The sequence below is a fragment of the Miscanthus floridulus genome, chromosome 1 (genome assembly GCF_019320115.1).
Source record: "Miscanthus floridulus cultivar M001 chromosome 1, ASM1932011v1, whole genome shotgun sequence".
Taxonomy (NCBI): domain Eukaryota; kingdom Viridiplantae; phylum Streptophyta; class Magnoliopsida; order Poales; family Poaceae; genus Miscanthus; species Miscanthus floridulus.
Genome location: NC_089580.1, coordinates 50,029,298 through 50,173,476, shown reverse-complemented (window position 1 = coordinate 50,173,476; position 144,179 = coordinate 50,029,298). Strand labels below are relative to the sequence as shown.

Below are 144,179 nucleotides of genomic sequence, written 5' to 3'. Positions count from 1 at the left end.
CGCAGGGGTAACCGATCCTGTGAATTCCTCCCGAGACGTGCCAATCAATTTGACCCTGTAATTGACAAGGAGAGAAAGTTTATCAGTAATTTAAGGTGGAACATGCCGGTCTTTGCCCAAACAGTTCCAAGTGTGCCGCTTCGGGAGTAGCCAGACAGGAAAATCGACTAAATAGCCGATACGCACAGAAATAGGCTGTTACGGACTGTAAAGCTCGTGGATAGCGATTGATTTTATGCCAATAGGTACAGTACATGTGGATGCAAGTGAGATCATCAGGTAGGTAGATATTATCAGTATAAAGCATTGAGCCGATGAATATGGTGAGAAAGGATATAGCATGCGAACAAAATGACTGTCTAATACAAATGATTCTCCAAACGCTCTGAATCTAATCTATTACCATCAACAGTGAGGTTCGACCGAATCGATGGGAGCTATGATGATAATAACAAACTAAAACTGAATAATCAGTAAAACCATCTATACTTCGACAGGCTTTCTGAAAGACATGCTATACGCGAAGGCTTAGGTAAATCGGCTGAAATAGCTGATTCAGGTGAAAAGGGACTACAGTGTGTGAGCAATCAATTATTTCACGTGTACAAACCTATAGACTCATCAGACTTAACCTGCTATCTCTAACAGTGGGGCTTGACCGGATCGATGCAGTCGTGAAAAAGACAACGAATCAAACCCTTAAAGCACATATATCTATTCATGCTTAACAGAATCATGGACACACACTGTAGGCGTTAACGTATAGGCGATTGGCTATTTAGCCGATGCAGGCATAGCAAACAGCTAAGGTCACGCCTAAGCAAGAACAAATCTACTAACTAGCATCCTCCAATCTATAGTGCCATCAGTGGGGATCGACCGGATCGTTACAGCCATAATAGCGAAGTATAAACTAGATTTAACTAGCCAGCAAACCTCTTCAAGATTATACATACCATAACCGCGTACTATGCACAATCAAGATCGAAGTAGAACAACCAATGAAACGTAACCCATCGCTCAGAGTAAGAAACATCGTGTTGTAATAAAGTGAACAACGGACTGAAAGGATGTAAGGCCGATCTAAATCGATCTTAACTGGGTAGATTGATGTTGCTAATAACAATAAGAATATCTGCAAGATCGGTAACTTAATGAATCTACCTAAAGGACGCCACCCTTAGGTAGAGCTGATAACTTGATCTTAATCTAATTCGAGCAGTGGAGGTTGATCGGATCGATGTAGCCGTACTTGAACTAGATAAGAGTCGATAACTAGCTTACACTAGAGTTCGCAGTGGAGGTCGACCGGATCGATGCAGCCATACAAACAGAAGTATAAGCCGTGATAGTACTTACAGACAAGCCGGAGGTCGGCCGGACCAATGCAGCCCTGCTTGTTGAAGAACTCGTTGGAATCTACTCTACTCCTACTCCTAAGGGTTGGCACGGAGCCAAAAAAAAAAGTAACTTGTATTTGATTGATTGGATGTCTTGATACAATGGCCGAGGGTATATATTTATACCTAGGGCTCATGACTCCTAACCCGTATAAACAAATATCTAAAAAGAAAACATTAGGATACATGGACTCTAGCTCCCTTCACATGAAGTCCTCGTTGATGAATTGAATACGTGTATATCCTTGCTTGTCAAGCAAACAGATTATAATATTCCTATTTGATCGGCTATGTAAAAATATATAAGATACTTTCCAAAGTCCATGCAAGCACAACTTGTTTTTCCTTGACCGGCCGAGCCTAAAAACCCTCTCCATATTAGGCTGGTATACGTGTATGCATGCATCCTCAATATGTCGGCAATATGAATCAATCAATTTCTTTTTCCTTTAATTAATCATGTGCGTGCATGCCTTTACTTTCCTTTAATCTTCTAGCTTCTCTTGCCTTTTCTTCTACTCACGTGATGCACCTTTGCCGTTCCTTGCCGAGTATTTGAAATATTATAACCTTTCTTGCATGGCAACGAAAGACCGATTTAGCTTTTTCAACACTCATACACCCAATCAAAATAGCATGTCATGTCGGGTCTTCAGCCTGTATAGGTGATGCTAGCTAATTCTTCATTATGGACCTGATATGGCTTATTGGGTAGTCCAGATAAATCAGCTGGAAGCTTCTTCACAAATATTCATCAAATTGTCGGCTTCCTTCTGCAAAATCCGTAGACAATAAAATTGCCGAATAACAAGCTTCTAGCTGATTTAAAAGGGAAGTCCAACATATTCATCAATTGAAAAGGGAAGTCCAAGCCGGAAGGAAAAGGAAAAATCATTTGACTACTAATCGGAGAAAGTACGAAGCAAGCCAAGCAAGTCCGAGAGTCCAGTTGCTACCTGATTGCTTACTCTCGTGAGGAGGAAAGAATGCAAATCAAATATGGTTATTTATTGCTTGGGCTTGTGTTGACGTAGCTGCCAATGAGACGAAAATCCAACAGATTGATGTGCATGCACGCAGAGTCATTGTATCTTAATATTTTCATTTATTTTAGACATATCTTGTTAGGAAAGTCCCTTTAGGACTCTTATCAGCCCAGTGTATAAATATTGAACCCCGGCTATTGTAATAGACATCCACACATCAATCAAAATCAGTCTTTCCTTTTTTGGCTTCACGCCAACCATTAGGAATAGGAGTAATGTAGCTTTTCGGTGAGTTCTTCAACAAACAAGGCTACATCGACTGATCGACCTCCAGCTTGCTTGTGAGGACCGTCACGATTTGTATTGTGCTTGTAAAGCTACATTAGCTAATTGATCTTTTATGAGCCATAATATAAGTTAGTTATTGATCTGTATCATAGTTTGTAAGGTTGCATCAGCTGATTGATCTCTTACGAACCATAAGTTATCGATCTTGTGTTAAATAACTTGTTGTTTAATACAATATCACCAGTTATGAAATCTGCTAAGATTAGTAAGATTTTTCTTGCTATTTTTGGTTGATTCACCAATTATTGATCTTGTTATAATTAATGTTTTATTAATTATAATAAATCACCTGATTGAAATAGAGATAGATCGGCATCATATCATCTTAATTCATCATCCTTTGATCTGGTCACACTTTAAATCTCATAATTGATGACTTAATTCCGCTAGATCGGCGGTTTTATCTCTATTCCAATCAAACATAGTATGCATCCAAAGACAAATTTCAATCTTGAATAAAGTCACTAGTTAATGAGATCTAATCTAATGACACTACCATAGCTGCATCGATCTGGTCGAATCTCACTGGTAAGACTTTAGATTAGAAATTATTGATTAGTGGTTTTATTCATGATCGAGATATGTACTCTATTTGTTTGATATCCCTGCATCGGCTATTTTAGCCGATTGCCTATGCTTTCACACATATAGCATGTTTTCATGAATCTGTTGACATATAGATGGTTTTATAGATTCTTTGGCTTTAGTTTGTTATCATTATCATAGCTACATCGATCCGGTCGAACCTCACTGTTGATGATAATAGATTAGATTTAGATTGTTTATGGATTCATTTATGGTAAACAGTCGTTTGTTCGCATGTTATACTCTTTTCATCAAACTTATCGGCTTGATGCTTTATATCGATCATGTTCCATTTAGCCGATGATGCTTTCTGATGTTTCATGAGCATCGATTATCTTGATTCATATCATTATTATTTAATATTAGCCGATAATCCTTGATTTAAAGATCTTTATTTCATGGATACGCTAGATATCGACTATTTAGTCGATAGCCTTATTCAATCGGCTATCTAGCCATACATTTGGAACACAGACATATTCCACCTTAAACTACTGATAAGATTTTCTCTCCTTGTCAATTGTAGGGTCAAATTGACTGATACGCCTTTGGTCCTGAAATTGACCGTTCTTGTGTTGAAACCAAGCAGATCTCTGGTCTCGTTCCACTCAGATCATCCGGCTTGCTGTGTGTTGATCACATCACAACATTTTTGTCTCAACACACTTTTTGGCACGCCTGGTGGGACAATAATTGTTTGATTAGAAGTTAGCCAAAATTGATCATTATGCTGAATCTTTAGGACTATTCTGAGAACATCGTCCATATTGCCAAGATTTACCACCGCACGAGGCTTGCAAGCCAATCCTACTGTACGTGTCATTTGCATGAGGCCGGTTGCGGCATGTGGCAACACATTGACACTCCAAGTGATAAGCTCAAGAAGATCAAAAGCTGCTGCTCCTGTACTCCACCGCTCAAAGAACTATTTGGCTGAGCGCACATAGAGATATTCACTTGGCTTGGTCAGACTACTAGCTTAAAGAAGATTTATATCATACATTGATTGGGATAGGAGAAGATGGAAAGGGATTATATTGGTCATATATATACCAAATCAGATATGGAGTGCTCAGGCACATGTTGGAGAAACTCCTAGATGGAATTTTTCATTGGGCAAGCAGTATAAAAAGTGATATTTATGGAAGCTTGCCGATGGAGATCGGCTATCTAAAAGTGGAATCGGTTGGGGTCCAAAGCCTTGCTCGCTAAGCCGATGCAGTCTCAAAGAGCCAATTTCCATATTACAATCAGATTAGATATAAAAAACCAATAAATTTCTTGGTGAATGATTTCAAGTTGCTTCATCAGCTTGGCCTCCTTCAACTTCAATTGTCGTTTGTTCTGTGTCATTCATCCATAGCCGATTGTTTTTCTACTTGGAAATATCTTTATTGAATGACCTATCGGCTATTCTTTTCTAGGCATCAAGGACTTCATATTGTTAACATTCAATGTAAAGATAAGGATCTAGGAGCAGGTCCAGAGATCAGATTAATGATTATTGTAATTTTGGTACAAGGAATCGACTGTTCAAGAGAAGAATGGGGTATTGGATCAGTTTCAGAAGAAACTAGCAAGGGGTTCAGATTTCAGAAGTAGTCTTGGCCCGAGCAAGTACGGTGACCACATGAGTATATCATCACCGAAACGCACCTCGAAGAACAAGCTAGAGGGTCTCACTGTGCAGCAGGCACTGGACGGCAAAAAGCCATCCTAGGCCACATTAAAAGGCATCGGTTGAGTAGAAAGCGTGTTAGCCGATACATTGGAGTAATCGGATTCTTCTTAAAAGCCCGAAGAGGGATATCGGCTTGGAGAATATCGGCAGCAGAAGTCCATAACAGTCATCTAGGCAGCCGATACTTCTACAAAGGTGGTCTAAAGAGATGCCAGCTAATATCAGCGCATCGGCTATTTATAGTTTGGCATACGCACAACCAATGTGATCAATCATGCAAGAATATTAACCAATGTCTTCTGAAAATATGTTGCCAGGGCTGCTATTAATAGAATTCCCAGCAGTAGAAGTTGCAAGATTCTATTTTTGGAAAATTGGTGGTAGTACTTTGAGAAGCCGATAAGTATCGACTGCATGTTATTCAATTGGATCCGATGCCAAGTTAATTACAGAAGCATTAAATATAATGTTAAGTTAATGGTGGGTATATTGCCATTATTTCATGAGATGATCTTATTGGCTATGAGCATTTATAATTTAAAGTCGGTAACCCTCAATGAATATCAATGTAGCTTCTGGTTATATCTTGAATTCTTTCATCGGCTATTGTTTCTTGATATGATAAATAGCCGATGGAGGTAATAACAAAGGATAGCCGATGGATGGATTTTTGCTTCGGTTAGGCATATTCTATCGGCTTATTACCTAAGCTTGTTAACGGTGGAATCACAATCTTTTGAGAAGTCAGGGATATCAGCTCCAATATTTGAAAAAAATATTCAGCACTATTCTGAGGCAAGCTGGAATTCACGTACGAAGGAAGTTGAAGAAGACTTAACTTTGCCTACCAGTTACGTAGTTGCATGTGAGATTATTTAAAAAGTACAAGAGATAAAGTCCAATGGCCACACATGTGCACATGGCCACGTTGATGCTTGGAGTCTGAAGCTCGGTGCTTAACAGCAATATCCGATTGAAACACAGAGTAGAGGCGGGACCTACTTATATTCAAAGGCATAATGTATTGGCTATTAATATCGGCTATTTGATCAAGCATATTTTTTCTTAACTGTTTTAGAGTTAAAATATTTGGAGAAGAGTATGTTGTCATTAGCAGGCTAGCCAAAATATTTTTTCATATCCTGTATGTTATCAAGGCTGCAGATGTTGTGATCAGCTCAGGAAACAGTTACTTAACTAAAAATCAAGTATTCAGGCCGATGACGCCGACAGAAGGTGATCAGCAAGGATTGTTCAAAGACGATGGAATCCAGACAAGCATCATTGGAAGTTGGTATGTACGATGCTATCTTGTGCGTGCATAATACGGCTTGCAAGCGTCTTGGAATCCAGTTGGAGACGTATGATGGCAACAAGGAAGCCAAGTCCGTTAAGTGTGTACGCGCATGTCATGCATGGGGATTCCAAGAAGAATATGGGTATACATCTGCAGTTGATCGGCTAGATGGAGCCGATAAAGTCCAGTCAAACATTTATGAACCCCTAGTGATCAAATCCATTTTGGGTTCGATACTCCAATTTTATTGGCACTTTTGCGTGTCTTGCTAGCCTGGTTGTTTACGAGAGGAAAAACAAAAGGGAAATATTTATATATCATATATGCAAGACAGTCACCAGCCGATCGGCAAAGCCAGATCATGAAGCCAATAAAGGCTGACAACCGATGACAATTGTTGACTTAGTTGGAACCAATTGACGAGTACATGAAGATAGCCGATATCGATGGTTGAAAGTATATTGAAATATTTTATTGCATCAAGTTGATCAGCAAGTCAATTAGACATTGGTTTTTAGAAATATTGATGCATCATTTATTTTTTATTCAAAGATTCCTGCCTCCAGATTGCTTATCAGCTTGCATAAAGTAAGTATAGCGCATCAGCTGTAAAAACTAAATAGCCGATGGAGTATTAGTTGAATAGAGTTATTGAGAAGCTAATAGCCGGTGGAGCATGGTCACGTAATGAAGAACAAGTTTGAAAGAAGAATGATGTGGACCCCGGATAGATCATCAGCTATGCCGGGAGAGCAAGAGTGCCAAGAAAAATCCACGCGCTGATCGGCAAGTTACACCAACTACGACTTTCGCTCTCTGGGCATATCATACCAAAAGGTCCATGAGAAAAGGAAAGCGTCGACGAACCATGGTAGTTCATTAGCCTCCTGCCACTGTTTGATCCACTACGACACAACAACATGGAAAACAAGGCTGACGATGGACGGTCCAATCAACAAGGTGGACGGATCCGCTAGGATGTTCCTAGAGTGCAAGCATGAGAAGTGGCTAGACACATCTATGGCATGTCGGTGATGGCGTGAACAAAAGGTCAGCACTGAAGAGGATGGACATCGACATCACAATAAACGATATGATGGATACTGCCTAGAGTGCGTTCAACATTGTACTGATGAACCCGGACTGAGCGTGATCATAGGCACCATGATCGCCAACTACACTGGCTACAACGAGGGTGAGCGAGAAGCGCTGGCCACAGTGCAGAGGATGTTGCACGACCTCAACTAGGCTACCGCCAATCCTGACTACTTTCGGCGATGACAACTAGGACTGCCACAAACTGTCAGAGCTCACCGAGCAGGTCACAAAGTACGCCGAGGTGGTCAGGTCCAGGGAGCTGCACACATTCAAGGGGCATGTCAAATCCATTGTCAAGCTCAAAAAAACTTCAACTTATGACAGCTGATGGCACACGTTAGTAAAAGCCGATGAGGGCTCTTTTACTATGAGTAGCCAAGAATCAAGAGTCCAGGTGCATCACGTTGAAATTCATCAGGCTATTCACCTCCATTGGCTGCTCACCCCATCGACTCCAAGTACATATATATAGAGATTAGCTGGGGGGCCAATATTGGCTCAGGTTCCACTTCAGCTGATACGTCGGGTGATGGAGCCATCTGGCCTAGCAGACTTGACATGGCCGGCTCTGCCGCACCAAAGGTACCTCAATAGTAGACGAACCGATAGCGCCATAGGAGAGCTGATAGTTCAAAATCAGCAGTTGACAAATCAGGAAGAGAAACCAAAAGGCAGGTTAAGCATAAAGCCAATGAGATCAGCCTATCGGCTCCTATTAATATGGTTGTCTTTTCCTACAGCATACAAAGCTCAATCTGAAGATGGAAGTGAAAGCGATACGCTCAAAAGGCTTGTTCTAAATGGAGGGCAATATAGTAATATATTCTTCAATCAGAGAAAAACCATCATGGGAGGTTACGTCAGAAACACGAAAAAAAGCTGGCAACCTGACAGCCGATAGGGGACCATCGGTTGAATAATTTTGAAGCAGTAAATATTCCCGGTTCTCAAATTTATGGTGAAGAAGGATTTATCTTGAGCCTAGAGTTATTTTTAAATAAGATGGAAGAGTGAACACCTCATATTTGCTATGTGCTTCTGTTGAGCGCTCTTCTACATGTGGCACTATATATTGCTAAGAGGAGATCAAAAGAGTTGTCCGCTTGGTTGTTGCATGCTGCTGGAAGTTAGCCAAGGGTGACTTATATTGCCGTATGCCAGAAAGAAAGTCCGAAGGCCTGGCACGGAGAAGAAAAGATCCCGCAACATGGAAAGGGTGTACACAGGAAGCAACTAGGAACCATCATGTATGCAATTGAGGAAAAAGACAATGTTCATGCTTCCATATATAGCAATAGTCTAAGTCATCAAAAACATCGGCTCCAAGTATTGAAGTGTAGTGGAGCTTTTGAAACGTTGGCTTCGAATGCAAAAAAGCCAATGGTGAACCTTGTGTATGCAACTCTAGGCCAAGTGTTGCTATTATGGCAGTGTAAGACTAATGGTAGCCACGACAAGCTACCATGGGGCAAGGTCAAGGAACTCATGGTCGACGGCAATGACAAGGAAGTGATGATGGCAAACAAGGCTGTGGACCTCCTCCTTTACATCGACTATATTCTCTCATGGAGGCATAGCCGATGGATGGGCAAAGGACGTGGAAGAGTCTAGGCCATAACACGACAGATGCTGCTCACTGTTGTCCACACAGAGTCTTGTTGATATGGTGAGTGACCTCAGCTACGCCATGTTTGATGCATCCACGTCCTTCTCAGAGCAGTGCAGCAGTGTCGACATTAGTAGACTGTTTGTGCTAACTGCCACAGTGCCCAAGCTCATCGGCCGATCCTCGGCATTTACCACCACACCCTTCAGATGGCTCAGCATGAAGCCCCATGCCGACATGATTGACCACCGCTCCATTAGTGACAAGATAGGAGCTAGCGGAAGATAGGGTCTCTAAGCTCATGCTTGGTGAGGACATGTCCGACGACAACAAAGGCGTCTGCACTACCATGATGCACCAACAACACGTTCAGCGGCCAACGCAGGAAGCCTCTTGGCCAGCCCTAACCTTTGTTGCAGTTTGTGGCTTCGACAAGCGAATTTTTCATAGTGCTCTCTCTGTGTTCTCAACTTGATCTGATTGCGAGACTTCTGAAACTAACAATCGCCTTATTAAAAGTTAGAAGCAGTAAATGAAAGATTGCTCACAATTGGCTCAGAATTGGAATATCAAGACATCAAGCCAATAGAGCCCTTTATGTAGTGCATGCAAGTTAGATTTCCATGCATGTATATACACGTGTACGTGGGCACAAAAAGGATGAATCAGATCTAAGAAGTACGTGCAGTCATGCCATATCATATGTTTGATTGGGAACACAGAGATCATAAGGCCGATGAAGTCTAGCTGATATATGCATACTGGGAGAAAGTCCGAGCAAAGGCATTCATCGGTTCAAAGCGGAGGTACGCATATTCTTTATTTCTTGCTTTTCCTATCACTTGTGAACAATCTATCATAAGGAAAGCATGCTATCTAAGTAGTTGATGAATGAGATATGATATGATGAAAGAAACCTTGTTTCTTTTTGCAAAGTACTTGGGAAATTTTCTTACAAAAATTCAAAATCAATAGCTTCTCTTTTCAATGATGTTGAATTTCCTACCAGAGCCATATATTAGTCTCATTAAAAACCTTCCACATAAGCTGCTTGTTCTGTGTTGAGTTTTGTCAAGTCTTGTTGACCCTTGTTGAGAGATTTATCATGCTCCCAAGATCAAGATCACGCACACGCCATATATATGTGCTGCTTCTATACTAGAAGTACGCAAAAACATGTTTTTCATCCACCTCAAAATGTTCTGCTCCTACACTGGGAGAAGAGAAAAATATGTTTGTTAAGTTTTATTAGAATACATGCTCCAAGTTCTTGATAATATTTCTCTCAAAAGTTTGTTATAAAAAGAGACATGGGTTATGCGAAAATATATAAAAAATGGATACAAAAGAAGTCCAAAATAAATAAAAAAGGAAAAGAAAAGATGAGAAAAAGATAGCCCATGTTCTCGCAAAAATATTCCATAAGAGAGAAATATATTTCAAAGAGCATAGTAGAATTAGGTTAGCCACCAAATATTCCCCGCACATGCACATCTTGATCTAAGAGTATGACATTTCTCTCTTTGGATCCAGGATTTGACCTTACAATATATGCAAGATAAGTACGCTACATATTTTATCCCTACCTAAAACTCTACATAAGCTTTTGAGAAGTAGGATTAGAAGAGACAAAACAATGCATTGATGAGAAACTATACACATTGAGCGATCTGAGAGAGTCATTTGAGGAGCAAAGCTTTGTTTTAATTTGAAAATCTTTCAAAAACCCAAGTTTTCTGAGCAGGGGAAGCGAGGATGACTGGATTCTAATCCATTCCATTCCTCAACCACCCAATATGGTATGGTAGACACTTCAAAGTTCACATGTGTAGGTGAGGCTTGGAATAAGGTGATATCATTGCCAGTAAATTCTTCGGCTCCTTGGAAGAAGACTATCGGTTAGAATACCTAAACTTTTATGCAGCATATTTCCATACTGTCGGTTAACTTGTATTGCTATGATCGAGTTTGTTGCCAGCTGATAGTTCATATTTGTGCGATCGATTTGATTATTGCCTTTACATAGCTAATTATAATTATAGACTCAGGGGGTAGCTCCTGATAGGCTAAAGTAGATGGACGGAGATGCAGAGAAAGATCAATTTTGAAGTTATCAAGATAAAAAAGAAGATGGAGCCGATGCAACTTTCAGTGATTGCGATCAAATGTCATAGACTGAGGAAAAGAAGACCATCGGATCGAAATAGTTTGAAGCATAAAAATTCATACTCCGAACTAGGGGGGCCTGTGTTGACACTAAAATTTGGTAAACTTACCTTAGAAAGGAGGAGATCGGCCAATGATTTCAAGAACAAGAAAGTCTCCTAATTAATGGATATTTAGGAGCCAGCTAGAAAATATTATTTAATATATTTTTGGGAGAAGCCTGACGCTCAAGACCTTTTCGAAGTAAAGACAAGGGAAAAGTGAGGAAAGCCAGAAGATCACTGAAAATGAACTCGTCATGATGGGAGAAATTTATATTCAGCCACGTGTGCTTCTAGCTTGGGAACGGTGTGATGCATTGGAAGGAAAAGATGATGGAAATATTCATTATCCAACAAGATTAGCATCAAGGCCAAAATATTTTATTATTCAAGCATGATGTATACTTGCTGGTTTCATGCGCTTGAGGTACACCAAACTGTGCAATAAATTGGTTCTGTATAGGCCAGCCTGGGAAGGAATCCAACATATTCATCAATTGAAAAGGGAAGTCCAAGCCTGAAGGAAAAGGAAAAATCATTTGATTGCTAATAGGAGAAAGTACAAAGCAAGCCAAGCAAGTTCGAGAGTCCAGTTGCTACCCGATTGCTTACTCTCGTGAGGAGGAAAGAATGCAAATCAAATATGGTTATTTATTGCTTGGGCTTGTGTTGATGTAGCTGCCAATGAGACGAAAATCCAACAGATTGATGTGCATGCACGCAGAGTCATTGTATCTTAATATTTTCAATTATTTTAGACATATCTTGTTAGGAAAGTCCCTTCAGGACTCTTATCAGCCCAGTGTATAAATATTGAACCCCGACTATTGTAATAGACATCCACACATCAATCAAAATCAGTCTTTCCTTTTTTGGCTTCACGCCAACCATTAGGAATAGGAGTAATGTAGCTTTTCGGTGAGTTCTTCAGCAAACAGGGCTACATCGACTGATCGACCTCTAGCTTGCTTGTGAGGACCGTCACGACTTGTATTGTGCTTGTAAAGCTGCATTAGCTGATTGATCTTTTATGAGCCATAATATAAGTTAGTTATCAATCTGTATCGTAGTTTGTAAGGCTGCATCAGCTGATTGATCTCTTATGAACCATAATATAGATCAAAGTTATCAATTTTGTGTTAAATAACTTATTGTTTAATACAATATCACCAGTTATCGAATTTGCTAAAATTAGTAAGATTTTCCTTGCAGTTTTTGGTTGATTCATCAGTTATCGATCTTGTTATAATTAATGTTTTATTAATTATAACAAATCACCTGATTGAGATAGAGATAGATCGGCATCATATCATCTTAATTCGTCGTCCTTTGATCTGGTCATGCTTTAAATCTCATAATTGATGACTTAATTCTGCTAGTCCGACTGTTTTATCTCTATTCCAATCAAACATAGTATGCATCCAAAGACATGTTTCAATCTTGAATAAAGTCACTAGTTAATGAGATCTAATCTAATGATACTACCATAGCTGCATCGATCTGGTCGAACCTCACTAGTAAGACTTTAGATTAGAAATTATTGATTAGTGGTTTTGTTCATGATCGAGATATGTACTATGTTTGTTTGCTATGCCTGCATCGGCTATTTTAGCTGAATGCCTATGCTTTCACACATATAGCATGTTTTCATGAATGTATTGACATATAGATGGTTTTATAGATTCTTTGGCTTTAGTTTGTTATCATTATCATAGCTGCATCGATCTAGTCAAACCTCACTGTTGATGATAATAGATTTGATTTAGATTGTTTATGGATTCATTTATGGTAAACAGTTGGTTGTTCGGTTGTTATACTCTTTTCATCAAACTTATCGGCTCGACGCTTTATATCAATCATGTTCCATTTAGCCGATGATGCTTTCTAATGTTTCATGGGCATCAGTTATCTTGATTCATATCATTATTATTTAATATTAGCCGATAATCCTTGATTTAAAGATCTTCATTTCATGGATACACCGGATATTGACTATTTAGTCGATAGCCTTATTGAATCGGCTATCTAGCCATACATTTGGAACTGTCTGGTGCAACATCGACATGTTCCACCTTAAACTACTGATAAGATTTTCTCTCCTTGTCAAATGTAGGGTCAAATTGACTGGCACACCTTTGGTCCTGAAACCGACCGTTCTTGTGTTGAAGCCAAGCAGATCTCTGGTCTCGTTCCACTCAGATCATCCGACTTGCTGTGTGTTGATCACATCACCACATTTTTGTGTCAACATGCACATTGTGAAGAACATATGTGAAAACATTCTTTAGACATTGCTGAAAGTGGAGGGCAAGACAAAGGACACAACGAACGCTAGGCTAGATTTGTATGATATGAACATAAGGCCTCAATATCACGGTGCATAGCAAGGCACCTCGCTTAAATTCCTGGAAGCTCACTATGTCATGATGGAAAACATAGAGCAGAATTTTGCAAGTTCCTTAAAGGTGTCAAGTTTGCTGATGGTTATGCAGCCAACCTAGCAAAATCCATTAGTGCAGATGGTACCAAGGTAGTTTCCAAAGATGTATACGAAGCTGTTTCAGAACTTGGGAACTTCTTCAGGCAATTGTGCAGTAGAACTCTGAGGAAAGAAGTCATGGAAAAGCTGAAACAAGACATCCCACTCATCTTATGCAAGCTTGAGAAGATTTTTCCACCAGCGTTTTTTGATGCCATGGTGCACTTGGCTGTCCATCTACCTGATGAGGCACTTCTTAGAGGGCCCATACAGTACGGATGGATGTATCCAATAGAACAGCGACTAGGCATGTTGAAGAATTTATTAAGGACTAGGGCTAGGCCTGAAGGATCAATTGCGGAGGCTTATTTAAAAAGACATTTGTATTTTGGGAGAGGTTCATGGACGATGTTAAAACAAGATATAACCGGGACAACAATATGTCACATGATGGGCCATCACCTAGTGAGACCTTTATTTTCATGCATGAAGTGCAACAATGGTATAATTATCTGTGCGCTTACAGATTCCTTTTCATTTATATATTTATAATCTTTCTAGTCACAAAATACTAAAGTACTTCGTAGTGTCATTCTTGAAGTGGCACTAGGTAGTACCAAGAAGCATTTCTGGCATCATAGCAAGGAATGACAACTTAGCAAAAGTGATGTTAAGAAATGTGAATAAACATTAGGTGGCTACTTAAACAAGTGACAAGTTAATAAATACCAACAAGCGCGGACTTGGAAATGTCCACAACAAGCCACCGCTGGGAGGAATGGCAGCTGCGAACGCATGGATTGACCACCAGATGAGGTGGGCGTCCGATATTTTGCCCCAGAAAATGCTTGACCTACTACAGGGTGAATTCCCTAGAAAAGATTAGCAAGGTGCTCTGTGCAGGTGGTTCTTCATGGCAGATTGCGACGACAAGATGGTGCTGCAGTTTGAGCTTGCTTTCGGTGGGACCGATTGGTGGACACCATTCATCGACAAGCTCTTTGTACTGTGCTTGGCGTTCTAGTTCATTGCCATTAGTGTCATCCCACCAAATGAAGGGTACGACATGTTCCACATGCTCATGACCAGGTAGAAGCTGATCGTGTCACTGGAGTCGATGATGAAGAAGGTCCTAAAGCACTTCATGGAGAAATGGACCGACGGGCTGTGTCGCTGGTTGTTCAATGCGCAACCCACAAAGGAGGAAGTCGTGGCCTGGTGCCAGGAGTGGATGCGGCTCCTGACGATGGATCTGCTTGCCATCGACAGTGAAATGCATAATGGCCTCCAACTAATCCATGAAACATATGAAATACTATGGTAACTTAGTAACTTATTAGTGTATTTCTATTCTGAATGCTTGCACCTGCGTCGTCAGGCATTGTAAATATTAATCATTAGCACAATGTGTATTACTCTTTTCTGAATGCACACGCTAGAAAGTCCAAAACCTACGTGATTGTAATGTGTCGGACAATGACTGAATGCTTTCATCGGTGTTAGGCATTGTATAAATGTTAATCGTTGGCACAATGTGTACTACTTTTTTTTAATGCACACACAAGAAAGTCCGATACTATGTGATTGTAACGTACTGGACAATATCTATTACTCTTTTTTGACTGCACCCGCTGCAACCTATTGCTTGGAAATCCACAACAATTAAAACTGTATTAAATTTGCACAAAACTCAAAGATCTTAGTGTGCCTAGTTTAGCCATAAATCTATGAGAGAGGTACTAGACCAAGGCAACCGCTCTTCTCTGTCTGCCTATGATACTCCTTCGCCTTCTCTCTAGCCTTGAGCGAGTCGCATCTTCGGTTGGAGTGATGGACCACTGGTGGAGAACCCTCTGGAGGGGAGCGGGCCTCCGTTGTGTCTCTACTCCCATTTGCGGCGCCTTGGGTAAGGCGGTCTTGTTCTTAGTTGTCGGAGTCATTCTGTTCTAATCTCCTTAATCGTTTCAGGGCCATTTCTCATGCCGCGACTATTGACGGTAATTAACAACCATTATAAACCATCAATAAAACATGAACAAGGGCATGAAAGCAATCACCAACAAAGGTCTAGGGGTCTAAACTAATAAATTCAATGAGTTTTAGTGAATCTGTGATTTCTACCGGGTTTATTTAAAAAACCGTTAAGGTGGACCTACATATCGGAATTAATCATGCTTATCCATTGCGAAACGAACACTAGAAGGTTCCAGAGGACACCACGCTGAGGTAGACTATGAGTGGCTACTAGGTGCAGGCTGGCCGGCCCCTAGGGCCACACATCAGCATCCTATTGTTATGTCAGTTCTCCATCGCCTCCTAGATTGCATCTACATCGTTTATTCAAGCCGGTTTGATCCGAGGGCTCAGGATTGACGCTCTAGCCTAAATATACCAGCCCCTACCACCCCTTGAGGATCCCTAGTCATCAAGTCATTAGAGAAGATAGAAACCCTAATCATCCTCAGAGCTCCACCATATTCTAGGGCATAGCTAGTTAGGCTAGGTCTAGAGGGAGGCAAGCAGTCTTCGCTTGGATTCCTGATCGTGTCAAGAGCGTGGTTTGGTATAATCTTTGTACCCTCTCTCTTTTGTATCTCTCATTACTTTTATATGTTTGCTACAATTGTTATGGCATTGTTGTTCATATCATTCATGTTCCTAGTTATAATGTTCATCATCTACTTTGATTATATGCTTAGTATAGTTGGATTATCATCATGTTCATGCATAAGTTCATATAGCGCTCACTCTAAGGATCCATGGGTGGGTGGTCGACATTGTGTAAGCGTGGTGCTTATACGTTGTTTACCTATGGATACACCCTATATTCCAGGTCATGTGGTAGATCGCAGATGTGACACTTCCGTTGAGTCCTTTGTAGTCCACTCCCCGAATATAGGTATGCACGTAGGATGCAATTATGAAGGAAGACAAGCTCTGTTCTTAATCTTCCTTAGTAATATCCCTTATGTGTAGATATGACAATGGTCTTAGCAATGACTACTAGGTATAATTGCACTAATCAATGCATGCTTTGACTTGTAATTAAGAATGACTGACGAATTATTCCTCTAATATTCTACCTGACCATGCTAATGCCATAGAAAGGAGTACTCTGAGTGATTTATCATTATCATTGCTCAATACTTATCATATATATATATATATCTTATCCTATGACTTACCAATGTTATGAGTAGAACATTGGTTATGGTTTACTTCTCCATTAATAGTATAAGTCATCAATACATGTCCATGCTAGACCTTCCCCGTGGTAAAAATATAAATAACGATACCTAGAATACTCCCGGGCGATGTGCTACAATGGTATATTATCTGTGCGCTTACAAATTCCTTTTCATTCATATCTATATATTCTTTCTAGTCATATGAAATAATAAAGAACTACTTAGTATCATTCAAGAAATAATACTAGGTAAAACCAACAAACATCTATGGCACCATTATTATGGATGACAACCTAGTATAGGTAATGCTAAGAGATGTAGGCATATCATAGGTGACTACTAAAACAAGTAACATGTTAATTAATACCAACATCGACGCTAGAGGTCAGGTGGTTTTTCTCTGGTGCCGCCCACGCTCTAGACGAGTGCCCTATGGAACCAAAGGGGTCTTCTCCCCTTGGCCGCCGGGAAGTCCATGAGCCCCTCTATGATCGGGATGCGGCTCACGACCAACGCTTCGACCCTAGGCGCGAGGTTAGTTGGCTCGTGCTCTGCCTCGACGCCGTCTAGACTACCCTTGCCGCCTCAGAGCGAGAGACTACTGTTGCCCAGGCGACAGCCACTGATGCTCAGGCCAAGATGATCAGAAAGGTTTCCTTTGTTGAGAAGCTATGTCCAAACGTCCATGGCCTTGGCCCTGGAGGAGGAGTTGACCGCTCTTCGAGTGGTAGCCCTCGTTGCCGTCAATGACATGAACACAGGGGGTCTCCTGCTTGAGCACCATCTGTGGGCCATGCTAGCTCGCTTTAGGACAGTGGCCCTTCGCGGGGTGTGCCATGGGGTTGCCTTAGCCCTGGCCAGGGCGCAACTTCATTCTGGCCACGATCCCTGCCAGATTGAACCTAGCTTCTCAGTTGGCGCCAATGAGGAGGAGCAGGAGGAGCTCATTGGTGACTTTACCACCGCCACAGAGGCCATTGTGGTGGGCCATGCATGTGGGAGACGTCGTCCTCGCTGCCTTCTTCGAGCCATAGATTGTATCTAGGGTCATTCCAATCTTAATGAAAGGCTAGTTTGTTACTTTAATTCGAAGAGCAACTTATGCGCGTCGCTTTGTCTTTCATGGTGTTTGCTTCTTATGCTTGGATGCGATTGGCTTGTGTGGCCGACATGGTCGGATGAGGTGATTAGGAGGTCATGGGCTAGATCCTGCCTCCCCTCTCAAAAGGGAGTTAGGTTTTAGGGAAGCTTATTTCCCTCTTATGAAACACCGTAGGTAACTTAGTAACTTAGCATATTTCTGTCATAGAATCGACCAATTTATAAGAGCACAAGTACAAAAACAATCGTCGAAACGATTAAATTCTCGAACTTGAGCCCATATAAACCCGGTAGTCAACTAAAATCTTGAAGGATTTCAAACCAACTTGCATACAACCAAGATCACAGTAATTCAACATAACATATCATACGTTACAACATTTCATAGACGTTTGCAAATAGATTACATCATCATAGAGTCATCGTTATTACAAAACAAGTCTTGTAAAGTACGCGGAAGCAAATAGTTTAACTTACACACCCGAGTTCAAATACAAATACTGGTTCGCTGATCACAACCCACAAAAGCATTTAGATAAGAGAAATGGAGATCATGCCCATGATCTAGTCTTCATCACCCACCGGGTGGAGACAATACTTACAGAATCCCTGATATAGAAAGTCATCTGCAACAAGAGGGAATAAACCCTGAGTACGAGAATGTACTCAGCTAGACTTACCCATCGAAAACCAAAACAAATGACACCAAGGATTATGCATAGCTTAATTTAGTAGATCTGGCTGACACATTCTTTTTGCAGAAAAGCATAAGTAATAATGATCAACTCTTAACCTGAACTAGCAGTGACTTTTAGCCATTAACCTGTCATCTAAATTAGCACCTGTACTAAGCAATCATTTTATTAGGGTGCAAACATTAATAACCATATCAGGTATACATTGTGGCAACCTTATCATCATCATCCATTTAACCATATCGTTAAATTAATTGAATCTATGTTACCACTGCTCAGTCAAGTTCTCACTATCTAGGAGAGACGATGATTCGAATCGATTCCTATCTAGCTAGAGGGGTATTCCTAACACAAACCTTGCTTCCCCTGATAGGGTCACAAACAAGTCACCGTTGGTACAATTCAGAAGTCATGAGTCCAAACAGTGCTGCAAAATCAGAGAACCACTCTGCCATGAGTGCTCAGTGACTTAACCCGCCCTTAGGCTTACACCAATGGTTCCCTACACATCCTTACTTCCATCCAGATTGCGGACCCCTACTCACATCCCCGGCCTAAACTGAGCTACTCGGCTTCGCGGTCAGAACAACTTATCTAGCCAGCTAAGTGTTAGGCTATGTTCAACATGACATAAGGACGTACAGCGTATTGGTCCTTAAACGACTCAGACGGAGTCACTATGTCCAAACATACACAAGACTCCGCCCGGTCTTAATTCATTATTAACGTGGTTCTTTTCCACGATAGCAAATATAGCCAACCGTGATCCACCTCATCCTAAAGCTCGCAGGTGATAGGAAATCACCTAACTTCTACTGCACTAAGCATGGCTAAGCATTTAACCCATTCCTAAACTTAAATAGGATTCCAGTATGATATCTGGACAAGGAGGGATATATAATGAAACAATTGGTTCCAACCAATTCCTATACTTAATGCATCATCAATGAATAAAAGATACTCAATGTATTTGTAAAAACATGGGAGACTTAATATGCTCCGGGGCTTGCCTTTTAGGAAAGAGGAAGGCTGGTGGTTAGGGCACTCGGGCAACTCCTCCGCGGCGGCTGCTTCGTCGACTTCCTGCACCTCGAGCTCCTCCTCCTAGTTGGCTCCCTCGAACTCCAGCAATGTCACTCCCTCCGGCACACCTATTGCATGAATGCGCAAGATAAATATCATGGATGCACATAAATGAAGTCAGGGATGCTCGGGGAATGCACATGCTCACTGTAGTCTGCATATTCCAACTTAAGCTCTATTCAAATCACTTACCAAGTTTATACAACCTAATGTATAATTGCTCATCTTCAGTTAATAACCTAGCACCTGCACCTAAGCATGTTCTCAAGTTAGGCTAGCCCTTAAACAATCAACGAGGGCATGGCAATGAAGCATACACTCAAGCATTTGTATTTCAGCAAAATGGAGACTATATAGCGGTACAGTAAACAGGCCATAACTGGAGATTTATAATTCCAAATGACATGCAACAAGACAATTTAGAAAGCTTATGAAATTGTATAAAATTCATTTTTAGACCTCAAAGCATGATTCCAACCTTTACCAGGTTGAATTCTTTAATCAACAGAACTCTGTCCTCATAAGACAGAGAGTAGGCAAAACTGGAACCTAACTTTAAACAGCTGTAATTTCTAAACTACTTGGCCAAATGCCATCCACTTTTGACAGGAGCTAGATAAATAAATTATCTATAACTTTTGTATTCATCACATTTACAGCAAACCAAAATATCATGGGGAACTTTATAAAGTCCCCAGATCTGTCCCGAAGGACATAATGCAAACAAATAATTATTAACTTATGATGTAAACACATAATTGGACAAAGCTAACTCTACTCACCTATTACACATATCACAAGAACACCAGAAAGTAGGGTGTTCATCACCAAAACATTTCTCTTAATACATTTCTTAATTTATTTAATTAATTAGAGGAAATGGTAAACATATATGAAAACTACACCATTAAAACTACAAAAATTACAGTAGATACTACATGCTCTAAGTAGACCCCCATAAAAATTTCACACCATTTGAGCAAGTATCACAGCCTACACAAAAATGATAAGACATAATGGCTTAAAATGACATAATTAGGAAACCTTAGTGAAAAGTGTCAAGCAACAGATTTCATATTTTTCCTAGCATCCTTAAGGTACTAGGATACTACCCACAAAATTTCATGGTCATAGGATTCCTAGATAATTTACAAAAATTTACACAAGTATCAATCAATGATAAAAGGAAAATCTATAATTCAAAAACCATATATGCAATGACTCTCAAATTTTTACCAAAGCTTCTACTAAGCAATAATAGCTTACCCACAAAATTTCATAATTTTTGGATCACAGAGACTCAAGATATAATTTAAACAAGTTTGCATGCATTTAAAAACACATTTTAAATTCCTATTTAATTCATCCAAAATTTCTATTTCATGTGCTCATGTCATATTTTTCTTAAATACTAGACTTCACTGTGATTCTACCAAAATTTGAATCACACAATTTGGATCTACACATTTGGAGTTATAAAATTCACAAACTATCACTCGAATCTGCAAATTTGAACTATCCTACCACTACACTGTCACTGACGCGTGGAACCCGCGTGTCAGCAGGGCCCACTGGTCAGTGAGACGGAATAGGGGAGACGGCACGCGATGGCACGACAATGGCAAAGCTCACCGACGGTGGCTCCTCTGGCGACACCGAAGGCACCGGCGTGGTCCCCACAACGATGCGCACCCATCTATGCCCTCACCACCATCTCTACCAAACTCGAACACCGACGCCGACATGCATGGCGGACGGTGGAGGAATCCGGTGATGCTCCGGCAACGTCTGGCCATGTAGGGTGCGGCTAAGCTCGGCACGAGCTCCTAGGGCACACGGGGAAACTAAAGGAAGCAAGAAACAAGGACGAGAGGGATCCTAGCTACCCTGACCATGGTGGCCTCGAACTCTGGTGAGGTCACGCTCATGGCGGTGGCGGCGGTAGTGGCCAATGTGCCCTTACCTAGACTCAATAGGCTCAGCTAAGAGGTGGAGGAGGTATAGGAGGACACGGCAGAGTTGTGATCGAGCTGGCGGTCACGTTTTTGTGGCGGCGAGCGAGCTAGGCGATGGAGCGGCTTGCTCGGCAATGGTGGAGCAGCGGTGCTCTGTTGCTGTGTGCGGTGGAGGCGAAGAAAATGAAAAATGGCCTGGTGAGCTGGTCGGGCAGGCGCGCGGGGGTTCAAGCAATGGCCGGCAGTGCTAGGACGGCCGCGGTGTGTGGCTGCGCGGTCAGGCGGCCGACGACGGGTGGCGCCACATGGCGGTGGTTTTCTAAATTCAGTCAGGTACTGTAGCACGCCATTCAGTCACCCTTCGACGCCTGATAGAGCATCTTCATCGTGTTGAAACGACTAATCCATTGATCAACAGCAAAAACCGTGTAGACAAAAGTTGTAGAGCTAATATAGGGCTACAACAATGCTTTAGAAATCACCAACTAAAACTCAATGGATCATGAGTTATATCAAGCCAAAGTTAGCTCGATCAAACTGACATTACATTTATGACTTAGAAATTTTTCTAAGTGTTGAATCAGCCTTCAATACTGACTTGTGGGTCCTTTTTGAACATGTGCACATTTTCATGACTTGGCTTCTAAACAAAGTTTGTTCCTTATAAAATTTGCTACAACTTTGCTTTAGGTTACTCAGACATGCAAACAATCTAAGCTACACTTTTTAAATAGTCAAACAAAAGGGTTTAGGAGTCAAAACAAGTCAAACCACTATTTGAAATCATAATTAGGCAACATGATCAATATGAACAATGTTCCAAATGACATTCTAGGTGTAACTAAGTTACTTAAGAGAATTATTAGCCACATCACACATTGGTCACACAAGAATCAAGCATTGCATGTACTGAAACAATGAAAACCAATGAAATGTTACATTTGTTTCATAGTCATGTTTCACATGTTTCATGATCTTGTTGCATAGTACTAACTAGCTATGTTTCACTAAAGTGAGTTGCATATGTTGCACTTGGGTGTTGCACACTATTCATTTCATAAAAACAACACACATGAAATATAACAATATGTTGCAATGTTTCGAAAACATGCTTCATGTGATATAAGCTCATGAATGGATGAATGATGCTCATGTTCATGAAATGCAAGTGCAAATGTGGAAGCCAAACACCTGGGGTGTTACAGCCCTCCCCCCTTATAAAAATCTCATCCCGAGATTTGAAAAGCGTACCATTGTTGATAGAATTTCTTATAACCATCCCTCAAATAATCTTCTCTTTCCCACGTTGCATCGCGTTCGCTACCCTGATTACTCCACATGACTTTGTAAAACTTGACCACCTGACTCCGAGTCACTCGCTCACGAGTGTCAATCACTCGGACCGGCTTTTCTTCAAAGGTCAAATATGATTTTAACTCGATATCCCCCAATGGAACTCTCTCTTCAGGGACGCGAAGACATTTCTTCAATTGGGATACATGAAAGACATTGAAGATAGCACTCATCTCGAGAGGTAATTGAATCTTATACGCCACCTTACCACTTTGTCCAATGATTTCAAATGGACCAACATATCTCGGCGCAAGCTTTCGCTTCACACCAAAGCATTGGACACTCTTCATAGGTGAGACTTTTAGATAAACGAAGTCTCTAACTTTGAACTCAATAGGTTTTCTACGTTGATCAGCATAACTTTTCTGCCTAGCTTGAGCTACGGCCATATGGGTTTGGATAGTATGGACTTGTTCTTTGGCTTCTTGAACAAAATCAATTCCATAGTATCTCCTTTCACCGGCTTCTACCCAAATCAATGGGGTTCTACACTTTTGGCCATATGAAGCTTCAAACGGTGCCATCTTGATGCTCTCTTGATAACTATTATTGTACGAGAATTCAGCTAGGGGCAACCATTTTTCCCATGAGCCCTTAGCCGAGATGACATAAGCTCTCAACATATCTTCTAAGATTTGATTCACTCGTTTAGTTTGTCCATTAGTTTGAGGATGATAGGCAGAACTTCTTACTAACTTAGTTCCTAATAATTCGTGTAAGTGCTCCCAAAAGCAAGCAGTGAACTGTGGTCCTCTATCCAAGACAATAGTACGAGGGATCCCATGAAGTCAGACTATCTAATTAAAATACAACTCCGCATAGTCGGTTGGATAGAAATCTATGCGGACAGGAATAAAGTGTGCAGACTTGGTCAGACAGTCTACAATCACCCAAATGGAGTTAAAATTCCTCTGAGTAGTAGGGAGTCCAACAATAAAATCCATACTTATCTCCTCCCATTTCCAACCTGGAATAGAGAGTGGCTAAAGTAAACCAGCTTTCATGTGCATAGCTTTGACTCGACAGCAAGTGTCACACCTAGCCACATAAGCGGCTATCTCTTTCTTCATTTTGGTCCACCAAAAGCGAGGCTTCAAATCATGATACATTTTGCTACTACTAGGATGAATAGATAATCTAGAGGAATGGGCTTCGGATATGATTTGATTTCTAAGCTCTCTATCCTTTGGAACCACCAACCTATCCTTGAACCATAACACGCCATCTTCATCTACTTGAAAATGTTTGGTTTCTTGCTCTTTCATCTTGCGTTTGATGTGGAACACACCTGCATCTGTCTTCTGTAGCTTGATAATTCAACTCTGTAGAGTACAACAGACAGTGATGTTGTAAAGGACTGCAGGATGAAGGAGTTTTGACAAATGGACATTGAAGCGACCTGATTTCCGCGAAGGGAAATCCATAGAGTCAAAGTGTATTATGACCGTTGTAGATCATATTACCCAAATTTCTAGTCGAATACCACATCCATACAACGATAAAATTAGAGTACAAATAGTGTGGAATTACATAAATTATTATATCGCCGCATTGGCGGAATCAAAAGTAGCATTCATTCAGAACAGCTTGAAGATAAGATCGCCAAAACTCGAGCATAGGAACGAACCCCTCAACCGTCAAACTCTTCAGAGCTATACTCCTCAGCAGAACCTATGTGCCAAAATTTATCAGTACGATTTGTACTGGCCACTCCCACCCTATGAGCATTGCTTTGTGGAAATTCGATGCAAGTTGGATATAATCAAAAGGAACCTATAAGGCTGGGGTTTCCTATGTATTAGCATATCAAGTATATAATAGTAGTTAGTCAAGTTTTTAACACCATTCACACACCCATTCCACCCCATTTCCATCCAGAGCCAGGTTTCAATCCTGGGATCGATATACCTCCATCTCCATATCATCACCATACCATCGCTCAGTCGACATGCCAACTCCCTCTCGGCACTGTCTCATGGCCTATAGCCCCTGGCTATGACCAACACTCACTCACGGGGGAAGAAGAGAAGGACTCATCTCGCTATCTAGTTTAAGCAAAACCCAGGAAAGGTCCATAGCTGACTAGTTAGCACATGTATCAATCGATCAACCATACACCCTGCAGAGGTTTTACATAACCACAAGATCTGCCTTCTTCGTTGACCATCATCAACTGGGCTGATTCCGGCCGCTTGCTAGCCTAGGATAATGCCACTCTACCATTCAGCCCTGGTACACCCCAAGTCTAGTATGGGGTGGCTGAAACTGTGAGTCATGAGCCAGGTCCACAAGGTCTCCATGAGGTCTCGAAAGGGTGTGGGGGAAATCCTCCACACCCCGTACCTCCTTACACTGTCCGCTATCAACCTAGCAGTAGTGGCAATATCCTACCAAGTAGTCCGGTCGTCCCGCACCATATAGGGCGAGTGGTACGTAAGGCTTCCCGGTGAATCTGAGTACTAGTAAGTCCTTAGGGATGACCAAGCTAGAATGTCTCCGTCAGGGTTTCCATTTACTGTGTCACCATAGCACCTCCATCCCGGGCTCCTCCCATCATAGGTTCACACCTAGGACCACCTCATATACCATTTACCCACCACAGGTATCCATTCCAGGGGTGCCCAGGTAGCACCCCATGGCAAGACTTGCCCTAGGCTCATCGTATACTCCAACTTGGTCAACACAACCCTCACCCTCCACACACCCAAGTCACACACGCAGCACTCTCCCCATAGTCCAGATAACACCACGCATTAATGTAGGAATAGCGTAGTAAAAGTGCAAGCAAATGACATATAGCAGTAAGCATGTGTCTAGCCTAATAGCAGGGTATGCAGGGGTAAGGTTGCATCAAGGTAGAGGCCATCAAGTAAGCATACTACCATGCAAGTCCTATCATAGTATGATTATAACAGTAAAGTAAAGCAATAACAGTTCTATATTAGCCATGTGTAATAGGTGCTACGAGATTGGGTGGGATGTGGCACCTTCAGTGTAGTCATCCCTGTACTCCTCACGGTACTCATGCTCCTCGTCCGTCTGGTTCTCCTCCGAGTCTGCATACGTTTGAATTATAGTCGCGTTAGCGACGTCTATAGAGTAGCATAAAGAAGCAATGAAAATTCAAAAGAGCCAAATGCACTCAAACATGGGTCCATTACGTAAAGCTCGATTTTAGATGAATTTTGGTCCTAGTTTCGTATTTTTCTAAGGTCATATGATTTAGTTATGAATTTCCAAAGTTTTAATCATTTTAGAAAATGGGAAAAGGCTGAATTAATCCTAGGCTGACACGTGTCACGCTGTGGCTGGTCCACGTGGCATGCTGACGTCAGCGTGACATCAGCATGACGTCATTGGCTCGGCTCTGAGCTGACAAGTGGGGGTCCTGCTAACATCATCTTGATGTCAGCATGACGTCATCAACGTCATCGTTTTCGACAGGTGGGGCCAGGGTTTCTTGGGTCACTGACTTGTGGGTCCAATCAAAGTCAACATTAGGTCAACGACGAGTCAACAGTCAATGGGTCATAGTCACTGACGTGTGGGGCCAGAGCTGCTGACGTTAGCAGCTGACGTCACCATGATGTCATCATGATGTCACCTCGGCTGTGTTGTTACTGACAGGTGGGACCCACGTGACTTTGTCATGATGTCAGCATGATGTCACTTACTGACAAGTGGGTCCGGAGTCTCTGTGTCGTTGACATGTGGGGCCAGGTCAACCGTCAACGTGGACCGATCAATGGTCAACCAGGTTGGGCCTCAACTAGGTTTTGGTGGGCCTGGATGGGGCTGGATTTGGACCGGGCCGGCCCGGACACGTGGCATGCTGTGGCACTACCACGTCGTAGCCATGGGCCCCCACTAGGCTTCATTCACAGCTCAGCCCACACTGCGTGGTCCACGGTGGACTCATATTCATGGTCCATGGACCGTTGGCTGTTCTTCGGTGGACCAAGTCCACCCTTCTTCCCTCTGGCCTGGTCCATGTGCACTGGGTGTAGGCGCGTGTGGCCGACGAGGGGAGTCCTCTGCTTCCATCCTCGGCGCGCTCCCGCTGGTGGTGTGCTCACCAGCGAGCTCTTACAGCGGCGCTGGCATCCAATTAAGGTGGTGAAAAGCTTTGTTAGGCCTTGATGAATATGGTTGTGGGGTCAAGGTGGCGACCAGGGCTTCCCAGGGCATTGGCCACGGTGGTTGGTGGCTTGGTCGTGGTGGTGCCCGCCGACAGGGCTTCTAGGGGCTGTTCCAAGGGTCCTGGTGCCCTGTCCCGTTTCATACAACTAGTGGGCAACAGGGTAAAGTGCCGACGGTGACCAAAAGGTGTGGCGGAGTCCGCGCGTGGTGATGGTGCACGGCGGAACTCTGGCTGAGGTCCGATGCTCGTGGCCAGGACGCTGTGGCCGGCTAACGGGGTCTTGATCTACATGGCTATCCTTCAGGCATCATGGTGGTGCTACGACTACATCCTAGTCCGGCGAGGCGGCCGGGTGCGCAAGTGGTGGCCGCGCCATGACGGCGGTGTCATGAGCGCGGTGTGCGCATGCTCTGCTACGGCGTCCAAGGGCTAGGAGGAGGTCTCAGCCAAAAGACTCACCGAGCGGTGCTGGCAGCGTTCGGTGGTGGTGCGGTGGTGAGGCGCGTTGTTGGGGTAGGCGCTTAGGGCGACACTCCGGCTTCGGTGATCGGTGCCTCCGAGCTCTCTCTGCTCGCCTCCCCCTCTTCTGAACTCCTTCTTGGCCCTCTTCTCTTAGTGCGGTGTGGGCTGTTGGGCCACCAAGCGGTGGTGGTGGCTGAGGAATCCCTAGGGCTCTAGGCGTTGCTTTATAGCCCCAGAGTTTGAGCTCCATCTATGGCGGATGGGGCAGACGACTGGCGATGCGCCATTGGCATCGAACGGTATCACGGGCGCGGGTGGTTGGCACGGAGGTTGCGTGGGCACGGTGCCAAGGGAGCAGGGCCAGATGATTCGTGTGACCTCGGGCCTGCGCCTATCATTTTGGTTGGGTCTCGGTCAGAGGCGGTGCCGGTGTGGGGAGGAAGACGACACTATTTCAGGTTGTGGCTGATAGGTGGGGTCAGGTTGGTAGTGATAGTAGGCGAAGTAAGAAGGCGCGCGGGCATGAGCAGCGCGCTGGGCTGGCTTGCCGGGCTGGTCAAGCGAGTTGGGCCGGCCTCCACGCAAAGCAGGGCTACTTGCGAGGCCGGGTGCTGCTGCGCGCGTAAGCTGGGCTGGCTGGCTGGGCCGACTGTTGCTGCGTGCTAGCGGGCCGAGTAGGCCGAGCCAGCTGCGGGTCTTCTCCCTTTCTTTCCTTTTTCTGTTTTTATTTTTCTTCTCCTTTGTTTAAATTCAAATTTGATTTTGGAATTTGAATTCAAAGTTGGTGTACCTTATTCATTGGAGTTTTAGGTATGAGGCCCACAATATTCTTTTATATATATTAGGAACTTTATTTAGCTATTTTGTATAACAAAATTAGGTGTAGTTTTGTTATACAAAAATAGAAATAGTTTTCTCTTTAAACATCAATTCTTTGGTTTGATTAATAATTACTTTATGGTTTATTTCTTTAAAGGAGTTGTTAGGCATTACATAAAACAAATGAAAATCCAAATCACCATTTGAGTTAACAATGTATGCTATATTTTATTTGTCAGTATTTAAATAAACATAATTAGCAAATGACCTGCCATGCTCATGAAATTGTTTAGTTGGTTTTATAACTAATGCAACACCTAGGGTTGGCTCCTACAGATGTCACTCAACATTGCATGGGGTTACACCAAAAATTTTATAGTTGTGATTTTTGGTGTGTGGATTTTTGGGTTGTTACAGACATCACTCTCTATCAATGAGTGGCAATGAGATTCCTGCTTAAGGCATCCGCTACGACGTTTGCCTTGCCAGGGTGATAGTGCACTTGGAGGTTATAATCCTTGATCAACTCGAGCCATCTCCTCTGACGCATATTTAACTCTAGTTGAGTGAAGATGTACTTGAGACTTTTATGATCAGTGTAGATGTTGCACACATTACCGAGCAAATAATGTCTCCAGGCCTTCAAAGCATGAACAACAGTAGCGAGTTCCAAGTCATGCGTTGGATAATTCACTTCATGCTTCCGAAGTTGGTGAGAGGTATAAGTAATGACTCTACCCTCTTGCATAAGAACACCTCCTAACCCAATACCTGATGCATCACAGAACACATCAAAAGGTTTCTCGATATCCGGTTGTGCTAGAACCGGAGCTGAAGTTAGAAGAGTTCACAGAGTGTGGAAAGCCGCATCACACTCGGAAGTCTAGACAAACTTCATGTCTTTTTGCAGCAATTGAGTCATAGGCTTGGCTATTTTAGAGAAATCTAGGATGAAGTGACGATAATAGCCAGCCAACCCTAGAAAACTCCGAACCTCATGCACCGAGATTGGAGCCTTCTAGTTCAACACTTCTTGCACCTTGGTGGGATCAACCATAATTCCACCATCGGACAACATGTGTCCAAGAAAAGGTACCTCACGAAGCCAGAATTCACATTTGCTGAACTTTGCATAAAGTTGGTGTTCTCGCAATCTAGTGAGAACCACTCGCAAATGTTCAACATGGTCTTCTTCGTTCTCGGAATAAACTAGGATATCATCAATAAATATCACCACAAATTTGTCCAACTCAGGCATAAACACCGAATTCATCAGATACATAAAATGTGCAGGGCATTGGTCAAACCAAAAGACATAACAAGGTACTCATACAGACCATATCTTGTAGAGAATGCAGTTTTTGGGACATCCTCAGGCTGAATTTTGATTTGATGATACCCAGATCTCAAATCAATCTTGGAAAAGACTTTGGCTTTAGATAACTGATCAAATAAGATATCTATGCGTGGCAGAGGATACTTATTCTTGATTGTAACTGCATTCAAGGGTCTATAATCTACACACATGTGTAGGGATTGATCCTTCTTCTTTACAAAGATAGCTGGGCACCCCCGCGGAGATGAACTAGGACTGATAAGGCCTTTCTTTAGAAGTTCATTCAACTGGGTCTTAAGTTCGGCTAGTTCATTGGGAGACATCCTATATGGCCTTCTAGAGATGGGCGCTGTACTAGGAAGCAACTCTATCTTGAACTCCATGTCTTGATCCGGGGGCAATCCAGGCAAATCATCGGGAAAAACATCCGAAAAGTCACACACGACAGGGATATCTGCCAAAGACTTGGCTTGCACCGCATTAGTCGTGCAAGAAAGATTGATGTCCCTAGGTAGCTGTACTAGAAAACCCTCCTAATTACCTAGATCTCTGAGCATGACTACTCTAGTCGATGTATCAATAAGCACTCCATGACTGCTCATCCAGTTCATTTCCAATATCACATCGATACCCAGCCTCGGAAAAACTACCAGATCTACCTGATAACTTCACCCCTCTATCTCAAATTGTATGTCCCCAACTATTAGCTTGGTTGGGATAATACCACTGGCAGCCCTAATGCAATAACCCTCACCCTCAATAGTGTATGTTTTCTGCATAAACTTGGATGCAAATGCGGGACTAATAAAGGAATGCAAAGCACCCAAATCAAATAGTACAACTGCGGGGTGTTGATCAACCAGAAACTTACTAGCAGTCACTACCTCTCCTGAAGGAATCTCAGTAATATTAGTGTGGTTCACCTGCCCCTGACGGCCACCTTGGTAGTTATTCTTCTTAAGGTAAGGACACTTTCTCGACCAGTGGCCTGGCTTGTTGTAGTTCCAACACGACATGTTGCTTGGCGGAACGTTGGAACTACCTTGACTGGTAGTGCCCTTGGGAAGAGCAACCATAAACGCCTTGCGAAACCCAATCTTGCCTGGATTTTTCTTCATCGGTGGGCGGAACTTAGCGGCTGACGCTGGAGGGCGGACTGGAGCCCTTGGTGCGACGGGAGCCTTAGATTGTGAGGCGCCCGCCTCATAGGCCCTCTTACGACTTTTCGAAGCAGCATACACAGCATTGTTGTTCTCTAGCGATAAAGCATCACTCACAAATTCATTAAAAAGGGCACACTTGCAATTTCCCATGGTCTTCATCAATTTGGGGCTAAGTCCCCGCTTGAAACTAGCAATCTTTTTGGCATCGGTGTCCACAAACTCGATAGCATACCTTACAAGGTTGTTGAAAGCCTACATATATTCATTCAAGCTCTTGTTCCCCTGGGTCAGCTTCATGTACTCAGTATGCTTGATTGCCATGAGACCAGGAGGAATATAATTTCCCCTGAAAGCAGACTTGAACTGATCCCAAGTGATTTGGGCATTAGCGAGCATAGTGGACCGATGATGACTCCACCAAATGCTAGCTGGCCCATGCAGTTGGTGAGATGCATACACAGTCTTCAGCACCTCAGTCAAGTGAAGCAGACGGAACTTCTGCTCGAGAGTATTCAACCACTCATCAGCTTGTAGGGGCTCCTCAGCCTCCTTGAAGATCGGGGGTTTCATGTCAAGGAAATCCTTGAAGTCACTGTATTGATTTGGTTTCGGTCCTTGGCGTGGACCAAGGCCATCACGATTCGCAATCGTACGGAGAGCCTCAGCCATAGTGCGCTGTCCTTCCACAAGAATTGCCATCAATTCTATGGGTGTGGGTGGTGGTGGCGGTGGAAGGTCATCGTCATCACCAGCCGCACCAGTGGAACGAGTACGAGGCATCTACAACAATGCGCAACTAGTAATTATTGATGATGTTAGCACATTGGAGAGGAACAATGTAATTGTGCCAAACTGAATTTACTAACGAGAATGAAAACTTCATACAATAAACAGAGGCAATAATTCATTCTCCAATCACCACATCATCAATTAGATTACTAGCACCATACGCAGTGCATTCCAACATGACAAGTTTTAAACTTAACCATCACGATATGCATCCCGAAGGGAGCGAATTAAAGTACATTACATGCCAAGTTTGAATTAAAAAGGTACATCCAACATCAGTCATCGTACTTAAGTCCATTACATCAATGACTGCAAAAGCTTAAACTAGTGAGACTTGCTAACTAACTACTCATCGAAGTGATCGCTGTCCACATCGGAGACACCTTGGACTTCTTCTGGGTCTTCCTCTTCTTCTTCATCTGCAGGCTCAGCTACATTGTCATCCATCTGCACATCCTCTTCTTCCTCGTTGGCCTCAATCACTTGAGGTCCACCCACATTTGGATACCTTGGTATGGGGTGAGGAATAGGAAACAGACGGTTGTGCAGTTGATGGTGCTCAACCTGAAGCCCTTCAAGCTGTTCTTGTAGCACTTGCTCCCTTTGAAAGGTGTTGTGGTTAGCCAAAATCCAATCCCGACGTCTTTCTTGTGCTAACTCTAAAGCTGCATCTCTATGATGGGTCACATGATCCAACTCTTGTGCAGCCTCATCTCTCTCAATAGTGAGGTTCATCAGCTGGTTATGAAGCTCGTCTCTCTCGCGTGTGGTTTGACCCCATTGTTGTAGGTGATAATTTGCAATACCGCGAATCTCATCCACTTCTTGCTGAGCTCTCCCACATGCATTCGCCCTACGGTGATACTTGTGGGCACGCAACCTGAACTTGTGCTGGGCTGCCATTGCTTTGCCAGCTTCATCTAGCACACTGGAAAGGGTGTTTTCCTGACTCGACAAAGCTTCAAGACTGCCATCATAGCACTCATTCTAGTATTGCCGCTCTGCACACGCTCGCCATGGCCTCAAACCAAGGCCTGGCCAACATCCTAAGTCCACTCAGCCTCAGTAGGAGACACTCGAGGAATGGATGAAGCTGGTCCACCCACTAACTCATCCCCGAAGCTCTGTGCTATATCCATCAGCACATCAAGAGCAGCAACCTGAGCGGCTTCCCATGGGCTTTGCCCATCAGTCTCAATGCTCCACCCATGCCACAATGGTCTTGTGGGGTTTTTCGGCACTATAAAGGTCACGACGTACCATGGTACATCTCCCAATGGTACCGCCTGCCTCCATGTGTAGCTAGGTGCCTCCGGTACCCAACTGAACTGAGCACCCTCTAGAGCAAGGTGGGAGTATCGAACTGGTCCAAAAAGGTGCTGCTACCAGTAGGAAACACGGGTGCGGCCATCTGTATCAAAAAGGGATGCAATTCATGTGAGAGGATTATTTTGCTGAGAGATTGCACTTTATACTTGGGATAAGCAATTATAAGGGAGGGAGTAATGCAATATGAATGACATGAGTGAATATGATGCATGCTCGTTCTGTACGTCCTCACAAACCTAAGAAAATTTAAGCTTTAGCGGAATATACGGTGGTATACATATGTTCTCTCAATTTGCGGTAACTAGTCGATCTACACGGTGCGTTGTTAGCATACCTACAGAAAACTTCATTGCAGCCCAACCCAACAAGATATAATGCTAATAACACAAGTAGTAACTAAGATACCCTTCATATATACATCCCCAGATATATATACTTCGGTATCCAAACTACCCGACAGATGTACCCACAATTAAGTACCTTCATATATATACATGTATGCGACATGTAAATACTCCAGTAAACACAACTAGCTCTCCCCTAGACCGACGGTTGGATGGTCATGCTCTCGCAACTCACACTTACCTTAGCGTAGAGGCCATTGATCCATACATTACCATTCAAGCGAATGGCACCCATGCAATATCACGCCGCATGGACAACAAAATAGAAACAATCAATTTTCCCAAGTTAGTAATTATATATAAGCCACCTAGAAGTCCTTAAGTGGGCTACAAGGGATGTGATCACCAGTACACCATAAAAATTTTGATTTTTGAACACTTATATATAACTATAAGTTGAAAAACCATTTTCACAACAAAAGCTTTTGTTTTAAATAGCCGTAAGACATGTTTAATGTTGAATCTAGCTCTGATACCAGCTATCACAGAACCGACCAATTTATAAGAGCACAAGTACAAAAACAATCGCCGAAACGATCAAATTCTCGAACTTGAGCACATATAAACCCGGTAGTCAACTAAAATCTCGAAGGATTTCAAACCAACTTGCATACAACCAAGATCATAGTAATTCAACATAATATATCATACGTTACAACATTTCACAGATGTTTGTAAATAGATTACATCATCACAGAGTCATCATTATTACAAAACAAGTCTTGTAAAGTATGCGGAAGTAAATAGTTTAACTTACACACCCGAGTTCAAATACAAATACTGGTTCGCTAATCACAACCCGCAAAAGCATTCAGATAAGAGAAACGGAGATCATGCCCATGATCTAGTCTTCATCACCCGCCGGGTGGAGACAATACTTACAGAATCCCTGATATAGAAGGTCATCTGCAACAAGAGGAAATAAACCCTGAGTACGAGAATGTACTTAGCTAGACTTACCCGTCGAAAACCAAAACAAATGACACCAAGGATTATGCATAGCTTAATTTAGTGGATCTGGCTGACACATTCTTTTTGCGGAAAAGCATAAGTAATAATGATCAACTCTTAACCTGAACTAGCAGTGACTTTTAGCCATTAACCTGTCATCTATATTAGCACCTATACTAAGCAATCATTTTATTAGGGTGCAAACATTAATAACCATATCAGGTATACATTGTGGCAACATTATCATCATCATCCATTTAACCATATCATTAAATTAATTGAATCTACGTTGTCGCTGCTCAGTCAAGTTCTCACTATCCGAGAGAGACGGCAATTCGAATCGATTCTAATCCAGCTAGAGGGGTATTCCTAACACAAACCTTGCTTCCCCCATCAGGGTCGCAAACAAGTCACCGTTGGTACAATTCAGAAGTCACGAGTCCAAACAGTGCCGCAAAATCAGAGAACCACTCTGCCATGAGTGCTCGATGACTTAACCCGCCCTTGGGCTTATGCCAATGGTTCCCTACACATCCTTACTTCCATCCAGATTGCGGACCCTTGCTCACGTCCCCGGCCTGAACTGAGCTACTAGGCTTCGTGGTCAGAACGACTTATCTAGCTAGCTAAGTGTTAGGCTGCGTTCAACATGACATAACGACGTACAGCGTATCAGTCCTTAAACGACTCAGGCGGAGTCACTATGTCCAAACCTACACAAGACTCCGCCCGGTCTTCATTCATTATTAACATGGTTCTTTTCCATGATAGCAAATATAGCCAACCATGATCCACCTCATCCTAAAGCTCGTAGGTGATAGGAAATCACCTGACTTCTACCGCACTAAGCATGGCTAAGCATTTAACCCGTTCCTGAACTTAAATAGGATTCTAGTGCGATATCTGGACAAGGAGGGATATATAATGCAACAATTGGTTTCAACCAATTCCTATACTTAATGCATCATCAATGAATAAAAGATACTCAATGTATTTGTAAAAATATGAGAGGCTTAATATGCTCCAAGGCTTGCCTTTCAGGAAAGAGGAAGGCTGGTGGTCAGGGCACTCGGGCAACTCCTCTGCGACGACTGCTTCATTGGCTTCCTACACCTCGGGCTCCTCCTCCTGGTTGGCTCCCTCGAACTCCAGCAACATCACTCCCTCCGGCACACCTATTGCATGAATGCGCAAGATAAATGTCATGGATGCACATAAACAAAGTCAGTGATGCTCGGGGAATGCACATGCTCACTGTACTCTGCATATTCCAACTTAAGCTCTATTCAAATCACTTTACTTACCAAGTTTATACAACCTAATGTATAATTGCTCATCTTCAGTTAATGACCTAGCACCTACACCTAAGCATGTTCTCAAGTTAGGCTAGCCCTTAAACAATCAACGAGGGCGTGACAACGAAGCATACACTCAAGCATTTGTATTTCAGCAAAATGGAGACTATATAGCAGTACAGTAAACTGGCCATAACTAGAGATTTATAAATCCAAATGACATGCAACAAGACAATTTGGAAATCTTATGAAATTATATACAATTCATTTTTAGACCTCAAAGCATGATTCCAACCTTTACCAAGTTGAATTCTTTAATCAACAGAACTCTTTCCTCACAAGATAGAGAGTAGGCAAAACTGGAACCTAACTCTAAACAGCTGTAATTCCTAAACTACTAGGCCAAATGCTATCAAATTTTGACAGGATCTAGATACATAAATTATCTACAACTTTTGTATTCATCACATTTACATCAAACCAAAATATCATGGGGAACTTTATAAAGTCCCTAGATCTGTCCCGAAGCACATAATGCAAACAAATAATTATTAACTTATGATGTAAACACATAATTGGACAAAGCTAACTCTACTCACCTATTACACATATCACAAGAACACTAGAAAGTAGGGTGTTCATCACCAAAACATTTCTCTTAATACCTTTCTTAATTTATTTATTTAATTAGAGGAAATGGTAAACATATATGACAACTACACCATTAAATCTACAAAAATTACAGTACATACTAAATGCTCTAAGTAGACCCCCATAAAAATTTCACACCATTTGAGCAAGTATCACAGCCTACACAAAAATGATAAGACATAATTGCTTAAAATGACATAATTAGGAAACCTTAGTGAAAAGTGTCAAGCAACAGATTTCATATTTTTCCTAGCATCCTTAAGGTACTAGGATACTACCCATAAAGTTTCATGGTCATAGGATTCCTAGATAATTTACAAAAATTTACACAAGTATCAATCAATGATAAAAGGAAAATCTATAATTCAAAAACCATACATGCAATGACTCTCCAATTTTTACCAGAGCTTCTACTAAGCAATAATAGCCTACCCACAAAATTTCATAATTTTTGGATCAAAAAACTCAAGATATAATTTAAACAAGTTTGCATGCATTTAAAAACATATTTTAAGTTCCTATTTAATTCATCCATAATTTCTATTTCATGTGCTCATGTCATATTTTTCTTAAATACTAGACCTCACTGTGATTCTACCAAAATTTGAATCACACAATTTGGATCAACACATTTGGAGTTACAAAATTCACAAACTATCACTCAAATCTACAAATTTGAACTATCCTACCACTACACTGTCACTGACGCGTGGGACCCGCATGTCAGCAGGGCTCGCTGGTCAGTGAGACGAAACAGGGGAGACGGCACGCGACGGCACGGCAATGGCAGAGCTCGCCGACGGCGGCTCCTCCGGCGACACCGAAGGCACCGGCGTGCTCCCCACAACGATGCGCACCCATCTATGCCCTCACCACCATCTCTACCGAACTCGAACACCGACGACGACGTGCATGGTGGACAACGGAGGAATCCGGCGACGCTCCGGCAACGTCCGACCATGTAGGGTGCGACTAAGCTCGGTACGAGCTCCTAGGGCACGCGGGGAAACTGAAGGAAGCAAGAAACAAGGATGAGAGGGATCCTAGCTACCCCGACCACGGTGGCCGCGAACTCCGGTGAGGTCACGCTCATGGCGGTGGCGGCGGAAGTGGCCAATGTGCCCTTACCTAGACTCAATAGGCTCAGCTAAGAGGTGGAGGAGGTAGAGGAGGACACGGCGGAGCTGTGATCGAGCTGGCGGTCGCATTTTTGTGGCGGCGAGCGAGCTAGGCGACAGAGCGGCTTGCTCGACAATGGCAGAGTGGTGGTGCTCTGTTGCTGCGCGCGGTGGAGGCGAAGAAAATGAAAAATGGCCTGGTGAGCTGGTCGGGCAGGCGCGCGGGGGTTCAAGCAATGGCCGGTAGTGCCAGGATGGCCACGGTGCGTGGCTGCATGGTCAGGCATCCGGCGACGGGTGGCGCCACATGGCGGTGGTTTTGTCAGGTACTGTAGCACGCCATTCAGTCACCCTTCGACGCCTGACAGAGCATCTTCATCGTGTTGAAAGACTAATCCGTTGATCAACAGCGAAAACCGTGTACACGAAAGTTGTAGAGCTAAGATAGGGCTACAACAATGCTTCTGAAATCACCAACTAAAACTCAACGGATCACGAGTTATATCAAGCTAAAGTCAACTTGATCAAACTGACATTACATTTACGACTTAGAATTTTTTCTAAGTGTTGAATCAGCCTTCAATACTGACTTGTGGGTCCTTTTTGAATATGTTGTGCACATTTTCATGACTTGGCTTCTAAACAAAGTTTGTTCCTTATAAAATTTGCTACAGCTTTTCTTTAGGTTGCTTAGACATGCAAACACTTTAAGCTACACTTTTTAAACAGTCAAACAAAAGGGTTTAGGAGTCAAAACAAGTCAAACCACTATTTGAAATCATAATTAGGCAACATGATCAATATGAACAATGTTCCAAATGACATTCTAGGTGTAACTAAGTTACTTAAGAGAATTATTAGCGACACCACATGTTGGTCACACAAGAATCAAGCATTGCATGTACTGAAACAATGAAAACCAATGAAATGTTACATTTGTTTCATAGTCATGTTTCACATGTTTCATGATCTTGTTGCATAGTACTAACTAGCTATTTTTCACTAAAGTGAGTTGCATATGTTGCACTTGGGTGTTGCACACTATTCATTTCATAAAAACAACACACATGAAATATAATAATATGTTGCAATGTTTCGAAAACATGTTTCATGTGATATAAGCTCTTGAATGGATGAATGATGCTCATGTTCATAAAATGCAAGTGCAAATGTGGAAGCCAAACACCTGGGGTGTTACAATTTCTATTCTAAATGCTTCCACCTGCGTCAAGCATTGTAAATGTTAATCGTCGACACAATGTGTATTACTCTTTTCTGAATGCACACATGAGAAAGTCCTACGCTTTGCGATTGCAACGCGCCAGACAATATCTATTACTCTTTTCTAAATGCGCACGCAAGATTTGATTGCGCATGAAAGAAAGTCCCATACTCTATGATTGTAACACGTTGGACAATAGATTTCATGTCCGGGCAAGTCCTCGACTTGCAATGGGGTTGTTCGACCCTATAGTTCTCTCTTAAGAGGAACGACTTGAGTTGCAACGAGGTAGTTAGACTAGATAGATGTCACTCATATCGCACTTAGAAGTTAGGTTTAATTTACAGTGGCAACATAGTGATAAAAATGGTTCAACCTGTACAACTTATTACCAAACCGTAAAGTAGACATTGTGTCGTAAGCAAGACTTTAATTACTACATCAAGAATCATTTTAAATCCAAATTTTGATGCCTACGTGGCAACATAGTGATAAAAGGGTGCAACATGTACAACTTATTATAGAACCATAAAATAGACATTGTGTCAAAAGCAAGACTTCAATTATTACATCAAGAGTCGTTCTAAATCCAATTTTCGATGCCTCCGCTCCCTCACCTTCTACTGCATCCCTCCTTCGACTATCAAACTATCACTAATCTCTTGTACGTCCCTTCCTAGGTAGGGAATCAAGGTGACGACGCATCCGAAGGATGTGGTGATGATGACAAAGCAGGCATCAAAGTCATGATGGTGTTGTTGAGGTCGAACTCGCCTGGTGAGTACGCTAAAATCTCATCGTCTGAATCCAATGTCTCATCATGCTTAGTGACGTGGTTACCTAGATGAATGGTGGACTCTCTGGTCTGCTGAACTAAAGTAATAGTGTCAGACTCTAGGGTCGACTCAGCTCTATTAATGGTAGGATTAGTAGGCTCGGTGATTGTATCAGGCTCCATGATTATTAGGGAAGCCCTAGGAGGCTCTATATGTGCCCCTATGGTGTAGCACGCAGTATCTGGCCCCTCGACCTGATTGGGTGGAGAAGGTCGATTAGCTGCCTCATGAGCTGAAGCTAAACTCTGTTTATGTTTGACTATAGTAATACTAGCATTAGCAGGTTCAGGCATCTTGGTCGTTGGAGAAGCCCTGAGAGGCTCTGTATGTGTCCTCATGGTGGCTTGCACCTTGACCTGAGGGGGCAAAGAAGTTGGATCACCTGCCTCATTAGGACCTGAAGGTGGCTTAGGTATCTCTAGCATTGGAGAAGCCCTAAGAGGCTCTGTATGTGCCTCTGTGGTGGCTTGCATCTTGACCTAAGGGGGTGAAGAAGGTGGATCACTAGCTTGATCAGGACCTAAAGCTGAACTCTGCTTATGTAGCATTGCAATGGGTAACTCTGTGTGGACAGTTGTATTATCAGGACGAGTAAGATAACCAATAATGGGGTTGACCTAACTTCCACATTGCAACTAAAGCATCTAAAAGTCAGGGGCCTTAACCCCTGTGGCACTATATAGTTGATTAAAGCAACAGGTGAACACATTGCACATCAGGTTGACTTTTTGGCCTTGTTGGTTGATGGCCTCACAAAAAGCAGATGATTGCTGGCTCATCTGCTCTTTGAGAAGGACCACCCTCTCTGCTTGCTTATCAATACTTGCTTTCAAACACCTATCTGGTCATTCCATATGCTTGTCTTGCCATCCCATATGCTTTTGGTTTTCTTCCTGGCCAACAACTAGCCTAGCCAGTATCTGTCCAAGCTCCAACAGTTGCTAAACAAACACTGGAGGCGGTGCCTGCTTAGCTAACGTCTCTATAGTAGGTGGAACATCATCCATCTCTATAACACCCTAAAATTTGCATGATTTTAAAATAGGAGAAAATGATTTATTTATGCATTGGTGTGAGCATTTAAACCTAGTGGAATAATAATTTTTGTTAATTAAAATCAACTATAGGGTTTATCTGCATGCTGGTGCATACATTCTGCTGCATATTATTTTGTGATGTGTGTTTTTTATCAAAGTTTCAAAGAGAATTTAAATTTGAATTGGAATTGGTTTTGAAAATATGTTTTAGAAAAAGAAAAGGATTTCTTTCTTTCCTCCCTCACCCTCTTTGGTTTTCAGCCCACCACCGTAGGCCACTTTCCTCCCTACTTGGGCCAGAGCGCCACTTCGGGCCGCTCCTCTCTTCTTCTCGATGTGGCCTAGCCAAGCTGAAGGCCTACGCAGCTGCCCACGCTCTCCTCCCTCGCCTGTCTCAATAACAGCTCAGGCACGTGTGTTAGGGTTATCTTCTTCTCTAGTTCATCTCCGCACCGGACTCTGTCCAAGCCAGACATCACCACCGAGTCCGCCTCCGCTACGCCACTGGCGTGCGCTCCACGCCACCCCGCTCATAAATAGCCACCCTGAGCTGCACCGCACTCCTATCTAGGCCTAGAGCCAGCGCCTCCCTCGCTCCAAGCCGCAGTAAAGCCACAACCCTCAGCTCTGCCACTACTGTCAGTTCTGCACAGTTGCCGCGTGTCGTCGTTAGTCCCCCACCTTGGTATTCCATCTAGGTGAGTTTGTCGTCATCTCCTCTTTCTTCCCGTGCCCTCGCTTTGCTCTGTGGTGGTCCATATTCCCCAATCTAGCTCTGTTGGCAAACTTCTCGCCGCCGTTCATGGCCGCCACCGCCTTCAGCTTCCTTCCCCGGTGAGAGCGCTCTCTCTCCCCCTCCGATTTAATCCGAGCCATCCAAATCAGATCTAACGGTCCAGATCTCATCATACCGATTCGCCTGGCAATTTTTCTAAGGAGCCCCTGCACTTTTCTATATTAGAACCCGTAGTCCAATGTGCAAATCCAAAATATGTTTTCTTCTTTTGAAAACGTAGTTTCTTCGGATTAGATTCAAAATACGTTTTCATCTATTTACAGTTTTGCCACTAGTTTCTATAGGCCATAACTTTCATGTTTTAGCTCTGATTTGCCCTGTTCAACTTGCGTTAGGTTCGTAATTCTATAACCTACATGTTTGTACTACTGTTAGATTTGTTTTCAACTTTTAAAATTCGAGGTTAGATTTAATATATAATTTTATTAAAGGAAATCTTGTTTAATTCGTAACTTCTCCATTTTAGCTCTTATTTTTGTGATCTTCGCGTCTGTGTGTTCATAGTGAGATGTAGATTTGTTTTACAAACTTTTAATCTTGATTTTATGTTGTTGGTGTACTATTCTAATCTATAGCCTTTGTTTGCTATGCATAATTGCTACTGGATGCTTGTATGTTGCTGTAATGATCGAGTATAGACGGTGAGCAATTCATGGGTGATCAAGAGTACTACTTTGATGAGCAGGATCAATAGGAGCACTTTGTTCAAGGCAAGTATAGCATGGGATTATACTAGTTTCCTATCAACTTTAATACACTTAATTCATGTTGCATGTGTCACCTTGATAGAGATTCCCTAGAATTGAACTTATACCTTGTCTCCTATGGGATATTCATTGGCTAGCGTTGCTAGTGCTCAATTAAACCATGATCCTATAACTTGACTAATGGTATATGCAATAAACATTAAAATATGACCTTTTAGCAACTTGGAAATAGGGGGTTGGAGTGTTTAGCTACTTTCTAAATGCTTTAGATTCCTCTCCCTATGGACTTATCTGTAAGTGATCATCCAGGACTTACATTACAGCTATGAGGTTTACATGGCTCTGGCTTTAGCTCAGTATGAGGACCTTTTCTAGCTTGTTAGTGGTTACCTTTATTGATGTAAGAATGGCTTGCTGAATCAGGTATAGTGTGGCCTCTGTCCCCATGTGTATAGGCTACGCATCAATGTGCCATTGGGAAGGGGGGCTCTACATCTATGGCCGAGTGAATCTAATGGCCCTAACCTGTTAGACAAACCTTTGAAAGGTTTCATAGTGAACCCTGCCTGCTCACCTTGGAAATGTTTTAGGAGTAATTAACCTGGCATATGGGTATCACAACTCACAGTGAAAGTGTACAACCTCTGCATAGTGTAAAACTAGTATATCAACCGTGCTCACGGTCACGAGCAGCCTTAGAACATTTACAAAATAGATGATCACTAAGAATTATCCGTTTATGCTATTTATTATTCATGCTTACATTGATCATGTGTTTTACTTTGGGATTAAAACAACTTGTTGCTACTCTTATGCTAAAATTATGACAACTAAAAGCTGAATGTTGTTAGACCTGTGTCAAGCCTTTTGAGCCTCATGAACCTCATGTTGCACTTGTTGAGTACGACACATACTTACACTTGTGTATTTTCATTATTTAGATAAAAATCCTAGATGGATAACAGATGGCTATGGTAATGACGACTTTCCTAAGGATTACTAGACTTGTGGTCAACCAGTTGACGTCCCTATGATATGGAGCTTTCACGAGAGGTTTTTCTTTATACTTCCGCTACATTTATGTGAAGACTCTATCTTATTATACATGATATAATAAACACTTGTGATGGTACTATCTATAATTTGTTGGCTTATATGTGTGACTGATCTCTAGGCACACATAAGATTATGCATCCCATTTTATCCTTAAAATCAGGTGTGACAGATTGGTATCAGAGCTGTGTTGACTGTAGGACGTAAGCCTAGTTAGCAATGGTTGTTTTAGCCTCTTTTGCTTCACTCATTTCATGCTTCCCATCTCACTCTTGTTATTTGCTAAAATTTTATGCTTCTTTTGCTTCACTCTGTTGTGAAAATTATTGATTCTAATCTAACTAAATCTCATTCTGTAGATGCCTCATGCCAATAAGACCGCTCGCATCAGCACCAGAGGCTACTACCCACCACGTGGCTTGTATGAGTCCATAGAGCCATGTGAGGAGGAAGAACCCTAGGAGCAAGAAGTTGACTCGCCAGCACCTGCACCTACGCCTGAGCCACTCTAGGAAGAGCCTGAAGAAGAAGAATCTGAAGAGGTTGAGGTCGTTGTATTGTCTGATGATGATGATGATGAGGAGGTCGTTCAAGAAGATCAGCCTACCCCTGCCATGGAATGGACTACAAAGATCTGGTACAAGTTGGGGTGTGAATCCTCCATTTCGCACCGCCGACTTATGGGGATTCTTCAGACCTACTACGCTGATTGGGACGCAGCTGTGGAGTATGTCTGCGAAGAACATACAAACTCTCTAGAGGACACTTATTAGAAGACTAGGGTGTGCATCTCCATCAGGGATGAAGAGAAGGAAGCATACCAGCTGAACTCGAGCTATTCGCATCATGCTCGTTGTGCCACCAAGGAAGATGGCATAGAAGATGCAGCCGCTGAAGCCTGCATGGGTCTCCATGGCCCCCGTTTTGAGGATATGAAGGAGGACCAATATCGATTCCTTCCTTGCCAACACCCTAAGTTGAAGTGGGCAATGATGGACCCTCATGGCATGGATCCAACTACCCAAGTGCTGGTACACTTTGGCTGTGAGTTAGTAGGGAAGATTCGGCGACTGGAAGATCAGTTGAAGGCACAACAGGAGACTCTTAAGAGGTACCAACAAGTGATAGATGATCAAAGAGTGAGCCTCAGCCTGCCAAGGATTTATGAGAAGCTTCCCCATAAACCTCACCCATAGGTGTTGGAGTTCCTTTCTATGTAATAAGATGTTAGTAGCACGGGTTAAGTTGAGTCAAGTCGAGTCTAGAAAGTGCGGTGTGAACTTTGGTGTGCCTAGTTGGATTATTATTATGTTTATGAGAGTTGGATTTTTGTAATGAGTGCTGGAACTTTGTGGGCATGTCCGCAAGTTCCATAGTTAAGAATATTAAGGTTTGAGTCAATAAATAAATAGTTGGGTTTGGTACATCATGTTCTCTCGGATGTGTTTTTCGGAGCAGTCTACAGTTTTCTCAATGCCAATCTAAATCTACTCAACCAAAAATTATGAAATTTCTATGGAAGAAACTAGACTTAAGTATCTTTCTAATGCCTCTAGAATAACCCGTATACCTGATCTGGATTGAGAGATATAGCTGTTTTAAGTTGAAGTTTCTGCACAGTTTGGAATCTGGGACAGTTTCGGTTGTATACTGTTTTTGAGTAACCTAACGACAGAATATGGGCATGTGGTCTGAATAAAAGTTGTAAATAATTTCTTAAGCTTTCCAACCATGTAAAGAACTCCTATTTTGGATGTCTGTAACGTGAGATATAACTGTTTTACTGAGCTGCTGATGTTGGAACTCGTCCAGAAAAATTTCAGAATGTATTATATATCTCTATATGTGTATATAACTTAGAAATCTCTAAATATTGAATATTTGTGTTGGATGTCCGATGTCTAGAAGAGGAAGAGGCCGAGGTCATGGAGGTGTTCCCCCGCATCCACCACCACCGCCGCCACCAACTATTGAGCAGCTTCAGGCAGTGAAGACACAACTTCTGCAAGCTCTGGTGCAGAATCAGCAGAATCAACCATTTGTTGGAGCACCGCGTGACAAGCGTGGTGAATTCTTGAAGGGCCGCCCCCCAGTGTTTTTCCATGCCATTGATCCACTGGAAGTAGATGATTAGCTTCGTGCAGTGGAAAAACAATTCAACATAGCGCAGTGCGATGACCAGCAGAAGGTGTTATATGCGTCAGGACAACTCCAGGGAGAAGCTCAAGATTGGTGGGAGGCATTTGAGTATGGACGTCCCACTAATGCTCCTCCTATCACCTGGTAGGAATTTAGAGAGAGTTTCAGATCCTACCACATACTTGAAGGATTGATAAAGCTCAAGCACGAGGAATTCAGAGCTCGAAAACAGGGATCTATGTCTGTAGCTGAGTATCATGACAAATTTGCTCAGTTGTCACGTTACGCTCCAAATGAGGTGGCGGATGCTAATAAGCAACGCTGCTTTGTCAAGGGTCTGTATGATGGTCTACAACTCCAGCTTATGTCCAATACATACCCTAATTTCTAGACGCTGGTGAATCGCGCTATTGTTATTGATAATAAGCGTAAAGAGATGGAGGCTAAGAAGAGGAGGCTTCAGGGACATGCCTCTAGGAGTAATACTCGTTCGCACACTAATCCTCAGCAAGGCTTCTAGTAGAGGTACCCGGAGCCACCTAATCAGTGGAATCGCAACCTGAACCAGCAGCGTCCACCGTACCAGCAGTAGAATGGCAATCAATGTCTGCAGCAGCAGAGTGGCCAGCAGACACCACAACAAGGAGCGCCTAACAATACTCCCATGAAGACCAGTACCCCTAGCACTCCCAACAAGTGTTTCCACTGTGGTAAAGAGGGTCACCTGTCTTATAATTGCCCTGAGAAGCCAAACTAGCAGACCCCAAAGAGGCAGAGTAGTCATCAAAAGCCAACACCCAACACAGGAAAGGTGAATCATGTGTCTACAGAGACGGCGCTTGCAGAACCAGAAGACATGATCGGTACGTTCGATGTCAATTCCACTCCTATCACTATTCTATTTTATTCTGGAGCTTCGCATTCTTTCATATCACAAGCATTTGTTAGAACACATAGCATACCCTTATGTGCCATGCAAAATCCCATATTAGTAAACTCACCAGGAGGTAGTATGCAAGCTTCTTATCATTGTCTTCCAACTAATCTATCCTTAAGGGGGGTAGAGTTCAAAGTGAGCCCCATTGTGTTGAGAACATCTGGCATTCATGTGATTCTGGGTATGGATTGGATGAAGCAAAACCGGGCAGTAATTCAGTGTCAAGAGAAGGTAGTTGTTGTGACCACACCAAATGGGGACCAAATTAGTGTCGATGTTGTAGTACAAGCACGGCCGACAGCCACAATGAACCAGCTTGATGATTGCGTCAACAAGGAGGACCTAGTAATGGATGAGTTTTTGGATGTGTTTCCCGATGACTTGCCAGGTATGCCACCTAACCGTGACATTGAGTTTATTATTGAATTATTACCTAGAACTACACCAATAGCTAAGCGTCCATATAGAATGGGGGTTAATGAACTAGAGGAACTTAAGAAACAAATAAAGGAGTTATAGGAGAAAGGTTTCATTCATCCTAGTTCGTCACCTTGGGGAGCACCGGTTATATTTGTTGACAAGAAGGATGGTACCCAGAGGTTGTGTGTGGATTATCGGTCCCTAAATGAGGCTACTATCAAGAACAAGTATCTGTTGCCTAGAATTGATGACTTGTTTGATCAGTTGAGAGGTGCTTGTGTTTTCTCTAAGATTGATCTTTATTCTAGTTATCATCAATTGAAGATTCATGCAACTGACATACCTAAGACAACCTTTACTACAAGGTATAGGTTGTATGAGTACACCGTTATGTCTTTTGGTTTGACCAATGCACCTTCCTACTTTATGTACTTGATGAATAAGGTGTTCATGGAGTTTTTAGATAAGTTTGTGGTGGTATTTATCGATGATATAATGGTATTCTCCAAAACAGAAGAAGAGCACACTAAACATTTAAGGTTGGTCTTGTAGAAGCTCAGCGAACACAAGTTGTATGATAAGCAAAGAAAGTGTGGGTTTTGGTTGAAGGAAGTTTCTTTCCTAGGCCATGTTGTCTCTAATGGTGGAATAGCAGTAGATCCAAGCAAGGTGAGAGATGTGTTGAATTGGAAACCACCAACTGATGTGGGTGAGATTCATAGTTTCTTGGGATTGGTTGGATACTACAGAAGGTTTATAGAAGGGTTTTCTAAACTTGCTAAGCCTATGACAGCTCTGTTGGAGAAGAATGCTAAGTTTGTGTGGTCGAAAAAGTGCTAGGATAACTTTGAAGAATTGAAGAAGAGGTTGACTACTGCCCTAGTATTGGTTTTGTCAGATTTGAGCAAGAACTTTTCTATCTATTGTGATGCATCTCATCAAGGTCTCGGATGTGTTCTGATGCAAGAAGGAAGAGTAGTGGCCTATGCATCCTGACAGTTGAGAAAGCATGAGCTAAACTATCTTACTCATGATTTGGAGTTAGCAGCAGTGGTTCATACTTTGAAAATATGGAGACACTATCTTATTGGGCATAAAAGTGATATCTACACTGATCATAAGAGTTTAAAGTACATATTCACCCTGACAGATCTAAACTTGAGGCAGCATCGATGGTTGGAGTTGATTAAAGATTATGATCTAGAGGTAGACTATCATCTTGGAAAAGTGAATGTTGTTTCTGATGCTCTTAGCAGGAAGAGTTAAGCCAAGGAGGTGCAAGTGGCAGCTATGTCAAGTTAGTTGTGTGCTAAATTTGAGCAACTGAACTTGGGCTTTGTCACTAATGTAGTGGAGTTGGTGATAGAACCCACACTAGATCAAGAAATACGTAAGGGCCAGTTATAGGATGCGAAGTTGAAAGAGATAGCGGAGAATATAGTGATTGGCAAGGCACTAGGTTTCCATATGGATGATAATGGAACTTTGTGGTTTGGGAAAAGACTATTTGTGCCTGAGAATAAGGCTATATGAGATGCAATTCTTTGTGAGGCACATGAGTCTGCTTACTCTATACATCCCAGGAGTACCAAGATGTACTTGGATCTAAAAGAGAAGTATTGGTGGTACAGACTGAAGAGAGATGTTGTTGAGTATGTTGCTATATGTGATACCTGTCAAAGAGTTAAAGCAGAACATCAAAGACCTGCAGGATTGCTACAACCAATGAAGATACCTGAGTGCAAGTGGGAGGAAGTTGGTATGGATTTTATTGTGGGGTAACCACGCACTCAGAGATGTTATGATTCAATTTGGGTGATAGTGGATTGGTTAACTAAAGTTGCTCACTTCTTACTGGTCAAGACTACCTATACTGGACCCCAATTGGCTACATTATATATGGAAAGAATAGTATGTCTACATGGTGTTCCAAAGAAGATCGTGTCTGACAGAGGTACTCAATTCACGTCACACTTTTAGCAAACAGTACATACCTCATTGGGAACAAAGTTGAATTTTAGTATAGCGTATCACCCTCAGACCGATGGGCAAACTAAGAGGATTAATCAGATATTAGAGGACATGTTGAGAGCTTGTGCATTGCAGTATGGTACAAGTTAGGACAAGAGCTTGCCTTATGCAGAGTTCTCATATAACAATAGTTATCAAAAGAGTCTCAATATGGCACCTTTTGAGGCTTTGTTTGGACGAAAGTGTAGAACCTTGTTGTTTTGGAATCAAATAGGAGAAACTCAAGTGTTTGGACTAGATGTTTTAAGAGACGTAGAAGAGCAAGTAAGGATGATTAGGGATAACTTGAGAGTGGCACAGTCTCGATAGAAGTGTTATGCTGACACTCGGAGAAGAGAATTGGTTTTTGAAATAGGGGATTATGTTTACCTAAAAGTGTCACCAATGAGAAGTGTGAGAAGGTTTAACATGAAAGGAAAGTTAGCACCAAGGTATATTGGGCCTTTCAAGATTTTAGAGAGACATGGTAAAATAGCTTATCAGTTGGAATTGCCTGAGAGTTTGTCAGGTGTACATGATGTATTCCATGTGTCTCAATTAAAGAAGTGTTTGCGTGTACCTGAGGAGCAGATACCATTAGAGGAACTTATAGTTTAGGAAGATCTTACATATGAGGAATTTCCAAAAAAGATTTTGGAGACGGCAGAAAGGGTTATGAGGAGCTAAGTTATAAAGATGTGCAAGGTTCAGTGGAATCGGTATATAGAAAATGAGGCTACTTGGGAAAGAGAAGAGGATTTGAGGAAAACATACCCGCAGCTTTTTGAGTAAGCATTGTCCGAATCTCGAGGACGAGATTCATTTTAAGGGGGGGGTAGAATTGTAACACCATAAAATTTGCATGATTTTAAAATAGGAGAAAATGGTTTGTTTATGCATTGGTGTGAGCATTTAAACCTAGTGGAATAATAATTTTTCTTAATTAAAATCAACTATAGGGTTTATCTACATGCTAGTGCATACATGCCGCTGCATATTATTTTGTGATGTGTGGTTTTGATCAAAGTTTCAAAGAGAATTTAAATTTGAATTGGAATTGGTTTTGAAAATATGTTTTAGAAAAAGAAAAAGATTTCTTTCTTCCCCCTCACCCTCTTCAGTTTTCAGCCCACCACCGCAGGACCCTTTCCTCCCCACTTGGGCCTAAGCGCCACTTCGGGTCGCTCCTCTCTTCTTCTCGTCATGGCCCAGCCAAGCCGAAAGTCCACATAGCTGCCCGCGCTCTCCTCCCTCGCCTATCTCGCTGATAGCCTAGGCCCGCATGTCAGGGTTATCTTCTTCTCTAGTTCGTCTCTGTGTCGAACTCCGTCTGAGCCAGACATCGCCGTCGGGTCCGCCTCTACTACGCCGCTGGCGTGTGCTCCATGCCACCCCGCTCATAAATAGCCACCCGAGCTGCGCCACACTCCTATCTAAGCTAGAGCCAGTGCCGCCCTCACTCTGAGCCATAGCAAAGCCACTACCCTAAGCTCCTCCACCGCCGTCGGTTCTGCATAGCCGCCATGTGTCGTCGTCGGTCCCCCTCCTTGGTATTCCATCTAGGTGGGTTCGCCGTCATCTCCTCTTTCTTCCCGTGACCTTGCTTTGCTCTATGGTTGTCCGTAGGCCCTAATCTAGCTCCGTCGGCGAACTTCTCGCTGCCATTCATGGCCACCACCGCCTTCGTCTTCCTTCCCCAGTGACAGCGCTCTCTCCCCCTCCAATTTAATCCGAGCCATCCAAATCAGATCTAACGGTCCAGATCTCATCATACCGATTCGCCAGGCAATTTTTCTAAAGAGCCTCTACACTTTTATATATTAGAACCCAGAGTCCAATGTGCAAATCCAGAATATGTTTTCTTCTTTTGAAAACATAGTTTCTTCGGATTAGATTCAAAATACATTTTCATCTATTTATAGTTTTGCCACTAGTTTCTATAGGCCATAACTTTCACGTTTTAGCTCCGATTTGCCCCGTCCAACTTATGTTTGGTTCCTAATTCTATAACCTACATGTTCGTACTACTGTTAGATATGTTTTCAACTTTTAAAATTTGAGGTTAGATTTAATCTATAATTTTATTAAAGGAAATCTTGTTTAATTCGTAACTTCTCTGTTTTAGATCCGATTTTTGTGATCTTCGCGTCTATGTGTTCATAGTGAGATGTAGATTCGTTTTACAAACTTTTTATCTTGATTTTATGCTATTGGTGTACTATTCTAATCTATAGCCTTTGTTTGCTATGCATGATTGCTTCTGGATGCTTGTATGTTGCTGGGATTATTGAGTATAGACGGTGAGCAATTCGTGGGTGATCAAGAGTACTACTTTGATGAGTAGGATCAGCAGGAGCACTTTGTTCAAGGCAAGTATAGCATGGGATTATCCTAGTTTCCTATCAACTTTAATACATTTAATTCATGTTGCATGTGTCACCTTGATAGAGTCTCCCTAGAATTGAACTTATACCTTGTCTCCTATGGGATATGCATTGGGTAGCGTTGCTAGTGCTCAATTAAACCATGATCTTATAACTTGACTAATGGTATATGCAATAAACATTAAAATATGATTTTTTTTAGCAACTTACAAACAAGGGGCTGGAGTGTTTAGCTACTTTCTAAATGCTTCAGATTCCTCTCCCTAAGGCCTTATCTGTAAGTGATCATCCGGGACTTACAGTACAACTATGAGGGCTACATAGCTCTGGCTTTAGCTCAGTATGAGGACCTTTTCTAGCTTGTTAGTGGTTACCTTTATTGGCGTAAGAATGGTTTGTTGAATCGGGTATAGTGTGGCCTCTGTCCCCCTGTGTATAGGTTGCGCGTCAATGTGCCATCAAGAAGGGGGCTCCACATCTATTTGTCGAGTGAATCTAATGGCCCTAACCTATTTGACGAATCTTTGAAAGGCTTCATAGTGAACCTTGCCTGCTCACCTTGGAAGTGTTTTGGGAGTAATTAACCCGGGCATATGGGTATCATGACTCACAGTAAAAGTGTACAACCTCTGCAGAGTGTAAAACTGGTATATCAGCCATGCTCATGGTCACGAGTGGCCTTGGAACATTTACGGAATAGATGATCACTAAGAATTATCTATTATGCTATTCATTATTCATGCTTACATTGATCATGTGTTTTACTTTGGGATTGAAATAACTTGTTGGTACTCTTATGCTAAAATTGTGACAACTAAAAGTTGAATGCTGTTAGACCTATGTCAAGCCTTTTGAGCCTCATGAACCCCATGTTACACTTATTGAGTACGACACATACTTACGCTTGTTTATTTTCATTATTTGGATAAAAATCCCGGATGGGTAACAGATGGCTATGGTAATGATGACTTTCCTGAGGATTACTAAACTTGTGGTCAACCAGTTGACATCCCTATGATATGGAGCTTCCATGAGAGATTTTTCTTTATACTTCCGCTACATTTATATGAAGACTCTATCTTATTATACGTGATGTAATAAGCACTTGTGATGGTACTATCTATAATTTGTTGGCTTATGTGTGTGACTAATCTCTAGACGCACATAAGATTATGCATCCAATTTTATCCTTAAAATTAGGTGTGACAATCTCTTTGTCAGCCACACCACCAGAGGATGACCCTCCCTCGTCGTGGTCGTCTGACATGGGGTCAGCGTAGTCACTGTCATCGGAGTTTGAATCTTGCATTCATACATTCAAGATTTCTCCAATCCTAGACTGGTGCTCTACCTGCTCTAGGGCTACATCCACCGTTTTGTCTTTTTCTCTATCCTATATGGGTAACATCTCTTGAATGTTCCTAAGGGAACGTTGTCCACGACGATGATCGTCCGGACTTGCTGGCATGTAGGTCATAACCTCGTAGGTTGACTCGCTGTACAACGGCCCATTCTTTTCAGAGTCAATCGTGCGTAGCAGATAGCTGATGATGTGAGGGTACACGTGCTGTCGTCCAGTACTGATAGCGTCAGCTGTCACATCCTCGATCTTAGATAGAAAAAAGTGTAAGAAGTCAAACTGCTCACCTCTCCATATTGATAGTAGTAGCCACTGCTACAAGCTGGTCAACAACTCCCTGTTGTCGCGACGTGGAAGGACTATCTTCCTCAGAGCCATGTGTAGAACATAAGCCTCTGGATGCAGTCTGTCTAGTGTACACAAGGAGCCATCGACGAAGGGCTCCATGAAGAGCAGCCAAATCTCCTAGTCTGTAGGAAAAGTACCTCTAGCCCTGTTACGACGTGGAGGAAGAGCATCTCCATAGACTATCTGATGGAGCTTCTTATCTAAAGTGTCAACCCCAAGGAGTTCTTACAAGCGGTCATAGTTCAATCGCTCTAGCCGACCATGGACCATAAATGCAATGTAGTCATGCTCCGGATGAATCCACACTATTGCATAGAACTGACGCACCCAGCTTATCACAATTCGATCAACCTCACTGAAAAGGTGAACGAAGCCCTGGAATTGCTCAAAGAGGGGCCGGATGGGTATACCAGCTGCTCTCGCAAGCTCATCCCAACCAAGTATCCTTTGGTCTGCTAGTGCCATCCCTCTAGCATGGTAGCTCCTGAAGAAACTCCCCTAAGTCATAGTCCAGAACTATGATTTTGTGCTAGGCTCTTAGACTAGTGGAAACTAGAACTCAATATCGCAGAACCTGATGCTCCGTATCTTCTTTGAGCTGTAATACCAAAAGTCATAGAACTGAACCACCTCTTTCTTTCTCTCAATATTACTGCTCGTCATAGCACCATTGGCAGACATCAAACCTCCTCGACTACTCCTCGTACCACCATTGGTAGACATCAAATTACCTCCTCGACTGCTCCTTGTACCACCAATTGTGGCACACATTAAATTACCTCCTTGACTGCTCCTCGTACCACCAATTGTGGCACACATCGAACCTCCATGAGTGCGAGCATGTGTGCGCCCATGAATAGCTATAGATTGGATCTAGGAAAGTGCAAACCGACTGGTTTGGTTTTTGGAGTGGAACTCGGTCATTTGCTATAGTTGTTCCTCAGTGAACTCCTCCTTCCTGACTTCCATTTCAGCACTCTCCTCGTGCTGCTGCTGTCGGTGGGCCATTCGAGTCCTACGAGAATTGCTAGAGTCTAGGGCTAGCATAGCTTTGGTTGCTTCTTCCTCTGCTTCTCGGATACTGTTTGCCTTCCTCTACCTCTTCCTAGGCTATGGTGGTGCTTGTTCCTCTGCTTCTAGAACACTGTGAGCCTTCCTCTGGCTCTTTCTGGGCTGTGGTGGTGCTTATTTCTCTGCTTCTCAGAGAATGGTTGCCTGCCTATAGCTTTTCTATGGTGTGGTAGTTCTACCTGCTTTGATTTAACTCGCGCCATCTGCAACAATTAGAAAAAATTACACATGCGTTTCATTAAACACCATAAATTCATGAAAAAAAGAGGAGATCGCAAATGGCCTCACCATGACGAGGTGAGAAGGCGATCTTGACCAGCTTGCTCGTTGGAGGAGTGGCGCGCAGACAGATGGCGGCGCGGTAGATCACCGTGGCATAGTACATCCCTGTGGCACGGAAGGAACTGGGCAAGAGGTTTTGGTGTGGGGGGGGGGAGGGGGTGGGGGGAGGCGGCATAGGGTGGGTGGTGCCGGAGGGGGTGAACAGCGATAGGAACGATGCGCAAAAGTGGAAAAGATATGTACTAAGAGAATGCCTTTAGCAGTGGACTATCCCATGTGCCACGTAATTACATCATCGACACATAAACTCTGTCAAGAGTCGCCGTCCACCAAAACTTGGGCGATTAATATTGGTGATCTGACGGTTAATACACATTAGTGTATTACTCCGTATATATCATCACCATTCATCATATAAAATTCGGTCTCTGCTCACAAGACACTAGACGGGGCAGAGATCTGCCCACGTGAAAATTTGATTTCAGGCGAAAATGAAATCTCCGCGCCCAGCAGTGCCGCCAACACGAACCGAAAATTAGATCTCTCTCTCTCTCTCTCTCTCTCTCTCTCTTGCCCTCCTCATGGAAAATTGGTTTATCATGCCATCAATTTCAGACAAGGGTATTTGCAGTATTGTGATGGCCACATAAAAGCGCAAGGAGTCGTTGTCTCTGCCTCTATCTCCATTCTCCAGCTGGACCAGCCACACCGTCTCTCCTCCCGCTCCAAAGCCTAGCCCCCTCTGCCACCCCGGTCCAAACTTGAAGCACCCCTGGTTATCTAGGAACTCAAATGTGATACAAATACTAGTCCTAGGAGACTAGTAACACATTTATTACATCAGATAAGTCTCATCGTAGTAGTCTCGACAAGCGTGGGCAATGAAGACATGCCACAAATAGAAGTAACCATAACATAACATAGGTCCAGTAGACCCAGAAACAAAGCTCGCTAATACACATCTAACGAATCCCAATGCCACAGGCTTAGTTGGGTGTAGACACGACCTTATTCGTACGCCACTTCAGGGTTGAAGTCCGGATCTTCCTCTATTCTACAAAGCAAGGGTGAGTACAAAGTACTCAACAAATCCAACCTTACCCTACGGAAGGGGATAATAGTACATACATATGGATATATCAAGGATAAGGCTTGGTTTATTTGCATAAAGCTATCTTTTTACATATGCATGGTTTCATTTTATAAATACCTTTGCAAAAGACATATATTTTTCCATATATGATAGTATTTCCGAAAAAGGGGTTGGTCCAATTTTAGGTGTTGCTGAACCCTTTGTCCCCACAGCACATGGCAGACAACCATTCATTCCCAAAATCACACTCACTCTCATATTTTCACTCATCCCAACCCATCTAGTTGTTGAAACCAAACCATAACTCGTCTGAGACCACGGACATGGCTATCAAGATAGATTTTATACTCTGTAGAGGTTGTACACTTTCACCACAAGTAGGATACCGTAACTTAACACCGTTGTGCAAGCACAGATCCATCAAAGCCATTACTCTCCATAGCTAAGTATTGGCGCTCACCACGAGAACACTAAGGCCACATCTCATAATACAATAATAATTTACAGAGCTCTTTACATTTCATGCAATTCCTCAATTTCCACATATAACTCTTAGTTCCCCCTTGCATACCTGCCTCTAGGTGAATGCCATACCAACTAAGGGATTTAGACTAAGCCTTTCCCATGCAAGGCGAGTGGTTATAGGATAAATGAGTTAGGCAAGATGAATCATCAACTCAATCCTTAATCGAGACAAGGCGAATATCTTCATGCTTAACCACAAAAGGTACAAGCCCCAACACCACGGCATTCCACAAAAGGAACACCGATCCGCCCCATCTCTTGGGTAATCACCATCTATAATTTATTCATTAACCCTTCATAATACCCACAATTTATCATCACAACTCACATAGTTTTTCATTTAAAATCATTGTATTTGAGAAAACATAGTGATGAGTATTCATGATGAGTACCAAGTCCTAAGCATACTAAATAACGATATTTTACCATAGCATATTATTTGTTCCTAAGTTTGAACAAGACAATTATCAGGTAATATCAATTCAAGGATGGCTATTCAAACGGGTCTTAGCTAAGCAGCGAAAATACTTCGTACTTATGATCCTACATGCAATATTTAAAACAACTTCTATGGGTTGTGTTTAAAAATAGGATCAACATACATCAAAGGGGAATAGGTTGGACTTGCCTCCGTCGGCATCCTCGGCAAACTCCTACTGGTAGTCCGAATCCTCGGCGTCGAACTCGCGGTACTCGCCTCCGACGTCCTCGTTGTCGGGCTCGTTTACTCCGTCAGCTAAAGAACGCAACGACTGCAACAGGCAAACAAGCACAGATAAATATTCACATAAATTCAAATGAGCTCTAAAAATTATGAAATTTATATGGGAGATAGATTATGATTTTAGATGAATTTAGGAAGAAGAATCATTGGAATCGGAGTTGGCATGTGGCTCTGCAAGATGACCGAAATTTAATCACGCGGAAAAGAATGATGCACGATTAAGGAATGGGTGTTCACGTCATCGGTTTGGATGGTAGAGCATGGTGTATGCTGTGCGTGTGCCATTTGGATAGGATTGTAACTTAGGACCCACACGTCATACACACATGCATGGGAAGGCAGAGAGAAGCTAGCACGAGTCTTCTTCTTGCTTCATGCATGCATGGACGCCATGGCCGAACTCATGGAGCTCGTGGGCAACTCAGGTTGGACGGAGGGGAGCACGGCGAAGACCACAGGGAGAGAGGGAAGAGCGATGGATGCTCATGAGCTACTTACCTCATTCTGCGACGATGGTCGAGCCCGGCTCGTGCGTACGGCCGAATACAGTATACGCGGGCAAAGTGAAGTGAGAGCAGGTGATCGAGTGTGCGAGCTGAGCGTGCTGCTGGGTGGTGGAGGAGAGCACCTCGGCGTGCCCTTTTATAGGCCGAGGAAGTGGGGTTGTGCCACCGGCTTGCTTGCTCGCCTTCAATGGCATTGCTGTGGCCGGATGCTTGGGCGGTGGAGCGACGAGACAGCTTTCCTGGTGATTGTACGCGGCATGCAAATGGACGGTGGCGCGTCGCGGGGATGGTGGATTCTCGGCATGCATGGTCGGTGTCTAATTAGCATGGTGGTCGGCACGCATGCGAGTACGCGAGCGTGCATGCTGCTGGGCCTTACTTGCTTTGCATGCATGCATGCATGCATGACCTATCTGTGACACTTGCTTGTATGCTTGCTGCTACTACGTGCATCTGTGAGCCGCTGGTGAGTGTACGAGCTGCTGGTACTTGCTTGTGCCCGTGCGCTAATTTTGCACACCGAGTGCGGTGCATGCTGCCATGCATGGAGAAGAAAGAGGGAGGGAAAGGTGGGAGGTGGGACCTGCTGTCGTGGCGGCGTGCGAGCTACCGCAGTCGGCGAGGGGGGGGGGGGGGGGTCCGAGCGTGGGTGCGCTGCGGCAGCGGCGGTGGTGGGGTCGGCGCACGCGCCATTGTCGAGCAACGGGCGAGGGCGAGCGAAGCGAGAGAGAGAGGCGGGGGACAGCGGGTGCTGCTGATGCTACGATGTGCAGGATAAATATCGAAGAGAGATAACTGAGATGGATATATAGGATAGACAAGAGTTGGAAGTAGATAATAGAACTCAGATGATTTATAGTTTTTGAAATGTATTTTGAAAATAATTTTTAATGCGAGTGATTTTTGAATGTGAATTTTGGGATGTTACAGAACCCTAGCTAGACGCATCGGCACAGCAGCTTGACTTCATCTCTGCTTTCCAGCCGCACCCTCTCTCATACCTTTCCGAACCCTAGCCGAATCCGGAGCCGGATCCGGATCCAGATCTGATCCCCTTCATCGACAGCAAGTCCGCTGACGGTAGAAGGATCGCCGTCAGCGGCGGTACACTCTGGATCCAAACCCCCTACATCGGCACCTGTCACGACCAAGCCCCATAATTGTTGATGGCCGCCACACCGGATCGGCTACCCCTTCGTCGACGTCGGCCGCACCACTTCGACGACTAGGATGACAAGAGGGCAGTGCCGACGACGCAGCGTAGCCAGGAATAGGAAGTGGTACCCAAATTCCTTTTATGATGTGTGATATACTTTAGTGGTTGAACCTGGGACATGTAGATATATAGTGACGGGGTTACATGTTTCTTAGTCGATTGTAGTTCACATGTGCTTTATTCGAGTATAATAGCTTCCGTATAAGTTGTAGTTCACATGTGCTTTATTCAAGTAATGGCTTCCGTATAAGCTATAGTTTAGGCGCCTAATTTGCACACTCCTGCTCTGTTTTGTTGACATTCGGTATAAGGTTAACTCAATAAATGCCTTTGTGATCTACATGTTGACATCCGGAATATCTTCCTAAAGCAAGGGAGCGTGTTCAGGGATATGGTGATATGGATACAGATTTAAAAGAGCGAGTACCCCTTGCAATCGAGGTGCTTGTTCTATCTTGTCATGTTGGGATGGGAGGAGGGTTGCTTTAGGTAGCAACGCAATTCAATTCTTTGCTGTGTGGATAGCAATGCAATTTTTTACATGCTTGCCGCTTAAGTTTGTTTCTCCAATTTTAGGCTATGGGTTGAACAAGTCGTAGAGAAGTCCCTGCCAACAGGGCAAAAGGCAGCACCGATATGGGTCCTGGGGGATGGCCATCCAAGAGAGTGAAGCCAACTAGTCCAGCAGAGTTGCAGCATCTTGTAGTTCCAACTAGGTCCAAAAGTCAGCACGCACAAGGCAAACAAAGCCCTGTGAGGGCCTGGTCACGTGAAGATGACCTTAACCATGCCGAAGGGAAGACTCCACCTCCCCACTAGTAGAATGACTAAACTTGTGAAGGTTGGTACTACCTTAGACATGTTACTTTTCTAGCAATCTGAATGTATGAAAACTGTGTAGTACCATTGCAGAGAAGAGCGAGGAAGTCGAGGCAAGCAACTAAGGGGGTTGGGCTTCACAAAACCACCCAATCAATGGGAACAAGGATGCCCATCTCGGTTGTCAAGGGGAACAGAAGGCCATATGATCCATTGCAAGCTGCCAAGTTTGCCTCAGAGGCAGGTGTAGTAGTCAGGTCTCAAGTACCAATTTTCCTGCACTGGAAACATTACAAGCAACGGATCAAACATCTCAATGGATTTGTGGCCAAGCTATCTATAAGTATGTATATCCTCTGTTGACATTCAACTCTGCCTTGAGCAACTTAGTAATGGATTTAATTTACATTCACACTTCTGCAACTGGGGCTGGCCATTAAAGACAATGATGAAGCAACAAAAGAAGCATGCATGAGTATATTCCGCTGTACGGCAGACACGGTATAGGTTCAAGCGATCTTACATCAACAGCATCTCCGCTGATTAAATTAGAAAGACCTCTCTTGTGTCTTTCATTAATGACGCACAGTGGTGTGCACTTGTCCACATGTGGTTAAGTTCCAAGAACAAGGTGTGTGTGTGTGTGTGTGTGTGAATTCATTTATTTCTTGTCTAGTCTTTATGTGGTCTACTTATGCTGCAGTCTAACACAATTGTGGTTATAGGCAGTCTCAGAGCAGAAGAAGCGAAACCGTGCAAAAGTCAAGTGCCACCAGGTTACAGGATCTCGCTCCTATATTGCCCACCTGTAAGCATATGTAAGTGATGGTTGTGTTACTCTTCTTATATAAAATATGTAATGTCTTTTGTATCAACAGAAAGACATGTGCAATTTTAACAGAAGGACAAAAACAAGAAGGACACAGGACACGATCAAGAAGTGCTCGTTGAAGAACATGACCGACCTCATGAAGATGTTGATGCAATGGAAATCTTCTACAACTTCCATACCAGTAGCAACACGGGACTGAGTGATACTGCAAGTGAAGCAGTGGTAAGTACTGTTGGCGATCCTTAATGACCAAATCCGATCGCCAATTAATATTCAAAATAGGAGAAATAAACAAACTTATGGCACATATGCATTTACTATTGATATATTTTCCCAATGTTTTCCTAAACAGTAAACAGTCTTTACACGGTCGCCCTTCGTTTAGCGTTTAGGCTGTTTACATGGTGTTTAAACGAAGTTAAACGGTCTAAACTGTTTTGTACTTTTAAAAAAAATACATATAATTATATATGTGCATGTAAAAAATCAAGTATTCTAGCATTTATACATATTTATCCGAGTAAAAATCAATTATTTTGGTATGTATATATATTTATGCATGTGAAAAGAACCAAATATAGATATTTATGCATGTAACATATCAAGTGTACACATTTATAAATATAATAAACTTAAGTATACAAATTTATCCATACAAAACTGAACTAGATTTACCTCGTGTTCGCCTAAACACCCGTTTAAACAGCTGTTTAGCCTGTTTAATATTGTTTATGTCTGTTCCATTTATGTCGTTTAGACCGTTTTCCCCATTTTTTGACCATTTAAATGGTCAACCGTTTAATTTTCGTTTACCCCGTAAACAAAACAGTTTACCACCGTTTACCGTTTAGTGACCGTTTAGGCCATTTAGGCGAACACTGTATTTTCCACATGTATTGGACATTCAGTATCTTCCAGGACACATAAAAGAAATGCATGCGAAGTATGATCAAAGTGCGCAATCTAGAAAGTGTAAAGCGGATTCTACAAAGCACAAACCAACAAAAGCCTATTCAACTAACAAAATTGGGCTAAACATCGACGTAGGAGAGGTCTAGGCCCACGTAGCAACCGACCATGCAGGGGAGGCTGCCTAGGTGCGGCCACACTAGGGGTGCAGGTGCACCCCTAGCTACACCGCCTTGTCTCCCCTTCCACGTGGCACTTCCTGGTGGTCTCCCCTATGATGGTTGCATGGGCACATGCAGAGAAACTGACCATAGCTTTGCTATAAATAGAGGGGAGGAGCTCTCACATAAACACACACCACAGAAGAGCCATTCTCCCTCTCCACTTGTATTCTTTTCTACTATTTTTAGTATTAGGAGCTTGATAAAGCTTGTAATTGGAGATGAAGAACATCTTGAAGATATTTGGTATGATCAATACAATGTTCTTCATTTTGATTCATGTCATGTTCTTCATCTTGTTCTTGTTCTTATTCTATCAATGTTGCTATGATCATGATTTATGGCTAGGTTCTTATGTTACTAGTTGAGCATATGATCTTCTATGCTCTATCATTCATACAACACACAAGGAGAAGAGCTACATTATCCTTTGGGGTAACAGCATCACTCCTAGGGCTCATGCCCTAGTTAGCTAGTTAGAGTTGAGTCGAGAGAGATGTGAGGGAGAGTTGGGGAAGAACCGGACTAGCCGGTAACCTTCCCCCACTTGGACCTCAGCGAACACTTATTTTGTGGATTCATTCGCTAAGTAAGTGTTCATGGTTCTTTTGGTGTAAAGTACTTTGGCTAGTTAATCTTTACTCTTATTTGCTTGTGGGTTTGTCGTCCGTTCTTGTAGCGGATACTCTAGTAGAGGGCCCTGATAAAGACGGATAACCCTACCGGAACACAAGAGTAGTAGTCGATAGCGTAGACATGGCGTCTAGGCTAGAGGCTACCTTTGTTTGCCTCATATCCTCTGGTTGAGGGGTAGATGGTAGGTGGTGATAGCCTTGTCCATCCTTCGTAATCCCCCACGTTCAAATACAGCGTAGAGCCATAGGCCGGCAATGCTTGGCAAACCAAGTGTTATCCGGTGCCCCAAGTAAGCAAGTAGAAGAAAAGTTTATCTATCCTTAGACCCTAAAACCATAGGAATCCATATCCATCCTCATCAACGCTACCCTTGTGTACACTAGGATGCTTGCTCCTATTTAGGGTTAATTCTTTTATTATTTATTCTTTCTTTTATCTTTATCCTTGAGATTGGCTTGAATGTGTGTGTCAAACTATCCCGTATTTATCCTGGCTTACCCCGGTTATGAACTTTGGTCTGTTATCCAATCATGTTCTTTTGACCATGTCCCTACTAGAGACTTTTATACCATGCCTTCCTTTGGGAAAATATAAATGAATGATACCCAAATACTTCTAGGTGAAATGCTACAACGATATATCCATGCGCTTGCGGAATATTTGTGCATGTGTTCGAAAATATCATCATGACATTTTTGGTGCCATCGCTAGGAAACACCAATCCTAGTGGTGACACTAAGAAAAGCCAACAAGCATTTCTAGCACCGTTGCCGGGGATCGACTTAAAACCTCCACACTTGGTGATTGCGCTAAGAAATACCAACAAGTACTTCTGGCACCGTTGCCAGGGAAGCCATTGGTTAAAAGAATCTATTAGGACATGATCATGATAATGTGCATGTGTAGTAGCCATTACTCATAACAGGATAACTTTGCTTGTGTTTCTCCAATTGTGGATGAAAACAGGAAAGTGTAAGACGATTTCGACTTGCCGATGACCTTTACCAAGAATCTGGAGTCATTCCCAAAGAAGGCTGACCTCGTGTCGATCCTCCTTCGGCTACTCCACCGGCAATAAAACCCATCACCCTAGCACCATCTGTACCAAACACCATGGCCGATAAGATGCTGCACGAGTACTCCATCCCCACTGTTGCTAACGTGCTCGTTGGCCCCGCTGTTAACATGGGCGACATGAACTTTGAGTTGAAGACTGGCCTAATCATGATGGTGCAGGCAAATTCATTATGTGGATTGCCTAGCGAGGACACCAACGCACATCTCCAACACTTCCTAGAGCAGTGCAACACCGTCGTCATGGAGGGTGTCGCAACAGAGGTAATTAGACTCCGCTTGTTCCCATTCTCCCTCCGGGGGAGAGCGAAACAATTGTTCTATAAGGACTAGGAAGCTATCAACATAGGGAACAAGTGTTCCATGGCATTCCTCGCGAAGTTCTTCCCGATGGACAAAACCAATGCCCTTCATGGAAGAATTTCCAACTTCCAGCAGATAGCATCAGAATCCCGGAAGCGTGGGAGAGGCTGCAAGAACACATCCTTGCCTGCCCACACCATGGGATGGAAGATTGGTTGATCCTCCAAAACTTCTACAATGGGCTAACTTCCACATCCAAAGCCCACATAGATGCTACTGTCGAAGGAGCCTTCTTCTCACTCACAGTCAATGGAGCTACGGCTCTTATCAAGAAGATGGTCTCCAACCAGGGTTGGTGTGAAGACAAACTCCATACCCAACAAGACGACAAGCATACCATGGAGAAAACAGATATGTTGGCCACAAAATTGGATCTCCTAATAAAACGCTTGGATGAGCACGCTACCACAAAAGGAGAAACCTATGGTACCGTCCAATCGCTCTACTCGCATATACCATGCGAGGTGTGCGGAAACTTCAAACACTCAGGGAACGACTGCCTCGAAACCTGTGAAGATGCACGGTGCAACAACAATGGGTTCTGTCCACAAGGAGATCCAGGGTGGAATCAGTCGCACCCACAACATCAAGAAGGTAACTCTGCTTGCAATTCAAATTTTGCAAATCAACCTTCCCTGAAAGAACTTATGTTAGTGCATGCTAAAATCAACAAAAATCTAACAAAGAAACTTGCCTCTAACGATAAAATTTTAGAAAACATTAATTTAAATTTAGAAGGCTTCATTTTTTTCACAAATCAATTAAGCCTTAATAAAATTTTTGAAACCCAACTAGCTCTTTTTGCCGTTACAATTCCTACATATGAATTCAAAAAGATCTTAGGGCAACCTGAGATTTTATTTGAAAATGTCAATGCGGTAACCACGAGGGATGGTAAGTCCACTCGTGATCTACCATATCCTAACCATGCAGGAAAAGCCAAAAAGCACGGGGGTACAACCCTGGACCTTAGGCTTTGAGCTAGCTTGGGGGAGGACCCCCACAAGGTAACGTGTATCTTGCACACTCAGCACCTTCTATTACCTTGCATAAAAAAGAGAAAATAAATAAAAACTTTTGGTTCTCTTGTTCACCATTCAATGTTTTCACCTCTATTGGATGAATCTTGTTTATCTTTTCATGCTTCCTTTCTCTACACTGGTATGTTTTGGTTTGGGGGTTGGTCATACATCTTTTAAATTAAGCATTGTGCTTAGGTTAATTAGCCTACCTTAATCAAATTAGACATGGCGTCTAGTTTGATCATTGAACCGAAGTTGTTAGTGTAGATTTTGGTTGATTATATGGACTAACCCTTGCAGGAATTTATCAACTTTATGAGGGTGAGTCTTTGAGACGACAATAGAGATGAAAATTTGTTTGGTGAACCTTGATTAAACAAAGGTTAAAAAATATAATAATAATAAATAAATAATAATAATGATGATAATAATAATAATAACAATAATAAAATCTATTCCACTCCACATATGTGTAGGAAAAGCCTAGTTTATAACTTAGTATTCCCCAAGATTTAAGTTTGTTGGCTAAAAATGTCTCATCCTAGAACTTGAAACTTGTGGGTCGCAAATGCTTGATCCTTTTCTAAGTTGTTGCAAGTTATGATATGGTACAAATAGAATTTGCTATGATTTTATTCTAAGAGAAACTTGACATCTGGAGTTTTCAATTTAAAAAATGCTAAAATTCAAAGTTCCACAATGATTATGAATACCTACCAAGGCCATATGACAAGATTCATATTCAAAACCTTAGTCATATGCTACTTGCTATTGCATTGAGCTTTGCCAAATTATTGTGACCCTTGTTGAGATTCTCGTCATGCACCCATGATCAAGACACACGTACACCCACAAATAAAATGCTGACTCTTACACTAAGAGTTATGCAAAAACATATTTTTTCCGCCCACCAAAATAATACTCCATTCATTATTCATGAGTTTCTCTATCTAAAGTTTCATATGCCAAAAAACAAAAGTATGGACTATGCGAAAAAAGAGAAGAAAAAAATTCATGCCAAAAGGGCATGAGAGAAAAAAATGCATGCCAAAGAGCATGACAAAAAGAAGAGAAAAAGAAAGAAATAAATAAAGATAGCCCATACTTAAAAAAAGGGCATTCAAAAAGAGAGATTCATGATCAAAGGAGTACAAAAATATTTAGAATTGGGAACATTATGAAAAAAATTCCACACACTTGCACATCTTGATCAAAGTGTATGACTTGCATCTCCTTGAGGTCTAATTTTTGACTTAGCAACATTGTGTGATGCAAGTATGCCTCTCTTTTATACCAACCCAAAACTCCACAAAAAACCTTTAGAGGTAGGATGAAAAGAAAGGCAAACATCAAAAGCCTTTGGTGAGGAGCATACACATTGAGTGATCGAGTGAATCATTCAAGGAACTTACTTTTATTTTTTAAAACTCATAAAACCTCTAGAAAGAAAGTTGATCAAAGGATGAATGACTAGCGGTTCAGTGAAACCATTCTATCTTGCAACCGCTGAAGACTTGGAAAAGCAACAAGCCCCACAGGTATCAAGGTAAAAGGGTGGATAAAAATGCCAACTTATTTGAATCAAGAAAGAATACTTTGTCATAGACATGGTACCTTTGAATTGTAACCGGCATTGAAGCAACTCCTCATCAACAACTAATGTCTTAGCTCTTGCTCGGGACAAGCAAGAGGTAAGCTTGGGGGATCTAGTTGGTGGTCCTTAATGACCAAATCCGACCGCCAATTAATATTCAAAATAGGAGAAATAAACAAACTTATGGCACATATGCATACTTATGGCACATATGCATTTACTATTGACATATTTTCCACATGTATTGGATATTCAGTATTTTGCAGGACACATACATGAAATGCATGCGAAGTATGATCAAAGTGCGCAATCCAGAAAGCGTAAAGTAGATTCTACAAAGCACAAACCAACAAAAGCCCAGTCAACTGACAAAACTAGGCTGAACACTGACGTAGGGGAGGTCTAGTGTCACACCCCAAAATTTCTGATTCTGGGCTATACATAGAAAACACTAATTAAAATAAATGTTTTGATATTTGGATAAAATTTTCCAAGTTTAGTTTAGGATAGCGTCAATTAGTTATAGGAAAATATGAATCTTCAGACTTTTCTGAACTAATTTGACAAGCTATTGCTCGATGTGATGCTTGCTTGTTGCTTCTTTGTGTGTTAAGAGTGAGCAAAGTCTTTAAAATATGTTTAGTAGGTTGATTTTCTTTCTCCGGCTGTCACACCCAATTTTAAGGATAAAATTGAATGCACAATACTCATGTGTGCCCAGGAATCAGTCACACACACAAGTCGACAAATCATATAAAGTATCATCACGGTGTCTCTTACATCACAAATAATAACATTAAGTAGTCTTACACAACATAGCAGAATAGTAAAGGGATAACACTCTCATGGAACACCATCACAGGGAAGGTCAACTGGTTGACCACAAGCCTAAAAATCCTCAGGGAAATCTTCATACCCGTTGTCATCTGTTACCCATCCAGGATTTTTATCCAAATAAAGAAAATAAACAAGTGTAAGTACATTCCGTACTTAACAAGCTAACATGAGGTTATGAAGCTCAATAAGGATTGACTCTGGTTTACTATGGTTAGCATTTTAGTATGACAAGCTTTTATTATCAGATATTATCAAGTTATGCTTAAGCTCCCATTTAATTCCCATAAGAAACATATATCAGGGTCAAGTGTACCATATATCATCATTGAACAACTTTAAATGATCATCAACAAGTAACCAGTTATTCTATGAGTTTTCCGAGCCGCTCGTGACTGTGAGCACAGCTGTTATAACAGTTTGTTACCCTCTGCAGAGGTGGTGCACATTCACCACGAGTCGTGATCCCCATATGCCCGGGTTAATTACTCCCATGTCACTACCAAGGTGAGCGGGCAGGGTACACTATGAAGCCATTTCATAGGTTTCCCTAACAAGTTAGGGTCGCTAGGTTTCCTTGGCAGGCAGATGTAGGAACCCCCCTTTCCTATGGCACATATCCATCGCGGCTATACTCATAGGAACAGAGGCAGCCCTATACCCAACGTGGCAAGCCCCATTTATGCCAAAAAGGTAACCTCTAACTAGCTAGAAAAGATCCTATTACTGAGCTAAAGTCAGAGCCATATGACTCTCCCGGTTGCACTATCAGTCCCAACTTTTGCCGACAGATAAGTCATTATGGAGAGCTGGGAGCAACATGAACAAAAGTCATTTGCACCTTTGCCCTATGGAACCGTTGTTATGAATCATGTTAAACTCTTAGTTCCATAGTATCATTCATCATCATGTATATCAAATTCAGTTAGAGCACTAGCAATCTACCCATATGCATTTAACTCATAGGAAACAAGGAACAGGATAAACAATCACTAGGATGTCCTTACGGGTATCAAAATTAGACACATGCAAATGAGTAATTGATTAAAGTGAGATAGGATATCAAGGAAGGCCCATGCTATACTTGCCTTGGTTCACAAATTCATGCTGGTCCTGCTGGTCATCGAAGAGTTCTTGGTCTCCAACGTTTTCCTCACCGTCTGAACGCGACTAACACGGCAACATACAACATTCCAAAAGCATTCATGCAAAGCAAACTTTCCTATCATTAGAACAGTACACCAACAGTATTGAAATCAAGATAAAATGTTTGTTAACATAATATATGTCTCGCTACGATCACGTCAATGCGAAGTTCACGAAAAACGGAGCTAAAATGCGAAAGTTATGATTTAAACGGGTTTTCCTATAGCCATATATTTAATTAAATCTAATCATGAAATTAAAAATTTCCAAACTTGACTAACAGTAGTTCCAACATGTAGCTTATGAAATTACGAAGCTAACGCGATTTGAATGGATCAATTCGGAGCTAAAACAACAATTTTATAAGCGAAATAGTTCAAATGGCATTTCTGTAAATACTGAAAACGTATTTTTGACTTAAACCGTGAAGTTTACGCTTTCCAAATGAGATTGCGCATTCGGGGAACTACGCCTTGGACTACGGGTTAGGACTTAGAAAAGTCCAGGGTCTCTTTTACAAAACAGCCACGCGAAGGGGTATCGGCTGATCTCGGCCGTCGGATCATGGATGGAGGGCTCGGATTAGACTTGGGGAGGGAGAGAGAAGAATTCCGGCCAGGCATAGTGACACCGGTGGTGAGGCGCCATTGCTGGCGGCGTGGAGGTCTCGGTCACGCGCGGTTAGGGGCTAGGGTTCGCCAAAAGAGAAACCAAGCGCACCGGGGGACGCGAGGGAGAAAGGGGGTCTCGGCCATGCCGATACGGCGACCGGGAATAGCGGGTAGCGCGGTGGCCGCCATGGCCGGTGGCCACAGCTTGCGGAGCTCGCGGCCAGGGCTCAAGAAGCCAAGAAAAGAGAAAGTAGAGGTACCGGGAGATAGAGGGAGGCCGGGGGGTTCTCACCGTGGGGAAGAAGGAGGACGGGGAAGCTCGGCGACGGCGGTCCGTGCGAAGGAGAAGACGGCGGATCCCGGCGACCTTCGGCTGCGGTGGTTGCGGGCTTCCTCGGTGCTTGGCGAGCACGAAGACGAGAGTGGGGAGCAGCAGGGTGCGTGGGGAAAGGCTCGGCTACTATTTGTAACGGCCGGGCGTGAGGGGGGGGCGCTCCCACGATGTCAGTCGTGGGCAGCAGTTGCGGCCAGGCCAGGCGCGGGTGGTTCCAAGCCACGCGGGGATGAAGACGGCGCCAACAAGCGGGGCCCGGGCATCAGCGGCAGGGGAGGAGCGTGGGCGACGGTTGCTGGCGCGGTGATGGGCTGGCGCGGCTTGCTGGGCCGAGCGGCCGAGGCGCGCGGCTGGGCTGGCGGTTGGCGCGGTGCTGGGCCGAGCAGGGCGGGGAGGCGAACTGGGCTGGGGCTGGTGCCGGGCTGCGGTGCTGGGCCGCGGGGAAAAGAGAGGGGCCAGCGGGCCGAATTTCAAGAAGGGAGAGAAAAAAAATGATTCTTTCCTTTTCTATTTCTTCTATTTTCCAAAACCCTTTTTAAATTCAAATTTCAATTCTTTTTGAAATCTTTAACAAATTCCAAGCATTCACAAAATGATATGAAGCAGCATGTATGCATCAAAAGTTTCTAACCTTATTTTTAAATTTTAATTCCCCAAAATTTATTATTTCCCTATCTTTTAATGCACACACATTTGCTTAAATAAATCATATTTACTAATTTTAAAAGAATGCAAATTTTAGGATGTTACCATTCTACCCCCCTTAAGATGAATCTCATCCTCGAGATTCGGGTGATTGCTTACTCAAACAGTTGGGGATACGTCTTTCTCAAATCCTCTTCTCTTTCCCAAGTAGCCTCATCCTCTGTATATCGATTCCACTGCACCTTGCACATCTTTACTGTTCGGCTTCTTGTAACTCTTTCAGCAGTTTCCAAGATCTTTATTGGATACTCTTCATAAGTAAGATCTTCCTTGACAGCAAGTTCTTCCAAAGGAATCTGCTCTTCTAGTACCCTCAAACACTTTTTCAATTGGGAAACATGGAACACGTTGTGCACTCCTGACAAACTCTCAGGTAGTTCCAACTGATAAGCTACTTCTCCACGTCTCTCTAGGATCTTAAAAGGTCCTATATACCTTGGTGCTAATTTTCCCTTCATATTGAATCTTCTCACACTTCTCATTGGTGACACTTTTAAGTACACATAATCACCAATCTCGAAAGTCAGCTCTTTTCTGTGGGTATCAGCGTAACTCTTCTGTCGGGACTGAGCTACTCTCAAATTGTCTCTAATCATTCTCACTTGTTCTTCCGCGTCTCTAAGGACATTGGGACCAAACACTTGAGTTTCTCCAGTCTGATTCCATAACAAAGGCGTTCTACACTTACGCCCATACAACGCCTCGAAAGGTGCCATCTTGAGACTCTTCTGATAACTGTTGTTGTACGAGAACTCTGTGTAAGATAGACTCTTATCCCAACTATCACCATACTGAAGTGCACAAGCTCTCAACATATCTTCCAAAATCTAGTTGATCCTTTTAGTCTATCCATCAATTTGCGGGTGGTAAGCAGAACTGAAATTCAACTTTGTCCCCAAAGATCTATGTACTTTATGCTAGAATTGCAATGTAAACTAAGTGCCTCTATCTGACACAATCTTCTTAGGAACACCATGTAAGCACACTATTCTTTCCATATACAACTCTGCTAGTCTTGCACCATTATAGGTAGTCTTGACTGGTAAAAAGTGAGCAACCTTGGTGAGTCGATCCACTATTACCCATATTGAATCATAACCTCTTTGAGTGCGGGGCAGTCCTATAATAAAATCCATACCAACTTCTTCCCATTTCCATTCAGGAATCTTCATTGGTTGTAGTAACCCTGTAGGTCTTTGATGCTCAGCTTTCACTCTTTAACAAGTGTCACACAAAGCCACATATTCTGCCACATCTCTCTTCAAACCATACCACCAATACTTCTCTTTGAGATCCAAGTACATCTTGGTACTTCCGGGATGTATAGAGTAAGCAGACTCATGGGCCTCTTGCAGAATTGCATCTCGGATAGCTTTCACTTCAGGTACACATATCCTTTTTCTGAACCAAAGAGTACCATTCTCATCCATTCTGAATCCAGGTGCCTTTCCAAGCACTATATTCTCTGCTATCTCCTTAAGTTTTTCATCCTCCAATTGGCTTTTGCGTATCTCTTTTTCCAAAGTAGGCTCTATCACCAATTCCATTGCATTAGTGACCAGGCTCAAGTTGAGATACTCCATTTCAGCACACAACTCTGCTGACATAGATGTTATCTAAAGTCCATTGGCATAGCTCTTTCTGCTAAGTGCATCAGCTACGATGTTTGCCTTTCCCGGGTGATAATGCACTTCCAAATCATAATATTTGATCAATTCCAACCAACGACGTTGTCTCAGGTTCAGATCTGATTGGGTAAAGATATACTTCAAACTCTTATGATCAGTATAGATATCACTCTTATGTCCAATTAGATAATGTCTCCAGATCTTCAAAGCATGAACCACAGCTGCCAATTCCAAGTCATGAGTAGGATAATTCAACTCATGCTTCCTTAGTTGTCTAGATGCATATGCAACCACTCTTCCTTCTTGCATAAGCACACATCCAAGACCTAAACGGGATGCATCACAATATATAGAGAAGTTCTTGCTTAAATCGGGCAAGATTAATACTAGAGCTGTAGTCAATCTCTTCTTTAGCTCTTCAAAGTTTGCCTGGCATTTATCCAACCATACATACTTAGCATTCTTTTCCAACAGAGCTGTCATGGGCTTGGCTAGCTTGGAGAAGCCTTTAATGAACCTTCGGTAATATCCAGCTAATCCCAAAAAGCTACGAATCTCACTTATAGTAGTTGGTGGTTTCCAATTTAGTACATCTTGCACTTTGCCTGGATCCACTGCTATTCCACCATTGGAGACAACATGACCTAGAAAAGAGACTTCCTTTAACCAAAACTCACACTTGCTCCGCTTAGCGTACAACTTATGTTCTCTAAGCTTTTGCAAGACCAACCTTATGTGCTCAGCATGTTCTTCTTCAGTCTTGGAGAATATTAGTATGTCATCTATGAATACTACCACAAATTTATCCAGAAACTCCATGAACACCTTATTCATCAGATACATGAAGTATGCAGGTGCATTGGTCAATCCAAAAGACATAACGGTGTACTCATATAATCCATACCGTGTAGTGAATGCTGTCTTGGGTATGTCCGAGTTCCGAATCTTAAGCTGATGATAACCAGATCGGAGATCAATCTTGGAGAACACATGAGCTCCTCTCAATTGATCAAACAAATCATCAATCCTAGGCAAAGGGTATTTATTCTTGATGGTAACCTCATTAAGTGAGCGGTAATCCACACACATCCGTTGACTACCATCCTTCTTATCCACAAAGATCACAGGGCCCCCCATGGGGAAGAACTGGGTCATATGAAACCTTTTTCTTGCAACTCTTTTAGTTATTTCTTAAGCTCTTCTAATTCATTAACTCCCATTCTATATGGACGTTTAGCTATTGGTGCAGTTCCAGGTAATAATTCAATAATGAATTCAATGTCTCGGTCAGGTGGCATACCTGGCAAGTCATCGGGGAAGACATCCAGGAACTCCTCCATGACATGATCTTGTTCATTGACTTCACCATCTAGCTAGTTCACTGTGGCTGTAGGCTAAGCTTGCACTACTACTTCTACACAGATTCTATCCCCATTGAGTGATGTCACAACCACAGATTTCTCCTGACACTGAATCACTGCCCGGTGTTGTTTCATCCAATCCATTCCCAGGATAAGATCAATTCCCGCTGTTCTCAACACAATAGGCTTCACTTTGAAGTCTACCCTCCTTAAGGAAATGCTAGTTGAGGGGCTCCAATAAGAAGCGGGCATCCTACCTCCCGGGGAATTCACTAGTATGGGGTTTTTCATGGCACACAAAGGTATGCTATGCATTCTAACAAAAGCTTGGGAGATAAAAGAATGCGAAGCACCAGAATCAAAAAGTACGGTAGTAGAAATAGAGTTGACGCTGAACGTACCCAGCATGACCTCAGGCGTCTCCTGAGCTACATCAGATGACACATAGTTCACCTTCGCTGTGTGATGTGGTTGGGCATTGAACTTCTAATTACTGGTCTGGTTCTGAGGTGCTTGTTGGTTCTGCTTCTTAGGACACTAATGAGCATAGTGACCTACTTCTTTGCATCGGTAGCAGGCATTGGGATTGTTGGGTGCACCACTCTTCACAGGAGCATTGTTGGGCACTCCTTGGCGTGTTGCAGGATTGCTGGTCTGTTGTAGGGTACGTTGATTTCCAAACTGTTGCTGATACTGAGGGCGTTGCTGGAACTGGTTCCGCTGAGGATACTGACCACAGTTTCCCTGGTGAGTTGGTCCTTGATTCCTCAGCTAGAAACCTTGCTAGGGATAAGCACGTGGGCAAGTGTTGCTTCCAGAAGGTTGCCCTTGGAGCCTTCTCTTCTTAGCCTCCATCTCCTTGCGCTTATCGTCAATCACGATTGCACGATTCACCAAGGACTGGAAGTTAGGGTAAGTATTAGACATCAGCTAGAGCTACAGTCCATCATAGAGTCCCTTGAGGAATCGGCGTTGCTTATCCTTGTCATCCGCTACATCATTAGGAGCGTAGTGTGATAGTTGTGCGAACTTGTCCTGATACTCTGCCATAGTCATTGATCCTTGCTTGAGGGATCGGAATTCTTCCTGCTTCAGTTCCACTAGTCCATCAGGAATATGGTATGACCGGAAATTGTCCTTGAATTCCTGCCAAGTAATAGCAGGAGCATTGTTGGGACGTCCAAACTGGAATGATTCCCACCAATCCTGAGTAGCTCCTTGGAGTTGCCCGAAAGCGTACAACACCTTCTCAAGGTCGTTGCACTGTGCAATGTTCAGTTGTTTCTCCACAGCACGCAACCAGTCATCTGCCTCCATAGGGTCTGAGGCATGGGTGAACACCGGTGGACGACCTTTCATAAACTCTCCATGCTTATCTCTAACCTGAACAGGTGGTGGCCCTCTTGCAGGTTCATTGTCCAAGCGCTGCATCATAGCTTGCATCAGCTGCGCTTGCATTCCCAATATCTGTTCCATGGTCACAGGTGGCGGTGGTGGATTTATAAGAGCATCATGCCCACGACCACGGCCTCTGCCTCTTCCTCCTCTTGCGGCCATCTGTTTTCCAACAAATGTGCAAAATTTAGAGATTTTTTTCTAATTATAGAGAGCTTATAAAAGATAAGAAACAATGCTGAGAATTTTCTGCACAAGATTCAAATTCAGCAGTTCAGTAAAACTGTTATAACTTGAGTTTCAGAGATCCAACAGAGGTGCACCAAGATTCGTTAGAAAGCTTAGGACATCAGCTACAACTTTCATTTAGACCACTTTTACAGATTCTGACACGCACATGGTCAAAAGTAGAGCTAAACCGAAACTGTTCTGAGTTCCCGACAGCGCAGGAACATCAACTTGTGACAGCTAGATCTCCCAAACCTGAACAGATATTGACATGATTCCAGAGACACTTGAAAGATACAGAGGTCTAGTTATCTCCATAAAAATTTCAGAATTTTTATCATCCCAGATTTCGAGATACCAGATAAAGAACACAGGCTGCTCTAGAAATCAGCACAGCAGAGATAAGATAAAACGAAACATCTGCATTAAGATTTCATTCTAAACTTAAAGTTCTAAGCTAAGGAAGTTGTGGACATGCCCACAAACTTCCAGCAATCAAGCAAAATACCAAATCAACCTCACAAATTAAACATCTAATCAACCAAGTTCACAAGACCAACAAGACTAAATAAGAAACACGAACTAACGACGTGGTAATCTAGATCAAGGCACCTAACACCTATGGAGTGGTGTCAATCATGGTGAAGGACCGGCGCTTCTTCTTGTAGATCGAAGGCTGTCCAAGTTGTGCTCGAAGTTCATCCACTTATTTCTGAAGACGTCTCTACGCTCTCTAAGATGCACGCAGTTCTCCTTTAACTTCCTCATCCACTCCCTGCATAGCATGGACATGCTGCACCGTTGCCTCCAGAGTTGGGTCATTCTCTGGTGGAGTCAAAACCTGCCAAACACCCTCATGATCATTTCGAGGAAGGAACCTGAAGCGATCCTCCCTCGTGGCCTCAAAGCGACGACCATGGTAGTGGATGTAGGCATTCTGTGCTGCATCCTCCATGCCATCCAAAGCACGGGCTCTCCTGGTAGGGGCACAGTGGACAGTCTCCACCTCATGTCCATTCTTGATATCGTTCCAAGCGGTGACCACCAGCTCTACCTTCCAGAAGGTAGCCTCCAATGGATGCTGGTACTCGACGCAGTGGTAGCTGATGGAGGCGTGCAAGTCGGGGTAGTAGTCGTCCAGCACGTGGGTGAGGAGAGTGTGGTAGTAGGCTGTCTCTGGAGCTGGCTTGAAGTAGTACTTGCACTTCCAGCCAACATCCTAAAATTTGCATTCTTTTAAAATTAGTAAATATGATTTATTTAAGCAAATGTGTGTGCATTAAAAGATAGGGAAATAATAAATTTTGGGGAATTAAAATTTAAAAATAAGGTTAGAAACTTTTGATGCATACATGCTGCTGCATATCATTTTGTGAATGCTTGAAATTTGTTAAAGATTTCAAAAAGAATTGAAATTTGAATTTAAAAAGGGTTTTGGAAAATAGAAGAAATAGAAAAGGAAAGAATCATTTTTTTCTCTCCCTTCTTGAAATTCGGCCCGCTGGCCTCTCTCTTTTCCCCACGGCCCAGCACCGCAGCCCAGCACCAGCCCCAGCCCAGCTCGCCTCCCCGCCCCGCTCGGCCCAGCACCGCGCCAACCGCCAGCACAGCCGCGTGCCTCGGCCGCTCGGCCTAGCAAGCCACGCCAGCCCATCACCGTGCCAGCAACCGTCGCCCACGCTCCTCCCCTGCCGCCGACGCCCAGGCCCTGCTTGTCGGCGCCGTCTTCATCCCCGCGTGGCTCGGAACTGCCCGCGCCCGGCCTGGCCGCAACTGCCTCCCATGACTGACATCGTGGGAGCGCCCCCCCCCCCTCGCGCCCCGGCCACTACAAATAGCAGCCGAGCCTTTCCCGCGCACCCTGCTGCTCCTCGCTCTCGTCTTCGCGCTCGCCAAGCACCGAGGAAGCCCGCAACCGCCGCAGCCGAAGGTCGCCGGGATCCACCGTCTTCTCCTTCGCACGGACCGCCACCGCCGAGCTTCCCCGTCCTCCTTCTTCCCTATGGTGAGAACCCCCCGGCCTCCCTCTATCTCCTGGTACCTCTACTTTCTCTTTTCTTGGCTTCTTGAGCCCTGGCCGCAAGCTCCGCAAGCCATGGTCACCGGCCATGGCGGCCACCGTGCTACCCGCTATTCCCGGCCGCCGTATCGGCATAGCCAAGACCCCCTTTCTCCCCCGCGTCCCCCGGTGCGCTCGGTTTCTCTTTTGGCAAACCCTAGCCCCTAACCGCGCGCGACCGAGACCTCCACGCCGCCGGCAATGGCGCCTCACCGCCGGCGTCACTGTGCCCAGCCGTAATTCTTCTCTCTCCCTCCCCAAGTCTAATCCGAGCCCTCCATCCATGATCCGATGGCCGAGATCAGCCGATACCCCTTCGCGTGGCTGTTTTGTAAAAGAGACCCTGGACTTTTCTAAGTCCTAACCCGCAGTCCAAGGCGTAGTTCCCCGAATGCACAATCTCGTTTGGAAAGCGTAAACTTCACGGTTTAAGTCAAAAATACGTTTTCAGTATTTACAGAAATGCCATTTGAACTGTTTCGCTTATAAAATTGTCGTTTTAGCTCTGAATTGATCCATTCAAATCGCGTTAGCTTCGTAATTTCATAAGCTACATGTTGGAACTACTGTTAGTCAAGTTTGGAACTTTTTAATTTCATGATTAGATTTAATTAAATATATGGCCATAGGAAAACCCGTTTAAATCATAACTTTCGCATTTTAGCTCTGTTTTTCATGAACTTCGCGTTGACGTGATCGTAGCAAGACGTAGATTATGTTTACAAACATTTTATCTTGATTTCAATACTGTTGGTGTACTATTCTAATGATAGGAATGTTTGCTTTGCATGAATACTTTTGGAATGTTGTATGTTGCCGTGTTGGTCGTGTTCAGACGGTGAGGAAAACGTTGGAGACCAAGAACTCTTCGACGACCAGCAGGACCAGCACGAATTTGTGAACCAAGGCAAGTATAGCATGGGCCTTCCTTGATATCCTATTTCACTTTAATCAATTACTCATTTTCATGTGTCTAATTTTGATACCCGTAAGGACATCCTAGTGATTGTTTATCCTGTTCCTTATTTCTTATGGGTTAAATGCATACGGGTAGATTGCTAGTGCTCTAACTGAATTTGATATACATGATGAATGATACTATGGAACTAAGAGTTTAATATGATTCACAACAATGGTTCCATAGGGCGAAGGTGCAAATGACTTTTGTTCATGTTGCTCCCAGCTCTCCATAAGGACTTATCTGTCGACAAAAGCTGGGACTGACAATGCAACCGGGAGAGTCATATGGCTCTGACTTTGGCTCAGTAATAGGATCTTTTCTAGCTAGTTAGAGGTTACCTTTTTGGTGCAAATGGGGCTTGCCACGTTGGGTATAGGGCTACCTCTGTTCCTATGAGTATAGCCGCGATGGATATGTGCCATAGGAAAGGGGGGTTCCTACATCTTCCTGCCAAGGAAACCTAGCGACCCTAACTTGTTAGGGAAATCTATGAAATGGCTTCATAGTGTACCCTGCCTGCTCACCTTGGTAGTGACATGGGAGTAATTAACCCCGGCATATGGGGATCATGACTCGCAGTGAATGTGCACCACCTCTGTAGAGGGTAACAAACTATTATAACAGCCGTGCTCACGGTCATGAGCGGCCCGGAAAACTCACAGAATAACTGGTTACTTGTTGATGATCATTTAAAGTTGTTCAATGATAATATATGGTACACTTGACCCTGATATATGTTTCTTATGGGAATTAAATGGGAGCTTAAGCATAACTTGATAATATCTGATAATAAAAGCTTGTCGTACTAAAATGCTAACCGCAGTAAACCAGAGTCAATCCTTATTGAGCTTCATAACCCCATGTTAGCTTGTTAAGTACGGAATGTACTTACACTTGTTTATTTTCTTTATTTGGATAAAAATCCCGGATGGGTAACAGATGACAACGGGTATGAAGATTTCCCTGAGGATTTTTAGGCTTGTGGTCAACCAGTTGACCTTCCCTATGATGGTGTTCCACGAGAGTGTTATCCCTTTACTATTCCGTTGTGTTGTGTAAGACTACTTAATGTTATTATTTGTGATGTAAGAGACACCGTGATGATACTTTATACAATTTGTCGACTTGTGTGTGTGACTCATTCCTGGGCACACATGAGTATTGTGCATTCAATTTTATCCTTAAAATTGGGTGTGACAAATTGGTATCAGAGCCGACTCTCACGGTTTCACAGGCGCGTGTGTCGTAGTTGCGCAGGCATGGTGCGCATGGCTGGAGTGATCCTAGAGTGGTCACACAGCATGGCACATGCACTGGTACTAGACACACGGATGTGGCCAAGAGGGAACGTTCCTGGCTTGGGATTGACCGACGAGGACGTCGGTCTCTTAAGGGGGTGAGGATGTAACATCCTGGCCCAAGGCTTAACAGAATTAATAGGATACTCATACTAACAAGTTGCAACTTCTTTTCTGGAAGCCCATCTCTAAAGAACTCTGAGGTTAAGCGTGCTTGGTCTAGAGTAATTTCAGGATGGGTGACCGACTGGGAAGTCCTTCCTGGGTGCGCATGAGTGAGGACAAAGTGCGTAGAAAAGACTTATGTGGGTCTGTGAGGGCAGTCTATGTCCTAGAAAAGCTGCCAGATGTAAGCGGGCCCGGCCTTGTAGAGACGGGACGTTACACCGGCATGCCTTTATCATTTTCTACAATCAAATTCTTTGTTTCTCAGCTCAAGTTTTCGTTGGGAGCTTCCTAAAATCTTTTCTTTGTAACGCAAATCACTCCTTTCAGTTTCTCGTTCGTCGATCAATCTCTACAAACTTCTCAAGAATTTTTCTAGCTTTTTCTAAAACTTGTTCCTACTTGTCAGTGAGCATAATTTAATTTTTAGATGCTCCAAATTATCTTATTATGAGCTCCAAATACTTTATTTGGGTTCCTCATGTTCTATAATGTCTCTGGAAATTTTACCTGAATTTTCAGAGCTTTCGGAGTATGTTTTGCGGCTTAAATAATAATTCTAGACTTTTTTGAAATTATTTTATCCACAAAATTAATTAATTCCAAAAATAATAAATCTCTCATTTTTCCAACGCTCAAAGCCCATGTGCAATAATCCTAATAAATCCTAAAGACACGTGTCTTTATTTACTAATAGGCTTTAATAATTAATTAGGCCTATTAGTAAAGATGGAGAGTGCAACATCAATTAGTACCACATTGCTAATTGATGTAGATATGAGGAGTTCTTCTCCCTATATATATGTATCAATCCCTTAGATAAAGCACACCAAAACTATTGTAAAGGGAGCCCATAGTTTGAGAAATCCCTCGTTTAGTAAATTAGATTTTTCTCCTCCTTCTCTTGCCACCATCCACCGGTCCACTGTCGTCCCTGTCTGTTCCCCTCCCACTAGCCAGGGCCCTACCCTGCTGATCGGCCATGGCATGGAGGCCCTCGCGTTCCGTACGTCATGCACAAGGTTGAAGACCAAGTAATTACGAGTTTGCCACTGGTTTGTATTATCTTCACTATTTCTTCGTTTTAATTCTGATTCGGTTCATTCAAGTTGCGTTAGATTCGTGTTGATGCGCTCTATGCATAAATGCTAATGTTTTTTGTCACTTGTTTTTCCATATATAGTTAAATATTAAAATGATTTAATGTTAATGCAACTAGTTTTATAATTAAAATCAATATAGGTTTCTACTGCGTTGTTTTATATACAAATATTAATATGATTATTAATTGCTAATATAAATATGATTTTCAATTATAAATTTTCTTAGCTTAAACACGCATCATGTACAGCTTGTTTAGATATTCTCATATATTTATTTATTTTACAAAGTTAAAGTTTAACTTGCTTAATAAATTACGTGATAATATTTATAAGATAAAATATGGTCGGCTTCAACTCGATTTTATGTATAAATATGATTTGTTTAAATTAAATTAATGATGCTTTCATGTTTTTGTTTAACTAAAATAAATCAAGCCTATAGTTTTAAGCTTTTTCTTTTATATAATATAAACTCCTGGTAGTCATTTGTTTTTACGATAGTTTCGGTTCCGTTGTTTCTTGTGATCTCAGATCTCGTAGAACTAGCTCTCTTTTAGTATGTTGTTTTATCTCATGTGGTGTACTGCTCTTAGTTGTCTTCTTATATGTGTGGTTGGTGTGCTACGATTTGCGAGTAGAAGAAGAGCTATCCGAAAGAAGAGACTGAAAGAACAGAAGATTGAAGGTTCTACGAGGAGTTGATCATTAGTTGTAAAGCAAGTGAAAGGCAAGTATAGCATGGGATCTTCCTTGTTGTCCTATACATCTTTAATCATTTAATTCATGCTGCATGTATCTACCTTGACTACTACTAAGGCTTTCTTAGTACTTTGTTACCTTGTACCTTGATTCCTATGGGTTTATGCATTTGGGTAGTATGATGCTAGAGCTCAATTAAATAACCATGATCTTGTAACTTGACTAATGGTATATGCAATAAACACTAAAAGATGCTTTTTAGCAACATGGCTTAAGAGGGCTAGAGCATTGGGCTGTTATTATGGTGCTCTAGATTCCTCTCCTTAAGGACTTATCTATAAGTGGTCAACCGGGACTTATAGTACAACCATAAGTGCCACATGGCTCTGGCTTTAGTCAAGTATGAGGACCTTTTCTAGCTTGTTAGTGGTTACCTTTATGGCGTAAGAGGGGCTTGCCGAGTCGGGTATAGTGCAGCCTCTGTTCCTAAGAGTACTTCTACGTGAGTGTGTCTTTCAAAACGGGAGCTCTACATTTGTTTGCCAATTGGAATCCTAGCGGCCCTAACTTGTTAGACGAACCTTTAAAAGACTTCATAGTGATCCCTGCCTGCTCACCTTGGAAGTATTTTGGGAGTAATTAACCCGGGCATATGGGTATCACTGCTCATGGTGAAAGTGTACAACCTCTGTAGAGTGTAAAACTGGTATATCAGCCGTGCTCACAGTCACGAGCGGCCTTAGAACTCTTATGGAATAGATGAATCATTAATGGTTAAATGTTTATGCTATTTCATTATTCATGATTACCTAATCATGTGTTTACGTGAGCTTGTGATAAACTTGTTGCTACTCAATCGGTTAAAATTGTGACTCATTAAAAGCTAATCGCAGTAAACTAGTGTCAACCTTTTGAGCCTCATGAACCCCATGTTATATTTGCTAAGTACGACATGTGCTCACCCTTACTATTTCCCTCACACCTTAGTCTGTAGTAAAGTTGCTCAGAAGATTGATGAGGACACAAAGGAGTTCCTAGAAGATTGATAGGAGTGCTAGGTGTATGTTACCCCTAGTCAGTCATCCCTATGAAGAATAGAGTCTGAAGATTAGTTACCGTTCCGCGATACTCTAATGTAAGTGTTAATATAGCTATGTATATGTTATTTAGTAACATAGTTCCTAATACTATTCATTCTATTGTTGTATGTGTGGACTTCCTAGGCACACATATGGTGAACCTGGGTTTGTCTTTAAAACTGGGTGTGACATCTAGGCCCACGTAGTAACCGACCACGCAAAGGCGGTCGTGGGGAGGTGCTGCCTGGGTGCGGCCATACTAGGGGTGCGGGCGCACCCCAGCTACACCGCCTTGTCTCCCCTTCCACGTGATGCTTCCTGGTGGTCTCCCCAATGACGGTTGCATGGGCACATGCAGAGAAACCAACCATAGCATTGCTATAAAAATAGAGGGGAGGAGCTCTCACATAAACTCACACCACACAAGAGCCATTCTCCCTCTCCACTTGTATTCTTTTCTACTATTTTTAGTATTAGGAGCTTGGTAAAGCTTGTAATTGGAGATCAGGAACATCTTGAAGATATTTGGTATGATCAATACAATGTTCTTCATTTTGATTTATGTCATGTTCTTCATCTTGTTCTTGTTTTTATTCTATCAATGTTGCTATGATCATGATTTAGGGCTAGGTTCTTATGTTACTAGTTTAGCATATGATCTTCTATGCTCTATCATTCATACAACACACAAGGAGAAGAGCTACATTATCCTTTGGGACAAGAGCATCACTCCTAGGGCTCATGCCCTAGTTAGCTAGTTATAGTTGAGTAGAGAGAGATGTGAGGGAGAGTTGGGGAAGAACCAGACTAGCCGGTAGCCTTCCCCCGCTTGCAATTTAGCGAACACTTATTTTGTGGATTCATTCACTAAGTGTTCATGGTTCTTTTGGTGTAAAGTCCTTCTGCTAGTTAATCTTTACTCTTATTTGCTTGTGGGTTTGTCGTCCATTCTTGCAGCGGATACTCTAGTAGAGGGCCCTGATAAAGACGGATAACCCTACCGGAATGCTAGAGTAGTAGTCGATAGCGTAGACATGGTGTCTAGGCTAGAGGCTACCTTCGTTTGCCTCATATCCTCCAGTTGAGGGGTAGACAAAAGGTGGTGACAGCCCTGTCCATCCTTCGTAATCCCCTATGTTCGGATATGGCGTAGAGCCGTAGGCCGATAATGCTTGGCAGACCAAGTGTTATACGGTGCCCGAAGTAAGCAAGTAGAAGAAAAGTTTATCTATCCTTAGACCCTAAAACCATAGGAATCAATCTCTATCCTCATCAACGCTACCCTTGTGTATAGTAGGATGCCTGCTCCTATTTAGGGTTAATTATTTTATTCTTTCTTTTATCTTTATCCTTGAGATTGGCTTGAGTGTGTGTGTCACACTATCCCGTATTTATCTTGACTTACCCCGGTTATGAACTTTGGTCTATTATACAATCATGTTATTTTGACCATGTCCCTACTAGAGACTCTTATAAAATGCCTTCCTTTAGGAAAATATAAATGAACGATACTCGAATACTTTCAGGTGAAATGCTACAACGATATATCCGTGCGCTTGCTTAATATTTCTACATGTGTTCAGAAATATCGTCATGCTATTTCTAGTGCCATCTCTAGGACTTACAATCCTAGTGGTGATGTTAAGAAACACCAACAAGTACCTTCCTTTGCTTTCCTTGAAATCTGCTAAAACCATTGGCATAAAAGAAGGAAAAGTAGGAGGAGCCTAAAGTGGCACTATCATTTTGAAGTTGTAATATTACAACAGTTAATATGTTACCTATGCATTGTGCTTATGAATCTCTATCGGCAGTAGGCTGAGGAAGACCTATGCATTACTTGTAATAAAATAATCTCTTGGTTCTGCAATTTAAGTCCTCTACATAATGTTTACACCTTGGTTTTCGCAGGAAGCTATGGAAACTATACGAGCAGAACCTGTTGCTGATGTTGTTTCTAAGGTCCTCTCCCAGGCCAGCTACAACACCTTTTCTTTGAAGAATGTTGGTATCAGGACAAGCTACTCCAGACTTTAGGAACAGCTTGCTGCTCATCAGGAAAGTTCAGCTGTCCTCGCCGAACAAGTGGATCAACTGAAGAGGAAGGCAAAAAACACTGATAGGGGGTTTGAGGAGTTCAAGAAACAACAAGAGGAGGAGTACAATAAGCTCCGTGAGCATATCATGCTCTTAAGCGCTGGTAACTCTCAGTCTTGTTGATGCAGTGAACATGTGGTTTGTTTGCTGTTTTGATCTGAAATTTTGGCGGCTTGATATGTGAACTCTGTCAGTGGTTTGCTACTGAGCTAAACTGCTTTTATTTGATTCAGGTTAAATATAATTATGCATGTAGTCATTTTGTGCAGCAGTGTAGATCTGAAATCATTTTTTCTGATGTAAGGATTGGTGTGCACGTGGTAAATCCGGCATAGGCACGTTGTTAAATAAGAATCTGACACGTGGACGAACCAGTGAATGACACGTGTAAGAGCCACGACAGGGCACGTGGGCCAATACAAACAAAATATGTGGTACAAATCCGTCCTACCATGTGGTTGAATCAGAAAAAGACACGTGGGTAGCTCGGGCGCGACACGTGGCCCAATAAAATATTGACACGCGGACGTACAATATCGAGACATGTGGTCGAGTAAAACAAAGACACGCGGGGTATTGTGGTCACACCACGTCGAGTAAAAATAAGACACATGGTCCAATAAAGAAGTAACACGTGACCCAACCGCAACATGACACGTGTGCTAATAGAAAACTGACATGTGGAACAACAAGGTCCCGACACGTGGTCCAGTAAGAACCTGAAACGTGCAAGAACCAGAGATGGCCACGTTGTGCAATAAAAAGGTGACACGTACCCGAACCATCTCCAATACAACCAGCTATAGCATGTACACGTGAAAAACATCTCCAACAGAAGCACCCGTCAACGTGGCTGTCCCCTACCACGCATGACAAAGTAGTTCTATGACATTCAGTTTTCGTCATAGATCTATCCACATCTATGATAAATTTCTAGAATCATCATAGAATTTAAAGAATGACACGACTTATATGACGAACCGTTTTTCGTCATAAAACTGAAATTATGACGAATTTGGCTCCTTCAATGACGAAAGTTGTTCGTCATAGAAGTGTAGTATTGTCTAGGCTAGTTCTAGCTAGGTTAGGCGCGACTATTGCCAGCTAGGTGTGGCTGCTATAGCAAGGCAGATACCAGCTATAGGGACACCGGGATATTGTACAAAAGAGGAAGACAACAAAAAAAAAAAAAACTGTGGGAAAAAACGCGGAAGAGAATAAAACCATCCTAAGACCCATCGGGAGTCCTCTGTATCCACATTCATATGTGTGTGCAGACTAGGAGTGTACGAACTAGGAGTAGGTATATACAACTGTTGGGAAGTGCTTTTTGCCCAACTCTTAGATATGCTCTAAGTCTATGTTTTCATTTTTCATTCTCTGTACAGGCCACTGATTTTATTTTCAGATATAGTTGTGACAGATTCACAAGAGATTTTGCTTAAGAACATTTTGCATTATTGTTGTTGAATTTGAAGAACCAGATGACTGATGATTATCAACTAGTTTGTGATAATCTTACAAAGATTAATATATACTTTAGTAAATACAAATTTGGTTTTGTGTTACATCCCATCACCACGGTCTTGGTTCTTACATTATACAATACAATATACAATATAATGTATATGGATATTTGTATCCCAAATACAATTCATAGAAATGGCCTAAGATACCCACCTTAACTCTTTTTTGCAAGAAGTCGGCGGCGAAACTCTCCTAGAGCCCAGATGGGAAATAAGTTCCGGTAGTTGGGATAATTAAAGAAAAGTGAGGAGTTGAAGTTGCCAACAATTTCCTAAAATTGAAATGCATATTCAAACATTTTTCAGAGTTCAGAGATAGCAACCACAAATGAACTGAACAAAACAGAACAGGATGGAAGTGGATGTCAGTCCTAATGACACGGACAGTTACACTAAAGAGCTACCACAAATTTTGGTTTACTTAGAGTTCTCTACTATTTCATCCAAACATGCATGCTAACGCTTATAAAACCAAACCAGGTAGAATAATAACATTATTACTACCCTCTCCATTTCAAAAAGCAAGGCATATATTTGTTGACATCTTGTTTCAAAATATATGGCTGATATGTGGCTTAATTAATGAAGTTCTCTCTCTTTATTTCTCCTCGTTAATTGTGCATCTCTCTTCATAAGTATGAGCAAATTAAACATGCTTACAAATTTTATCTATCTTAGTTCCAAGGCATATATATTGACACTAGATATATCATGGCCATTTTTGTTAGCCACTAGGTTTCATAAACATAATGTCCATATTTCTCCTAACTGGTTGAATAAATCACTCAATTTATATTTAATATGCATCGAATACTCTATTTTGGTTTATGGAAAAACATTTACTTGTTGGGGAAATTCTCCGTTCTCCATCTGCATGTTGATTAATTCTTTTGCAGCATGGTATAGTGGCGCTGGATCCTGTTCAACCTGCTCACAGTATCAACATTAGGAAAGCAGATATATCCAAGCGGAGTGCGTGGGTGGGTGTGGGTGGGGGTGGGGCGCAAATTAAACCTGTCCAGCGTAAAGTAAAGCTAGCATCGCCTGTGCAGTGTTCACTGCATGTGGCCTGCCACTATCAACGTACTCCTGTTCAGTTTGCAGCCGAAAAAAATAGTTAGCACAAACTTAAGTACTTTATTTTCGGCAACACGTCTTGTTGGAAAGAACACTACTACAAAACTAATTTTTACTCTTATGTTAAAAAAGCTAATTTTCAGACACAGACAAAACAAATTTATAAGACCTTATTTGGATGCGCTCGTAATTACCTCAATTCACATATATTAGAGTGCAAAATTAATTAATTTTCATATATACATAGATTAATTTAAATACGAGTTCATTCAAACAAACACTAAAACAATTTTCTCAGGCATCTTCACCAAACTGTCCCTAGAAATAAGAACTTTTCACAGGCAGCCGGGCATTCGGGCGGTGAAGATGCCAACCATACTTGGTAATTGATTTGCAGACGCAATTGCCATTTTCAACCACACATGCAAATTATAACTAGAAAAAATAAAGGAAATCACATCACCGTCGGTAGCCCAACGGGCGTGTCCACTCCTGACCATGGCTCTTGTAGGACTGGATGAAAATTTTGTAGCTGGCTAGCTTATTTAACTCTGCTCATTAGTGGCTGACAGGCTGAGGTCGACTTAGCTGCGTCGCGAGCTAGACAAGTAGCAGGCCGGCGGGAGCCCTGTACAAAGCCGCCCAGCTCGCGAGTCAGTAGGCACCACCCGACGTCCCAGCACAATAGCAGCGTCCATCCCCAACTCCCGGCCTCGTCTTGCGCGTGCGCCGCCACCCTCTGCGTGAGGTGCTGAGTCTGCTGACTGCTGACGCTCCATGTCCCTCTAGCGCAGATTCCAGGTCCCTCTTGCGCACGAGCGCCGGCGGTCGTCGGTCTTTGCATGCACCTCCTATCCTCTCGATTCTCGAAGGCGAAGTCCGGCTCTCTCAGCCACGAGGCACAACCGCGCGAGCAATGGCATGCCGACCGATCTGCATCCGTCCAGGCCTAGTCACCTGCCGCCCCCTCACTATTGGCGGCCTCGTCTACTCGCTCGCAAGTCAGCATAGAGTATCGCAAACTCTATCCATCAGCGCGCCGCTCGCCAGCCGTTCGCTGGGAGGAAGAAGAAAGGGTTAGGATTCTGGAGCCACTCACCGACAGCTGTAGAAGAAAGGGCTAGGAATCCGGAGCCACGACACCTATACTTCCTCCAACGAAGGTATACATGAGAACCATTCTATCTAATGTAGGTGTTCTAATAACCCCCCTAATCCCTAAGTCTAACTAACACATGACAGCACAATGGAGACAACTCAAAATGTCCACATGACCGAATGAATGCAATACAAATGATGCAAGAACAATTACCTCAATTTGACAACCGAGATAATTCTCTCCCCATCCACCGGTTGCTAGCTGCTTTGACAACAAGAAGTTGCATGCTTTCCTGATAGGCAAACTGTTCTGGTATGTTCTTCCTGCAGCAGCTAGTCCTTTTATAGCAAAGAATGTTGCATAAGTGAAACACACAGCCCAAGAGCCATACCTGTTTAATTAGTTTTCTGTTATTAGCAGTCATAATATAATTCAGATATAATCCACGACTCTTAGCAATTCATTTTTACATACCAGGACCCATCCTTTCGTTGTACTTTCTCAATGAACGATGCACCACTTTTGATAATTTTGTCTATCTCCTCACGACGATACATTGGACACTTTCTCTAAACAATATTAAAGCTTGTATTAATGATGATGTGCATTCAGGATATCTGCATATTTGGTTGTAGGCCGTTAGTCGTTGTGCAATTTGTAAAGTAAATTAGTGAACATTTTAAACCATCAGACACTCGAATCTCTTACGGATAGTCGACGATGATATTACGAAAACTCTCAGAAGGATTGATAAACTGCATTATGAACGGAGTTAATCAATTCACATAGGCCACTAAGATTTTGATACGGCATTAAAATAAAAGTACTTTAGTATGTCATGTGTGGTATATGTCACGGCCAAGCTAAAAAAACCACATGTTTTTCTAATATATAAGTAATAAATGACAATGACAATGTATGAAATTTCATAAAAGTAAAAGTAGTAGAAAAAATATAAATATAACAAGGGCATGCATGTACATGGTTGGTGGATGCAAGACTACATCCAGGGTTGGATTTTCCAATTTCCATAAACATGTTAGCTTTACATACCATGTGCAAATAGCATCAGGGGATCAATTATTACTCCTAAATACAGCTGGAAGCTATTCCTACTACTTTGCTAAAGAGCGAAAGGTTAACATTTTGATTTATTCTGTTTTTTCCCGAATCATTTTAACCATGAATGTATCAGTTCATGTAACTGAAGACAAATATGTTTATTTTTTATTAAAACTTCAAATAAGTGAGATCATTAGACATTTCAGTTCCACTATGAGATCAGACCCAATGTAGCATGAGATTTGCCACACACATGGATTCCTACTGTATCATACATGATTCCACTTTTCCTTAGCTTTGATATTCACTAGTGAATAGTGATATCCACTCTTGTTTGTAGACCGTTAAAAGTTGCTACAGTTAAATTCATTTAAGTGACTTATTGTTTAGATCTCCCGATAGATATGCGTTAAATTCATTAAACAAAGTACGACTCCTCCAACATATTGATGATCTTCAACAATAGGGACATTTCCTAGATTCGTAATATCACCAGTAGAATAAATTAGATTGTTTATCTCCACTATTTCGCTCCTAGTTGAGAAGAGCTATTTAGTAAGAAGTTTCTCAATTATTGATAGATGAACTTCTAATTTATACTAGTATATATAGCAGAAGTCTTGGAAAAAGTTTCAAATATAAGAAAAAAACAGAAACATTGTTTTTATAGTGTACATTAATACCATGCAAAAGGTATACTCACCTCCACCCATGGAGTTGTTCGTTTACATTCAGCTGATGACAATGTACCATCTTTGTTCTTCAACAGAGTAAAACAATAGTTGTGTCAGTACTATTGAATTTGAAATGAAGAAAAATAAGTTTTTTCATATAATCATAAAATTGCAAAGTTCATCATACAGATTTAGGTAAGCGGACAACTAACGTGAAATCCAATAACTATACAACCAATATATAAAGCCTTGAATTTTGGATCCAGCATGCTTGATTATTCTATAATTTGAGACAAGAATAGCGAGCAACAAAGTATATATGGCTGTCATACTAGAACTTATATTTTGTGGCCTCCCAATGCAGAATTATTAGCGGTTGTGAAACAAGAACATAGCCTATAGTAACATACTATGTCCAGCAGATTGACCTGAAATCGCTTGCACTGGTACAACCTAGATAAATGAGAAGGGGGCACAAGTGTAATGGATGTGATGTGACTTGAGAGGCATACTTGCCAACAAGTTGCCACAAATTATATGATGGTAATCTTGCTACTGTAGAAATGGAATTTACAACCGGTCCATCACGATTTGTTATGTTCAAACTGATCATGAATCAGTTGTGATGATAACTTTGACACCCGGTTCATGTTATAGACTGATGTGATGCCTCTAGTAACTGTCATGATACAAAGTGAATGTAAATGATGCTCCAGTAACCGAACTTGTTGTGGGAACTATATTTAATGCTTAAAGTGAATTAAGCTCCAATTTTCCAATTACATTAGGTTTGAAAGTTGATTATGTTAAGATCTAGGTCCAGGATAAATTGGATATCTCTAGTTGAATTTTATGTTACCATGGGTATGCATTTTTTGTATTATTTTGAGATCTGGCATCGCACTATACCATTGACATGTTATCTTAATTGTTAACAAAAATGAAACCTGAGTTTTCCTTAGCTACGTTTGATACATAAACAAAAGAGATGGTTGTGGCAAACGCTGGGATGGATAAGAGGCTAATGATAAAGATATTATGGATCCAAATACCCATAATAATAATGATGCAAATACTCGTTCAACACCTCAAACAAGCAATCCCCCCTCCCCCAATGCTGTACCGATCCCTTTGTTACATAGTTAATAGATGTTTAGCCTCTCCTAATTCAGTCCAAAAATGTTACCTGCATCTGAACCCAGTAAGAAATAACCCATTTAAGCCTATCTGATGGCTCCACTAGCTTCATTTCACGAGATATAGACACCCTACATGCAGGCTAGGTGCCTTTAGCACGCGTCTATATATTGTGTCTGAGTTGTATAATGCAAACAGTTCCATTGATTAGGGTTGTTCCATGCAACTGATAGTTAGCCACGAAAAATAGCTAGCTCTAGTAGATTCAAAGACCCCAGCTAATAGCCCAACTAATTGCTTTAAATGAACTACCTAGCAAATAAAGAATCTAGCAATGAGCTAACAATTGGCTATATGTAACACCCTAAAATTTGCATCATTTAAAAATAGGTTAATTTGATTTATTTATGCCACTGGTAGAGAACCGAGCTTTACTCCCGGTGGGGAACCCCCTCTAGTCCCGGTTCCCCACCCGGGAGCAAGCATCCGGGACTAAAGGGGGGGTCCTTTAGTCCCGGGTCAGGAACCGGGACTAAAGGAGGACCTTTAGTCCCGGTGGGTAACACCAACCGGGACTAAAGGTGCCTCCTGACATGCCACGATGGCCGGCACCTTTAGTCCCGGTTGGTAATACGAACCGGGACTAAAGGTTTTTTTCTTTTTTCTTTTCTTTTCATTTTTTTGTTTTCTTTTCAAAATAGGTTTTCGAAGTCGTATTGTACGCTGCTAATTATACATTTATATGCGCATATAGTATGTTTCGGTTCAAGCACAATGAACGTATTAAATCACACAATTCAAGCATAGAAATATATATATATATATATATATATATATATATATATATATATATATATGCATGCATCATATATATATTTACATGCATGCATGCATATGTGTATTTTACATTATATTATTTCATGTGCATATATTACAAAAGATTGCATTATAGTTGTTGTGACATAACAAGTTTCTTCTCATCCTCTAGCTTGGCTTCAATGGCAGTGTTGGGTCGAAGTAGAACTCGCCCTTGGAATCGATGACCTGCTCATTAAAAAATCCGGCTATAGACTCTTGAATTGCTTTGATTTGGTCTTGCCGTATGACCTTTTCCTCCAACCATCGAGTCTACAGGTTTGAATTAAAGGAAAATAAATTAATATATGTACATATATATATATATATAAAGACATAGTAACACAATCAATAATAATAATTAAATGAATATATAGTGTATTTTTAACGTACTTTGAGTCTCTCTGTAGGAGTTCTTTGGGAGAGCACCTTGATAAACTTGCAAACATAGTAACCACAGTAGTTGTTCCCCTGTTCCTGTCTCAGACACCACTTTACGAGAAAAAGATTTGTCATCCAATCTGGTGATCCGGTGAAAGCTATATGTTTAATTAATAAAGATGATGCGATTCAGGGGACTTACTTTCAATGGGATTACATTCAGTGGCGCTTTGCATTTTTCCATGTGTTGCTTCTCAATAAAGGTTTTCCAAACACTGCCCAATAAAAAATTTGCCACGTCATCAGATATAGTTAATCATCATGTTTGTGTGTATATATAGTTGCTAGAGATCCCGAAATTACCTCTGGATAATATCTATCATATCTTGGTAGTCTTGTTGTGGTTTTCTCATCGAGTCATAGATTATCAAGTGACTTTTCACCAGATCGATGTCCATCAATATCCAGTGATTGCTGCATGTGTTTATAGGATATAACGCATAACACTCATTAATTAACTAGAATCAACATATGAGCCATTAAGGCTATGATCGACATGATTAACACTCACTTGAAGTTATAGGGAAAGAGTATATCCTTCTTGTGGCGTTGGTTCACTAAGAAGTTCATGATGTTACTCTCTGACTCAGACTTCCAATTAGTCATTGGAGTAATTGGGTCTTTGAATACTATATGCGGATCAACAAAACCAATTTCATTGCAGCCTTCCTTTCTGAGCTCTGTCATTGTAAATCTGCATATATATAGTACTTGTTAGGATAATTTATATGCATATGCACACATATGATGAGTTTAATAATAGATCGAAAGAATTATTACTTACAGGCAATAGCAGCTAATGATAACTTTGTCCAGAGAGGTAAGGTGGCATAGTTGATGAAATTCTGCAAAGTCAACATACATAACATCATCGCCACGGAACCAATGTTCGTCTCTAATTCTGACACCAACGCAGAAGTCTCCACTGGTAGACGCCTGCATGTACCACTTGTTTAGCAGGTACATTTGCGTCCCCAGATCAGATAAGGCTTGAGGGTTGTATAGACTCTGGCCTAGTACAAATTTTTTCTTCCAAATATCAACCTCCGCCGCACTCTCAATTTTTCCATCACCAAACATCTGGTAAAGGTCGAGACCAGTCTCATCAAGAAATTCACCAAGGTGATCCAAATCGACATCCGGAGGTATGTTTGCCTGATGCATTAATCCTAAATTCGAACCATATTCATTACCAACAACTAGCGGGGGGATTGATTGGTGCGCTTGTTGTCCGAGTTGGGCAACTCCTTTCCCTGCCCGCTTCTTTTTCTGTGCCGCCTCAATTGACTTGGTGAGAGTGCGGTCATAGTCTGATAACGTTGATTTGGACGGCTTACGAGATTCCCGCTGTTGATGCTGGTAAGAAGTCACCTTTTTTCTTAAAATATCCGGAGCTACGAAGAAGTACGGTTTCTCTGGGTTTCTCCTTGCTTCTTGATTCATTTTAAGTTTGTCATAGAATCTAGACATGTCTTTTTTATATGCATCAGTTCCTTCTTCCTTCTCTTCAGATATTATTTTGGGAATAGCCCTTGGTTTCACGGTGGCTTTCTTTGCAGGCGGGGACTGATTCTTCGTTTGAGGGGCTGGCCTCTTGCTAGGCTTCTTGGTAGGCGGGGGCGGGGGAGGCGTTGGAGACCTCCTTGGAGGTGTTGGCAGCGGCGTTGGAGACCTCCTTGGAGGTGTTGGCAGCGGCGTTGGAGACCTCCTTGGAGGTGGCGGCTGTGGCGTTGGAGACCTCCTTGGAGAGGGTGTGGATGCAGCCTCGTCTTCCAACACAATGTCATCATACAGAGCACTATGATGATCTGGCGATTGAACAATTGGATTTAGGTTGGGGGAGGATCTGCTACAAAAAAAGGAATGACATATTATTATGAGCAGATTGTTAATTATTTAAGCCAATACAAATTAATGATGTAGTGTTTTCATCCGCACGTACCTATGGTGAGGTAGTTCAGAAGGAGGTGGAGCCGACATCCCTGGAATGATGATGTAGCGCTTGCGCCATAGAATGAATGTCTTCTCCGCTTCTCCTAGAGTCTTCTCGCCATCACCTCCAGGAATGTCAAGAGGCAAATCACTAAAACCTTTTTCAGCTTTATCTACCGAGATGGTGGCATATCCTTCTTGGATTATATTCCCATGAATCCTTGGTGTCTTGGTTCGGTCGATAGGATTAACAAGACCGATAGCCACCTTGATTGTGGAATTCTCCTTCGGAATGTGTAGCTCACACGTTGTACAAGGTTCAGTGACGTCATCCACAGGGAAGCGCAGTCCTGTGTCCCCTTGATTTGGTATCTCCGTGGAAGCGCAGCTGCTTTTCAACTGAACAGATTGGCTAATGTTGATTCCTGGCTCTGATGCCTGCTTGCTTGCACTCACTGCTATTTGCACTTGCCTTTTGATTTCCTCCTGCATTCTCGCTTCAAGGTTTTTTTCCCGCTCCTGTGCTTCACGCACCGCTTCCTCCAACCTCTGGAGCCGGTGTGCCTCTTCTTCCTTCTTTCTCTGGCGACTTCTGTAGGAAGGTCTGTCCTGAGGGAATCCATGCTCCCACGAGACACTTCCTTTGCCTCTAGTTCGGCCACCATGTTCAATAGTCCCGATGGCATATGTCAGCTCATCCTTCTCTCTGTTGGGCCTGAACTCACCACTAGCAGCAGCTCTCTGAGCATAAAACAATCTTTCTGCTGCTTCTTGCAGTCTTGCGCCATAAACGCACTTCCCTGTCTCCTGGTCTAGTGTTCCCCCATGAGCGAAAAACCAATTCTTTGCACGTTCTCCCCACTCGAGTGATTCTGGTCTGATACCCTTGGCAAGAAGGTCTGCTTCCATTTTGTTCCACTTCTTAATGGCAGTCGGGTAGCCACCTGATCCCAAGGTATGGTGGTATGTCTTCTGTTGGGCATTACGTTGGTTCTTTATCACCCGACTCACACCCTCTTCTGAAGTCTTGTACTGTACAAACTCATCCCAATAGGGCCTCTGCTTTGAGATCGGGCCTGGGACAGTAAAATCTGGTGCTATGTTCTTCTTGACATACGTCGTGTATAGGTGTTTCTTCCAAGTCTGAAACTGGGTGGCCATCTTCTTCATTGCCCAATCCCTAACTCGCTCCTTCAATTCATCACCATCTATTATATCATCATAATCATCTGTTTGGAGCGTGAAATGTACCAAGACATCATTCCAAATTAACGCCTTGTCACGATCGGAGACAAAACTGATATGAGGAGCATTGGTCTTCTTCTTCCATTCACGGGTACTAATCGGGAGCCGGTCCCGTACAAGGTAACCACAGTGGTGCACAAATTTCATTTTATTCGGCCCCCCCGGTTCTCCTGTATCCACATTGAACTCCGAGATGATGAAGCGACCCTCCAATGGCTTTTTGGGACCTCGAACATTTTTACTCTTCGTTGTAGTTGTTGATGTCGATCCAGAGGGCTACAAAACATAAACATTATTTTTAATGTCATGAGCACACATAAGACATATGATAATATATATATATAGCTAATAATAAAAAATATATACTTGGCCAATATGTTGTTGCTCATTTTGTTCAAGAGCTAAGTACTGACTCCCGTCATCTTCATCCTCTTGCACGTTATTTTTAGCACCATCATCGCCGGCAACTTGAGTGCCAGTGTTGATCAAATTCATCATCAACTCCTCCTCATCCATATTTCTCGGGTCGGCCATCTAGCTTCAAAAAACAAAACCAATATATAGTACGTCAAATCTTTGCTTATTACATGCGTAAAATCTACAAACAATATGCATTATTAAATCTTGCCCCTCGATCACGGACGCAATTCGCCACACTAGGACGAACTACGTCGGTACTAGGGCGAATTAGGGCACGAGAAAGGGCGGTGTGACAAGAGTGGCGGTGCTCCACTCCGCCGTATATATGTCTGTACACATGGGTGAACGAGGGCGGCGGTGCTCCGCCGTATACATAGAAACGCATGGACGAAATGCATATGAATACAAATGACGTATATAAGGACGAAACCATGTGATCAACCATGTAGTCATTCATCATATGAGAAAATTCTATGTTAATAATATAAGTATAAGCCATTATGAAATGTAAGTATACGTGTCTTATTGCTCATATAACCATTACTATTTCCGAAATGATAAGAATTTATTTTCTTCTTCTACAGGCGATCTCTGATGCTATGATATAAAGTTTGAAGATAGTCTTCCCGGAAAAAAATATGTAATGCTCATATTACTTTAGCAACATTAATATTTATTATATCTGTATATTCAAAGTTCACAAATGAAGAAACATGTGATATTTTTGATAAACTAAAAAACGCTTAGTTTATAAACTGGGTATCAAAATTGAGTTCCTATTTGACCATTATATATCCTACAACAAATCCTTCAAAAAAAAAGACCCTACATGAATATATTTGGATAAAATTTCGTTAACAAACATTGATCTATGAAGATAGAAAAAATTCTTCTATTGAAACTGCATCTTGAAATAATGGCATATCATATAGTGATGAATATATGGCGGTTGATGGGCTGGATCATTAGCGGATGGTTCGTAGCGTTGTTTCCAAATAATATATAGCGTGTTTATTATACAAGCCATGGATTTACATCGATCTAATTAATTTCTAAAATAATTTCATTGGTGATCCTTAATTATACTTGTCATTTAGAGTTCCAAATATTCAAAACTTGCCTTAAGATATGTTTTTATTTAAAATCATTTAGAGTTCCAAATATTCATTTTTAGTTTCTATAGATTTTGTGATTCAAAATTTGGAATTTTCAATCGACCTCGACCGTTGACATGGCTTACACCAAAGTTGTAGTTTTCGATGTGATCTATAACTCGGCAGTGGAGGGCTCGGACGAATGTACAAAGAGATCGACGAATATATCACCTCGAAGCTCGGCAGTGTACCTACTGGAGGGCCTCGGGCCGGCGCGGTGGGGCAACGCGCGGTGGAGGAGGGCCTCGGGCGCGGAGGAGGGCGCGGTGGAGGGCCACGGGCAAGCGCGGAGGAGGGGCACGGGCGCGCGCGGTGGAGGCCGCACGAGGAAGAAGACGGCGGCGCCGGTGTCACGGAAGGCGAACCGACGCGGCGCGAGGTCGAAGAAGAGGCCGGGCGGCGGTGTTCGACGAGGAAGAAGACGAGCAGATCGATCTGCCAGGCGCTGGAGGTTATATAGCAGAGGAGAATTACTCCCGGTGCCAGCCACCAACCGGGAGTAAAAACCCTTTACTCCCGGTGCGTATTACCAACCAGGAGTAAAGGTTCCTTTACTCCCGGTGCGTGTTACCAACCGGGAGTAAAGGTATACCTTTACTCCCGGTTGGTAACACGCACCGGGAGTAAAGGCTTTTTTTGGCGGGCCACGAAACTGCAGCCCACCTTTACTCCCGGGTGGGCTTCCCACCCGGGAGTAAAGGTGGCCTGCAGTTTCGTTTCCCGCCTGTTTTAAGCAATAGTCTTGTTAAATACAATAGAAATGCAATAGTTTTTATTAAATACATAGTAAATTAAATAAAAGGCATAAAATTATTTTGTTAAAAATATGAATTTTATTTTTGTTTATTGCACATAGGAAAAATCGATAACCTAACTTTTTTTATTTTTTGTTAGAATTATAAAACATAATGTAACTAATATTTATTATTTCGTTAATGCAAAAATGTAGTGTTTAATTAAAATTATTAAAATTATTGGTTTTGGACAGGAAATTTGTTTTCACATCATTTTAACGTTAATATTTTAATTTTTCATCACTCAGTATCCTAATTTACCTTTTTGAGAGAGAAATCCCACCAAATCAAACATTGATTTAATTTGAAATATGACATAATAAACATCTGAATTCACAATTATTACATAATATCTCAAACACACACTATATTAAATCACTATATCATCAAGTGGGCACAGCAGTGAACTTCTTCTTTACGTATGTCCCTTGGTTATGATCGCTTCGTAACCATGGAGTGTCCTCATCATTTACCAAGATGCTAGGGTCTTTGTTCACTTTGAAGGGCGGAATTCGGTCATCCTTTTCATATTCTTCTGACATGTCCGACTTGTCCTCAATTCCCACGATGACTCTTTTCCCTGAAAGAACTATGTGGCGCTTTGGCTCTTTGGTTGAGTCATTATCGTTTTTCCCTCTTTTTGGTTTGGTAGACATATCATTGACATAGAACACCTGATTCACATCCTTGGCAAGGACGAATGGTTCGTCTTTGTACCCAATATTACTAAGGTCTACTGTTGTCATTCCATACTCGTTGTCTACTGTTACTCCGCCTCCGGTCACCTTGACCCATTGGCACTTGAACAATGGGATCTTCAAAGTAGGTGCATATTCTAGTTCCCATATTTCATCTATGCGTCCATAATATGTCTGCTTATTCCCATTCGGGTCTGTGGCATCTATGCGGACACCACTGTTTTGGTTGGTACTCCTTTTATCTTGGGCTACTGTGTAGAATATGTTCCCATTTATCTCGTACCCTTTGTATGTGACGATATGCCATGATGGTTGCATAGCCAATAAATACAGTTGCTCATGGATGCTCTCATCACCTTGACATTTTTTTCGCAACCAACCGCCGAAAGTTTCCATGTGCTTATGCGTAATCCAAGCTTCAGTCTTGCCTGGAAACTCGGATCGTAAGAGATCCTTGTGTGTCTCAATATACGGATCTACCAAAGAGGAGTTCTGTAGAACTGTGTAGTGCGCTTTATTGAAATAATCATCATTCGTACCAATATATGTTTTCCTCCCTAGTGTCCCCTTTCCGCTTAGTCTCCCCTCATGTCTCGATTCAGGAACACCAATCGAGTCAAGGTCGGGAATAAAGTCAACACAGAACTCAATGACCTCTTCTGTTCCATAGCCCTTGGCGATGCTTCCTTCTGGGCGAGCACGGTTGTGAACATATTTCTTTAGGACTCCCATGAATCTCTCTAAGGGGAACATGTTGTGTAGGAACACAGGACCGAGAGTGAAAATCTCCTTGACTAGGTGAACTAGGAGGTGTGTCATAATATCAAAGAAGGAAGGAGGGAACACTAACTCAAAGCTGACGAGACATTGAACCACATCATTCTGTAGTTTAGCTAGATCAGTTGGATCAATTGCCTTCTGAGAAATTGCATTGAGGAATGCACATAGCTTTACGGTGGCTAGACGTACATTTGGAGGTAGAATTCCTCTTAATGCAACTGGAAGTAATTGCGTCATGAGAACGTGACAGTCATGGGACTTTAAGTTACAGAATTTCTTCTCTGTCACATTTATAATACCCTTTATATTCGAGGAGAATCCAGATGGTACCTTGATGTTGTTTAAGCATTCAAACATGATTTCCTTCTCCTCTTTGCTTAGAGTGTAGCTAGCAGGACGTAAGTAATGGCGTCCATCATCTGTCTTCTCTGGATGCAGGTTGTCTCTTTCTCTCAAACAACGCAGGTCCTGTCGTGCTTCAAATGTGTCCTTAGGCTTTCCATACACACCCATAAAGCCTAGCAGGTTCACACAAAGATTCTTCGTCAGGTGCATCACGTCGATCGAGCTACGGACCTCCAGGACTTGCCAATAGGGTAGGTCCCAAAATATGGACTTTTTCTTCCACATGGGTGCGTGACCGTTAGCGTCTTTCGGAATAGGTTGGCTTCCATGTCCTTTTCCAAAGACGACTTTCACATCATTGACCATATCGAGTACATCCTCACCGGTTCGGTTGCGAGGCTTGGTCAGGTGGTCTGCTTTCCCTTTAAAATGCTTACCTTTCTTTCTTACGGGGTGATTTGCAGGAAGAAATCGACGATGGCCAAGGTACACGACCTTTCGACATTTTTTCAAGAATACACCTCTAATATCACCGAAGCAGTGTGTGCATGCATTATATCCCTTGTTTGACTGTCCTGAAAGATTACTTAGAGCAGGCCAATCATTGATTGTTACGAACAACAATGCTCGCAGATCAAAGTGTTCCTGTTTGTACTCATCCCACACACGTACACCTTCTTTATTCCACAAAATGAGAAGTTCATCAATAAGTGGTCTCAGGTACACATCGATGTCATTGCCAGGTTGCTTCGGGCCTTGGATGAGCACAGGCATCATAATGAACTTCCGCTTCATGCATAACCAAGGAGGAATGTTGTAGATACTTAGAGTAACAGGCCAAGTGCTATGACTACTGTTCTGCTCTCCAAAAGGATTGATACCATCTGTACTTAAAGCAAACCTTAAGTTTCTTGCGTCATTTGCAAACTCCGGGAATTCTCTATCGATTGCTCTCCACTGGGACCCATCAGCAGGGTGTCTCAACATATTGTCTACCTTACGGTCTTCTTTGTGCCATCGTAACAATTTTGCATGTTCTTTGTTTCTGAACAGACGTTTCAAGCGTGGTATTATAGGAGCATACCACATAACCTTGGCAGGGATTTTCTTACGTGGACGTTCGCCCTCAACATCACCAGGGTCATCTCGCCTGATCTTATACCGCGACGCATGGCATACCGGGCATGCATCCAATTTCTCGTACTCTTTGCCACGGTATAGGATGCAGTCATTAGGACATGCATGTATCTTCTCTATTTCTAGCCCCATAGGACAGACAACTTGTTTTGCTTCGTAGGTAGTGGCGGGCAATTCATTGTACTTCGGAAGCATCTTCTTTTGGATTTTTAGTAACTCTCCAAATCCCTTGTCAGATACACCATTCTTTGCCTTCCATTGCAGCAATTCTAGTGTGGTTCCCAACTTTTTCTGCCCTGCATCACAAGTTGGGTACAACAATTTCTTGTGATCTTCTAGCATCCGCTCGAACTTGATCTTCTCCTTTTCACTTTCACATTCTCTTTGTGCATCACGAATGACCTGACAAAGATCATCAGCCGGCTCATCTTCTGCGGCTACCTCTTCTTCAGCTTCTCCCATTGCAGTATCATTGAAGCACGCACCATCAGGAATAATATCATTGTCGTCCCATTGTTCTTCTTCATCTTCTTCCATTACAACACCGGTTTCTCCGTGCTTTGTCCAACAAATATAGTTTGGCATGAAACCCGACTTGAACAAGTGTGAATGAAGAGTCCTTGAGCAAGGATATTCCACCGTATTCTTACATATGGCACATGGGCAGCACATGAAACCGTCGCGTTTGTTTGTCTCGGCCGCACGTAATAAAGAATGCACGCCGTCAATGAACTCTTGTGAGCGGCGATCAGCATTATACATCCAATGATGGCTCATTTGCAATACATGACATAAATATCATATTAAAACCTAGATCATAATTAATTATTTATACAACATGCGTGCCACCACAAAAGATACAAATTTATGAAAGCATCGCTACAATGTAGACAATCCCAACTACCACTAAAAGAACTAAAGCTAAAATACATTTCAGGAGCACAAGGATTTCGCGACCAATCTCAACTAAAACAGACAGATCCCCCGATTGTGCAACATCTTTGGGCTTCTTCGACTGGATCACTGCCTCATTAGCCGCCGTATCTGCCTGTTGTGCAAGATATTTTTGCACGAGTTCAACATACTCTTCCTCCCAGTAGAAGCCTGAACATCGTCCACTGCCATCCCACTGAAATTAAAACAAAAAACTAGAACTTTAATCACAACCATCATGAAAATAGGTATAAACTAACCATAATCATTAAATACGATAAAATAACTCACATTGCGATCCGGACACTTGTAGAAGATACGATCCTTGTTGGGACCCTCCTTCTTCACTCGGTACTCCATCACAATCTTCATCTCATCACGACACTTGCCGCATGGAATGAGAGGAAGGCCCGGCCTAAGTCGCTTTGGAAACCCATGAGAGGCCGAGGACCCGGAAGCAGTTGCCATCTACTCTCTATACTCATTTTTTAATACACTATAAATTTCTTCTTTTATAAACAAATAAAATTAACAAACTATAAAATTATCTAGATCTCTAAACAATGATATTTTTAATGGTCATTGTGTTCTCGTCTTTTACTGCGGCAGGTAAGTAATTCATATGATATTTCCGCAAATTAACAGAAGAATGGGAATGTACACACATAACAGACTACTACGACGATATCGGGACGTGTGAATAAATAACCATCCGTACTAGTTGACCTTGCTTACGTGATCATCTCGGCGAGCATTTCTCCACCGGACAGCACCGTACTTGGTCAAGGAAGAGCTCCGATTCTATGAGGAAGGGAACACGGTCTCCCACGACCGTTGTCGCTCTCCCTCGTATAATCAAAGCTCCTCCTTGATGTCCGTTACCGCTCGACAGAGAACATGCTTGCCGAGCTGAACACGGTCCGCAAGTTCAACTAGTACGGATTTTCTATAATTTTCTAACTATTTTCTAAGTTTTTATTTATATATACTACGTTTAGGTACGGTGATTGACAGACTACTACGACGATATCGGGACATGTGAATAAATAACCATCCGTACTAGTTGACCTTGCTTACGTGATCAGCTCGGCGAGGATTTCTCCACCGGACGGCACCGTACTTGGTCAAGGAAGAGCTCCGATTCTACGAGGAAGGGAACACGGTCTTCCACGACCGTTATCGCTCTCCCTCGTAGAATCAAAGCTCCTCCTTGACGTCCGTTACCGCTCGGCAGAGAACATCCTCGCCGACCTGAACACGGTCCGCAAGTTCAACTAGTAAGGATTTGCTATAATTTTCTAACTATTTTCTAACTTTATATTTATATATACTTTAACCTTCTTTCATGTAAATATGCAAGCTTAAAGTGATTTTGAGCTCAAATTGCTTACAAATGAAAAAAAACCACAATAAAGAACCATAAATATATATAGTGAATAAAATGGTATAAGAAAATGGTAAAAAATGAGAGTATGAGATTGGTAACCTTTACAACTGAAGAATCGACGGAGGAATCGAAGAATGGATGGAGGAACAATGGAGGGAGGGAGGAAGCAAGAACACTACTGCAGTGAGCTTCAAAATGTGCTGAGCTCGGGCTCGGGGAGGAAGGAGGAGACGGCCGATTTATAAAGGGAGAACATTTAGTCCCGGTTGATAGATCCAATCGGGACTAAAGGTAACTTTCCAACCCCGGGCGCAGCCACGGCCCGGGAGTAGACCTTTACTCCCGGTTGGAGCCACCAACCGGGAGTAAAAGTATACCTTTAGTCCCGGTTGGTGGCTCCAACCGGGACTAAAGGTCCCTGCCACCTCTGTCTGGCGCAGTAGCCGTTGGGCAGGGACCTTTAGTCCCGGTTGGAGCCACCAACCGGGACTAAAGGTATTTCTAGTCCCGGGGGCAAAAAATTCCGGGACTAGAGCCCATTTTGGCCGAGGATCAAAGGTCTGTTCTCTACTAGTGTGCATTTTTGTGAACATTTAAACTTAGAGAAATAATAAATTTTGTTAAACTAAAATCAACTATAAGGTCTAGCTACATGTTTGTGCATACATGCTGCTGCATATTTATTTTTGTGATGAGTAGGTTTGATCAAAACTGCAAAAGAATTTAAATTTGATTTGAATTTGGTTTTGTAAATGTGTTTAAGAAAAAGAAAAGGAATTTTACCTCTACCTTCCTCTCTCCCTGGTTTTGGCCCACTCGGCCTTGCCTCTCACACAACCTAGCTTCCACCCCCACCCTCTCTTCCTGTGGTCCAGCGCGCTACGCACGGCCCAACTAACAGGCTGGCCCAGCTCTTGAGCGCAGGCGCGCTCTCCTCTCTCTCCCTTTGGCCGACCCCTGGGACCCACGCCTTGAGTCACCGACAGGTGGGCCTGCTCTGTCAGCATCGTCCCCTACCTTGAGTCGGCTTCGAGCCAGACTCATTCCCAAGGAAATCTCCGCGCTCGGCCCGATTTCTGTGGGATTTGGCATGCGCGCCACACCGAGGGCCCCATAAATAGCAGCCTTGCGCCCGTCGCCTTCCCATCTAGCCCTAGAGCAAGCTCCCACATCCAATCGAGCCCACGAGAGCCGCTGCAACCCTAAGCGCCGCCCCGAGCTCGAGCTTCTTCGTTTTGCCGCATCCCTGCCTTCGTAAGTTTTTCGCCGAGCTTCGCGTCGAGTTTGCGAAGCCGCCGAGCCCCTTCTTTATCTTTTTCCCGTGTTGGTTCGCTCACCTCGCGTCACCGACGTTGCAGATCGACGCCGTTTGCCTCGCCGAGCCACATGCCGCCGCAGTCCCGTCTTCGTCCACGAAAAGTCCTTGGGTGAGTTCGCCATCGTCTCCTTTTGCTTTCGGTGCTTTTCCCGAGTTAATCCGAGGTCTCTAGGGCCTTTTCCCCTTTTCTCCGGTGAGGATTCGCCATCGCCGGCCAAATCGCCGCCACGCTGCCACTGTTTCGGCCGGCCATCTATTCTCTCTCTCCATCTTCTCTAATCTTGATCGTCCAGATTAGATCCAACGGCTCAGAGTCAACGATACCCCTTCGCCTTTCACTTTTGCTAAAGAGCCCCTGCACTTTTCCATATTCGAACCCACAGTCCCTCAGTTAGATTTAAAATCATTTCTATTTATTTTTATTCCAAAAATTAGATCCATCTGTTTACAGTTTTGCCACTTACTTTGTTTTATGCATAAAATATTCGTTTAAGTCTGTTTTGATCCATTCAAGTTGCGTTAGATTCGTAATCGCGTAGTCTACATGTTCATACTACTGTTAGATATGTTTTCAACTTTTAAAATTTGAGATTAGTTTTAATCTATTATTTTATTAAAGAAAATTTTGTTTAATTCATAACTTCTTCGTTATAGCTCTAATTTTTGTGATCTTCGCGTCTGTGTGTTCATAGCGAGACATAGATTTGTTTTACAAACTTTTCATATTGATTTATACTGTTGGTGTACTGTTCTAATATATAGCCTTTGTTTGCTATGCATGATTGCCTCTGGATGCTTGTATGTTGCTGTGTTGATCGAGTATAGACGATGAGCAATTCGTGGGTGATCAAGAGTACTACTTTGACGAGCAGGATAAGCAGGAACACTTTGATCAAGGCAAGTATAGCATGGGATTATCCTTGATTCCTATTAACCTTAATACATTTAATTCATATATGCATGTGTCACATTGATAAGGATTTCCTAGAATTGTTCCTGTCTTGACTCCTATGGGATATTACATTGGGTAGCTAATGCTAGTGCTCAATAAAACCATGATCTTGTAACTTGACTAATGGTATATGCAATAAACATTAAAATATGACTTTTTAGCAACTTGATAAAAGGAGGCTGGAGTATTTAGCTACTTTCTAAATGTTCAGATTCCTCTCCCTAAGAACTTATCTGTAAGTGATCATCCGGGACTTACGGTACAACTATGAGGGCCACATGGCTCTGGCTTTAGTCAAGTATGAGGATCTTTTCTAGCTTGTTAGTGGTTACCTTTATGGTGCAAAAGAGGCTTGCCGAATCGGGTATAGTGCGGCCTCTGTCTATATGCGTATAGCCTGCGCGAAATGTGCCATCTAGAAGGGGAGCTCTACATCTGTTTGTCAATTGAAATCCTAGCGGCCCTAACTTGTTAGACAAACCTTTGAAAGGCTTCATAGTGTACCCTGTCTGCTCACCTTGGGAGTGTTTTGGGGACTTGCAAACCCCGAGCAAATGGGAATTACGACTCACAATGAAAGTGTACAACCTCTACAGAGTGTAAAACTGTTATAATAGTCGTGCTCATGGTCACAAGTAGACTTGAAACCCTTATGGAATAGATGATCACTATTGACTATTTGTTTATGCTATTCATTATTCATGTTTACTTGATCATGTGTTTATATTGGGTTTAAAACAACTTGTGCTACTCATGTGTTAAAATTGTGACAACTAAAAGCTAAATGCAGTCAAACCCGTGTCAAGTTTTTTAGTCTCGTGAACCCCATGTTACACTTGTTGAGTACGAGATGTAGCTTGTTTATTTTCATCATTTGGATAAAAATCCCAGATGGGTAACAGATTGCTATGATAATAACGACTTTCCTAGGGATTACTAGTCTTGTGGTCAACCAGTTGACATCCCTGTGCTATGGAGCTTCTGCGAGAGAGTTATCTTTATATTTTCGCTATATTTATGTGAAGACTATGTGATAATATTCGTGATGTAATAAACACTTCTGATGGTACTTTCTATAATTTGTCGGCTTATGTGTATAATTGATCTCTGAGCGCACATAAGATTATGCATCCCATTTTATCCTTAAAATTGGGTGTGACACTATCCAGATCCAAACTGGCCCTTATTAGTAGTGCATGTAGGTGTGTTAGCTAACAAATCTCTTGAGTTTGTTTGTGGTCACTAGTGAATAATTTTATATACACTGAATTTGTTAGATGTGCTAGTGATGAATAATTTCATTTGTTAGTATCTACGCTTTACATTTTAGTATTTTCACATACTACGATGATGTAATGTCCAATGTGCCGGCAAGAAAAAAAAAAGAAATAAAGAAAAAGGCTTTGGTTAAGTGTTTGCTGAGAGCACCAAAATATATATATGTTTGTTCTGTTCAGACATTTTAATCTAATTTCAATACCATTTTCTAATTGGTGTCATGATCCTTAGATCATTGGGGGTTGGGGAATAAAGATAACCATTTCTAGGAGGAAGGCCGAGCAAAGTCGGCGTGGAGGGAGACTAGAGCATTTGGGGGAATTGGATTCGGGGCGAGGTTTTACCCCTCTACGCCCTGTTGTTCAAGGGGAATTGGGAGATAGAATTGTCTTGTTATTGCTTAATCCTTCCATGGCTGACTACAGAGTATAAATAGGCTACCGGAGATAATGAATCTCCTAATTTCTAGCTCCCTGAATTCTAGCCTAGCCATTAATCTCCCTAATCACCTAAATCCCAGCTAGCCACTAATCACTGCTGCATTAGTGCTATCGTGCTGTAACTGCGCCCCCTCTAGTCACCATGCAGCCGGTCACCATGCAACCCCCGGCTACTCCACATGACAATTGGTACATAATACTTTTTCATGTATACATTTGGGAAGGAATTCTAACTCTAGCTAGAATGTTGGTAATATATGGTAGATAATTTGATTAGTCATACCACGAAAGAAAGGAGGCAATCAACAGCATCATACAGCCGTTCTTGTTTTATTGGATCCCCGACAAGTTCTGAAGGAATGTTAGACAGCAGCAGTATTGCCTACACAATGAAAAGGCAAACGACTGATTAAAATAGTACCTTTTTTTGCAGACAACACATATTGTCTAGTAAAACAGAACTATTTGTACATAATTTTAGTACATGTTAATTTAGATTCTCACTAAGATCAGAAATACATTTGCTCAAGCCAAAACATGCCTCAAGAAGATAAAAGAAGGATCAGACTCGAACAGAGCAAAATGTTGTGATCTCCAGAGGCATTATTATTGCACCAAGGTAGCGAATTGCAAGGATATTTTAAGAAAGAGTTTACTATGGTTATCCTTAAGGCAAAGAAGTGATAGTTTCCTTTGACAGATTTATGGCTATAAGGCCGGTTGTAATTTCTGTTATCTTCTTTGATTCTTAATTCTCTATTGTAATTTGCTCTTTCAATAATAAATTTCTCGGTAGGGAAACCCTTCCTGTTCCTACAAAAAGATAAAACAAGGATAATGTTTTTCTTTTGCTGCCAAGAGAGGACTCAATCATCTTCATTTGACATGCGAGGACTGATTCTTGCCATGTGAAAAGTGTTTCCAAATATTAAGTTCACTTTGTGTTAGTGAAAAATATAACCTTAAGTGCTTCAGCATTAGTATCAGCAATAGGCCAAAAGTTTTCTCCATTGGACAGAGTCCAAGAACCTTTTGTTCTTTCACGGTAGTAGCTTTTGTAATTAGGAATGTTCTGAATAACCTACAAGCAGAAAATATTGATGTCAATTTACAACAATGCTTTTCAATAAAAATATGTCACACATATACTCAGTAAACCTGTGCATTTTTTAAGAACTGGTGTGCTTGTTGAAGGGTTGAACAAAACTCCTCAGTAAGCCCTGTTGAGCAAAAGGCCTGAACTATGAGCGCAGTTTCCCAGCTGTGGCAACCAACATACACCTAGTGAAGAAAAACTCGTTATGTTTCTGCATTTTGAAGAAAAAATTATCTAGAAATTAAAACAACCAAGACATTTGTTTAGTGGTGGAGGAGTATGGTTTGTATTGAGACCCGTAGGTTTATTTTAAGTATAAACTACATGGTGGTTTAATTTGGATACTAAGCAATCCTACAGATGGGCATGGAATCGTATCAATGAGTTGAAATATAACACTATTATTTCCTACCCTACCATGCATAACTGACAAATTCTTTGAATCCATAAACAATTGTAGCATAAGTAATGAAAACGCTAAAACTGGAGTGGAAGCCCAAGATTAGATCGAGATGATTGCAATACTTCCAGTGGCGGAGCCAGGAATTATCCTTAGGGGGGCGGCCGCCAGGAATTATACTTAGAGGGGGCCGGCCAAAAGAGCCAACATGTAAAAACTAAGCGCAACTCAACTCGTTAGGTTCCTTGTGATGACTATCGGAATTAATTCACTGACTTGAATGGGTGCTCGCAATTTCTTATATGTATTCTAGGATCTAAGACGTTATTTTTTCAGTGGTAAGTGACATACCCGTTAACAGCAAGACGTATAGGATGACTTTGTAAATCTTGAGTACCAACTCAGTCTTTTTCATTGCGATAATTTTATTATCTAGTTGTGTTTTGTATGATTATATTATCTAGAAGATATTAATAGGTATATATGACAAGAATTTTATATAATCTCTCTCTAAATATAAATAAAAAATATTAATTCATACTACTCATTTTTTTGTTGTGAAATATTGGGGGGGGGGGGGGGGGGGGGGCCATGGCCCCTGCCAGCCCCCCCTTGGCTCCGCCACTGAATACTTCTGTTATGGTGTAGCCAGGAGCAGGTACCATAGAGAGGGGTGTATGTTGTATGTCCACTGCCCAAAGAACAGTGTGGTCCAGCTAATGACCTCGATTAGTGTGGCAGCCTAGACATCTCGTTATATATAAGGTCCCAACAAGGACCAATAGCTTAAGTAGGCAACGAGAGGACCAGGTTGGTATAGTAGCGACCCGGATCAAACCCATACTACATCGAGTAATAAGACAAGCTTAAGAGGAGGCAAAACCTTTGTTTGATGAAGGTTGGTCATTGGGATGGTAATGAGCGCTCGCCCTTAGGGATGTTAAAAGCATTTAGGTCCTATTGTGGTTTTGGTGATTAATGACATCACCAGTATAGAAAGTTGTGTTTGCAGAGGCAACATTGACTCAGATCACAACAGACGGGCTTTATTGGTATTGTTGACTATTTGGTTTTCATGGTGATGTTGCAATGATATATGCATGAACATTAAGATATAGACAATTCTACTAAGGGTGATGAAAATGAAAACTAAGAGCATGGCCTAATTTGAGATGCAAGAAACCCTAAGATGCAAGAAAAGAAGTCAGGGCTTGAGAAATTTGAAATGGAATGTTCCTTAAATTTTAGTGAACACCAGATGCTTCTCACCAGACAAAACTTCTGGAGTGTTTATTTGTGAGTTAAACTCACCGTAATGCTCAACATACTGGATGCCATCACCCAAGAAAGGACATTGAGGGTAAGGAGTGATTAACACTCACTAGATCGATGCTCTATTGAATCCACTGAATGCTTAAGTAGCAAGAACATTAGAGAGACTGAGAGAGTTGCCAGCGGATTCACTACTGGAAACTTGAATACTTCTGTGTGTGCAAAAACCCACGAAAAAATGCGAATACCCACGGAAAAATGTTTTTCTAACGGTATACCTTCATAAAATAACACACAGAAATAGAATGACAGAAAAATCAAATTTTTCTATGGGTTCATCATCAGAAACAATTTTTCTGTGGGCCTCACGCACAGAAAAATTGTGTTCGCCCAGATTAAAACTAATTTTTCTGTGTGTTAATCCTCACACAAAAAAAAAGAAATAAACGCACAGAAAAAAATATGTTTTTATGTCGGTCTAGGTGAACTCACAGAAAAAATTACATGGAGGGCGCTTGTTCTATTTTTCTGTGTGTTTATAGAAACCCACGGAATAATTGTCTTTTTTCTGTGCGTTTTGTAGAAACCCACGGAAAAATTGTAATTTTCTGTGTGTGTTTACTTTTTTTTGTGCGTTTTATAGAAACGCACAGAATAATTATATTTTTTCTGTGTGTATTGGCACACATAGAAAAATCATGCAATTATTATGTCGATTTTTGTATTTTTCTGTCGGCATTTTTCGAATCCACAGAATAATTACTAGTTTTTTTGTGCATACCGAAAAAACACACAGAAAAATTCGGCACACACACAAGTATTCGAGTTTCCAGTAGTGATTGAGTTTCTCACCTGATGCTTTCAACAAACAACAATCAAATGCTCTTATGACGTTAGCAACTGCTTCAACCGAAGCTTTATAAAATAGTAACAAGTTTCTTATAGTGAGGTGAGGTAGCAGCACTCACCAGATCCTCTAGCCAAATTAAATTGCACTACTAGAATATTTGGGGTTTGAAATTTTTATGCATGGAGAAAATAACTAGTTTCGATATGTTAATGTAGCCATAAATACTTCACCACCTCATTGGTTTTAGGTTTCTTTCCACCCTTTGGAGTTCATATATAGCCACACCTTGAAGTCAAAAGGAAGAACTAAAGTAATTTGCAAGTTTATTGACTGAATATTAAGGACATCATTGGTGCCTAGGGAGCAGCAATAGCGCATCCACCTATTTTTTTGCCTGGTTCTAGGAAAAATGAGGTTTGCCTTCTCCTCTTGAGACAGGCATCACCTAGATGGCTTGGCGGTGTTTATTCTTGGTGAGCTTCCAAGGAGGTGACACTTGTGGAAGACCCAAGAAGTGTCATGCTTTGTTTGAAATTCGTCGATCAATAAAAGGATGATGGCTTATCACTAGCGAGCATTTTGTCCATGTAACACCCCATGTCCAAAATATGCTTAGGGCCTAGCTTCTCACATGGAACGGGCCTACATACGCATAGCACCTCTCTTACACTTTCGTCCTCACTTCGTGTAAAAGGGTTAACCTAAAGGTGTTACGTTTGGAACCACAAGGATTATAAGTTAGCCCTCACCATCCTAAACTTCCATGGTGGTACTAAACCCGCCAACTGCAACCCCATATGTGCCACTGAAAGTGCAATCAAGCCCTAATTGTGGGTTTTGATGATAATGACCATGCAATTAGAGAACTAATGAGATTTATTGAGATGACAAGCAGGGAATTCATGTTTGAGGATGCTACACAAAATGGAGGAGCCCCCAATTACAAATGTAGATGGCTTCAAACTCAAAGGAGGTTTAAATTCTTTTATATTTTGAATTTGAGTATAGGAAAAGCCATACTATAAAGGGGTACACAATGCTTAAGCTAATATGTGCTACCAAGTGCTCAAACATACACATGCATCCTCAGATTTACAGCCAAGACAGTCTACACTTCACTCTTACCATTGCTGTCTTACGTGGTGCGGCACTACCGCACTTGAAGAGAGGCACTGCTGCACTTGAAGAGAGGCACTGACGCACTTGAAAAGAGGCACTGCCGCACTTGAGCCACGGCACTACCGCGACTCAAGTGACCGTTGGGGGTTGGGGAGTATTTATACCCTTCCCCTTCCTTCTCAATGGCACTCTGCCTCTTCTTCCTCATTCCAGCTCATCCAAAACAGAGAAGGAGCTCTCTCTCTCTCTCTCTCCCTCTATTGTTGACCTCAAGCCCCAAGCAAATTAATTGATTTCCCCATCAATCCTTGAGGGAAAAGGGTCCAAAACTCAATTAGAGAGCAGCACCATTGATTCCCCAACTCTAAAGAGCACTTGGTTCACGTTTTGGCTGGCGGTTGTGTTTGTTACTCTTGGAGCTTGGCTCCTAGCCGGCTAGAGCGACGCCCGTGGAGCTTGCCAACTTGTGTGGCAGCCCCGTGAAGTTTGTAACCATCTCTTTAAGCTAGTAAACCCATCCCTCATCTAAAGAGTTAAGTCTCTTGACTTTAGAACGAGGAATGGTTGGAAAGCCCTAAGCCTTTGTGGCTAACCTCAACAACGTGGAGGTAGGCAAGCGTTGGTGGCGAGCCAAACCACGAGATAAATCATTGTGTCACTTGTGCTTGATTTACATTACTTGCATGACATATTATGGTTGAGATGATTTCTAGGGTTTCTAGTCAATCTACTTGTATGTGGTGTTCATACTACTTGTAGCTCTTGATTTGTGATTGTCATACCTATAGTAAGTTAGGAAATTTCTCTGATCTAAGTTTTTGTTTACGGATTTTGAACTGTGACTCGAAGTTGTCTGCAGGTGCAGCAGTGCCGCTGTTCTGGCCCGACAGTGTTGCAGTCCGGCAGTGCCGCCCTCCAGAGCGGCAGTGCCGCATGGTGAATTTGATAAAAGTTTGAGTGTTTGTTTTGACAAGCCTATTCACCCCACCTATAGGCCAACCAGAGATCCTACAGTCACATGGGCCACGTGTGCCAACTTCACAACTACTACTGAACCATATGTTCCAAGAGGTAGTCCATTCATGGTTCAAGAGGGAGGTGGCCCTAGCACATCTGTTCCAATAAGAACTAGTCAACAATGCTGACTCTTTGACACCTAAAGAAAAAAGCCTTCTGAACCATCTTTTTACTTTCTAGAGGTTACATTCTTACAATTGTTTGCTTTCCTAGATTTTCCATGCTAGAATATGATTCGAACTAGGGCACAAAATGTTTTAGCATTAGACACACTCACATCGCAAAAAAGTTAGAAGCCTAATTCAATCCCCAACCTCACCCTCTATCTTTGACAACTTGATCCTTTTCAGTAGTCATATATGTTTCTAAGTGGCACATTATGCATCAATTAATTCATGGGCACATGTTGTGTGTGAGAGTTGTGCTCAAACAACTTCTTTTTCTTAACGCAATGTTCTTAAACATCACAATTGCATTGGATAACACTACTACATAAATAATTTTTTTAGAGGCATCATTTTTCAAGGTGATTGTTATTTCGCTACACCCTACAAATGACTCATTTCTAGAGGTGCTTGGTACATGCGACTACAAAAATCTCTCCTATGAATCATTTCTCACCATTCCTACAAATATAATGTTCTCTCTAGCAGTGATAACAAAGTACAAAAATAGTACCTTTGACTTCATTCCATCTTCAGCAATCCACAAAAAGTCATGAATCCTTGGGAGATGTTGTCTGAATTCATGGGAGTTTGGTTTTTCTATCCAACAACATATCATATTTAAGGCCTAATTGTAGAAAAAGGAAAATTAGTAAAGTAAATAGTTTTGTACAATATGATTAGATGCAAATAAGGTAGTGGTATGCCTTTTCTTTCATAAACAATTTTGTTGTGAGACACATCATAAAATAAACTCGTATGAGCTAATCTAGTCAGGTGATCTGGTGATGACTAACTCTGGGTAGAGTTCCATCATGTAAGAGAATTTATGTGGTCTATTTGATCTATCTAGGAAAGTGAGTTGTAAATTTCTGTAGAGATTTAAACAAATTACCGGTTTGGAAAGGGATTTAAGAACATTATGAAATGAAATTGAGTATATGCAAATGATAGTAGCACATGCACTAGGAGAAAGTTAAGAGTTTATTAGCAGCTTACCTATGTTTATGATTTTCTTTTATGAGATTCCAAATGGACTACTTGAGAAATTGGATACCATTTGATCCATATCAATATGGGACCGTGATAATCATATAAGGGAAAACATACTTGCCAAATGGAATACCTTATGCCAACACAAACACAAATGTGGCCCATGCATTTCTAGACATTGTGGTCAAGAAATGTAAGAAAAATGACTATTCAATTTGTAAAATGTGGCCCATGCTGGATTGGGGGTTTCCTTGGGACAAGGGAAAAGGAAATGAAAGATGCATACCAATTGTGAAATAGTTACAGAGGGGGTCTCCCCTGCTGTATTTTCTGCTCAAAAAAATTGTGAAAGTGTGTTGGATGATCAATCATAAAGTCACTCATATCAAAAAATATAAATCCGTTTTAGCGAGGTTTGAACTAACTCGATTTTCTAACTTGGACCATCCATATCTAAAATTTCATGCAGATTGGAAACACTAATGATAGTAGATATTGCTAGTCAAAATTATAAAAGTTTAATAACATTCTTGCTTCTGCAAACACCTCGGCTAATTATTACTAGCTGAACCCTTATGCAATGAGCCAATAATATAGCATGTACATAACAAAGGATATAATTAAATTTTAAAATAACAATAGGGTGGTAGATTGCTAGCATCATCAACATGCAACTAGAAGGAAACATGTATGTGCCAGAACAAACATAAAGTCTTCTTTTGACTTCTTCTTATAAACAAATTAAGGACCATGAATATGCAGTCTTATAATTAATTGTGTTTATTTGTGGGGATGAAGAGGTAGACACTAGAGCACTTTTTATCCACTATCCTTTTGCCCATGCTTGTTGGGCTCTGCTAAACCTTCAAATTGAGATATATGATAATCCTTTCCAGGTGTTGGAAAGCTTGGGAAGCAGTTAATGTTACCCTTTTTCATGGAAGTCATTATCTTAATGAGCTAAAGTATTTTTCTATTTGATTAGTAAGAAAATATTCATCTTAAGATGAATTCCAGTTGAGATTACAAAATGCAAACCAAGAAAGTGCAAAGAAACATTTCCCATGGTTGTCCATCGTGCATTAAAGAGATATCTACCCATAACTGAACAAATGGCTAGAGAACATTATATAATTTTGTTGATCTTTTTGTATATATATTTTTTGTTTATTGGTCTTTTGTGTGTGTGACATTTTCTCTCTTTTTAATATATTATAATCAGTAGAGACCTAACCCTCCTGTTGCTTAAAAAAAGCCAGATATGGAAGAAAGCCTAGCCTTTATTTTAAAAGATAATGGGATGCTACCTTGTTAATAGGGCATAAGCCAACATAGTTGCTGGTTTCATCTTCGTAGTGGATATGTTCCATGAGGTTGCTCATAGCTCTTTCTCGTAGCTTATTCATCGGCCAGAGATTTGATACTGGTTCTATAAACTTATTTAAATAAGCCATTGCAATACATTGCAACCATGAAGGGCGATAGATAAGGTCTTCCTGCAGTGACCAAATGAAAAAAGAACAACAATTACTTTTATAGAATTGAATACTTGCATGATATATCCTTATGCAACTGGTCATTCATTTGTACATAGTAAAATTTGATCACAGACAACATGGGTATTTAGTGACTCGCCTTATCACAAGGACTCAAGAACAACCATGCAACATCACACATGTATAGACTCATATATACTACACGCACTACTAGAAAATGGAATTACCTTAGCAGCCATTAATATCCTTGAGAGGCGAAATAAAAATGCCAAAAAATATATTTGTAACACAAATAATGCGTAAAAGTTTAAAATACATCTTGTATGTCAACACAATTTCAACTCCAGTATATTTTTTAGTATGAGACAAAAAAGAAATAATAAGGAACAACTCTAGCAGGACCCCTATTATAGCAAGATTGAAGGCTCTAGTTTGATTTTGGTGAATTGATGAAACCCTAGGTACTAACCTATGTGCTCTAAGTGAATATGAGATAGGTTAAGTACATTCCAAGTGATGGAGCAAATGATGAAGACCATGATGATGGTGGTGTGACCATGGTGATGATCAAGAGCTCAGACTTGGAAAAGAAGAAAGAGAAAAATAAAATGGGCTCAAGGCAAAGGTAAAATCCATAGGACCATTTTGTTGTGATGATCAACACACCTAGTGGGTGTGATCACATTTAGGATAGATAGCCGTACTATTAAGAGGGATGAAACTCGTCGTGAAATGCGGTTATCAAAATGCCACTAGATGTTCTAACTCATTGCATATGTATTTAGATCTAGTGGAGTGCTAACACTATTGAAAATGTTTGTGAAAATATGCTAACACACATGCACAAGGTGATACACTTGGTGGTTGGCACATTTGTTCAAGGGTAGTGATATTTGGCGAAGTTTAGAGTTGAGGAGTCACTATTTTCAGTGACCGAACGCTGCATTCGAACTGACCGGACTCGGGGTGAGTGCGTCCGGTCAATTATAGTGAAGATGGCGCGCTCGGGCTTGGTGTGTTCAGTGACCAAATGCTGCATAGTGAATGTGATCAGACACGCAGGGCCTGCATCCGGTCACACATGACGTACGCTGACGTATGCTTCGTTGCTGAGCCAGAGAGGACCTGACGATGTGGTGCGTTCGGTCATACGTGAACGGACGCATCTGATCAGCAAAATCCCTCTCTGGATGCTTACTGGACTTGATCTGATACTGGGTTAGCGAGGGCACCGGCGCATCTGGTCATTGGGTGTTGGCATTGGTGCACGCGAGGGCTGACTATGCATCGGCGCATCCGGTCTCCTTGATCAGCGCGTCTGATCTCAACTTAACCGCGCGAGGGAGGCTAACTAGTCGTTGGTGATCAGTGGCTAAGGTTGAACACACGGGGACACATGGCCCAAATCCAAGGACCAGACACTGGGGTCTTGCGTCCGGTCAACCCCACCGGTGCGTCCGGTCGCCCCGACTTCTATGTTGACAGAGAGCCAACAACTCTATTTCGAGGGGACACCTATATAAGGTGTTTGGCCGTATCTAGCTCACTCTCTTGGCCATTTGCATTGACTTAGCAACCTTGTGAGCTTAGCCAAAGCCCTCCACTCATCTTCATCATTGAGTCATCATCTTTGTGAGATTGGGAGTGAATTCAAGTGCATTGCTTGAGTGATTGCATCTGGAGGCACTTGGTGATTGTGTTTTGTTGCATAATTCACTTGTTTCTCTTGGTGGTTGCCGCCACCTAGATAGCTTGGTACAGCGAGGATCGTCGAGCGGAGGAAGGTGCTTGTCTTTGGCTCCGATCGTGGTGATTGTGAGGGATTCTTGACCTTTCCCCGGCGGAGAGCCAAAAGGTACTCTAGTGGATTACTCGTGGCTTGTGTCATCCTCATCTTGTGTTGGTTGTGCGGCACCCGATTGCGGGTTAGACGTGTGATGCCTATTAGCGCGTGAACCTCCAAGTAAGTGAATCGCCACAACAGGGACTAGCTTGCCGGCAAGCAAGTGAACCTCGGTGAAAAATCATTGTGTCATCTTGTCTCCGGGGATTTCTTGGTATTCATTGTGATTGGATTGATCATCTCTTACCACGGCGGTATAACTATCACATCCCCTCTCTTGTATTTATATTTCTAGTGTTGCTACACTCTTTAGTGTATTTAGTCTTGAGAGCTAGCTTGTGTCTTGTGTAGTGGTTAATGAGGCTCTTTAGTTAGTCTTTGAGAGCTCACTAACTTAGTGGTAGTGACCTAACATTGTGTGCATAGAGACTATAGATACTAGAATTGTGGTAGGTGCGTTGCATTTTTAGTAGGCTAGTGCAAGAATTGCTTCGCCTCATATTTGTCTAACCACATTGCTTAGTGCTGTTGTAGAAATTTTTATAGGCTATTCAACCCCCCTCTAGCCATTAGGACCTTTCAAAGATTCCCAATCCCCCACTTGGAGCCCCACTTCAAGGGGTTCTCTTCCAATCTAGTCGTTGGATAAACATGGATTAAGTAATTTTTAAAGGTCGGTCCTAATATTAAACTGTGTGAAATTGAGCATAATTATTTAGAATATGACTTTTTTACATGATGACTAGAGGTAGTATAAAGCTTCAATGCTGAGAAGGATAGTGATATACCTTGGCACAAGAATTGCGAGCCTTGTTCCAGTTGATCTCATTATATGGTATATTGTAGATCTCATTTCTTATTGCCAAGATAGTTGGAGTGATAGGCCCGACAAACTTTTTTCCATAAATGTAAGCCATTGGCATGTAAACCATCCGACAAAAGCACCAAAACCTTCCTAGAAACAATTAAATTAAATTAAATGTAAAGGTGTAGAGTGCAGTCAAATATTTGTTTAATTTATTTGCACTCTAGCAAAATAAAAGTTGGAAAATATGTGTGTGGATTCATATGAACTATGAAATGTGGGATTAGGATAAAATACCGGGATGAATTGGGAGAAAATGTGGAAGCATCCATAACTCAGGAATAATTGCATTGTTCCCAGACCAATCGTATGCACCTATCACCTTATGTTGAAAGCAACAACAATGGGTTGCATTAATTTCACTCCACAACCATATATTTACAATGCTAAAGATGTTCATGGCTAGAAAATGTTGTTCAACTAGAGAGAACTTACATTGTATTGCAAACTAATAAGAATAAAACTAATATAAGATGTTCGTTCCATATATCAAAAAACTATTAATTATTAAAGTTTAAATTATTTTTATATTTATAAAATTTAATGACTTATTTGCATACCGAGAGATATATCTTTGCCCATTGTGGTGCTGCAGTTGCACTTCCATGAGACAAAATCCAAGCACGCCCTTTGGATAATGCATCATTTTCTCCATCAAGCACCTCTCCTAGAATCCTTAAGGTTGCATAGTTTACGCATGTGCCAAACATGGAGCTTGATCCCAAGGTGTGTGTTCCCCAGCCTCCATCCTCATTCTATACATATTATATTTCATAGAATATGTAAGATATATTTTATGTATTCTACATTGTGTGGAAATTTTAAGCAAACTTTGAAATACCTGAATGTTATAAATGTAGCGACATATCTCGCGTATATGCTCTATTGACAAAACTTCATTCAGTGATCGTGTGACATGTAATGCAAATATCTAAAAGATACAAAAAAAGGTAGAAGCATTGTTAAAGCTATGATTTTATAGATACAGTAAATAAATTTTGTGAGATCAAAATATGATACCACCACAATTATTGAATATATTTACTAATGACAAAAATGAAATAGCTAAAGTTACAACATATGTTTATTTGGTCAAATAGTGACCTTTTGTAAAATATCATGAGAACAGAACCTCGGAATGTTATGGGGATCATATCCAATTAGTTATCCACAATAATGGTTAATATTTTATACCTTAAAACATACTATGTTTCTATTTTACAGGATTATGTTTACATATTTGTATTTTTAATTAAATCAATAAAAATACTATATCTTGATCCATTCATTGTTGACGTACATTATCATATCCCAAAAAAAAGTTTGCTGTGGTATTATGTTTCTAGCATTTTGTTATTGATTATGTTACTTTGTGTGCTTTGATAATTCAAAGTTCGTTGGGAGGCTTCAATTTTTCATAAACTTAAATCATAAATAAAACTCATACCATGAGTGGTAGAATGAACAAAATCCCACTGTAATCCCCAGGCCAATGCCCGTCCGGTCCTTGCAAAGAAGAATATTGACTAAGGGCACGCCTCAACACAACTAGTATAGTTTCTCCTGTGGCTTCTGAATCCTTGTCAATCTTGATAGCTGGAAGGTTTGTACTATGAAGGTTCTGTTTTGTATACTGCAGGGATGTACAACGAACCATGAGACTTCATCAAAGACGTCGTAGGTGAAAAAAAATGTGTAGTAATTCAAATTGAAAATTAGACAAGTCTTGCACACTACTAAAAAAATTATGAGACACAGACACGTCAGAAACTTTACATAGGCAAGCAGGCCTAAGGCCATGGCCTGCCGCATAAACGGGAGGGGGGCTTAAGCATTTCCCTGCCTAAGTCACCCACCTCTAGAGGCAGTGTGTTAAGTGGCCCATCTCTATACATGCATTTTTAGAGAAGGTTCTAACCATCATCTCGAGAAATAGCTCACCATCATCTCGAGAAATAGCTCATTCGAGAGATCATTTTTAAATGTGTTTTGACCATCTAGGTTACTCATTTTATAGTAGTGGGCGCTTATGCAAGCAACAAGTTATGCACAGAAGCATATGTAGTAGTGGGCCCATACATCAAGTGAATGTGAGGAGGATTAGAAATGGGAAGGTGAGACATGGGTAGAAGTAATAATAATAAAAAAATTTCCTATAGACAAATAAGATAACCACTATTATATAGCTCGGCTCTATTATTGAGCTTGCTCTTAGGGCAAGAGTAGAACGAAATTGAAGTTAATTTGAACCAATGAGAAAAGTAACTCCATGAGCCAGTTAAGTGAAACGGGCTTGAAACCAAAAGGGGACACCACCGGATAAACAAACAAAAGAAAAACAGTGCCTAAGGGAGGGGCACCGCACAACATCCACCAGCGCTAATGATGCCACCCATCCAGCACGAACTATGTTTTCACGCCAACAAGAACCCAAGACACGTACGCATGGGGTGGCTATATATGAGAGATGCACTCGAGGAGCGAGGAAGACGACACATATGAAAGGAATTGTCATCACCGGCCTGACATATTTAGCGCTCGTTTAGTTTCAAGAAGTTGGAATTTGAGGTTATTGTAGCACTTTCGCTTTTATTTGGCAATTAGTGTTCAATCATGGACTAATTAGGCTCAAAACGTTCGTCTCGCAATTTCCCACCAAACTGTGCAATTAGTTTTTTTTTCGTCTACATTTAATGCTCCATACACGGGCCGCAAACATTCGATGTGATAGGTACTGTATCACTTTTTGGGAATTTGGGGTGGAACTAAACAAGGCGTTATTACGGACAACGGCTTTCAACTAGACGTTGCCCCAAAAACAATCTGTGAAGTGCGTCCCATGTCCAAGAAACACGGCCGAAATAGCATATTTTGTTGTGGTTTTAGTTTGGTGAACATGATGACGACAGTACACAGCTCAATCATTAGGAGATGTATGCTAAGATGTGTTAGAGAGGTGTGTTTTGTCATAGAGATAGATGTAAGGAAGCAAGTGGTACCAAGTCAAGAGGAAACCGTGAATAAATCAAGAAAATGACACACCACCCGACGGTCTGGCAGTGAGGAAACAACATACATGCCGTACAATCGGCATATCGTCGTCCGTTGATCTATGCACACAGCAACTTGGCACCATTTCCCTTTTCTAAAAAAAAACTTGGCACCATGTACATCGATCGACGTAACCCACCACATGGTCTGGTGTTACTATGTTGAACAGCACTTGACAACGGATCGTTCGGTGATAATCATTGTTCATTGAGAAGACGAGGTCAGTAGCCTAGGTTTGACTCCCGATGGGACTAGAGCGAATATTTCAGGATTTAATTTAACATCATTCTGCTTTCAGTGGTAGACGATGTTCCCATCAACGATAAGATGCACGCACGTAAACCCTATCTCTATAAGCATCTTCGAAGACGTGCGTGCATTGTGAGTGGCTATATTGTACCGTTGTTAGCGAGGCACCGGCAAACAATCCGCTGCAGGATAGCAAGGGATGGTAGTTTTGCAAACAATCCCCTGATGACGCGAACGATCGAAGACGGCAATAACAAACATGCATGTACTGTACTTTCCTGCATCCGCACGAGAAGGTCACTGCATTGCCGTTGCCTGAAGCGGTTGCCGGTGTACTCCTGCCGTAGCTTCCCCACCTCGGCGCGCTCCTCCGGCGTGCCTGCGGCGGGGTCGAACTCCCACACCACTCGCCCAAGGAAGCCATTGGGCGACCGAAGCAGCGGGTTGCTCGGACTCTCGCCGATCTTGAGCCTCCACATCCTAGCTAGTAGCTTGCTCAAAAAGGATGGGAAAAGACTACGTACTGTGGTTTATTTCATCCTAGCTAACTGAGGCATGATTTAGTTCCCAAAAATTTTCACCCTAAACTATCACATCGAATCTTGCGGCACATGCCTGAAGTATTAAATATAGACGGAAAAAACTAATTGCACAGTTTGATTGGAAATCGCGAGACGAATGTTTTAAGACTAATTAGTCCATGATTAGCCATAAGTGCTACAGTACTAACATGCGCTAATGATGGATTAATTAGGCTTAATAAATTCGTCTCGCAGTTTCCAGGTGAGCTATGTAATTAGTTTTTTTATTAGTATCCGAAAATCCCTTCCGATATCCCCGAAACATCCGATTGACATCCAAAAATTTTCATTTCGCGAACTAAACACAACCTGAATATAGTGTGTGTATATATATAACGAAGGATGTGATGACACAGAGGCTATTATCAATGCGCCAACGCACTGTCGTTGTTGGAGAAATTAAATACTATACTTTTATAGTATATAGTAGTAGCAGTTATCTGGTAGCTGTGGCATCGCCTTCTCTATATTCTTATACCGTGGCATCGGTGGTGGCAGACTGGCGGCGTGCTCCGATCCAAACCAAAGCTGATGCATTGTGTGGAAGGTAACTCATCGAGGTTATACGCGACAAGAAATTCCGATTCCCAGGATCAGTGGCGGATCCAGAAACGGCTCAAGGGGGGGGGGGGGGGGGGGGGGGGGGGGGGCTAAAAATAGTGTAAGGGACTTTTGGACAGCGTCGGGCAGGGCTAAATCTACAATTTTATGGGCTATCTTGGGCTGAGCAAAGGAGCTATTAAATAGATTTTTGGGCTACGCCCCGAGCTACAGCCCGGGCCCAGATCCGCCCCTGCCGAGGATTCAGAGGAGCAGATAGATGAAGAGATTGTGGTGGACGACGATGACATCTCGACGCCGGCCAGAGTTTATTGCTATGGCCTGGGTTCGATCCCCACGCCTCACGGCGGCGGTAAAAAAAAAGCCCCCTCATCTGCCCGCATTACCTAAAGCATAAGTTTGTGGCATCGGCCCACTTATAGGGTAACAAGTCCCTATGTGTGGCCAGGGTATGAGGTTTGATGGTTTTCTTGAACTGGATGAGGAGCAAAGTTCCATCCATGCGGTCGTTCCCTGCTTTCTGTTCCAGCGAACGATCTGCTGAGTCACGCGTCTAGTGTGCACCTGTGCCCACCGCTGCATGCTGTCTAATGTTATTTTGAAAAAAGTGAAACATGTATTTGAAAATGCTATAACTTCTGAACGATATATCCATTTTAATTCCGTCTGCACCGGTGTGTTCTACGCGACGAGATGAACAAAACTATTAGAAAAAATTCTTCGAAACATATGCAAGTGGGGTCTAGTTTTGTTCGTCTCATCGCGTAGAATACAACGGTGCAGACGGAATTAAAAATGGATACGCCGTTTAAAAGTTATAGCATTTTAAAATAAATATTTTGCTTTTTTCCGAGGGTGACGTAACGGCCAGGCATGGAGCAGAGTGGGTGCATGCGCTTGGTGGGAGTTATTTTTTTCTAAAAAAGAAAATCGCAGCTTGTGGGAATATTGCCCGTTGTTTTCGAATCTGATGACCGATCGCCATTTAGTGGAGCCAGGTGATGAGTCATCTACCTTAATACGAATGCTCGGGGACGCATGCTATCGTCACTGAGTTTTTTTTTCAGAGATCGGATATTCCATATTCAAGATCTCGAACAACAAGCAGAAAAGGAGATTTCTTCTGCTCTCCCCTATCTGATCGTGATCATAATGGCAAAGCACCTCTATCAAAGAGGATTGTTGAAACCACGACCATGGCAAGGACCAGCTTCTATCTAGAGTCTCGCCTTCGCGTACTCTAGGGGATGTGCTGGACCCGCATGGAGAGTCAATCCCATAAAAAATTGCGCCGGAATCTTTGAGCAAATATTCAAAATTCAATAAGAAACCAAAATACGTGGGGTGACAAGGTGTTAATTGGGCCTGGCAATGGTTTCAGCCCACCAAAGGCTTAGTTAAACTACTCTATTATTATTACTATTACTATTACTATTACTTTTCTCACGTACCGACAACCACCGTTCCAAGTGCAGGTGGCACTATTGGAGGTCAGGGAAGAGATAACTATGGAAGTGGCTATGGTGGCGGCCGCGGCTATCGAGGTGGTTTTCGTGGTGGTCGAGGCTGCAGGGTCGTGGCTATGGCGGGCGTGGCGGTGGTCACTCCTACCCTAGTGACTTGTATGGTCGCGGTCATGGTGGATATCACGTTGATGGCTACTACGGAGGATACAACACCGACAACAACAATCAAGGCCACGGTTGGCATGAAAGACATGCATCTGGAGGCGGTGCGTCACATGCTGGTGAATGGTGATGGACGAGTGCCTGATCAAGTGCTCCCAGCAGGCAAACAACTGCTGGTGCCAAAGACAAGCAAAATAAAGTCCAGTTGAAGATCCGATAGTTTCAGGTAACATTTGTTTGGAGGCTGATAATGCTGTTTTAGATGTGGGAGTTGGTGTAGAGCTCAATAAAATGCAAATAGATGGCTGATAATGCAAATAGTTTCAGGTAACTACTATGACTCAACGTGGTTGTGCAGTCTCGATGGCCTGGGGTTTCCATTCACGGGGAAACAGAAGGAAAAGACCGAATCAAATGATGATGCCGTTGTTAAGGTGATATCAGGCGGTTCTTTAACTGTCGCGCAAGTCATAGTAGTGGAACTAGAACGCCTTAATTATAGCAGGTTCGAAGTGGGTAATTAAGGATCTCGATGATAATAATTCTTTTGCCACGACTTTTAAATCAAAAGTTGAACTACAAAGGATGGTATTACTGTGGCCGTTGAGTTAAAATATGCTAAAGCAAAAAATGGAAATTACAGAAAAGAAAGAAGCGAAGGTATCCTCATTCCACTGCAGAGTACTATGTTAAAGTAAAAATGGAAATTCACTAAGATCGAGAGCAAATAAAGAGGACGAGGCATGCATGTACTGTGTACTTTCCTGCATCCTCATGAGAAGGTCACCGCATTCCCGTTGCGTGAAGCGGTTGCGGGCGTACTCCTGCCGCAGCCTCTCCACCTCGGCGCGCTCCTCCGGCGTGCCGGCGGCGGGGTCGAACTCCCACACCTCCCGGCCAAGGAAGCCATTCGGCGAGCGGAGCAGCGGGTTGCTTGGCCTCTCGCCGATCTTTAGCCGCCACATGCTAGCTAGCTACAGCGCAGTGCTAGCTCAGTTGTACTACGAGGGTGCTGAAAGAGAGTAATCTCATCCAATCCAAACTGATCAGCTATCAATCCTATTTTTCATTCTCAGATTAACCAGATTTATTTTTACCAAAGAACTAGGGAGGGGAATATTTCACACCTGCTAGCTCCCTGCTATGCGAGACGAAGCAGAGGAGGTGCCGTCAGGACCTGCTCCCTGCTGCTGCTGTGAGAGGAGGTATGCCGCGGCCGGAGTACTATATATAAGCTGAGGGCCAGTTTACGCCTTGTTTAATTAGACCCCAAAGTCCAAAAAGTTGCTACAGTACCTATCACATCAAATGTTTACGACTCGTGCATGGAGCATTAAATGTAGACGAAAAGAAAAACTAATTGCACAGTTTGGTGGGAAATTGCGAGACGAACGTTTTAAGCCTAATTAGTCAATGTTTGGACACTATTTGCCAAATAAAAACGAAGGTGCTACAGTAGCCCCAAATTCCAAATTTCACGAACTAAACAAGGGCTTAGTTCCAAAATTTTTGGCAAAATGGACACTGTAGCATTTTGTTGTTATTTGGCAAATAGTGTCCGATCATAGTCTAATTAGGCTTAAAAGATTCGTCTCGTGGATTTCGTCTAAACTGTGTAATTAGTTTTATTTTTTATTTATATTTAATACTTCATACATGCGTCTAAAGATTTGATGTGACGAGGAATCTTGAAAATTTTTGCAAAATGGGGTGGAACTAAACTGGCCCTGAGCAAGGATGATGTGATGAGAGAACCTAGCTGGTAGCCTAATCGGGCATGCATGGCATCCGCTCCCGTCCACAGCTAGCTCTTCGCCTCAGTGTCGGTTCACCAGGTATTGAAAATGTTGGGTCGTTGCTGTACACGGCCCTGGTATTGAAAATGTTGGGTCGTTGCTGTACTCGACTGCACATCATCCTATCCATCCATCAGCCCGTCACCCCATCATGTCCCTGTCGACGTATTAAAGTTCCTGTTCGTTTCGAGCGCTTGGCCGGGAAGCTCTCCACGTAGCAAGAAATACACTTGGCCATACCAAATTAATTGGTTCTCCAGCTAGACTGATCCAGACGGGAGCAGGGGAGTTATTGTGGTCGATGCGGGTGCCGGTGTTGGTGGTTGTTGAGAGGGCAAATGCGCGCGCCAAAGCCCACTGACGTGTGTGCGCCCCTGTGCACGCACATGCCTAGCTCGCGCGACGGTGATCGATCAGCGGCGAACTGGAAGCCTGGAGGAGGAGCAGGAGGGCCGGGCAGTGGCCGCAGGGCGGCGATGAAGTGAAGTGAGTGATCGGCTGGCAGTTGGCTGAAACTGGCCGGTTTTGCTGGAGGAAAATACTGTAGTGGCTGGTTGATGAATAGTATTTGTTGAGAGAAACCTGTCGGCTGGTCTGGATGGTCCAGACCAGCGAACACGGCGTAAGGAGCAGTGAGTGATCAGGCCAACCAACCTGGTGAAACCATAAATGAATCGGCTCACCTCACCTCAACCCTCAGCAGAAGATTGGATTTGGAGGAGACTGCTGGGTATAGTAAGGTGCGAGCCCATGCATACTTTCGACGAATAAGGACGTGTTTAGTTTCCAAAAGTTTTTGCCTCCTACAGTAAAAAAACATGTTTGGACCCATGCATAGAGTATTAAATGTAGACGAAAAAAAACTAATTGCACAGTTCTCGTAAAATCGCGAGACGAATCTTTTAAGCCTAATTAGTCCATGAAAAGCCTTAAGTGCTACAGTAACCCACATGTGCTAATGACCGATTAATTAGTATCATTAGATTCGTCTCGCAGTTTCCTGATGGGTTCTGTAATTTGTTTTTCTATTAGTATCCAAAAACCCCTCCCAACATCCTTTCGACACATCCGATGTGACAGCCAAAAATTTTCACCTCCCTAACTAAACACACCCTAAATAACCATTGCATTTGCGTATCCAACCAAGTATGCGTGCAAACGGAAAACTCAACTGTGCGCCATCCCACAACATGTGACGAAGGGACGCGCCGTGGGTCATGCCACGCCAAAATGTACGGCATATGCATGGAGTATTAAATATATACTAATTACGAAACTAATTATACAACTTCCGACTAATTTACGAGACTAATCTTTTAAGCCTAATTAGTCCATGATTTGACAACGTGATGTTACAGTAAACATGTGCTAATGATAGATTAATTAGGCTTAAAAAATCATCTCGCAAATTAGCCTCTATCTATGTAATTGGTTTTGTAATTAATCTATATTTAATGCTCTTTATTAGTATCTAAATATTCGATGTGACATAAATTTTAAAAGCGACTAAAGAATATAGTAAGGTGCGAGCCCATGCATGCTTTCGAGGAATAAATAACCATTGCCGTTGCGTATCCATCCAAGTACGTGTGCAAACGGAAAACTCGCCATCGCACATGTGACGAAGGGACGCGCTGTGGGTCATGCCACGCCAAGATGTACGGCGCGACAGCTCCTGCCACGTCAGCGGCCATGGCCCGTGGAAGTGCCACATCATCACCGCTGCCGTGCCGCCACGCATGGCGCGGCAGCGTTGTTTGCTCGTGTCGTAGCAATAGACGTGGCAAAAAGTGTTAGATTTAAAAAACAGTGTTAGAATTAAAAATAGTTAAAAAAAAAGTGTTAAAATTTAAAAAAATTTGCCGTTGCACCCGGCCACAAGCGCGGATGCTCCTGGCAGACCTTTTTTTTTCTAATTAACGGAGACAAACATGGCATCCGCCTCCAGCAAAGGGCCACAAGGACCGAAGCAGACACCTTAAGCCGTTCATCTCAGTTAATCTCGTTAACAAATTAAGTCGGACAGCTTAACACGCCCGCTTCCATTAATACATTAACAAAGGCATCAGTCCTAAGGTCACCCGTCTCTGTTAATCTATATCTCTTCTCTATCTCTAGTTCTCTATCTATCTATCTATATTCCCTACAATTAAAAAGAACAAAGCGTAGATATTTTTTTGTGCGACATTCTGACGTGAGTCCATCGTCCTGCCTGCCTACTGCGATCCGCACCCCTCGCTCCTATGTCCGTCCCTTGTGACAAAACGATGCCCTCCGCCCCACGGCCGCCGCCGCCGCTCCCGCCAGGACCTACTCCGCTGCCGCCAAGGAGGTGAGCGCCACGCCACTCTTTCCTCGCGATCCCCGCACGTCACGTCGCTGCGCGTGTGCCGTGCCGCCGAATCTACCGCGTTTTCCCCAAGCTTGGGAGGGGAATGGGAATCGTTTCGTTGCCGGCTCCCGGACTTCCCTGCCACCGCCAATGTTTGTTTGTTCGTTCGTTTGCATTCTGGTAGATTGGTTCCTCGCTGTGCTCCGTGTCGCACCTTGCCGGCCTATTGTGTTGTCATATGCTTACTTTTCCTGCGACTGCCAAATCCTCTCCTCACAACTAGATTTTTCAAACTTTTTTTCTCCGCTTTTGTGAGATGTAAATGGTGGTGGATACTGCATGATGGCGACTGTTGTTTGTTGTTGACCTTGATCGGAAACATATGGCATGGATGGCAGTAGCTGTATAGGAAACGGGTAGGGCCTTGTTTAGTTGGCGAATTTTTTTTAGGAAATGGTACTGTAGCACTTTCGTTGTTATTTAGCAATTAGTGTCCAATCATAGTCTAATTAGGCTTAAAAGATTCGTCTCATGAATTTCGTCTAAACTGTGTAATTAGTTTTATTTTTTATTTATATTTAATGCTTCATGCATGCGTCCAAAGATTCGATGTGACGGAGAATCTTGAAAAATTTTGCAAATTTTTGGGAACTAAAGGGTACCTAGGTGGGGGGAATCTAATAAGTTGTTGGGTCATGGAGCAGTTGTGTATCAGCAGCCTGTTCGGTTGGCTGATTTGTATTGTTGCTGGTTCGTGAAGAAGTACTGTTGACTGGTTTGTGTGAGAGAAAAATATTGTTCCAGCTAGAAATTTACGATCATTTACGATAAGCCACAGCCAAATGAACAGGCTCCAGATCGATGATGATTAATTTGCTTGCTTTGGAAAAGCAAACTGCATTTGTGTAGACTATGGATTGTTCACCAGTGATACTGTTTACATTTGTGAAGAGGAAGAGCACCTGGCATTAGGCGGGAACATGGCACCGTACTCTACCTATGCTGGGGGAGTGAACAGTGTACTAACTAGATGCCAGGTGCTCAGGTGGTAGATGCTTACCTGAAAAAAAGTTCACCAACTTTGAACAACGGAACTAACAGTGGCGTAATGAGTTGTTTTTGGTGATTCAATGGTTTTCTGTAGATAGCGAGAACCTAGTATCCAGTGTGATCTCTCATTCTCTGAACTATACCTTGAGGTCTCAGGGACAGTTGGGACAGTTATACGTCCTGTTTGGTTATTAATTCAAGAAAATGGCTGGGTTCTCTACAGATGTACATCTATGTTATGACTTTGACATTTGGCGTGAAGTTTTAGGGGTGTTTGGTTCTTTAGTCGTGTCCCATCGAATGTTTAGATACTAACAAGAAGCATTAAATATAGATTAATTACAAAATCAATTACAGTGGCTAATTTCCAAGACGAATTTTTTAAGCCTAATTAATCTGTTATTAGCACATGTTTACTGTAGCACCACGTTGTCAAATCATGGACTAATTAGGCTTAAAAGATTGGTCTCGCAAATTAGTCGCAAGTTATTCAATTAGTTTCATAATTAGTCTATATTTAATACTCCATATATGTGTCAAACATTCGATGCGACAAGAATGTTAGGAGTTCCTGCCGGAACCAAACAACCCCTTACACAGCCACTTCTTTGCTTTTATTTAGACAACTGTAAGGGAAGCATTGAATACCGCATTAGATGAAGAAATGTCGGCAGAGCCTTCTGTTTTCTTGATGGGAGGAGAGGTACCACCAGTACCTGTACTTGTTTATTTTCTGTGTTCCATTCTTGCTTCTTTTTGTTTAATAATTGTTGTCTGTGGTAGGTTGGTGAGTACCAAGGTGCATACAAGGTCAGTAATATTTCCAAAGATTTATGCTTCTTTTTTTCTCTCACCACGGGATACAGTAGTTTTGCCAAGTGCCAAAGTCCCAAAAACACTCGACAATTGTTTTGTCGAGTGTAATACTCGACATATAACACACGACATCTGTGTGTCGGCAAACAGTAGTTTGCCGAGTGTTTTTTATCGCGCACTCGGCAAATAGTTTGCCGAATGTCAATAAACACTCGGCAAAAATAAACTCTCGGCAAAAAAATATTAACGGGATGGCACGGTGACGGCGATTTTGCTGAGTGCACGACGGAAAAACACTCGGAAAAGTTTCTCAAATTTGCCGAGTGTCAAGCCGAAAACACTCGGCAAAGTTTAGACAAAGTTTCTAAACTTTGTCGAGTGTCAACTCCAAAACACTCGGTAAAGTTTATAAAGTTTGCCGAGTGTCCAGACGAAAACACTCGGTAACGTTTCTAAAGTTTGCCGAGTGTCAAGACCAAAGCGCTCGGCAAAGTTTACACACTTTGTCGAGTGTCACGCCCAATACACTCGGCAAACAAGCGCGCAACGGGCAGATTTTATGGTCACTTTGCCGAGTGTCCATTACACTACCGGAGACCGGCGCTTTGCCGAGTGCCTAATGCACTCGGCAAAGGCTACTTTGCCCTCGGCAAAGCCTTTGCCGAGTGCAGCACTCGGCAAAGAGCCTCCGGTAAAAAATCCGTCGGCAAAGAATTCTTTGCCGAGTGCCTTTTATCGGGCACTCGGTAAAGTTGGAACCGAAAAATTGGGGAAAAATGGAAAAAAAATGATTTTTTTTAATCGGTGGAGGCCCCCACCGGCCAGCGCCCGTCCATCTCCGGCATTTTTTGCGTAAATTTCGCAGCAACGCGGCCGACCGGATTCGAACCCGCGACCTCCCCTACGCGCGAACCTCCTCTACCACTACACCACACTGTCACTTGTGTCTGGATTCCGTTTTAGTTCCCAACATATTATACTAAACCGAGTGTAAATTGCTTGTTTGAGGCCCTAAACGAATTCAAATAAAAAAGTTGTAACTACAAAGTTTCATAACTTTTTGAGATCTACACTTTTAGTTTAGGAAGTTTTTCCATCCGAGGTCGTTTACAAAATTTGAATTTCAAAATTTTGAAATTCAAACGTAGTTTTGCATGACAAGATGATTTCAAATCAAAAAGTTGCCAACTACAATGTTTCATAACTTTTCGAGATCTACAGAGTTTATTTTGGTTGTTTTTCCATCTGAGGTCGTTTGAAAAGTTTGAATTTTAAAATTTTGAAATTCAAACACAGTTTTGCATGACAAGATGATTTCAAATCAAAAAGTTGCCAACTATAATGTTTCATAACTTTTCGAGATCTACAAAGTTTATTTTGGTTGTTTTTCCATCCGAGGTCGTTTGAAAAGTTCGAATTTTAAATTTTTAAAATTCAAACACAGTTTTGCATGACAAGATGATTTCAAATTAAAAAGTTGCCAATTACAAAGTTTCATAACTTTTCAAGATATACAAAGTTTATTTTGGTTGTTTAGTCATATGTTCATCCGACATGGTCGTTCTAACATTGTCGGTGTTTCGTACAAGCACCGGCAAGTAAATTTATAGTAATGCGCGTTAGGTTCGGATGGTGCGCTAAAGGACACAGGAATTATACTGGTTCGGGCGGAACGTCCCTACGTCCAGTTTGTTGCTGCTTGTGTTATTAGCACCGTAAACGATCTGTAGTAAGGGATACAAACTGCCGAGAGAGGGACTGGTCCCAAGTCTCTGATCGAAGGATTGAAAGGTGGTCAAGAGCTTCGTAGCTGCTTGAATGTGTGTGAGTGCGTTCTATTGTTCGGTCCTATTTTTCCCGTCCGTTTGATGGAGGACACGCCTCCCCTTTTATAGATGAAGGGGCTGGCTTTACAAGGGTGAGAGCTCCAGGATGCGTAGTCTACTTAGCCTTGTGGCTCATGTCTACCTGGTCAGGTCCTCCATCCTGATGAGTGCGAAGGAAGATAAGTGCTTATGATGTCGTCAATGTCTCTGTAGGATGTCAGATCAGTCACAGCATGCTGCCCCCAGGGTATGGGCTGTAGTACAGTGGTTTTGACTTAGGGGCCTCCCCCAGCCTTGCTCCACACGCCTTCTGGTTCCCATGATTCCTGTTGGGAGAATTCGGGGTCGGGGTCCGGTGTAGCGCCGTGGCCAAGGCTCTCTGACTTGGAGGACCTGAGGGGTCGGGAAGAGGCCCCCCCCCCGCTTCCTCGGGTCCACAGCGCGGTGACAGAGTATCCGTCGTTCGTGGAGATAGCAAATCCGTTCTTGGAGTGTAGCGGTTGTCGTATATCTTCGTTGGGTTCCGTGTCCCAGAGCTGAAGGCGGCGCCTACAACTCTACAGAGTGAGGTGCACGTACCTGTAATACCTTTTGGGCTCTGCGGCGCCCGGAAGGGTCTAAAGCGTCAGTCCTGTCGTTCCCTGGCAGTCCTTTCCCTATCAGGGTGCAGGGTATGGTCGTTGGAGCCATGGTTGACCCAAACGTCTTGTCTCGTCCTGTACCCATCGTTATGAGGGATAGATATCGATCAGGGCGAGGCTCGTTCTGGGCCGTCGGATGAGATGGAGGCCAGTCCCTATCTCTTGGGCGAGACTAACCCTATCCCTTCGGGATCGGGCGAGACGGAATCTATCCCTTAGCCTTCAGGCGAGACCGAGCCCGCCCTATAGGCGTCGGGCGAGACGGAGATTAGCCTTGAGCCTTTGGGGCGAGGCAGGGTTATCCCACAAAGGCGTCGGGTGAGGCTGACCCCACCCCTCCGGGATCGGGCGAGACCGAGCCCGTCCTCAAGGCGTCGGGCGAGACGGAGTTTATCCCTCGGTCCTCGGGCGAGACCGAGCCCGTCCCAAGGGTGTCGGGCGAGGCGGAACCGAACTCCTGTCATTCGAACAAAGGATGACATGGTGCCCTTATGCGTCCAGAAGTTTTTTACGTTCGGTGGTTATCGGTTCCACCTTCTGGGGTACCCCGGTATTAGGTCCCCGACAGTAGCCCCCGAGACTCTAGGTGATTCGGGCAGAACCGCCTGGAGGGTGTTTTTCGATTTCGCCGAAGCTAAATTGCCGGAGGGTGCGCGCGAGCGCACCCGATGGGTGTAGCCCCCGAGCCCCCGGGTGACTCGAGTAGAGTCGCCCGGGGGGTTGTATCGGCCCCTTCGCGGGTAAGGCGGAAGGACTTAGTTTTTCATCAACTGGGTGTTTTTTTGAGTGGGTCGTGGCGTCCCGTTCGCTGGGGACTGACTCGGGGCTGTCCTAACTGGTGCTTCTGCCCCTGATGGCGGATCGTTCGTGGATTCCTTCTTAGTTGGGCTGGCCGGCGAGTTGCTGGACCCTAGGTGGGCCAAAGAGAAAAGAAACAGGCCTTTGTGGCTTGCGCTTCCCCGGTGGGCAGAGAGTCCGGATTCGCTTGGGGAAGGCGAACCGTCCGCCGAGATTTTTGGGATAAGAAAATAGGGACTGCGGGCGCGTGTCCCGCGACGCGACGCGGGGGCGCGCGTGGCAGGCCTGGAGATCGAGGCGGACGGTTGCCCTTCTCGTGTCCGTCGCCCCCTATAAAACCGCGGGGTTCGCCCCCAGGGTTCCGTATTTCGCTCCCCTTCCTTTGCGTTCTGAGACATCCGCCGCCAATCTTCCCAGCCCCTCACGCCCGCATTGCCACCGTCGACCAGCCTGCGTTCGTGTTCCAGCCGCCGTTAAGCTCGCACCTGCCCTTCCCCCCTACTGCCTTAATGGAGTTGTGGGGCAGATCAAGCATCTCTTCCCGGCGTCTGGAGGGCCTCGTTCGCCGTGGCCTTCTCTGCCCACAATCCGCCGTCCAGGAGTGGTTGCTTCCTGGCGACGAGGGTGAGCCGGTGCCGCCTGAAGGGTATGTCGTCTCTTTTGCCCTCTTCCATGAGCGGGGATTCGGGGTACCCGCGCATAGATTCCTTAGGGGGCTATTAGATTACTATAAGGTAGAGCTGCAGCATCTAACTCCCAATGGGATACAGCATATGACAGCATTTATTGCCCTGTGCGAGGGTTTCCTGGGGATCGATCCCCATTTTGATCTGTGGCGGCATTTCTTTAGCGTTAGTCTGTCGAGGAGGAAGATTGGGGGGAAAGAAGTAGACGCACCGATGGGGTGTGCCAGCATTCACCTGCGCCATACCCGATCGAAGGGTTACCCGTACATGCGTCTGGCCACATCCAACAAGGGATGGCATTCGCAATGGTTTTATGTTAGGGATGATGCGAGTGCCCCCCTACCGAAGTACACCGGACGTCTTATTGTGGATGCTCCGGCGTCATGGGGCTGGGGCGTCCAGACTAAAGACAAGAAGCACATCTCCGACCTTCTCTCCGCCCTCCATGCCCTGAAGGGTCGGGGTATAAAGGGGTCAGGGATTATCGGTGCTTACCACGCGAGGAGGGTGGCGCCACTGATGGTGCGCGTGCTTCCCCTGCATCGGATGATGCCAGGGATGTCGTTCGAGGGAACGGTGCTCGTTGACGAGGTGCTCCCTTATTCGGAAGTGGCGCAGCGTGTCAAGGAAGCGACGGAGCCGACGAAAGATTCTGCCGGCATGGTCCTCGACATTGTGTATCCGGTGCCCGGGCATCCTCCAATGCGGCCGGAGCCTGGGTTCTTCGAATTCGTAAGCCCTCTTCCCCTGCACTCTTTTCTTTCTCCTGAATCTCCCTTTTTAATACTTGCTTTTGTGATGTTGGGGCTAGCCGAGGGGGCTAGTCTTCAAGGATAGTCCAGCTCCACTGCCGAAGGATAGGGCTGTGGCGGCGGCGAATCGACTCGCGGCCGAGCGGGACAAGAAGGCAAAGGAGGAGATGAAGAAGGCGAAACGGCTGAAGCAGGAGGCATGGGACCGGGGAGAGGACGTGAGCAGCGAGGATGACGACGACGATGATGATGACGACGACGACGACGAGGTAGCCGTCGGCGTGGATTGGGGCGTCCTGGCGGACGAGGAAACGCTGACAAGTGGCCACCCACCCGTGCAGGGGCCCTTCGCTTTTCACGCAGAGGGAAGTGAATCAATGAGGTCAGTGGAGGCCGGTGAGTCCGCCGCTTTGCACGGCGTGCTGGCCGAGGATCGGTGGATGGGGGACACCGGGCTTGCTGTCGCCGACCCTGAGGCGATCGTGGAGGGGGGTGGTATTGGAGCCGCGCCCGGCTTTGGTGCCACGCCTCATGATGTGATGGAGGGGAGCAGCTCTGGTGCTGCGCCCCGTGAGACGAGGGAGGGGGACGGCTCCAGTGCCGCACCCGGCGAGACGATGGAGGGGAGCGACTCCGGCGCTGCGCCCGACGAGATGAACCCCCCTGCCCCGGGGCAGGGGGCAGGTATGAAACGGTCCCGTCCGGATGAGTCAGGGCAGGGATCTGGGGATCCGTCCCCAAAACGCTTCCGTCGGCCGAGGACGTCAACGTAAGCTCTTGACTCCTCTGTTTTCATCTTTTTTCCATTTTTATTTTGACTTAACGGTTATTACCTCTGTGTAGGTTCTTGCGGACGGGTCACCCCCTGGGGCTGGCGCCCAAGAAGAGTCTCGCCCTTCAAGCGGGACAGACGGCGTCGCCTGGAGTCACCCCTGTTTCGGGCAGGGGTGGTGCCAACGTTGGGGCCGCGTTGGCCGAACCGACGGCGTCCATGGTGGCTCCCACGCCCGCGGAGGCCACTGAGCGAGCGGCTTCTTCCGCGGCAGGCGTGGAAGAGCCGGCCGAGGACCGCATACCGCCGGTGAAGGTGATCGTGACTGCGCCGAGCCAAGATCAGCTGGGCGCGGTCGTGGTGGCACCCGAGGGCGTGGTGCAATCCGCGCCACCAGGTGCCCATGTGGATCCGCCCGTGGCGCCCGAAGCGGTCCAGACGGAGGAGGGTCCATCCGGAGGGTCCTTGAGTGCGGCGGTGGTGCCACACAGGGTCAGGAGGGAGCCGCCACCGGCCCCCTTGTCGGGAGGAAGCCGCTCCCCTGCGCGGGGGGAGCCGCCGCTCCAGTGGATGGCTGCTCAGGACCCGACGTCGGCTCTTTTCTCGCTCGATGATCATTCCGAGAGTATGGAGCGAGAAGGTCTTGACATCGGGATCTCGACCATGCTGAACGCCCTGGATCAGGCCAGAGGAGCCCTCCGTGAGATCGTTATCCCTACCTCTCAGGTATTTTCTGGACTTTCTTTTTTCTTTCTTCGTGTGTTTGTGGATTCTCGCATTTCTGATATCAGTCTTCTTCTTCTTCAGATTCTTGTTGCTCGTAGACGGAAAAAATCCCAATTCCTCCGTGAGCAGAAGGCAGAGCGGGATCGCCTCTCCGAGGAGGCCCGGCTGCGAGCAAACATGGCCGCCCAGCTTGCTATCGTCCAAGAGCGGGAGGCCCAGGCGCGTCAGGATGTGGAGGAGGCGCACGGGATGTTCGAGGACCTGTCGGCGAGGTCTAAGCTGGATGGAGAGGAGATTGCCAGACTCAAAAAAGAGCGAGACGAGCTGCTGCAGAGGAATGCCGCGGCCAATGAGAAGGCCGGCGAAGTCCTGAAGGAGCTGGAGATGGAGCGGGACCTCCAGCAGAAGGCCGAGAGTAGGGCCACAGCCCTCCAGCAGAAGGTGGACGAGGACGTCGGGGTGGTCCGCTCTCTCCGGGCGGAGCTTGATGATGCGGTGAAAGGAAAGTTGAGTGCCGAGAACATCGCCGCCAAGCTGGAGAAAGAGGCTGCCTATACGCGCAGGGCCCTTCAGGCGGAGAGCGATGAGCATGATCTTCTACAAGCTGCGGTCGGGGTGGTCCTTAACGCCCTGAATGTGACGGAGCCGGTGGAGACCAGCCCGCTCGTGGCTCGTGTCGGAGGTATCACGGCTCGGGTGGGCCAACTTGAGGAGAGTGCTTTTCACGCCGGGATTACCTAGGCCTTCACCGTCGCCCACGCCCATTATGAGAAGGAAATAAACCTGAGGGTGATGAGCGAAGGCTTTCCGTCCACCTACGAGGATGAAGAGCTGGAGGAAATGGAGAAGATGGTCGCTCCCCTCGCGAAGAACCTGGCAGACAGTCTGAAAGAAATGGTTCTCCCTTCGCGGGAGTAATTAATCGAAAAATTTTGAGAACAGCTTATATGTAATATGTGGACAAGTGTCGGTATTTTTGAGTCTGGACGCCTTTCGTGCTTTTGCGTCTTAATTTCGTTTTGTTTGATTTTTTTGCGATTTGATTTTTTACGGTCTTACCAAAATGTTCCCCTGAATTATGCCGCTAATTATAATGCGAGGAGATTGGGGAGGTAGCCGTACCTTAACAGCCCCCGAGTAAGGTCCGACCCCGGCACCTGCTGGGGTCGGGTGTTACTGGAGATCAGAATCATGGTTTTGGTGACAATGGATGTCAACGCAATAATCCCCGCCCTGTCTTCCAACAGAAATCCCAACTGGGGACTCTATGGGCTCGGCAAGGTGGGGTCTTTGTCCCTGCATTGTTTGGCGCGAGCCCCCGAGCCTTGTTAGGGTCCGATAGGGGTCGGTTGTTATTTGCGTGTTACCCCGTCCTCGGTTTTCACAATCGGAGGGGCTGAGTGAACGACACTTGCCTCGATGGCTTGAGTACCGCGCTCAACGAGCTCGCTAACGGGTACGCTCGTGCAGAATCCGGGTCCATCATTTGCTGATGGGGTCGGTAGAGCCCTCTGGTGGCACTCCACAACTTCTTAACCCGCCTCCCGGCAGATGCCTGAGTCGTTCGATAAGCTCAGGGGGGCCCGATGGCCTCTCCTCGATGGAGATTCTGTGGGTTTGGCTCGAGGTTAGAATCGAACGAGAGAAGGTCGAGACGTCCCAGTTCGCTTCTGAGCGGGATCGGGCAGGGCCGCTGGGGCTCGTCTTGGTTATCTCTCCCTGGCCCTGTTTGGCGTGAGGCGGCCTCGAGCCCTCGCGGGCCGGCCTTCGAACCTCAGCCTATGGTTGCCTATATCGAATGAGAATGTTTTGAATGCAATATTTAATTGAAAATAAAGGCGGGGTTGGTAACATTACCTTGGTGATGTGAGTGGCGGAAAAGCTCCTAGCAGATGGGTTCGGGCCCCGACGTTTGTGACGAGGTTGAAAAAACCTGCGTAAGAATTGCTATTCTTTGTTTTCGTGTCTCGGTGATGATCCGAGCCGTTCAATTAACTTGGGCAGCCTGACAGCTTCTCCTTTGGGGGAGACTCTGTAGGCAGACCCCTCCGATCCCTTCATTGAGAGGGCCGACGTCGAAACTAGAGACGCGAGGGGCGTTGAGTAGGATTTTTCTGGTAAACAGAAACACCGTAGCTATCGGGGCGTAGGGTTTGCTAGTTCGTCCAGTTTTACTCAAAGCTTTGTGCCTGTATGTCGCGCCCTTAGTTTCGGGCGTACGGAGGGGTCAGGTGAAGAGGATGTCTAGACTGGTAGTCATCCTCGACAGCCCCCGAGTGATGCTCGCGTCCCTGCTATTTGACGGGGTCGGAATCTTGCGAACGAATTTTAACGTATAAAGTGAGAAAGCTGAGAGGCTTATCTTTCTTTGGTCGTGTCTTCTGAGCCGAACGGTCGACCCAGGAGATCTGAAGGGTCCCGTCATCGGGTCGTCCGTGGTCCTGCATGGGAAGGCAAAAAAGTTGTCTGCCTATGTGGGTGCCTTAATCGCCGCGTCCGGAGCGGGTCAGTGGCGGGCCATACCCTGGCAGTGTTTAGTTTGACCAAAGAGGGACGCTTCGTAGACCGGGGTTCGTCCCGTCACTTCCGGCGCGTCCCCTCAGATATCAATCAGCATTGATTGCGTATTAAAAAAGGGGAAGGGAGAGGGTTTTTCGTCCGACCTTTCGCCTTTCCTTAGTTACTGCGCCTCCTCCTTAAATAGGGAGGGGGAGAGGAGTTCTCATCCCACCTCCCCTTCTGCCTCTGAGCCGCTATCTCTCCTTCTTCTTCCTTTCCGTCCAACGCGTCCGTGCGTCGCGGTGGTTCCTGAGTGAGGAAGAGTAATGCCCGAGAGAGATAGAGAACTTACAAACTTGCTCGTGATTCTGGTGCGTGATGTCGAGCCGGAGGTTATCCAACGTAGATGAGATGGTACGCGCGGCCCTTGGTGAGGAGTCGCTGCTGCCGAAGGAGAAAAGGCGTCGGTGGGTATCGTGCGTCGTTGACTGCGCCGTCGTTCGCTGCGCTCCTCCCTTGGCTGGAGGCGTTTCCTGCCCCTACGCCGTTGTCAGGGTTATGGCTGGGGATGATGGCGTAGTCCCCAGACGCCATGACGGTGGCGTTGCTGCCGAGGTTGCGGCTGACGACGATGGCGTAGTCCCCGGACGCTCCGGCGGAGGCGTCATAGATGGTGGCGCCTTCGAGGGTCCAGCGAAGATGTCGCCGATGGAGAGCATGGTACGGCGCCCGCAGTAGATGAGCTGGCCCGTGTACATGCCCTCGACGTCGCCGATGGAGAGCGTGGCACGGCGGCCACAGTGGACGAACTGGCCCGTGTACATGCCCTCGACGTCGCCGATGGAGAGCGTGGCACGGCGGCCGCAGTGGACGAACTGGCCCATGTACATGCCCTCGACGTCGCCGATGGAGAGCGTGGTACGGCGATCGTAGTAGCACTTGTGGTAGAGCTGAGCCGAGACTGTAATGAAATAACGTTGTGGGGAAGCCCCCGAGTAAACAATCTTCAGGGTATATTGTTCCTTTTTTGTAATGACATCGCTTTGTAAGTGGTGAATTCGTGCAAAAAATGAACAAAATTACATCCTTTGCTTGTGGCAAGTCATTTTAGCGCTTTCCAACTCTTCTCATGGTCTAAGTCATAGGAGGCTAGGAACGTGGGCAAACTAATTCTGATTGAACTGGTGAGCAAAGAGGTTGCAGCCGCTGGGGCGTGGGTGTCTCGCAGTCCTACCAGTTGTATTCAGAATTAGCTCCCAAGATCTTAGCCCTCGAGACTCATTTACGAGGCGAATGGAAAATTTATAGAATGTTTGTAAGTATAACACAGGGATTTTTTGCAAGCGCGATACTTGTATTACACATAACATATGTTACGATCACATGCCAGCGCCCGAGTGAGGTCTGACCCCTCGTGATTTGCAGGGGTCAGAAGTCACTAAGGATTGGGGTTCTGTTAAGGCAAAAACTGATAAGGAAAAGTGTAAGCTTATTTTAAGGATAGAAACGACGTAGCTGCTCAATGTTCCAGGCGTTGGTGAAGACCTCCCCTTTGATGGTTTTCAACCGATAGGCGCCTGGGCGAAGTATTTCCGCGACGATGTAGGGCCCTTCCCAGGGCGGGGAGAGTTTGTGACGATCCTTGTTGCTCTGTACAAGACGGAGGACGAGGTCTCCGACGTTGAAGGCTCGACCCCGCACCCATCGGCTGTGGTACCGCCGCAACGCTTGCTGGTACTTGGCTGAATGGAGGAGGGCGATGTCGCGGGCCTCGTCCAGCTGGTCCATGGCGTCTTGGTGAGATGCCCCGGCTCCCTTAGCGTCATATGCTCTGATTCTTGGCGCTCCATAGTCGAGGTCCGTCGGGAGAACGGCCTCGGAGCCATAGATCATGAAAAAGGGTGTGTAGCCGGTGGCCCGGCTAGGAGTCGTCCTTAGGCTCCAGAGCACAGCCGGGAGCTCAGCGAGCCAACGTGCGCCGAATTTGTTCAACCGGTTGAAAATTCTGGGTTTGAGGCCTTGAAGGAGCATACCGTTTGCGCGCTCGACCTATCCGTTCGTCCGGGGGTGCGCGACGGCTGCCCAATCGATTCGGATGTGTTGTTCGTCACAGAAACGAACAAATTTCCTACCGGTGAACTGCGTGCCGTTGTCTGTGATGATGGAGTTCGGTACTTCAAAGCGATGGATGATGTCGAGAAAGAACAGCACAGCTTGCTCGGATTTGATTGTGGATACTGGCCGAGCTTCAATCCATTTTGTGAACTTGTCTATGGTGACAAGCAAGTGGGTAAAGCCTCCGGGCGCTTTTTTAAGAGGCCCGACTAGGTCAAGCCCCCAGACCGCGAAGGGCCACATGATGGGGATCATCTGGAGAGCCTGGGCCGGGAGGTGTGTTTGCCGAGCGTAGTATTGGCACCCTTCGCAGGTGCGTACAATTTGCTCGGCATCGGCTACTGCGGTGGGCCAATAGAAACCCTGTCGGAATGCCTTCCCAACCAAGGTTCTTGGTGCGGCATGGTGTCCACATGCCCCACCGTGGATGTCGCTCAGTAGGAGTTTTCCCTGTTCACCAGGGATGCAAAGCTGAAGAATTCCGACGTGACTTCGTTTGTAGAGTTCGCCTTCTACAAGAACGAAGGATTTGGCGCGTCGCGCGAGCCGTCGGGCTTCTGTCTCGTTGGTTGGTAGTACATCGTGGAGGAGATAGTCGATGTAAAGCGTTCTCCAGTCATTGGGAGGATCGGACTCCATTGCTGGGTCTTCTTCAATCTCCATGACCTCGGGGTCGGGAGGTACAGTTGGCGGATCGGCCTTAGGGGTCGGACTAGAAGGGCCATCGTCGGCCTGTTCCGACCCCGCGTAGCGTACCGAGGGTTTGTGTTGATCACTGGCAAAGGCGCCTGTTGGAACCGGCTCTCGGCTGGATGCCGCTTTTGCGAGTGTGTCGGCCGCTTCGTTGAGGCGCCTGGGGATATGATTGAGTTCGAGGCCGTCGAACTTGTCCTCCAGACGTCGGACCTCTTGACAGTATGCCTCCATCTTGGTATCGTGGCAGCCCGACTCTTTCATGACCTGGTTGACGACCAGCTGAGAGTCGCCCCTGACGTCAAGGCGTCGGATGCCCAGCTCGATGGCGATTCGTAGGCCGTTGATGAGCGCTTCGTATTCTGCAGTGTTGTTTGATGAGGGAAAATGAAGCCGAACCATGTACCTCATGTGGACCCCGAGGGGGGATACTAAGACTAGTCCTGCTCCGGCGCCCTTCTTCATCAGCGATCCGTCGAAGTACATTATCTAGTACTCTTGATCGACGGCTGCTGGTGGCATCTGGACCTCAGTCCATTCCGCGATGAAGTCAGCCAGTGCCTGAGATTTGATCGCCGTTCAGGGGACATAAGAAATGCCCTGATCCATCAGCTCGAGCGCCCACTTTGCGGTTCTTCCCGTAGCATCATGGCTACGAACGACCTCGCCGAGGGGGAACGACGTTACTACTGTCACGGGGTGTGACTCGAAGTAGTGGCATAGCTTCCTTTTGGTGATGAGGACGGTGTAGAGGAGTTTCTGGATCTGGGAGTAGCGGGTTTTGGAGTCGGATAGCACTTCGCTGATGAAATATACAGGGCACTGCACCTTGAAGGTGTGCCCTTCCTCCTTTCGCTCTACTATTAAGGCGGAGCTAACCACCTGGGTGGTGGCTGATATATATAGTAGGAGAGATTCTCCATCGCGTGGAGGAACTAGGACCGGCGGCTTAGTTAAAAATTGTTTAACCATGTCAAGTGCCTCATGAGCCTCGGCTGTCCACTCGAAGTGGTCAGTCTTCTTCAGAAGTCGATAAAGGGGGAGTCCTCGTTCGCCGAGGCGTGAAATGAATCGGCTGAGGGCGGCAAGGCACCCTATGATCCGCTGAACCCCCTTTATGTTTTGGATCGGGCCCATCCTCGTGATGGCCGATATCTTCTCTGGGTTGGCTTCGATGCCACGCTCGGAGACGATGAAGCCGAGCAGCATGCCCCTCGGGACTCCGAAAACACATTTTTCGGGATTGAGCTTGATGCCGTTCGCCCGGAGTTTCGCAAAGGTGCGTTCAAGGTCGGCGACAAGGTGGTCAGCCCGCTTGGATTTGACTACGATGTCATCGACATAGGCCTCAACGGTTCGCCCGATGAGGTCTTCGAAGCAACTAAGCATACAGCGCTGGTACGTCGCCCCAGCGTTCTTCAAACCAAACGGCATTGAAACATAGCAAAATGATCCGAAGGGCGTGATAAAAGATGTCGCGAGCTGGTCGGACTCTTTCATCGCGATCTGATGGTAGCCTGAGTATGCGTCAAGAAAACAGAGGGTTTCGCACCCCGAGGTGGAATCGACTATTTGGTCTATTCGGGGCAAAGGAAATGGATCCTTTGGACACGCTTTGTTGAGACCAGTATAATCAACACACATTCTCCATTTCCCACTCTTTTTTCGGACAAGAACAGGATTTGCTAACCACTCTAGGTGGTATACTTCCTTAATGAATCCTGCGGTCAGTAGTTTGGCTATCTCCTCGCCGATGGCCCTGCGTTTCTCCTCGTCGAAGCAGCGTAGGCGTTGTTTCACCGGCTTGGAGCCCGGGAGGATCTGGAGGGTATGCTCGGCGACCTCCCTCGGGATGCCCGGCATATCTGAGGGTTTCCACGCAAAGATGTCCTTGTTGGCGCGGAGGAAGTCGACGAGCGCGCTTTCCTATGCGGAGGAGAGCGCGGTCCCGATTCGGACTTTTTTGCCCTCGGAGCTACTGGGATCCAAGAGGACGTCCCTGGAACCCTCTGCTGATTCGAACGATCCGGACGACTTCTTTGCATCGGGTGTCCCTTCAATGACCTCCTTCCTGAGGGTGGCGAGCTCTTCGGACGCGATGACCGCGGATGCGTGTCCGCAGCATTCAACCTCGCACTCGTAAGCGTGCTGGAAGGAGGTGCCGATGGTGATGATCCCACGGGGACCTGGCATCTTCAGCTTCAGGTATGTGTAATTGGGCACGGCCATGAACTTCGCGTAACATGGTCGCCCCAGAATGGCGTGGAAAGTCCCCGGGAATCCCACCACATCGAAGGTGAGGGTCTCAGTCCGGTAATTGGATCGATCCCCAAAAGTGACGGGCAGGTCAATCTGCCCTAGTGGCACAGCTTGCCTTCCAGGCACGACGCCATGGAAAGGTGCTCGGACGGGACGGAGGTGCGTTCGGTCGATGCCCATCTCATCGAGCGTCTTGGCGTACATGATGTTGAGGCCGCTGCCCCCATCCATCAGTACCTTGGTGAGCCGCTTTGGACCGACGATCGGGTCGACAACAAGCGGATACCTCCCCGGGTGTGGGATGGCATCTGGATGGTCGGACCGGTCAAAGGTTATGGCGGATTCGGACCACCGGAGATAAGCTGGCATAGCCGGTCCAGCGGTATAGACCTCTCGACGTGCGACCTTCTGGCGGCGCCTGGAGTTGTAGGCCGCTGATCCTCTGAAGATCATGAGGGCACCGGTCGGTGTTGGGAAGGCATCGTCCTTCTCCTCCGTGTTGTCAATGGTGGGAACAGGCTCCTTCCCCTTCTCCTCCTTGTTCAGGCCCCGGCCAAGTATTTGCGCATAAGGCCGCATTCCTTGTATAGGTGCTTGACCGGGAAGGCATGGTTTGGGCATGCCCCTCGAGCATTTTCTCGAAGTGGTTCGGAGTGCCCTCCGTGGGTTTCCGGCCACCTTTGCGGTCGGCTGCGGCCACGAGCGAGTTGTCGCGCCGCTGCTTCTTACTTTTCCCTTTGGCGGGACGGTTGGAGGCGCCTTCGCTGGCGCCCTCGTCCCGCCTTGTCTTTCCGTCGGAGCGATCAAAGATGGCTCCGACCGCCTCCTCTCCAGAGGCGTGACTGGTGGCGATGTCCAGAAGTTCCGTGGTAGTTCGTGGGCCCCTGCGTCCTAGCTTGTGGACCAGGGACTCGCAGGTCGTTCCGGACAGAAAGGCTCCTATCACGTCGGCGTCGGCGACGTTTGGGAGCTCGTTGCACTGTCGGGAGAAGCGCCGGATGTACCCGCGGAGGGTTTCATCGGCCTTCTGATGGCAGTTCTTGAGGTCCCATGGGTTTCCAGGGCGTTTGTACGTGCCCTGGAAATTACCCACGAAGATCTCAGTTAGATCCGCCCAACTCTGAATAGCATTGGACGGTAGGTGCTCCAGCCATGCTCGTGCCGAGTCGGCCAAGAACAGCGGGAGATTG

At 43.6% G+C, this 144,179-nt stretch overlaps 1 pseudogene; it reads right to left on the bottom strand.

The window, feature by feature from the left end:
- Positions 1-84,844: 84,844 nt before the first annotated feature.
- Positions 84,845-124,459, bottom strand: LOC136516802 (achilleol B synthase-like; annotated as a pseudogene).
- Positions 124,460-144,179: the final 19,720 nt, after the last annotated feature.